The following is a 144,179-nucleotide window of genomic DNA, read 5'->3' on the forward strand; positions in this document are numbered from 1 at the left end:
GGCGTTGGAGACCTTTTTCCATAAAGTGTCAGACAGTCAATATTTTAGGCTTTACAAGCCATACAGTCTCTTTTGCAACTACTTAGCTCTGCTGCTGTGATGTGAAAACAGACACAAACAATACATATACTAAGGAACATGGCTGTGTTCCAATAAAGCTTCATTTATAAAAGCTGGTAGAGGCCTAGACTTGGCCCACCAGCCATAATTTACTGACCCCTGCTCTATTGTTTGAAGCCATGGAAAGCCTGCCTAAATTCAAGGGAAAATGCCCACATCTGGATGCGAAGAATGGCAATGAATCTGAGACCCTGTATTAAAACCACTACATATGGGATATTTATAAGAGGATCTGTCTGCATACCTTGTTTCTCCCATGTATGCTGGATATGAGGTATTGGGACATCTTACATCTCTGTAAGCCTGGGTCAGGGTCAAAGTTGGAATCTGAACTCAATGACCTTGATTTCTGGAATAATCGGTAACTCTAATTACGATTTGCTTACACTCCTTACCCCAATAAATATACCACAAAAGATAGATTTCAAGTAAACAATTGCTTTATGGCAGATTTTTATTAAGTCTCCATTGACTGAATTATTCCATTTTGGTTGGAAAGCATGAGTTTTGTTTCTTTCCTACAGAGATCTGCAACTTTTCAGATGTGGCATTTCATTCTACTGAGAGGATGATGTAGGTTTTTATCAGGGCAGGCTGAGTTCACTCAGATCGTACTAATGCTTACAGGAATAACCGAAACTGGAACACAGGCTTCCAGGTTTTCCTGTCCTGTGCTCTTTCCGGTAGGTGCCATTGTCTGCTGGGTCTGGCAGTAATAATTTCTGACCTTTACCTCTCTACGCTCTTGTGAAGTGGTTTGGGGCTTTGTTAGCTTTCTTATGAGTTTGTACTAAATTGTGTCCATAAAGTAGGCTGAATTCCTCAGGGAAGGATGATAGCTGTTACTGTGTTATTACTGCAAATGTTGTGTTGGTTACCTTTTTTTCTTTTCTTTTGTCCAGTTGTATCCTGAACTTACAAGTTATATTATCCGAAATGAAAGATGTGCATCTGGTAGAAAAGACTAATTTAAGGGATGAAAATTCCTGATGATTGTTTCAGTCAACCCTTAATACACACTGAGCTTCATTAGTAAATAGACAACTCTCAGACCATTCCCTTGGAAGAGGTCGCATAATCAGCCTTTGTGTTGATTTCGCATTCTGTTTGGTAGAGACAGAACAAATTAGAATAATTAGCTGGTACAGGACAGCACAAAGAACTTTCTTCTGTTTTTGTGATGCATCCTGTAATAAGGGTTGAAAATGAGACTGGAGGTAAGAACGTGAAACTCAGAAGAGCAAAGGAGAGAGGATTGTGTTTCTTTGAAAATATTCTTTCAGTGTTGGCCCAGAAGAAATATGAAGCTGAGGAAATTTTTTTTTTAATGATGATTTTTGTGTTGATGATGTGAGTGTGGAATTAGTAAGAATCAGGAAGCAAGCATCCTTTTCCACCAAGGACTTGGGAGCAAATGAAACCATAAATACTCCCCGCTCTTGGAAACCCTTTTGGAGCAGTAATCAGAGAAGGGTAAAGGCAAAGCCTCAGGGCAGAGGTGTTCAGAGCAAAGGGATAGGAGGAGAACAAAAGGAGAGTGGATATGTTTAGAGCTGTCATTTTGAAATTTACCTGCTTCTGATTCAGTGCTGCTTTGCTGCTGTGTTGGTCCAGTGGAAATCCTCAAAGCAGGAGCAGCCGTATTTTAAAATAATAAGGTTAAAGCAAGTGACTTTAATCCAGGTCTCTTTAGCTCAAAACCACAGAGGAGAGTGTGAGGAAAGAGTGAGGCCACAAGGAATTGTTCACTGGGTACCTTTTCCCCAAACCTCACTAACTGGGAGAAACTGACCACTGGATTATGTGCCTTGAAGGAAAGCAAAAATGTTGAAAGCAAAGAGTGTGGAGCTTGTTTAGAAAGCAAGCTCTATCATTTGGTCACCTGCTGATGATAATAGCATTGGCTGAGACCTGACCATTTACAACGAAGGCACTTCTGTAGGTAATAAGTTCCAGGAGGGCCCGAACTGAGTATGTCTGTTTCAGCATTTAGCATGGTCTAGCATCTGAGAGGCCGGTACATTATTGGCATATAGTAGACTTAAAAATGAACATTTGTGGATTGTCTGAATGAGTGGATGTGTGTGATTCACATCCTATTTGCAGGTCCTATGCCCTACAGTGGATTTTCAGTGTCAGGTTGTGAAAGTATTTATGACGGGGATTGGCATTGTTCCCTATCTAATGGATAAAGATTACACATGAAAGGACTTTACATTGACATCCCAAAAGCCTCATAGGAATTACTTAACAAAAAAATAAAATTGGATTCTGTATAATTTCTGATTTGTAAGCTGGCCAGAACACTGGTATTTCAGCCAGTCCTCTGGTAGTTCCGATGACGTCCCCATGATCACCCAGGCATAATCAGCATGGCTTTAGGATTTGGGAGCCAAAATGTTCCTCAGTATTTACGGCATTGCTAGTCCATTTAAGAAAATGGACTATTGAAAAAATAGCTTCAGACACAATATAGCATTATATGATTTAGCATGAAATCTGAGAAATATAGAGGTTATCGGAAGCCTGCAATGGTAACGTTCCCTCTGCTATTGAAATTATTGTCTTTAAACAAAGATTCTACATCAGTAATGCTATATATGTATATTTTTTTATGATATTCAGGTTAATTTCCTATTCCCTCTAAGGAAGTAATTGGTTGGTTGGTATGAGAGATGGTGTGGCTTCCAAAGGTGAAAAGTATTATTTTGTTGTAATTTCCAGCTACCTAAGGATGGGAGAGGCCCAGGACACTGCAGTCAGTATATTATGTGGAGCAGGTTATATTGTGGTTTATTTATGAACTTTTACATGTTTATTTTCTGTGCAAGTTTGTGTGCTCCTTTTTGAGTTTTGGTAGATAAGTGTTTTGTAACTTTGGAATACTTGGAGTTTTTTTTTATATATATATATATATATATTTTAATGTAGTAGTTAAAGCCGTGGAGAGTGTACTAGTCTACCTAGGTTCAAATTCTGGCTTTACCCTATGACTTCCCTGTGGCTTCCTCTGCTCACCTATTAAAAAGGAGGATAATAAGACTGCTGTGGTGAGTTACATACTAAGTGCTATTTAAGCATTTGCTGTAATGATCATGTATACTCGAAGGCAAGGAACTTGCCCCTTGATCGTCTCTGTATTCCTAGTGCTTAAGAATTCCTAGTGCTTTCGTAGTGCATTGTCTTAGGATAGAGATAGCTCAGTATAGTTCTTCTCACTATAAAGTACTGTTACGTTGAAAGTCTTTGCTTGTGTACTAATAATCTATGACATATCTGCGGAGGACAAGGAAAGGAATAGTTTTAAAACTGCAATGGATAACAAAAGATTGTATGATGTAATGCCTTTATTATGTAATTATAAAACTAACAAATGATCATGGTAGAAAATTTGAAAAACTCCTAGACAAAAGAGAGATCAACAACATTTGGAGTAACTTTCAGAGTGTAGAGCTGTCCATGAATATTAGTGCTTTCATATTTTCCAGGACTTCCAGTAGACTCTGCTTCTTAAGAGTCTATTCATGATATTTTACTTTAATGATGTTTTCATCATGGGCACACACACACACACAAATCTGTTAAAAAAAAAAAGAAACACATGTAAATCACTGATGTTTCAGATAGCCACATGAAATAAATAGTTTTATTTATTACAAACATCAATAAACAAGATGGGGAAGGGCCTAGACATACTTTCACAGGATTTTTAGGAAAAAACAGATGTTTTCCTGAAGAAAAGTAGACTTCAGTTGTGTGATAATGGACTACAAAGATGTGACGTGCAAACATAGGTATTTGAAACTCAAATATTTTTCTCTGTAGTTCCATCAGGTCAAGCTAAGACCAATGGGTGACATGCTTCAGGAAGGCAACTATAAGGAAGTACTTTGTAGAAATTATAGCTGTTCGTATGCTGGATGACTTAACTCACCAAGTAGAGCATTCAAGATACGAGGAGTGCTCAAACAGAGGCCAGATTACCAGTACTTTTATAGCATGAATTCTTACATTGGATGAGGTGATAAAACAGATGACGTCAACTTCTAAAATCGAGATCATATTTCCCTTTGAGTCCTAACACTATGATAATATAATCTCAGTTATGGTATAAAGCAGGTAACTGATTTGAGAAGGGTACTGAGTTTGAGGACATATTGACTGATTCATTCCACAAATACTTTACTAAGGGACTATGCTAAGGGCCTGGGATCCCATGAAACAAAATGCCAGCAGAAGTGAATCTCTTTAATGAAGCAAAGTATGTGGAAGACAAATCATTAAATGCTTACTTACAGTAAAGCATGCAATGTATCCTGAAATAGGATATATAAATGACTATATGTCCAGGGCTTGCCCCAAGAGCAAGTCTTCTCTAAATGGATTCTTTTCTTTTCTCTTTCTTTACCTTGTCTTCCCCACTTATACCTCTACTCTCTGCTTCAGTGAAAGATATTTCTCCTTTCCACTTCTAGCTGAAAAAAGAACAAGTCTCGGGTGTCAATTTACTATGTAACTGTGGGTCCCTCTCTGTATTACAAAACAAGACTCAGGGGACAGTGAGTGCTACCAATTCAAATGCTAATCTCATCTGGGAACACCCTCACAGACCCACCCAGAAATAATGTTTAGCAAAATATCTGTGTATCTCAGGATATAGTTGAGAGTTGACAATTAAAATTAACCATTACATCCTGCAAACCTTAAAATATACCAATGCCTCAGTCCAACCCCCAGAAATTCATATTTAATTGGTATAAATTACAGGCTGGGCTTTAAGATTATCAAAAGCTCCCCAGGAGATTTTAATGAATCACCAAAAGTTAAGAACCATTAACATCATAGAACATTTCTTTCTTGATGAGAAATCAAAATGCTTCTCACTTTTAGCGTTGATGCCCTGGGAGAGATATTATCTTCCTCTGTAAGGTGGCTTCAGAGTATCCCACTGTACCCCATGTAGTCAGTATTTTCAAACAGGCCACTGCAAACATGTGCCTCCAAGTCTGGTCAAAGTCAATCCAAATATTTTTCCCCAATATGGTAGTAGATGGGCAGAATTTCTTTTATGATCACCACGTTGTATGGTAGGCGCAATTATTCCCATGTAGAGGGTGAACTGAGATTCAGAGAAAAATAGGGGTGCATATTGCCACAAACCTAGCAAATGTAAAAAATTAGGAAAAGGTCAAGTTTTCTGATCTGAGTTAAATAAGTAGTAGGTATCATTATTTTATTTATTCCACAGATACTACTGTCAGGGGTGAGTAGAAAAAAAGCAAATGAATAAAAATGTAGTCAGCCTATGAACGGGAAGATTAGCTAGCATCCTTCACACAAAAGACCTGATATGTATCGGCCACTAGAGAGGTTTAGTCAGCTGTATTTACAGTCCCATAAATGGAAAGAAGCATCATGACAAATGGAAATTCTATGAATCCAGGAAAAAACACATCAAATTAAATAAATAATTCACGGGCAGAGCAAAGATTACAGAGTTGGCTCTGATAACAAAGTATCTAAAAGAAGTGGTGATGTGTTTCTCCAACCACACAGGCTGCCAGTCCAGGTGCAAAGGAAAATAAATAGAACTATTATAGATCTAGTAAAAGTTAAACAGACAATAAAAACCAACAATGGAGATGAATTTTAAGTTGGTGATTCTTTGAACAATCTTCAAAAGATTTCATTTGCTCTGTTAACGCAATGTCAAGTCCATTTTAGAAATAAAAGAACGTTTTTCTGCTTGCTAGAGTTTAGACATAAATCCTCAAACTGTATTAAATCAAGATGCTTCTAGAATCAGAGCTAAAGATCATCAAGGATTCTTAAAGAACTATAGTCACTCCCTCATTTTACAGGTGAGAAAGCCAAGGTCGTAAATGACTGTGTGATGGGCTTAAAGTCCACATGATTCCCATCAATGGCTAAAACAAGATTAGAGTGCAGGTCTCCCATTTCCTCTTCACTTAATTATTCATCATTCTTTAGTCATTTTGAGCACAACTAGTGCACTGCTGTTTGAAACCTGACCTTTCCAATGGCAGTCAAAATGCCATACTTTAATAGTGCTTCCATTGTCTTTGACCAGAATATTAAATAACTGGCAATTATGTTCTGAGCTTCTTTCCAGATGAATTATATGTTAAGCTCTATTTCAATATTGATTTGTAATATACTTTAAAGCATGTTGATCTTCCTCTGGTCTCTTCTTACAGTTCTGAGCTACATGAATGCTAGAGTTCCTAAAATTTGTGATTTTCTGAATGGCCATCTCTACTGTGTCCACCAATCCAACAATAGTCACTGCTTGTTGCTAGACAGAAAAAAAAAGTTAATAAATTTACAAGTGAAATCCTGTGTTCATTTTTTTTTAATGAAAAACAGAAACCTATTTGATTTACAATCTAAACCCTAGAAGCATACATAGGGCTTAAAGAAATGTATGATTCTTCTATGGAATATTGGAGAATTCTTGTTTAATCAATGGAAGCACATCGTTAGTTTACTCAGGTCCCTAAAAAGGTGGAGGACCTCACTTAAAAGAAACAAGTGACTATCTTAGTTAATGTAAATAGAAATGCATTTCCAGCTTATTTATGGTTGTTCATTTCTATACCATACAGTGGCCTGTTTCTCAGGATATCAGTATAAAAGGCAAATTGATAGGTGAGAAGGATAAGTGGTATAATAAAAAAGTTAAAAGCATGGGCTACATGACATGGACAAGTTACTCAGCCTTTCTAATCTTCCATATGCACATCTATAAAATAGGGAACAAAACATATTACGAAGAGATATGCTTCTCCTCCCACCATGCTTTGGCCTTCACATGTTTGGGAGGCATAGGAGATCCAGTGCCTTTCCCCTCCATCCTATTCTTGGAAGAGGAATTGTTAATGTTATTGGTCAGTAACCAGAACATCTATGGAGCAATGGGTAGAATTATTACATTTGAAAGGGACAAACGTGTCACATGGTTCTGTCCCAGTAGCTCAGCTTATGATTCACAGAATAAGGCATGTTAGCTTAAGCTTGTCCCATGACCTAGTCATCTGTGATTTGGGGGCAAGAGAGTGAGAGAAGGAAAGCCTCAATTAGAATTCCAAAATGAAGTAACAGCGACTAGCTCACTAGTAATAAATAATACTTTGGTCTTTTCTGATGATCGTTTCTTGTGTATGGATCCCTTGGCAGGAAACTTAACCACCCACTTCAGAGGTCTGTTATGAAGTCCGATATGGTATAAAAAGTGCACAGTGCAGTGCCTCATACGCAATAAGCTGTCAAAGAATATTATCTAGATGACCTTGGATTTGCACTTAAATGTTTGTTATTAAATCAGTTTGCATGGGACTAGTATCCAGAGCCTCAGGATAAAGTAGATTCATGTGAGTTAATAAATGAAAAGCTCTCTGAAATTCTAGATGGCAGGTCCTGCTAACTCAGGTAAGTGGAAGCTGGTGGCTGGGCGTTCCCTCAGGACATGTGTTTTGATGGAAAGAGGACTCAGGGTGTAGAAACCAGCTTGGCAGTGGATGGTAAACCATTGCCCTGCACATGCTGCCTCCTGTTAAGCAGAAGGCTCTCATGCAAATTGCTTTCTGAATCGTTAGCTGTCGGCAAACCTCATCTCTCCTCCTGCAGCTGTTCTTTCTGATTTTGCCTGCAAACTTTTCATATTGGGCAGGCTCCCAAGCCAAACAAGTTGCCCCTCTGCAGGCTTTGTTCCTGGGGGCGAGAAGTGAACCTCACAGATAAGTCAAAGTAAGGATGCACCATGGACTAATACACACTGAAGGAACAGGCTCCTGCAAGCTAAGGTGATGATTGCCTTTGAAAGTAATTTTCATGCGGCTTCCTATGAGAATGTCAGCCAGGCTCCAGAAGTTATATGCTGCAATTTAAAAATTATCTGCCTCTGTAGACTTCTAAAGCTTCTATCAGCTAAGAAGTATCTTTTTTAAAAAAGAAAATATTTTTATACAATTTTAAAGACTACTTGCCATTTATTACAAAATATTGGCTATATTCCCCCTGTTGTATAATACATCCTGGAGCCTACTTTACACCAAATAGTTTGTACTTCCCACTTCCCAATTCCAACTCTTAAATTGCCTTTCCCCCCTCCCCCACTGGCAATTACTAGTTTGTTCTCTATATCTGTGAGTCTGCTTCTTTTATGTTATATTCACCAGTTTGTTTTATTTCTTAGATTCCACATATAAGCGATATCATACAGTATTTATCTTTCTCTGTCTGACTTGTTTCTCTTAGAATAATGCCCTCCAAGTCCATCCATGTTGCTGCAAATGGCAAAATTAATTTCATTCTTTTTTATGGCTGAGTAGTATTTATATATATATATGTATGCAAATATATAAATTTAAATTATATATATATATATATATATATATATATATATATATAAAATCTTCTTTATCCATTGATCTGTTGATGGACACTCAGGTTGTTTCCACGTCTTGGCAATCGTAAATAACGCCTCTATGATGCTGCGAACATTGGGGTGCATGTATCTTTTTGAATTATAGTTTTGTCTGGATATATGCCCAGGAGTGGGATTGCTGGATCATATGGTAATTCTATTTTTAGCTTTTGAGGGACCTCCGTACTGTTTGCCACAGTGGCTGTACCAATTTATTACATTCCCACCAGAGGAATGTGTGGGAAATCTCTGTACCTTGTGCTCAATTTTACTGTAAACCTAAAACTTAATTAATTCCCAGCAGCATTAGCAAATAAGACCATGCATTTTTTTAAAAATATTTTTTAAGGCATCGTAAATATTTGCTGAATAAAATGAGAAACTCTATCTCGATTGGGTGGATTAAATCAGCAGAAACTAAGCTTCACCTGTGATTTTAGCAGCTGAACTGGTTGAGAAATTCAAAGCAGAACAGGCACAAGTCCTCTCTGAACAAGGTAAGGTACAAGAAAAGGATGGATGTTGTAGGCAAATCATAACACTCTATCATGGCTAAATATAATATCAGGAATTAAATAACTTGAAATCATATAAAAATTTCCTTTACTCGTATGCCCCCTCCCACATAAAGTGGAAGGTGAGCACAAATGTAAATCAAGCAGGCAGCAGCTCCCACTATCTTATAAATGAAATCAAAATTTTAAAGTGTTTTCTTCAGAATCCCTTTTGCCTGGGTGCAGAAGAAAAAGTAGCTGATCAGTGCACCCAAAGGTAAAATGAAAAATAGTAAAAGAAAGTTTTTCTACATTTTTGAATTTAAAATCTGAAATACATTTCTTTAACACTCTTATTTATACCCATGTATGTACCTTAAAAACCAAAATTAAAATTAAATTGTAGTAGAGCAGAGGAGCAAAAATTTCCAGCCAATCCAAAGGTTAAGTGGTGCCTGATACACTGTTTGAATAAAGTTACGAATCCATATCCAGACTCAGCTAGAAAATTAAAGCGTGCTGTGATCACTTGGTACGAAGAGGGGTCATGGCAATTGATTTTATTTATACACACTTCCATACATAATAATTTATCAAATTTGTCCTATGCCACTTTCCATGCTTATTTAATCCTCATTTAATCTCTACCAAATGAATACTGTGAAACATGTTTAATCATTATTCCCATTTCCAAGATGTGGAAACTGAGGCAGGAAGTATGGTACATCAAAATTCAGAAAGTTTGTCACTCCAAATATCTCCAGGTCTAGCTCTTTAACCTGTATAATAGTCTTTTTCTCTTTTCCTTGCCGTGTGAACCTTTCATCTTCTCCCACTGTCAAATTCAAATGTTAACTCTAACCTCTCTTGACCTCCGCTATCCACTGAAGGATGCCTTCTGGCTTCCTAGAAAAGCTTCACCATTCTTAGCAGAGTACTTGAGATCTAGCAGGTGCTTTGTTAAGTGAATGAGTTAATAAACATATAAGACAGCATTCAAATTGCCATTTAAGGGATGGAGAAACAGGATCTGAAAGATTAAGTAACTTCCTTCATGTAAGGGGTCAAGCTGGAATTCAGATTCTGAAGCCCAAGTGATCATCCTCAGAAAAATCTAAGTTATCTTCATTGGGATAGAATATGCTCAGTCTATATCCCTCACTAGACGCTAAGGAACAAGAAGGCAGTACTAGGTACCTAATGCACTTCATTTTGGGTAAATTTTTCATTTATGCAAAAATACGTGTGTAAAGATAGACTAAAGCCTTAAGCTTTCCCTGCTGGATTCCCTGCTCAACTGTGAGTACTCCTGTGATGAAAACTCGCCTAACACACTGAATGACCTCGACCAAGCAGCTTTCCTTTACAGCCTCCATTTTCTTTTCTGTAAAATACTGTTGACAGGACATGTTCCACCTGCCTCATAGAAATGCGTTTATAAAGCACTTTGGAAAGCATGAAGCTTTCTTCAAAAGCAAGCAAGTATTTTAAATGTCATTATTATAGGACTCCTTAAAAGGAACCTTTTTATGGTGGAAAGAAACCTTAGCTTATCAATTGTGCAACTCAACCACAGAAAATTTAAGGCAGAACATGCATGACACAATAATAATTCCAAATAAATCCTTCTAATAGTTAAGTAAAGAGAAGTCAAAATTCTTCTCTGGACTATTTTGATTTCATACAAAGGGCATCCCTTTAGAAGTTATGGAAGTTCAGATACAGAGCCTCAAACTCTAGATTGCAATGCGACATTTGTTTCTGAACTTCTGCTGCCAGTCTTGCTAACAGTTCACTTGCAATGTAATATATTACTGCATTTCATTTCTAGGCAAGAACATTATTTACTCACAGGAGAAATACTTTCCTGAGGAAAGACTGTCTTTGGAAACTTTCAAGGACATTTGAGAAATGCTTCAGCCCAAGCCACAAAATTATGAGCATGCTTTTGTGCCTCTCTGTTCCCAGGGCACCATTTTTAAAAACCTTCCATTTAAGTTTATTGCAAGCATCCATCTTCCCTTTCCAGAAAAACTAGCAATTAACACAACTTCATTGATTTCCAGTTTTCCTAGGTGTCATTTCATAATGCATATATTGTAAGCAGTTCACATCATCATTTTCATCGCTTTCAACATTTTCCATGTTGTCTCCCTACCTGAATTGTGACTTTTTGTATGGAAAGTTTTATTTATCACTTGCATCTTACTTTGAATAAATCTGAAATCAACATTCAGTACTATTTAAGTATTTTTATTTTCTTCAGTATGTTTCTAACTTAGCAAACTATGGGTAAAAATGCCATGTAACAACAATATGTAATATTTACATAGAGCCCATGTAGTGAACATAGTCCTAAACTCCTACCAAATCCTCACCAGACCCTATAAAGTAGGTAGTATTAACCTTTTCATTTGATAGATGAGAAAACTGATGCATAAACTGGTTAAGTAACCTCTCTGAGGTCAGATAGCTAGTGATTACTTTCCCCATCACCGCCACTGTTTAGTTAATGCGTCCTTCCCATCTCAGTTCAAATGCCACTGACACAAAGAAGCCTTTCTTTGACCTCCTGAAAATACTGGGTCTCGTTGCTTTTACAGCATCATATGTTTATTATTCATTTCACATATTTGTGTGATTATCTAATTATATTTGAACGTATTTTTCCTAAGGGTAACTCTAGTCCAGCTGTGCTTTCCAAATTATGAAATCCGGGACTACGTGGGCTATGTCTGTTTTGCTTATTACTGTACTTTCAGTATTTGGTGCATGGTAAGTATTCAGGAAATGTGCTGGATGGATGAATACAGGACTTTGTAAGAACAAATAAATAAATGACTGGATCAATAAATTTGGTTGATCATAACATAAACAACAGTGCCATGTTAAAATTTTTCTCTGGGTCTATACACAAACTCTTCTCAGACAGGGTTCCTGTTTGCTGTCTACACCGCCAGTTGGAAGAGAAAAAAGCCAATCAAGGTCTGACTGTCATTATGTGTACAGGCTGAAGCTGATGCATTAGGTTGAGAGACAGGGTGATTTAGGAATAATTTTACTTCTGGCTGAACTATATACAGAACCAAGTCTTATGTAATAAAAAAAAATCTACTTTTAATATGTTTGTGTGAAGAATGAAATAGGAGCATCAAGCCCATTAATTGTGATATTTAATTATATCGTCCCATTTCCACATTCATTTCCATGAATTTGGATGCCTTTAGGTCAAGCTAACCCAAGCATTTACACCACCATGATAAATAGTGAAATATCAATGGACACACAGAAAGAAAATTTCCCAAATTTAGCAGAGAACACATTAGCATGAACTTGTAAATTTAACATTCAAGTTCATTGGTGCGCAGAGAACCAAGTGACTTTTGTTAAAGTAGGAAACTTTATGACTATGTGAGGAGATGAACATTGACAAAATGCTCCCTATTTTAAAACCAGGACATTAGAAATATTTTAATGAATTTATTTTTTTGCATATCTGCCATCTAGGTGACAGTAAAACTCAATATTTATACATCAGATTTTTAAAACATTGTGCATATATACTGTATACTGCTACAGAATATAAGTTGCCCCAAAATCTCCAAGATACAATATGGAATCAAACAAACAAACAGAATGACAAGAAAAACCAACTGTAATATTTTGACACCTCTTAATTATTAAATAATTATGTTTCGAGAAATAGAAGTTAAAAAATTGTGCTCTGAAGAGTATTTAAAATATGAATGAACCTTCAAGATGGCAGAGGAGTAAGACGTGGAGATCACCTTCCTCTCCACAAATACATCAGAAATACATCTACATGTGGAACAACTACAGAACACCTACTGAACACTGGCAGAAGACCTCAGACTTCCCAAAAGGCAAGAAACTCCCCACGTACTTGGGTAGGGCAAAAGAAAAAAGAAAAAACAGACAAAAGAATAGGGATGGGACCTGCACCTTTGGGAGGGAGCTGTGAAGGAGGAAAAGTTTACACACTATGAAGACCCTTCACTGGTAGAGACAGGGAGCAGTGGGTGGGGGGAAGCTTTGGAGACACGGAGGAGAGCACAGCAACAGGGGTGCGAAAGGCAAAGCGGAGAGCATCCCGCACAGATCGGTGCTGACCAGCACTCACCAGCCTCAGAGGCTTCTCTGCTCACCTGCCAGGGCAGGTGGGGGCTGGGAGCTAAGGCTCGGGCTTCAGAGGTGAGATCCCAGGTAGAGGACTGGGGTTGGCTGCGTGAACACAGCCTGAAGGGGGCTAGTGTGCCACAGCTATCTGGGAGGGAGTCCAGGAAAATGTCTGGATCTGCCTAAGAGGCAAGACACCACTGTTTCGGGGTGCACAAGAAGAGGGGATTAATAAAGCACTGCCGAAACGAGCTCCAGAGATGGGCGCGAGCCGCGGCTATCAGCGCGGACCCCAGAAACAGGCATAAGATGCTAAGGGTGCTGCTGCAGCCACCAAGAATCCTGTGTGAAAGCACAAGCCACTGTCCACACTTCCCCTCCCGGGAGCCTTTGCAGCCCGCCATTGCCAGGGTCCCGAATTCCAGGGACAACTTCCGCGGGAGAACGCACGGCGTGCCTCAGGCTGGTGCAACATCACGCTGGCCTCTGCTGCGGCAGGCTCGCCCCGCACTCCGTACCCCACCCTGCCCCCGGCCTGAGTGAGCCAGAGCCCCCGAAGCAGCTGCTCCTTTAACCCTGTACTGTCTGGGTGAAGAAAAGACGCCCTCAGGTGACCTACACGCAGAGGCGGGGCCAAATCCAAAGCTGAGCCCCAGGAGCTGTGCGAACAAAGAAGAAAAAGGGAAATCTATCCCAGCAGTGGAATACCTGAATAGACAATGAATCATCCCAAAATTGAGGCGGTGGACGTTCTGTGATTTTTGTCTGTATAGCTTTGCTTATACCATTTGTCCTATGGTTCTGTCTGTACGTCTTTTGTTTTTTTGCTTTTTAGTATAGTTTATAGGGCTTGTTATCATTGGTGGACTTCTTTTTTGGTTTGGTTGCTCTCTTCTTTCTTTCTTTTTTAAATTACTTTTTAATTTTTAAAAATTTTTAATATTTTTTATTTTTTATTTTAATAACTTTATTTTATTTATTTTTTACTTTCTTTCTTTTTTTCTCCCTTTTGTTCTGAGCCGTGTGGCTGACAGGGTCTGGGTGCTCTGAAGGGTGTCAGGCCTGTGCCTCTGAGGCAGGAGAGCCAAGTTCAGGACATTGGTCCACGAGAGACCCCCCCGGCACCACGTAATATCAAAAGGCGAAAGCTCTCCCAGAGATCTCCATCTAAACGCTAACACCCAGCTCCACTCAACGACCAGCAAGCTACAGTGCTGGAAACCCTATGCCAAACAACTAGCAAGAGAGGAACATAACTCCATCCATTAGCACACAGGCTGCCTAAAATCATAATAAGGTCACAGACACCCCAAAACACACCACAGGATGCGGTCCTGCCCACCTGAAAGACAAGATGCAGCCTCATCCACCAGAACACAGGCACCACTCCCATCCACCAGGAAGCCTACACAACCCACTGAACCTACCTTAGCCATTGGGGGCAGACACCAAAAACAGCAGGAACTACGAACCTGCAGCCTGCAAAAAGGAGACCCCAAACACAGTAAGTTAAGTAAAATGAGAATACAGGGAAATACACAGCAGATGAAGGAACAAGGAAAAAACCCACCAGACCAAACAAATGAGGAGGAAATAGGCAGTCCACCTGAAAAAGAACTCAGAGTAATCATAGTAAAGATGAGCCAAAAGCTTGGAAACAGAATGGAGAAAATACAATAAACGCTTAACAAGGACCTAGAAGAACTAAGGAGCAAACAAATAATGATGAAGAACACAATAAATGAAATTAAAAATTCTCTGTAAGGAATCAATAGCAGAATAACTGAGGCAGAAGAACAGAAAAGTGACCTGGAAGATAAAATAGTAGAAATAACTACTGCAGAGCAGAATAAAGAAAAAAGAATAAAAAGAATTGAGGACAGTCTCAGAGACCTCTGGGACAACACTAAACACACCAACAGTAGAATTATAGGGGTCGCAGAAGACGAAGAGAAAAAGAAAGGGACTGAGAAAATATTTGAGGAGAATACAGTTGGAAACTTCCCTTATATGGGAAAGGAAATAGGCAATCAAGTCCAGGAAGCACAGACAGTGCCATACAGGAAATATCCAAGGAGAAACATGCCAAGACACATATTAATCAAACTATCAAAAATTAAATACAAAGAACAAACATTAAAAGCAGCAAGGGAAAACAACAAATAACATACAAGGGAATCCCCATAAGGTTAACAACTGACCTTTCAGCAGAAACTCTGCAAGCCAGAAGGGAGTGGCAAGACATATTCAAAGTGATGAAAGGGAAAAACCTACAACCAAGATAATTCTACCCAGCAAGGATCTCATTCAGATTCGACGGAGAAATTAAAACCTTTACAGACAAGCCAAGGCTAAGAGAATTCAGCACCACAAAACCAGCTTTACTACAAATGCTAAAGGAAATTCTCTAGATAGGAAACACAAGAGAAGGAAAAAACCTCCAATAACAAACCCAAAAGAATTAAGAAAATGGGAATAGGAACATACATATCAATAACTACCTTAATGTAAATGAATTAAATGCTCCAACCAAAGGACATAGACTGGCTGAATGGACAGAAAAACAAGACCCCTATATATGCTGTCTACAAAGGAACCACTTCAGACACATACTAGGGACACATACAGACTGAAAGTGAGGGGATGGAAAAAGATATTCCATGCAAATGGATATCAAAAGAAAGCTGGAATAGCAATTCTCGTATCAGACAAAATAGACTTTAAAATAAAGACTATTACAAGAGACAAAGAAGGACACTACATAATGATCAAGGGATTGATCCAAGAAGAAGATATAACAATTGTAAATATTTACGCACCTAAAACAGGAGCACCTCAATACATAAGGCAAATGCTAACAGCCATAGAAGGGGAAATCAACAGTAACACAATCATAGGAGGGGATTTTAACACCCCACTTTCACCAAAGGACAGATCATCCAAAATGAAAATAAATAAGGAAACACAAGCTTTAAATGACACATTAAACAAGATGGACTTAATTGATATTTATAGAACATTCCATCCATAAAGAACAGAATACAGTTTCTTCTCAAGTGCTCATGGAACATTCTCCAGGATAGATCATATATTGACTTGTCACAAGTCAAGCCCTGGTAAATGTACGAAAATTAAAATCGTATCAAGTACCTATTCTGACCATAATGCTACAAGACTAGATATCAATTACAGGAAAAAAACTGTAAAAAATACAAAAACATGGAGGCTAAACAATATGTTACTAAATTACAAAGAGATCACTGAAGAAATCAAAAAATACCTAGAAACGAATGACAATGAAAACACGATGACGCAAAACCTACGTGATGCTGCAAAAGCAGTTGTAAGAGGGCAGTTTATAGCAATACAAGCCTACCTCAAGAAGGAAGAAACAACTCAAATAAACAATCTAACCTTACACTTAAAGCAAATAGGGAAAGAAGAACAAAAAAAACCCCAAAGTTAGCAGAAGGAAAGAAATCATAAAAATCATATCAGAAATAAATGAAAAACAAATGAAGGAAATGAGAGCAAAAAATCAATAAAACTAAAAGCTGGTTCTTTGAGAAGATAAACAAAATTGATAAACCATTAGCCAGACTCATTAAGAAAAAAAGGAAGACGACTCAAATCAATAGAATTAGAAACTGAAAAAGGAGAAGTAACAACAGACACTGCAGAAATACAACGGATCATGAGAGATCACTACAAGCAACGCTATGCCAATAAAATGGACAACCTGGAAGAAACACACAAATTCTTAGAAATGCACAACCTTCTGAGACTGAACCAGGAAGAAATAGAAAATATAAAGACACCAATCAGAAGCACTGAAATAGAGACTGTGATTAAAAATCTTCCAACAAACAAAAGCCCAGGACCAGATGGTTTCACAGGCGAGTTCTAGCAAACATTTAGAGAAGAGCTAACACCTATCCTTCTCAAACTCTTCCAAAATATAGCAGAGGGAGAAACATTCCCAAACTCATTCTACAAGGCCACCATCACCCTGACACCAAAACCAGACAAAGATGTCACAAAGAAAGAAAACTACAGACCAATATCACTGATGAACATAGATGCAAAAATCCTCAACAAAATACCAGCAAACAGAATCCAACAGCACATTAAAAGGATCCTACACCATGATCAAGTGGGGTTTATCCCAGGAATGAAAGCATTCTTCAATATATGCAAATCAATCAATGTGATAAACCATATTAACAAATAGAAGGAGAAAAACCCTATGATCATCTGAATAGATGCAGGAAAAGCTTTCCACAAAATTCAACACCCATTTACGATAAAAACCCTCCAGAAAGTAGGCATAGAGGGAACTTGCCTCAACATAATAAAGGCCATATATGACAAACCCAGAGCCAACACCGTTTTCAATGGTGAAAAACTGAAACCATTTCCTCTAAGATGAGGAACAAGACAAGGTTGTTCACTCTCACCACTATTATTCAACATAGTTTTGGAAGTTCTAGCCACAGAAATCAGAGAAGAAAAAGAAATAAAAGGAATCCGAATTGGAAAAGAAGAAGTAAAGCTGTCACTGTTTGCAGATGACATGATACTATACATAGAGAATCCTAAAGATGCTACCAGAACACTACTAGAGCTAATCAATGAATTTGGTTATATAGCAGGATACAAAATAAATGAACAGAAATCTCTTGCATTCCTATACACTAATAATGAAAAATCTGAAACACAAATTAAGGAAACACTCCCACTTAACACTGCAACAAAAAGAATAAAATACCTAGGAATAAACCTACCTAAGGAGACAAAAGACCTTTATGCAGAAAACGGTAAGACACTGAGGAAAGAAATTAAACATGATACAAACAGATGGAGAGATATACCATGTTCTTGGATTGGAAGAATCAACATTGTGAAAATGGCAATACTACCCACAGCAATCTACAGATTCAATGCAATACCTATCCAACTACCAATGGCATTTTTCACAGAATTAGAACAAAAAATTTCACAATTTGTATGGAAACACAAAAGACCCTGAATACCCAAAGCAATCTTGAGAAAGAAAAACAGAGCTAGAGGAATTACGCTCCCAGGCCTCAGACTATATTACAAAGGTACACTAACCAAGACAGTATGGTACTGGCACAAAGACAGAAATATACATCAATGGAACAGGATAGAAAGCCCAGAGAGAAACCCACGCACATATGGTCACCTTATTTTTCATAAAGGAGGCAAGAATATACAATGGAGAAAAGACAGCCTCTTCAATAATGGTGCTGGGAAAACTGGACAGCTACATTTAAAAGAATGAAATTAGAACACTCCCTAACACCATACACAAAAATAAACTCCAAATGGATTAAAGACCTAAATGTAAGACCAGATGCTATAAAACTCTTAGAGGAAAACATAGGCAGAACACTCTATGACATAAATCACAGCAAGATCCTTTTTGACCCACCTCCTAGAGAAATGGAAATAAAAACAAAAATAAACAAATGGGACCTAATGAAACTTCAAAGCTTTTGCACAGCAAAGGAAACCATAAACAAGATGAAAAGACAATCCTGAGAATGGGAGAAAATATTTGCAAATGAAGAAACTGACAAAGGATTAATCTCAAAATATACAAGCAGCTCATGCAGCTCAACATCAAAAAAACAAACAAGCCAATCCCAAAATGGGCAGAAGCCCTAAACAGACATTTCTCCAAAGAAAATATACAGATTGACAACAAACCCATGAAAGGATGTTCAACATCACTAATCATTAGAGAAATGCAAATCAAAAGTGCAATGAGGTATCACCTCACACCGGTCAGAATGGCCATCATCAAAAAAATCTACAAACAATAAATGCTGGAGAGGGTGTGGAGAAAAGGGAACACTCTTGTACTGTTGGTGGAAATGTAAATTGATACAGTCACTATGGAGAACCGTATGTCGGGTCCTTAAAAAACTAAAAATAGGACTACCATACGACCCAGCAATCCCACTGCTGGGCATATACCCTGAAAAATCATCATTCAAAAAGAGACATGTACCACAATGTTCTTTGAAGCTCTATTTACAATAGCCAGGACATGGAAGCATCCTAAGTGTCCAGCGACAGATGAATGGATAATGAAGATGTGGCACATATATACAATGGAATATTACTCAGCTGTAAAAAGAAACGAAATTGAGTTATTCATGGTGAGGTGGATGGACCTAGAGTCTGTCATACAAAGTGAAGTAAGTCAGAAAGAGAAAAACAAATCCCATATGCTAACACATATATATGGAATCTAAGAAAAAAAAAAAAGAAAGAAAAAATGGTTCTGAAGAACCTAGGTGCAGGACAGGAATAAATACGCAGACATAGAGAATGGACTTGAGGACACGCGGAGGGGGAAGGGTAAGCTGGGACAAAGAGAGAGTGGCATGGACATATATACACTACCAAATGTAAAATAGACAGCTAGTGGGAAGTAGCCACATAGCACAGGGAGATCAGCTCAGTGCTTTGTGACCACCTAGAGGGGTGGGATTGGGAGGGTGGGAGGGAGACGCAAGAGGGAGGAGATGTGGGGATATATGTATATGTATAGCTGATTCACTTTGTTATAAAGCAGAAACTAACACACCATTGTAAAGCAATTATACTCCAATAAAGATATTTAAAAATAATAAATAAATAAAATGTGAATGACTGTTTTACATGTGATTCATCCCAAAATCATAAAAGTGCAATTCTCCATTGTATATGTTTAAGAATATATTCATGATGCTAAGGTCCTCATATGACTGTGGCTTTGGTCTTGAAACATGTAGAAATTTTTTCTTGAATTTCTATCAAACACAACTACCCAGCTGCCATTAACAAGTGATGTGCAAAGTCAGAGAGGGTCAACGCTTGTAGGATTAGGTAGGATTAGGGAAAATTTTCTCCATTCTGTGAAGTGTCAACGTCATTTATTGAACACCCACTAAATGTAAAACAGGGCAGGATACTAAAATACTGAAAAAATGGACAACATATACTTTAAGTCTTCAAAGAGGTGATACTGACATTAAAACATGTGAAAATAACCAACAAAATGAAGAGTGCTATACTATCATTTTAGATAACAAATATGTGAGTTAAAATACATTTCTATGTGATCAAATATAAGCTGTTATTATTAAGGATTGACAACTATATTTGTATTGAGGAGAACTGTATTGAAGCAGCCTATGAACTTATTAATGGTTTATTGATTGATTGACTCATAGATCTTGGAAAGCAAAAATTTTCTTAAGGTCAAGTTGTAAAGGTAGGAAAGTAAAGACCATGTAGGATTTAGGATTGTGAAGAATTTGAAAGACTTCCTAGGCAGATGAAATAGGAATATATTGGAATATAAGGAAAAGAACTTGTACTCCAGATAAGTGAATGCAGTTGGGTGAATGGATATTTGCTGTATGAAAGAAGTGGGGAGAACTACTGGAACTGGATTTTGGTGGATTAGAGTATGAGTATCTTGAATGCCAAGCTAGGGGACTGAGATTCCATCTGGCAGGCTGTTTTTGAAGGATGGCATGCCCAGGAAGCCAGGGCTGAGTAGTTCATTGCTAGTCATAGTCAGGGACTCAATCATTCAGCCTGGTTGTCTGATTTTTCTACTGCAGGAAATTCATCTGAAGAAAGGTTGGGTGGAAGACTGTGACGGGCTGAAGACCACTTATCCTTACCCTTACTACTAAAATCACTAAAATGCTAAACCTTTAATGGAACAGCCTTCTGGCTTGACTAGGAACACTACTTCACAAAGAAAGGATGAAACCAAAAGGTTTATCCAACTCAGACCTAGAAGTGGGGAGAATGGTGGGAAGGCTGCAAATAGTCAATCATTTAATACTGAATGGAGAATTAAGTACTCTAGAACTAACCTTTGGAGAAAAGTAAGAACAGAAAAGATAAGATTTGAAACACTCATTATTATTCCTGTTTTCATATAACAGAGTTTCTTGTCATCCAACTATTCGTTATCTACATCCTAATTTTAAGGTGTCTATAGATTCCAGCCCTTCTAAGTCAGCAAACTGCTCATCCTGTTTCAGAAAATTACTCACTGATGGATTCATAACATAAACATAATACCGTATAATAGAAATAAAATTCAAATCAACTTTAAAGTGAAATTCTGAATTTTAAAGATATAATATCATGAAGCCATTGTAAATAATACCAGAGATCTGCAGGGTTAAACATACAAAGCCACTGATAAATGAGGATGTGTAGTTAACAATTTAAAAAAGAGATACAACAGAAGTAAAAGAAAAAACAATTGAGTATCAAATAATTAAGAGAAGGCCTTGGAAAACTTAAATTTTTACCAGAGTTAGCCTGCTTGAGCTGCTAACATTGAACATGCAGGGAAGGACAGTTTACTGTCCCATAAACCAGTTTTGCTGAAATAATCACTCAAAACAAAATGTAATTCTTTTTTTTTAATTGTAGCACTTGTGCTTAATTAAAATTTAACCTAAATTTTACTGGCTATAAGAGAAAGTATACTGGATTCGTTTATATAATAACATATTTTGACATAAATTTCAAATGAAAATTATTTTCAAATGTATTTTCAATTACTCTTCAGTCACTATTTACAGATGATTTGAAGTATATGGATTTTTTTTTTTCATGTACAAATCATCCTTGAAAAATAAGGATTCTTTTACTTGAGTAGGACTTATCTTAATCCAGAGATCAGATCTAGGTCCAATAGACAATATTTTAAAACTTAAAATTTTCTGGGGCTTCCCTGGTGGCACAGTGGTTGAGAGTCCGCCTGCCGATGCTAGGCGACACGGGTTCGTGCCCCGGTCTGGGAAGATCCCACATGCCACAGAGCGGCTGGGGCCGTGAGCCATGGCCGCTGGGCTTGCGCGTCCGGAGCCTGTGCTCCGCAACGGGAGAGGCCACAACAGTGAGAGGCCCGCGTACCACAGAAAAAAAAAAAAAAACTTAAATTTTCTAAGAGTAAAAGGCACTTAAAAGGTTAAAACCTCCTAACAGACCAGCATTCCGACTATAGAATCAGCTGATTTATGGGTAGTGAGCATTTTGTTATCAAAATACTCATCCACAGCTGAGTGAGCCTATAGCATGGATACATGGTAGATTTCTGTACCAGAAATTGGATAAGCTTGTGTGTGGATCTCCTTCCAAATGCTAAGATTTCAAGGGCTTAACTGAGACCAGAACAGCATTTTCCAAAGTTGCTAGAAACAAAGAGTCCTTTAAAATGTTCCACTGACAAAGGGTTGTAGAGCCAAATAAAGTTTAAAAACACTTCAGACCAAACTCTACTTAACAGTGAAATTCACAGAGCACATTATAGCTCATTCCACATCTCAAAAGTCCTCCAGTCACGAAACATGTTTAAATTTCCTGAACCCAGGATTTCTCAAGTTTATTTTACTACAAAATCCTTTTTCTTACTTTTTTTTCTTTTTTGTTGACTTGACAGTCACTAATGTCCCAAGGGAGCATAGGTGCTATTCAAAAATATTTAACAAACTTCAAGTGAAGGCACTAAACAATCAGAAGGCTGTCTGACTAATTAGACTGACCATAAAACTAGTGTTCCTTGGATCACTATTTAGAGGAAAAATCTGGTTTAAAACTGAGATCTTAATTGATAATCTAATGCCATCAATCTGCAAAGTTGCCTTAATTAGTAGGGTTTTTTTTTTTCTTTTTTTGGGTTACAGTTGCTGGACTTAAAATTTAGCTGATATAATGTAAATCATTTCAATAAGGTCAAATGTATGATGTCACATGTTCTCTAGCATCAAATCCATTTCACTAAGTCTAAAATAATCTTTCAAGTGACGCAATATTTTTTTAACCCTGGAAGGTTCGGTTCTAACCTTAAAATAACTTAAAGACACTTTTCAAAACTAAACTAAAAATTGAAAAAATAAATAATAAGTAGAAAAAGGTAAGAGCTAAAGTAAGAGACATTTTCACTGGCCATTCAAAAAATTCTCTTCTTAAATCTGATTTTTAAAAATTAATAGAAAAGACTGGCAATTAACTTATTTTCCCTGGTGACTACTGCCTGTTTGGGGTGATACAAACATTTACCTAGATAACTGTGCTTTAGGAGTAATAAGATTTATATTTTTGGTCTCTGTCCCAGTTTCTGCCACAGTTTCTAAAACCCTTGGGATTTCCTAAGTGATGAGATGATAATGGTGCCTTTTGTTATGTTAACAAGGTGATCTTTGGAAAGCACCTAAGGATGGGAGCAGGCAGCCTGTGGAGCCAAACTTGTGATTAGAGGTTGGAACTTTCAGTCCCACCCCCTTGCCCTCAGGGCAGGGAAGAGCCACTCAAGACTGAGCTCACGCCCAAGGCCAATGAGTTATTCAGACACGCCTGTGTACTGAAGCCTCCATAAACCCCCAACTACAGGGTTCAGGGAGCTTCCCAGTTGGTGAGCACATGGAGATTTGGGGAGAGTGGGCTCCATGCTTTCTCCCCAGACCTCGTCCTATACATGTTTTCTATCTGGCTGTTGCTGAGTTTTATCATTTTATAATACACCGGTTAATCTAGTTAATAGAATATTTCTGTGAGTTCTATGAGTCACTTGAGCAAATTAATTAAAGCTAAGAAGGGGGTCGTTGGAACCTCTGATCTGTGGTACAAGGGTCAGAAGCACAGGTGACAGCATATACTTGGTGACTGGCACCTGAAGTGTGTGTGTGCATTCCTGCTGGACTGAGCCCTTCACATGTGAGATCTGATGCTATCTACAGGTAGAAAGTGCCAGAATTGAGTTGAATTATAGGACACCCAGCCGTTTGAGTACTGCTGCGCTCTCTCATTGGAAATGGGGTGCTCAGGACCACTTAATGCTTTCCAGGCTCTGGCTTCTGTGAATTCATGACAACAGTAACCTCTGAAACATACACGTGTACCTTTGCCACAAAAAACTTCTGATAGACACAAAAGAAATTAATAAAAGTTGCTAAGAAAGGGGGTAAGGGACCTAACGTTGGTTGGATGAGGGGGGAAAATATTCCAGAAGGAATTACTACTACTATTTATCTTTTGATAGTATGTGATTTTTAAATATGTGATCTCATTAGATTTTCCAAATACAAATAAACAAGATTATCATTTTTTTAAAAAAAGGCTGAAGAAAATGTAGTTTTACATACTTCAGAAAAAAGAAAATTGAGGGAGGATTTGATTATAGTGTTCAGTAGACCAGGAAATGTGAATAAAGAAAGAATTACTATAAAGGGGCCAGAAAAATGATTTAGGAGACAAGACTTTAGGAGACACTTTCTGATAAGCATAGCAGTAACTCTTCCCATTTCCTTTGTTTTTGGCAACGAATGGTTAAAGGCTCCTGTGAGAGGGCTACAAGGGGACTAGTGTCCACATCAAGTGGATAGCTTAGATCCCGATACCAACTACTGGAAATTATCCAGGGCCCAGGAAGGAAGTACTGGTAAGCTGCAGTTGCCAGCACGGTGCTTGGTAGATGTAAATATTTGTGGGTCTGCTAAACTAACGGTAAGACTATAATTCATAATATCTTGCACACAAACTAGATTGGTAAGTTTTCAGTGGATGACTTTATTACCATTCCAAACTCAGTTAGATGGAACAGTACTCCTCAATGATTGAGAAATCAATCTTCCTCAATCTTCATGTATCACCATCTGCAAACATTGCTCTCTCTCACAGATTACCTGCCTTCAGCTATGGATGAGACAGTGAGATGCATTCCATTCTCCTCTTCCTGGACACACAGAACAATGACCTTTTCTAACCTCCCTTGGAGCCAGGCAGAGGTCAAGTTTTTGCATTCTTGTTGAAAGGGTATGGGTCTACCACTTTCAGGCCTGGCCAGGAGATATTATGCATGATTGCCCATGTTCCCTTCTGCTGTAGTTTAGGTAGTCATGTATTTAAAACAACACCTCAAGGTGGAGGGGGCATGGGTTCCTGATTCACTACTTGAAAGCAATCTGCTAAGAATGAACCACCTAATTCACACTGGTCTCTGACAAGAGAAATAAACATTTATTAAGTTAAGACACTTCGCTTTCAGGAGTGTTTGTTAGACTACCTAGCGTTCAATTACCTTGAGTAATTCATTGCTAAACTGGTACACTGGTAATAACCACGGACTAGTGATGAGTCTACTTAATTCCAATCCTCTCCATTTCTCATTGCTGATTTACTCTATACTCACCAGAAATTATTTTTCATAGGACTTCTTGATGACCATGTCAGTCTAGAATTACCCATAGTACCTCTATGTCTATCTCTTCCTCCAATTCAACTTCCCAGTAGGGGACCTGGCATTACCCCTCTGTGTAGATACAACCATGGAGGATCAGGTCCTAACGAGATCGTATCTAGAAGGGCCCTGTTCTGCAAGGTTTATGGTTTATTTTGCTATACCTTGGATTCATATGTTGGTTTAAAATAAAAAGTGACATGATTTTTGAAGGTTGAAGCTGAGTGGCTGAACCAAATTTCTATAATCAAGTTAACATATATTTTCCCCCTGAGTCTGTACTAGGTCATTTCTTAAAAATTATTTTTTCTATCCTATGAATCTATATGTTTACATAAGCATTAGCTATTATTCCCAACGTCTATGTTATGGACGAAAACAGGATTCTTCTCGTGTCCCAACTCAAATCAAACAGTAAAGCATTGTTTACATTATACCAGGTTTACATTGCACAGGACTGTTTATATTCTACAAGCATCCTGAGGTCATGTCTAGACCCAATGGGAAAAAATGTCATAATAGATTAGTAAGGACTGTAATGAAGATGGAAGGGGAAAGTGGTGGCATATGTGCTAGGCATTTATTTCCCCAACTGAGGTCATTTCCTTGTCATGTACAGTAAAAAATCACAATGTTACTGTAGTTGCTCATGTGCTGCAATCCACTGCCCACCCATCCACCCATCTAACATTTCTGAGGACTTAATCTGTGCCAAGGACTCTACTCTCTGCCTGAAAGGCAAGTGAAAAATACAACCCAGGTCTTTCCTGAAGGAGCACATAAAGGAAGACTGATCTCTGAATAGTAAGTGACACAAGATAATGGCTGAATGGGTGGTTTCTTTTATCGTGCACTTGCAGGATAGAAAGCAGAGAGAAAAATAGCTCCAAAGAGTTGGACAGTTATATTATCATTGATTTTCGAGTGACCACCAATTAAAGGGCATGCTTAGCAGCTGGAAATGAGGACCTCATTAGATGACTACAAGAGCCAGACACTTTCAAAACGTTCCCCTAAACTCTCAGTTCCATTTTCATTTCATGAAGAGACAGCTTGGGAAGTCGGAGGTCACGCTCTTGTATGTCCACAACAGGGATGATTTAAGGCACCGGTAAGCTCCTGCTGAGCTGCCACCTAAGGTTATACGACTGTGAATCATGGCGGGATATAATGACTTGGGCAACATTCTTTCCTGCAAATACGTACAAGATGGATGATGAATAGTATTGAAGTATAATATATGGTGCCGATCATGAATTTAACTTCCCTCAGAAATGGAGGAGAAACAATTAGCAAAGGGCATTCTTGACTTCGTTGAGCAGCAATGCCTCTCTGACTCCTGAGACACTCATTTTCAGCAGTCAGGCCACAAGATGTGTCTTCAATTTCTGCAAAATCGAGTTCTAGCTAGATTTTGGGAACTAATGGGAACATGATCTTAATGGATGTCTCATGTTTCTCATGCAGTGTGGCTGTGGAAGTTTACGGGACGGAGTCAACAAAAAAGACAGGTCCTTTTTTACAGCATTCTTTATATCTGTTCAATCTTGTCACTACCATAGTGTCCTACTAAAAGGACGTTTCAGGGATTGTGTGAGGCCTGGTACAGTGTGTTTTTATAGTGAGAGTGGGTCAGCGGATGGAGAATCACATGAGAGAAAACAAGAGAATGAGGTGCTATTCCTGGCTCCGGCTTCACCTCAGAGAATGACCTTGGCAGAAGCACTTAACCTCACTTTTAATCTTTGAACCTCAGTTTTCTCATCTGTGAAATGAGGAAAGAACATCTGCCCCTTTGCTCCCCTCAGGATTGTTGGGAGGATTAAACAGATCAGGGCTATAACCTGAACTACGGTGAACCCATGAGGAAAAAAGTTAGACATCACTTAACTATATAATATTCTTTTTAATCATTACTAATTTCCAAAGGTGAAGAAAACCTTGTTTAAAAAAAACATGTAAGCTGATTGTTTTTCTGGAAACAAAATAAAGGCTCACCTAGCAACCTTGCATTAAAAAAGAGAACCTGAAATTCACATTCCAAATCTACTTCGAGACAGAAAGACCCCCAAATTCCTTCCAGTTTCCTAAGATTTTTCCACTATAATTTTTTTTCGTTATTGTTTTCTTCATAAAATGTTAGTTATATTTTGGGGTTTTGCTATTACATAGTTTAGCATATATAAGGAAATCGTCTTTCCAATTCACTAATAAAAAAGGGAGTACAGGAGAGAAGAAGGAAGAGAGGGAAGGAGGAAAGAATAAATAGAGAACAAACCCACGTGGCTAGAAGAAACTGACCAGAGAAGACAAAACAATTCATAATTTAAAATACTATATAATACAAATGAAGTTAAAGATGTGTTTGCCCAGAAGAGGACTGACTTGAAGTAAACTGATATGATTTTCTGGATAACACCCTGTATTTCCCTGCTTAGTGAAACAGCCAGTCATAAAAGAGCTCTATCTACAGGGAAATTATGAAAGAAATAATCTTCATTTCTCCATGATTCTTTAAAACCAAATTGGACTTTATTCCTTATTTCTCTCTCAAACTCCACTCCTCGACATAGAAAATAGCATTCTGGAATGACTTAGAATTAGAGATCAGTCAATATTTCATGATTTTAAGGTTCTTCATTAGGAACAATGTGAATTTGGGCCCAATAATCCTAATCCTAGCTTTTTCTTTAGTTCTATAGTTCTATTAGGCCATGTTGTTAGAGCACTGTTTACACTTATTGCCAAGAGTCTCTGGATTGGAGGTCAAACTGTTACCTTCTTCAGCATACCCTTCAATGATTAAATGCCCCCAGGGACTTTTAAGAATCATTTTCATCTTGTAAATATTTTTTAATTGACATCTTAACTTTATAGTTGCTTCCCCTGTGAGGGAAAGACATTAGGGTGATGGAGGGTTTTTGCTTCTTACTTTGTAGTTTTCAAGGACTTATTACTTTTTAAATTAAAATCAAGGAACCAGCACAAGAATGCTAGTAAGGTATGAGTGAGATGTAATGCTTGGTGTGCATAAGGATTCAATAGTCCACTGTGAGAGTGCAGCCTGTTGAACAACCTCAGTGATAAGTGGGAACCACTTGTCCAAGACTATTTTATTTAAGATGCAATACTCATTTCTATCCCCTTCAATACATTTTAAGTACCCCAAGCTAGAATAATGGGGCTAGAGGTGCAAGAAGAATATTATACCAAACAGGGGCAATATAAACAAAATTACAATCAAATTTTCCAATTAAAAATATAAGTCAAAAACCTAAATACAATATTATTCCACAGACTTTTAAGGTATATTAAAAAACATTGTGATAGGATGTTTCAAAAATTATGGTACAATCCCCTTCTGACACCCTCATTCCTAAGTCACCACTTCAGCAGGACTGGGCTTTGGCATACTCAACCCACATGATGAGACAATAGCAAAAGAGCTTGATGGCTCAGTTGCCGAGGACTAGCCCATTAGGTTCTGAAGACAAGTGGACCAGGTGCTCCCACTGTCCATGCCAACCACCAAACCTGTGAGTGAGGCTGTCTCAGACCAGCTCTCACTCAGCTGATCCATCAGTTGACTAAAACTGCATGAAGGAGCCCAGATAAAACCAAAAGTAAAACACTACCCAGATGAATCCAGTCCCAAATGGCCAAGTAATTGCTATTTTAAGCCACTAAGATTTTTGTTGGTTTTTTTTTTTTTTTTTTTTTTTTTTTGCGGTACGCGGGCCTCTCACTGTTATGGCCTCTCCCGTTGCGAAGCACAGGCTCCGGACGCGCAGGCCCAGCGGCCATGGCTCACGGGTCCAGCTGCTCCGCGGCATGTGGGATCTTCCCGGACCGGGGCATGAACCCGCGTCCCCTGCATTGGCAGGCAGATTCTTAACCACTGCGCCACCAGGGAAGCCCCTGTTGTTTGGTTTTTTATATCTTTATTGGAGTATAATTTCTTTACAATGGTGTGTTAGTTTCTGCTTTATAACAAAGTGAATCAGTTATACATATACATATGTTTCCATATCTCTTCCCTCTTGTGTCTCCCTCCCTCCCACCCTCCCTATCCCACCCCTCTAGGTGGTCACAAAGCACCAAGCTGATCTCCCTAAGCCACTCAGTTTTGAGGTGGTTTGTAATACAGTAAAAGCTAATCTATACTATAATACAATTTGGTCAAGTGGGTTTATCCTTGAGAATGCAAGGTTGGTTCAGTATCAGCCAGTCAAATCATGTGATTCACTGTATTAGTTAAATAAAAGGAGAAAATCATATCATCATTCTTTTTAGATAGAAGAGATAAAAAGCATCCCATGAGGTTCAAAATCTATTGGGTAGGGTAAATTTTATAAAACTAGATCCAAATAATAACTATCTTTCCTTGATAAAGGCTATATACCAAAAATACATGGCACATGTATACACTAACAAAAATTATTATACTACTAATTTTTTTTTAAAAATTAGCATTTCCTTTAAGGAGAGAATTGAGATAAAGATTTCTAACATTACTGGTCTGTTGGAACTGACCTTTTTGGAGCTGTGTATTGAGAGAAATAGAAAGAGAGAGAAGGTTTAGAAGAATATAGATAAAAATGTCATATTTAGAGATTGTTTTGATTATGTATTTAATTGGAAACACAGGAAAATCAATAAGCTATTAAATCTAAGAAAAGAGCTCAACACAGGGACTGGAAAAAAATTAATGCACCAAAATCAATTGTGTTCCTCCATAGTATCAATATCTAGATACAATACAAGATGAATTTACCATAGTAACAAAACCTATAGAGAGTATGGGGTTTCACCTAATAAATTATGCAGAAAATCTTCATAATGAAAACTTTATTAGAGGACACATGAGTAAAAGAAATTTATATCACAGGTATGGATGAGATGACTTACTATAATAATATAAATGTCCTTACATTAATCTATAAAATTAAATGCAACTGTAATAAAAGGCCAAGCTCTTTTTTTTTTTTTTTTTTTTTGAGGGACAGCATAAAAAAGTGATTCTAAAATGGATCTGGGGGACTTCCCTGGTGGCGCAGTGGTTGAGAATCCGCCTGCCAATGGAGGGAACACGGGTTCAATCCCTGGTCCAGGAAGATCCCACATGCCACGGAGCAACTAAGCTGGTGCACCACAACTGCTGAGCCTGCACTCTAGAGCCCACGAGCCACAACTGCTGAAGCCCACGAGCCTGGAGCCTGTGCTCCACAACAAGGGAAGCCACTGCAATGAGAAGCCTGTGCACCACACAAAGAGTAGCCTCCTGCCCCACCCCTCGCTGCAACTAGACAAAGCTCACACGCAGCAATGAAGACCCAATGCAGCCAAAAGAAAAAAAAAAAGAGCAGATTGCTCTATCTCCTATAAAAAAATTAAAATAAAATAAAATAAAATGTACCTGGAAGAATAAAGTTCTCCATACAGCTAAGGTAGTTTTGAAAAATAAGCTCAAAATGGAGAATGTGCCCTATACATTAAGATATATTGGGAAGTCATGATAGATAAGAACTGTGTGATGCCCTTGGAAGAAACGGCAAACAAGAAAACAAATCAAACAGGTGGCCTAGAAATAGAGCTATATACAGAGAGGAAGTTGGCACATGAAAGAGATGGAATCATGGTCCAATGGAGGAAGTTGAATTACAGCTTTTGGGGAAACAGTCTCATTTTCAAAAGAGAGATGAGACTGGATCTTAACCTAGTGATATCACTTATGTTGTACCCAGTCCTATATAGCTCACCTAATCTTCACAAAAAAATCCACAAGGCATAAACTATTATCCTCATTTTACAGGTGGAAAAACTGAGGTATGAGAGATAAAATGACTAGCCTAAGAAGTACATGGTGGAGCTGGAACTTAAACCCCACAGAAATCATTCTATTAACCATTATGTTATATAATTCCACCTAATGTACAAAACTAAAATACAATAGTTTTAATATCTAAATGTGAAAAATAAAATCTAGAGAGAATAAAAGAAATTACAAGGTAATATATTTGTGATTTCACGGTAAGAGATGAAATAGATCTTTGAAAAATAAAGCATACATTGTATGAAGCAAAAGTGATGAATTTAACTATATTAAAATTATAAATTTATTAATATAAAAAATCTGATTTAAAAAAATGGGCAGAAGAGCTGAATAGACATTTTTCCAAAGAAAACATACAGATGGCCAACAGGCACATGAAAAGATGCTCAACATCACTAGCCATCAGGGAAATGCAAATCAAAACCACAATGAGAGATCACCTCACACATGTCAGAATGGCTATCATAAAAAAGAACAAAACTAACAAGCCTTGGTGAGGATGTGGAGAAAAGGGAACCCTGGTACACTGTTGGTGGGAATGTTAACTGATGTAGCCACTAGAGGGGTGGGATAGGGAGAGTGGGAGGGAGACACAAGAGGAAGAAGATATGGGGACATATGTATATGTATAGCTGACTCACTTTGTTATAAAGCAGAAACTAACACACCATTGTAAAGCAATTATACTCCAATAAAGATGTTAATAAAAACAAAAACAAAACAGAACAACCATATAATCCAGTAATTCCACTCCTGGGTATATATCTGAAGAAAACAGAAACACTGATTTGAAAAGATGCATGCACCCACATCCAGTGTTTATAACAGCATTGTTTACAATAGCCAAGATATGGAAGCAACCTAAGTGTCCATCAACAGATGAATGAACAAAGAATACGTGCCATATATACACAATGGAACACTGCTCAGCCATAAAAAATGAGTAAACTGTGCCATTTGCAACAACATAGATGGACCTGGAGGGTATTATGCTTAGTGAAATAAGTCAGACAAAGACAAATACTGTAATGATATCACTTATAAGTAGAATCTAAAAAATAAGACGAATGAATACAACAAAACAGAAAGAGATTCACAGATATAGAAAACAATTTAGTGGTTACCAGTGGGGAGAGGGAAGCGAGAGGGACAAGATACAGACTGGGAATTAGGACGTGCAGACAACTTATGTATAAAATAAATGAGATACAAGGATATATTGTAGGGCATGGGGAATATAGCCAATATTTTATAGTAACTTTCAATGGAGCATAATCTATAAAAATATTGAATCACCATGTTGTACACCTGAAATTAACATAATATTGTAAATCAATTATACTTTAATAAAAAATTAGAATTTTATGTACAATAAAGGATACCAAAGTCAGACTGAAAAACAGTTGATGGGTAGAAGACATATACATATCTAAAACCCAATAAAGGACTCAACATCTGAATACATAAACTTCTACATCTCTAAAGACACAGAGTACTCAATAGAAAAATGAGCGAAGGTCATGATAGGCAATTCATAGAATGGAAAACATGAATAGCAAGAAAGTATATGAAGACCTAACTTTTCTAGAATCAGAGCAATGCAGAATTAAAACACCTTACTTCATATGAATCCACACATGCCAAATTTCCAGAAGTTAAAGTGCAAATTATGCTGTGGAGCAACTCCGCCTGCGCACCACAACTACTGAGCCTGCGCTCTAGAGCCTGGGAGCCACAACTACTGAGCCCGCGCGCCTAGAGCCTGTGCTCCGCAACAAGAGAAGCCACTGCAATGAGAAGCCTGCGCACCGCAACGAAGAGTAGACCCCGCTCGCTGCAACTAGAGAGAGCCTGAGTGTAGCAACGAAGACCCAATGCAGCCAAGAATAAATAAATTAATTTTTTATGCAGATTAACAGCATGTGGTGACAAAGGATATGGCAAGAGAGAAATTCCAAGTATTGCTGGTGAGGGGAAAATGGTACAGCTATTCTGGGGAGGAATCTGTGAAATAAGGCATATATATGACTTCTACCTCACCCATTCCACGGCTGCACTGTTACTCTGCACTGTTACTCAAGGGGACATGTAGAAAGAGTGTATTAATGCTTTATGGTGGACATAAAGTGTTGAAAATAGCCTAAGTATGTATCACCAGGGTAATGGATAAGCAAAACATGGTATTAACATATGGTGGAATATTAGACAGTGGCCAGAAGCAATAATTTCTATGGAGCAACACAGACAAATTTTAAAACAATAATTTTGTGTAGAAAAAAATAAAAGAATAGGATGTGATTTTTAGTCGATACTACTTTTGCAAAAATTAGAAAATACAAAACAATTCGGTATTTCAAATATATACACATGTTTAAAATAACTATGAAAGGTGAGTTGGGAAATTATTTATTAAATGGCCCAAATGGTGCTATATAGGGGAAAATAAAGGAAATAAATCTGGCAGAGGAATGTCGGGGCCAAAACCAATCTTAAAAGTATTAGAAAATAGAGTGACCGTACACACTGATGATAGAGAGACATGAACTGAGGCATATGGTCCCTTTTGAGTAAATGCCTTAAATACAAACTAAAAAAATAATGTCATAAGATTTACAAGCACTATAAAAATATTTAGCATTATTGTAGTAGATAGTAGAAATATATAACCTTTCAACTTAAATAAAAACAAGACTGATGAAATATCATCTTTGTTCCCATGTCATCCATGCTAAGGAAGAAATAATAAATCAGCTTTTAAGATAGAATTTTTTACAATGAGAGATAAAAAACAAACAAAAAGAAACCCTAACTGTTTATCCCATGAAGGGAGAAAAAAACAATTTGAAAAGTCAGAGTAGAACTCTCTGAGGACAATATTTAACATCAATTTTTGTAAAACAGAATTTTAAGAAGCTGGTTTTGAATTGTTTATAGAGTTTCTAATTAGCATGCTGAGGAAATACAGGGTCCATCTTAATCCAGAAGCAAATAAAAAGTTCTGACTCTTAAAATTCTAGGCTCTAGAGTAGGTGCGTGCTGGTGTGTATCTGTGTGTGTGTGCACATTTGCTGTGTGTTTTCAATAAACTCAAGAGTACATAAGGGTGTATGTTATTACATTGTAAAAATTCTTGAGCAAGTCTAAATGAAGGTCAGTAGCAAACAAGTAGATGCCGCTTGGGTGGCCCCCCAAACTCTCAGGTAATACGCAGATCTGGCTTGGCAATCATGTTCTGCTTTTAGACATAATGCATTTTTATGTTCTTGTTAGCACTGAAAGATTAACTTGAATATTCTGCAACTGATGAAATGGACAACAGAGCAGTAACCTAGAGTTTACAAGTATTGGGGGCAGTAAAACTTTAGTTCTAGATTTAACTTGGATTTTAGTCCTAATTTAACTTGGATTTTCTACAACGCATTTTCTTCCTATAAACTGGAGGTATATACCACCATAATCCTAAAAAACCTGTGACTTTGGGCTTCAGGGGTCTAAGCCTTCTCTCTAAGTGACTGAAAGCTACAACTGGATATTAGACCTGTCTAAAAATTGTCCTTTTCTGTCCTCATATACAAGGGTTCAGCTTGATTTTTGGATAGCTGTCATTAAAAAAAAAAAAAAATGTGCAAAGAGCTAATGTCTTTTGCTACAAGACAAAACCATTTCCCCTGGACATGCAGTAATAGGAGGCAATGCCATGTGTTGGAAGCATGCACATATTTTATGATAGATATTAATCTGGAGGTTAACAGCTAGGTGCTCTGGTTGAAGTAGTTTATTTCAAACATACACATAATGCTAACCCACTTTGTAACAAAGTCTTCAACATTTCATATGCAAATTCGTAGTTTAAGCCCAAGGAAATCCCTATAAATCTTGTCTCCAAAGAGAAAATATAAAGAATTCATAAGATTAAAGAGTTCTTATCAATTGTATAAAAAACTAGAAATGTACTAACTAGACAAAAATGTAGACGTCTAAGAGAATGTCCAACAAATAGAAAAGTAGAGGACTGTACTGAGATTGCAATCCTGAGAAAAATACATTATTTCTAAATGAAAAAGTAAAAGGAGATAGTATAAATTAAAGCCAGAAGAAAAATTTAAAACCTACAAAAATACGAGTCAATACAAAGTTAAAAACCCATGAATTTTACTGTATACCCAAAAGATTCACAAAAGATCTCATGAATATCACAAATTAAAATAAAACAAAAGCCAGAAATATTGTTTTCCCCAAATTGTACTACTACCTGCTTATTGCTTCAGTGGTAAGAAGAAAAATTATCTTCAAATAGTTAAATTGTATACCTACTTATATTTTAACTCTTAGGTGGATCTTGTTATATAATATATATGATCTTTAAAGAAAACTTGTTGATTGTTTATTTTGGCATCTCTTAGGAAATTCCTATTAGATAAATCTTAGATAACTCTTAAATAAAAATAGATGCAAATATACTATGTTTCATATCATTCATTTTAGACCTCTAAGAGTTGGAAAAGCTCAACCTGGAGAAGAAACTAGTTTTATTGAGGGAAAAAACTACTTTCCAGTTTAGAAGAGGAGGGATTATCCCATTTCTGTAGAGGAAGCAATCAGGAAGATACAAAAAGAATGATCCTTGCCTAGTGCTAAGGCCAGAACTACTGTGCATATTGTACCAGATCTTGTAAAAACAGCCACTGTGCTGGCACTCACAGGCCCGGGTCATGGTGTGTTCAATAAAACTTTGTTCCAAAGGATGGCACTCCTTCAGGCCAAAAAGCTTTCACCTGCGTTATTCCATTAACCTCACTGTTTTGTTATGGGAAATGCGTTTATTTTTTGAAATGACATTGAAATATATCCTTAAAAGAACACTTTAGGTCTCAAAAAGATTCTCTTCTCTTTCAGCCAACACATTACCTTTTAGAAATCAACAGTCTACTTCTTTCTTTAAATCATCACATTTCAAAGCTGTAGCAGCTAATAAATGTTAATATGATTTTTCCAAAACTGCAATCTCCCTAAATTTCTATGCTGTCTTCTTTATCCTGTCTTTTCAAGGTAAAGGTATCTTTCCAGTTTCCTTAGCATTATCAGGATTATGGATTTTGTTCATTGTTAAAGTTTGTTATTTATGGACATAAGTTAATGTAAATGCAAAAATATCTCGTATTCTTCACAAGCTGGCTGACTTAAATCACTCGCTCTTAAAACAACTTTACTGCTCTCCAATCTGTTCAAATGCACGGAAATATAAATTCAGGATGATGTGGCTTTTCTGCAATGCTTTCTTTTCAGGCTGCAGTCTACATGACAGCGTTATATTTTATCCTTGCTGCTGTTGTTGTTCAATCTATAAAATCTCTCTTGAAGACCCCCAAAACAGCTTGTAATTTAAACTTTTACTTTTGGTGACTCACTGTTTTCAAATTGCCATCTCTGACCATATCCCCCTTCCAGGGGAATTTATGCAGACTCTTAACCCATAATTGCTTTACTCTTTACCTCTATTTCTGGGTTCTTAAATTAACTCTTACATCAGTGTTCTTCATTACTCAAATTATTTTTTCTTAGGAACTTTTCCTGGAAGTAAGTTCATGCTTACAAGCAAACATCTGACTTCTGAAAGAATTCTTACGGAAATGGGTTTATATCCCAAATGCACCACCAAAAATCTTTGTGACCTTGCATAAACGTCCCTTACCATTTCAGGTGCTATCTTTGCTTGACTCCAAAGGGAACTGATTAAAACTATGAGCATCTAGCTGTTTTGCACTTTTGTCTCAGTTTGGTCAATGAAACTCTCAAAAATCCATCAGATTTTCATTATTTTTATCATTAGCCTGTTTGTGTAAAATAAGTTACCATTTGTGGAGCCAGTGTTCTCCTTTATTCCGGCATCCAATCATTGTAAATATTTCTCATGGACACATTCTTAGAAGGCCTATGAATAACCTGGCCTCTTACTGATTCTCCCTTTTGGAGTCTTACTAGCCAGACTTCCCCAATAACTTTCAGAGAGAGTTTTCCCCCTTTCCGGGTCTTCTTTTTGCCTTCTATATGCCATAGAACTTTCAAAAGTCATCACACCAATACTAATATTACCACATACCCTCCAAAAAGCTCCAAGCTGTTTATGCCTATTCATTAAGTTAATACTTTATCAAAACTTGTCCAATTGAGTAGTTTTAGCACAGATATTTTACACATTTTAGCACAGACATGCTCTGTTTAAGGCTGACAGATCCATTAGGAATTAACTTTCTGGTACATTTTCCCTCTGACATTTTCCTCACAACTGCGTTTCCTCATAACTGAGCCATCAGTTATCTCTTGCCTATACAAAGGCAGATAAGAGAAAAGAAAGCTAAGTGAGAAAAGATATGTAAATAGACTAGCACAATATTGGACACATAATAAGTATTCAATAAATGATAGCAAGTATTCTTACCCTTATCCTCACATTAGTTTATATGTATTAAAAACTGATTACTGGACTCAACTCTTACTTCCATTGCTCATTAGATCCTCACAGAAACCTTGGAGGAAGCGAGGTTTTATCCCCATTTTACAGGTTGGGAGACTGCAGCCTAGAGGGCTTAAGTACCTTAACTGAAGTCATATAGTCAAGAAATAAGCCTGTATTTGTCACAATCACTTGCCCATGCTTTGACGTGACACCACCACCCATCATTTACCCAGCTTCACCAAGGTACTACTAATTTTTTTACTCTTATTCTCCTCTCTTTGCCTCATACTGCCATTGCCACCAACCCAGTCAAATTCACTTTTAATTTTCCAATGTCAGTGAAGGGAGTAGAAGGTGGAAATTGAGGTTAAAGGAGGAAACTTTAATGTTATTCAAGGATGACTTCATCTTAACTTCCAGCCTTCGTCTACCCATTCTCTGCTCCAGTCACACGCAGAGTATTTGCTATCTCTTCCGTAAGTCTTGACTTTTCTTGTCTTTATGCCACTTTTCTTTTCTCCATTTGCAATGAATCTCCCTTTCCCTTGGTTCTTCACCATTTCTTACTCCATACTCTCCATTAAAATTCAAATCTACCTTTAAAGCCCAACTCATATACCAGTTCTGTCCTGCAGTCTCCTGGATCTGCCAAGTCAGAACTAACCACTTGCTCCTCCATGCTCCTGCAATGGCAATGTTGTTAGAATGGCGAGTGATTTTACAGCTCGCTCACCACCTGCGGGAAATATGTCCTATTTGCCCTTCCACATCCTTTCTCCACCCAACTCTATATGGATGGCTTGCATGGCCTATCTTAGTAAGTGTCCTTGCTCTGGCTTCCGTTTGGCTCACCAATGAAGAGTACCAATAGAAGATTGTAGGGAACGAAGGAGGGGAGTGAAGTTAGGGTATTAATTCTTGCCAAATTGCTGGGAGTTGGCTGCATCCCCCAACTAACGTATAGTGCTTCTCTGTGGGGCATCACAGCATCTTTGAGGAGGACTCTCTCTCCAGCAAGGCTTCCTTTCTCTTTCATGTCCTATAAAGTAGCCACACTTTTACTGAACCCAGGGCACTACACTATCTCTTGATTCTCTACATTGGGCTCAATTTATCCTTATTGATGTACCCCTGATTTCCTGCTGAGACCCTGTCTGATGAACTTTGTAATATGCTGTTCTAAGCTGTTAATTTTACAAACCACATTATTACACTTATTAGAAGAATGTCTTCAGGATATGTCAGTAAGCTCTGATTGATGATAATGGTAAACAGCTAGAATTTATGGAACATAAAGCATGCTTTGGTTACTCTCTTGAGTACACCGTGTGCATTATTCTAGTTAATTTAAATCACTATTAGCTAAGCAAGGCACACAGATGCTAAGAGGTTCCCAGAAGTAACTTGCTCATGGTCACTCCAGTGTCTCAGTAGTGTTTAGGACTCAGATCTGTCCAAAGCCTAAACCTTAAGTTCTAGGTCTAAGCAGTGGCTCTCAAACTTTAGTATGCATCAGCATCACCAAGAGAGATTGCTGAAACAGGTAGTGGGCCCCACCCCCAGAGTGTCTGAGTCTGTAGGTCTGGAGCAGGGCCCAAGACTTTCACTTCTAAAAATTCCTACGTGCAGCTGATGTGCTGGTCTGGGTACCAGATTTTGAGAACCACTAGTCCAGGCATTTTAGGTCCAGAATTTCAGGTGTTAGAATAATTTTCTGTTGATAAATTGTCAAAAAAAAAAAGCACTGCATTTTCCTGTTTGTAAGGAGGTAATACATTCAATCTTAAAGAGTCAATAATGGGGCTAAGTATTTAAGAAAGAAGAGTTATTCTCCAGGAAGATGGGAGGAGATGGACATTCTAAGGACAGAAATGCCCTTTCAGGAAACTTGCAAAGGGAACAGAAAAATAACATAGTAAGATTCTGCTATCCAGTGTTCACAGAACATGAATGGGATACTCTTGACTGTAAAATGGGAAGCCAACTTTTGCTCACCATATACATACCTTATTCAGTACAAATGTTTATTAAGAATCTCCAAAAGCTACACACTAGGCATCAGGGCTACACTGATAGAGCAGATAAAGTGCCTGGCCTCAGGCAGCTTGTGCTTCAGAGGATGTACATCAGCTAGATAGACTGAATGATGGATACTATATTGGGTTCACACTTCGTCTCAAGAAAAAAAATTATCCATAGACGTGATCCAGGAGTCAAATGGCAAAAGACCTAGCCTCAAAGTGAGTGTTAATTTCATTAAATGGTAGGCAAAAATTATTTTATATGCCGAGATAGGCTCTGCTTAAAAGACACACTATTCCTCCAAACGTATTATACAAGCCAGCTTATGAACCTGTGACTTTTTCTAGGAGAAATGTTGCCTTCTTTCCCAAGAAGGGAGCGGTAGGGGTCGGGGTGGAAGTAGTTTCATCATCAGAGGCACAGTCTCACTACTACTGCTCAGCTCCAATTTGCAACCTTCTGAATGGTTTCCAGACTAAGTCATTTAGCAAAGTGATGAAGAAAAAATGGCCCATTAATCTTATTAATTATTAATATCTTAATAATCTTAATATTAATCTTATGATGTGTGTTATAACTGAACTATGGGTTTAGCATAGGAAAAATATTATTTGCATTGATTAGAAATATGCTTTATGGCTGCATATATTATTCACTCTGCACATTCTAAAATTATTACTGAGTTGACATGATGAACTGCACAGGAGTACTTCTAGATGACATCTCAATGTCATCTGTTACTCACATCATATAGGTCTAGGAATCAATATGTATTTTACTCAATATGAGATCTTATTCCAAACACCAAAATATGCCTGTTTTTATTCGATGGTTATCATCTTGAAACTACCAGCTAAACATCATTTAGAAAATTCAAAGCAAGTAAATTACTGTATTAACTGTCCAACTATGATTATGACTTTCCTCCACTTACAGCTGAACCTAATATAATGATCTGGTCAGTCTGACTAGGAGGATTTATTCATTAATTTACTCAAATGTTCTGAGGTATATTTTGAAGGACTTAAATTATGGTCTGCTTTGTAGGATCCAACAGTAAGGCTGCAGGTTTATCTCCTACAAGCTCTGTGACCTTGCCCAAGTGACTTAGCATCTCTGAGCCTCACTTTCCTAATCTGTAAAATGGAAACAATAATAGAACCCAAGTTGTAAAGCTGAAGGGAAAAAAAGTAATATGGTAATGTATTTTGGCACAAAAGAGCAGTTACGCCGATGGTCATTATTTGTGAATACTGTTGCTAAGATTATTGAAAACCTGTTGTGTGTTAGGTGCTGTTCAAGGACTAGAATTTTAAGACTGTTCTTCACCTTTATCCCAGTTTTACCTGCAAAGTTCTGCCATGCACTGGAAAAACATACTGGTATTTCTAGGGAAGGGGACCACTCAGGTGACATTTTTGTTTCACCAGGTATATAAAGTATACAAAGGTTATAGTGTATCTTTTAAGTCCTTTGGACGTCTAGTTACCTTTCACTAGAATGATTCTAGTAGATCCTGATAGATACCTGAGACAAGGTCAGGTCAGTGATGTTGGTACCTTTTCTGGCTTAAGAGCATAGGGCAGAAACACAGGAAGAGAGGTCTTCCTTTTCCACTCCTGTTACTAAGAACCCTCTCGAATAATGACAATCTGAAACAGATCACTACATTGTTGCATGTTGTAGAATCAAAGCAGTGTACAAAGCAAAGAGCACTGGCCTCCATTATACTTGCATTTCACTCGAGATTCACTTTTCTAGACCGTGGAGAAAGCACGTGTTCCAACACTTTCCAGGTACTGGAATATTACCATCTGGCAATCTCCACCACTGCATGTTTGATCACACCATTCCCTGCAAATGGAATGCTGTTCCATCAAGGTCAGATTGACCAGTGCAAATACCTGATTTTATCGTACAGTCAGAACCAAATTAACTTACTGAAATTCTGCCCAGCTCAGGGTCTACCTTCTCTGTGAAACCTCCTGTGAGATCCCAAGTTACAAACAACTCTATCTTCTTCAGAAGACACTGTATACTATATAAATAGTAATTTACATATAAATATATATATATATGTGTGTGTGTATTTCTTTGTTACATTAAGTTATAACTCCTGTGGTTTCTCTTCTTAACTAAACTGGACCCCCTTATCATCACAGTGGCCATGTACATCATTGTATCCTCCAAAAAATCCAGATAATAATATCATGGATTCAGTATATAGTTGTTTAATACAAAACAATTAACTAACCACTGCAGAATACTAGTGTCTCTCAAGGTGTGTTCAGTGGATCATAAATCCTATGAGACAGTCCATGAAGGAAAAGATTTCAAATAAATTTGGGATCTGTTGTCCACTACATCTCCTTATCAGAGACTCATAATTCACAAGACTCGTAAAAAGCTCTGTAGCAAAGAAACTGTTGACTTAGTTTGACCCAGTATTTCTCTTACAAGAGTATCAGTTCCGGAGGTCAAGGACATTTTCCACCTCTAATACAACATCTCTACTGCCTAGTAGAGTGCCTGGCACTTAGTAGACACCTAATAAATATTTGAATAAGTTTCCACATACATTCCCCTTTTAAGCTATAGAAGAAAAACACAGTATATAGTAGATTTTGATTTACTTGGGGAGAATAATAATATGAATAGATAAATTTACACAAATCATTTTGAAGTATATATATTTGATAATACTTTTTTCCACAAATACACAATGGCACATTTAGTGGTGATAGTAAACGAACTACATTTGCTTCTGAAAACTTGCTAAGAAGGATGGCTACTAAAAACTACAACTTGAACCCAAAACAATTGATTTAGTTCATTGGTCCCCACTCCTTAGCAGTTTTAATATAGAAGAAAATAGACGCATATATTTCTTTTCTGCCATAATATGACATCATATAAGCAATGCTATTTTATTAGCTAGAAATAAGATTTGCTTTTGTTATTTTAGTACATATGATCACATAAGAATAATTCTAGATTTTTTCCCCTCCTGTGACTCTCATAGCATCCCCATCTAAAATAGACTTAGGAGATTTAGATCAAATGTCATATCAATTGTCCTAGACTGCTTACTATGTGCTTTCACTATAGATTTTAATGTCAATAGAGAAAGGAGAAGGAAAAGGCAGAGGGAAATGAAACAGGTGTATGCAACACCCCTCTCTACTACCGACATTTCTCAGAATTCTGGGGGAAGTTGCATCTATAAGTGGAAAGTTTTTCACCATGGAACTCACGGTAGTTGAACTTCTCATGAAGAATTTTTTTTCACTACTGAATAAAAATATGTTTGATTTTACCATAACTGAAAAGTTCTCCTGTTTCTACTTCTGAAGTTTGCCCTCAAGACTACTGTTTACCTAATGGAAGTGACTCCTATGCATGGAGGAAAAAGTGCACCATTTGAAGGAAAAGCTAAAGGAGTGATATTCAGGTAGCTCTTCATTCCACCAATGAAAACATACACATAGATTTTCCACTTTACACCTCATTTTCCACCTTATTTTCATGATTTTGAAATGAATATGTACGGTCTGATGAGTTTGTCAATAGTCTATAATTATTAGTGTTATTAAAATAGAATACAAATGATAAGCCATATGTAAAAATGCTGTGTAAGTAAACTGCTATACCCCAAATAATACAAATGAGTGAATGGCAGTAAATGCTAAGAGGAATTAACAACATAAAGGATATTAAAAAAATGATGACCGTATTTCATATTTATGTGTCTTTTTCTCTCTCACTCTGTTTTTTGTTTTTTTTTTTGGCGGTACGCGGGCCTCTCACTGTTGTGGCCTCTCCCGTTGCGGAGCACAGGCTCCGGACAGGCAAGCTCAGTGGCCATGGCTCACGGGCCCAGCCGCTCCACGGCATGTGGGATCTTCCCGGACCGGGGCACGAACCCGCGTCCCCTGCATCGTCAGGCAGAACACTCAACCACTGCGCCACCAGGGAAGCCTTTCTCCCTCACTCTTACTCAACTCCTAAATAACTAAGAGAATATGCTCACAAATGGTAAGTATGTTTTGGATGTTCGATGTGTGTTTGTGGGAAAGAACAAAAAAAAACTGCCTCAGTTAGGTCAAATATCATACAAGAGATGAATGAGATTAGAGATGGGATTGGGATTTGTGTTAGTTACACAATAGCTAACCAATCACAGATATGACAGTGTAGTGCAATATGCAAATATACTTTTAAACAACTTCTCTTAAGTTATCTACTGTCTGTAAAGACAATCACACTCAACTCCTCTGCACTTAACCCCAGAGCTTCTGAGTTAGAATCTGTTAGAAATAGGTACATGTTTCATTGGTTTGGCAACATTTACATGGCTCTGCATCAGGCAATACAACTACTAAGATCACACTCTGGGAATTCAGGAAAGGCTAGTGTCCAGTTCTGGTCGTTCTACCACCCAAATGTGATCTAGGGTAAATTCCTGATGAAAACAAAAAGAAAAAGAAAAACCCTGAAGATGCTGAAACAGTATTTCCTACTTCACAGGGTCGTCATGGGGTTAAAAGGTCATTAGGATAAAGTGCCTCTCACCCAGGAAACACTGATAAATGCTACTGATGCTACCATCATCATCATCATGACCGATCACGAACATATTGCCACATGGAAATTCAACATTCCCTGGGCCATTCACAACTCTCCTTTAAAGGACTCATATTCTATGTGGGGTCTTAACACCTTCAAATAACAGAAAATACAAGTCTTTACGCCTTTTTTTCTGTAGCTAATTTTGGCATCTTTCACCTCTGTCCACTTAAGTGTTGGTTTAGCATATTCTTGTCACACAAAGAAGCTACTTCCCAAAGAGAGGAACAATGTGTCAAGTGACAAAGACATTGAGTGAATTCTTTCACATCCTAGATTGTCCACGGTACAGCTCAGCTGGTCTCTGGGTTGGAAGGCCTGGGTCTACTTTGCTCCTCTGTTACAGGGGAAGGGACATGGTCCTTAGCATGTGCTCTGTGAAACAGAGGCAGCTGAGGGTAGAATTATAACACAAGCAGAACTGGCTTCAATTCTTCCTTCTTAGGTCTTTTTCTTCTTGTTCAGCTGTTCAAGGAACTTGCCTGCCCTCTGTCCCTGCCAGGACGATGTTACATCTGCCTGGATAAGTAGGTCACCATTGTATATCAGGAAAGGTCTTATTTGTAATTATCAGGAACCAGATACGGCTAACTTGAGCAGAAAAGGAAACTTTTGGAAGTTTACGGCTAGGTCTCAGTAACTAGAAGCAGACTAAACAACCGAAAGCCAAAGCTATGCTATTGCAATTATAGGATCAGGCCAAAGTGATGTTATAAGTCCTAGCTGGCCTTGCTACCAAGCAGGAACAGGAAACAGGAGGTTGACCCAGCACTGCTGGCCTTGCTTCTTTACATCATGTATTTGTAATTCAAAATCCAAGAGAGGGGTGCAGTTGGCCAACCCGAGGTCGCCCGACTGTTTTCCATCTGTAAGGGAGACTGAGCATGTGAGTAAACAGTGTATCTGACATGTTCAGCTTGTATAACGAGAGGAAGGCTCTGTTTCTCACCAAGACCCACAAAGTGGAAAATTCCCCAAAGAGAAAGGAATTTCAGATCAGATGCTTGGAAAGTTAAAAACAACAACAACAAACAAATGCAGATGTGGAATTAAAGACATGGAGTCATTCAGAACCTATATGTGGAGTGATTCAGACCTGAGTTCACATCTGGAGCAAGCTACTCAATCTTGCTGAGCTTCAATTTTCTTTAAAGGAAACAACGTGGAAGATGATGTCCACATGTAACTTGTGGTACACATGAAGGAGGGTAGTACAGTATATGATGCCTGGCACATCCTATGCATTTTCTAAAACTACTAGTAGTACTATTATTATTGTTACTTATTATACAATTTATTGTAGAAATTAACAGGGAGAGTATTAATAAATGTTAATACAGTGCTAAGTGTCACATTTATGATCTCAGCTAAATATCTGTTGATTCAACAAACATTCCACATATCAGAAAATAACCTGTTAGTATATATATATATTTTTTTTTTTCAGAAGAAAAGAAACCCTGAGGCTTAGAAAGTGTAAACAATGTACCAAAAGTCACTCATTTAAGAGGTAATGGAATATAATTCAGCCTTAAAAAAATGAAGGAGATCCTTTCATTTGTGACAATATAGATGAAACAGGAGTGCATTATGCTGATGAAATAAGCCAGACAGGATAAATACGAATGATATCATTTATATATGGAATCTAAAAAGAAAAAAAGCCACACTCATAGAAACAGAGTAGAAAACTGGTTGCCAGGGGCTGGGGTGTGGGTGGGGAAAAGAGGGGAAGACTGGTAAAAGGGCACAAACTTTCAGCTGCAGGATGAATAAGGTCTGAGGATCTACTGTATAACATAGTTACTACAGTCAATAATACTGTATTGTATAACTAACATTTTCTGAGAGAATAGAACTTAAGTGTTCTCACCAAAAAAAGAAAAAAAGGAAAAAGGTGTCATGAGCTGTTAGATGTATTAATTAACGTGATGGGAAGGATCCTTTTGCAACGCATATGTATATCAAATCATCATGATATACTCTTTGACTATCTTACAGTTTTGTCAATTATACCTCAATAAAACAGAAAAAAAAGAGGTAATAAAGATGAGACTCCAATCCAGGATTATCCAGCTCAAAAAACTACACTCTTAACCATTACAATATAGTATCCATCCATATGTTGTAACTGTAAAATGCTTAACACAAAGGAAACGTTAAATAAATGGTATTTATTCTAACTCTAATGCTTACTAGATATTAGTTATGTGGTATGCTTTACTTCTAACTACAAGGGTATAAGGTGCAAATTCTTGCTACAGAACATAAAAGCCCCTGTGGTACCCTGTACGATAAACACGGTACCTGTAAATCTCTCATCTCTCAACCCAGAGTCTCCTCAAGTTGGAGGTCTTTACCCCCTTTATAATGTGGGAATAATGCCTTTCTCACATTTGCACTGGGCATGAAAATCCATACTTCCAGGTGTATACTGAACCTCCACTTAGCTCCTCGTCACCTTGGAATCACCAGACCAAAGATCATTTATTCCATTAATATAAATGATGTAGGGATAGAAGTACAGAATATACAGAGAGTGTTGGAGGAATCCAAACAACAAGTCCTCCACTCTCAAAACAAGTTTTAGAGTTCCAAAAGTAAAGAGCAATGTTTGGAAATAAAACTAAAAATGAAACTAACATCTACAATTAGCCAAGTATTTATTATGGGCCAGGCTACTTACTAGGCACTTGATAAACATTACAGCTCATCTTCCTGCAGTCCTTCAAAGCATATAATATTGTTTCTATTTCATAGAGAAGAAAATTGTATCTAAGCAGGTTAGTGATTAGCCCAAGACCACAGGGCTAGGCTGTAAGAAAAGAAGGCCAAAATGGTGATGGATGTTATAACTAGAAGATTATGGCTAATCAAATAAAAATATTCAAAACGGTCGTAATGTATTATGAGGATTTCTTTAGAATAACTTGGGTGCCTTAGTGAATACAGTAGTGGTAGGCACTACAGTCTCTTTAATTTGCTAATCATACAAATCTACTTTAATATTCTTGGCGACAAGGAGCTAACTACTGATAAGACAGCTTCTTCAGTTTGGGGGCTACTCCAGGGTGAAATGCCGGAACGTCTTACTGCCTGCAATGTTACCTAGTTCTACCAGGGGGAATAAAGCAGAACAAGTAGCCACTGTTCTTGACAAATGGATACAGTTTCAGTTTTTCAAACTATGAGTGTCAGATTCATTCATTGTATCAGATAGATCTGTCAAATGGCTTTGCCCATTTACTAATGGATGGCACACTGCAGACACACGTTGGGTCAAAGGACTCAATGTCACTTCATTGATACTGTCATCAATATAATTTGTATTGGCATTTTGTCTCACCCTGACTTTACGGACTCTGTGAGGAGATCCAGGTCTCCAGACCATGGACTGATCACCTCTGCTTGACACAGTATTCTCTGCTCATTTCCAGAGGGGACCAAGGATGAGCTCTTGTACTTCTGAGTCTATTCACCCTACCTGGCAACACATACTAGCTGGGCTGATTGGATCAAGCAGGAGCCCCAGAGTTTACATTTCCAGCTGCATTGGAGGAAACAGAGGCTATGCCCCAATCCCATAACCCCTCACTTCTTACTGCTAGCCTATCCTAGGCTGTTCTTGCTGATAGGAGTACTTCATGCTAAAAATTAATTTTGCTTACCTGATGGCAGTCACACAACCTCAAATGCCATTTTTATAAATAAGGCAACCACCAATGGAGTGTGATTTAGGGTTTTTTCTTCTGTAGACCCTGCCTACCCTATAAAATCTCCCATTACTGCATCATGGAGACTATAATCCCTTTCCGAGGGAATAGATTCTTTCCAACCATAAGATGAAATAAGAACTTACATTTCCACACTGCCCAAAAGGAAATAAATTGATTACAAAATGCAGGAGAATGACTGATTTTCCACATTTGTTGTGTTCATTAAAGGGTTTTTGAATAGACTTGACAGTATTAAAGAAGTTCAACACACACAAAATAAAAATTAATAAATGAAGAGAAAAAAATTGCATTTACAACAAATAACAAAATAAACACACTGATATATAAAAGGTTGTTATACATCGATGAAAAATGGATGCCATAAAGTCACAAAGTAAAAAGTATTAACAGCCAATAAAGATATGAAAATATGTTCAACTTGCTATTATTAATCAAAGAAATACAAATAAAATAATTCAGGTGTCATATTTTACTGACTAGAATGACAAAGTTTTAAAAAACTTGATAATACTGGTATTGATATTGATAATACTGGTACTGATGAGTGTGTGTAAGAAACCACATTGGATGTTAAATTCTTGGTAGAAATAAAAAGCACGGTAACCTTTCTGGAAGACAATATGTCAGTATGTACCAGAACTGACAACCAGCCATTCAAGTTCTAGAAGTCCATTCTAAGGAAATAAACAAATGCTCAAAGACATATGAACAAGGATGCTTGTCTCATTGTTTAGCAGAGCAAAACAGGAATAATCTAAATGTTGAACAGTAGGGACTGGTTAAATAAATAACAGAATGCTGTTCAACCATTAAAAATGATGCTGCAGATTTTTATTAGGTGATGAGTAATCATACTTATATTACTAAATAAAAATGTTATAGAACTGTTTTGTAGTTTGATATAATAATTAAAGGTATTTTATACTTGCATTGTATTTATATGCACCCCGTCACAAAAAAGTTTCAAAAGATACCCTCAAAAATGTTACAGAGATGATTTATCAGAAATGGGATTTTGAGTTATTTTTCCTTTTTTCTTTAAATCCTTTCAATTTTGGAGTTTCTGCAATGAGCCTGTATTATTTTTACAATTAAAAATATTTAAATTTACAACAAAAGGATCTAAATTCCTCCAGTTTTCCATGTATTTTCCACCCTGGCTCAGGGTATTTGTGTAAAAAAAAAAATCAGCTTATTTTCTCTTTTGTATCAATCTAAATTTACTTTTCATAAGTTAACTATTTTAGTCTGGCAAAAGGTTCACACAGGAAAATTGTTAAGGTCTGAGTATTCTATTACCTTTAAAAGCACTGGAAACTTTGAAATTATTTCTTTCAGAATTTTCATATAATACTGAAAGGCGGGGGGGGGGGGAGGTAGCAAAATGAAGGGAAATAGATAGTAGTAGTCAACTTCAATTAAGAAAAAGCAACAAGAGGCAGTTTGTACTCTTTTGATACGGCAGAAGGCCCATGTGTCAACTCATGCTAAAAAATGTATATATACACACACATATATATGTTTGTGTGTATTATATGTATATGTGACACATACACATAATTAATCCACAGTCTTAGGCTAATCACTCATTGTGGCAGAAACGACGAGCTGTTGACTACACTTTAATTAGCTCCTCCAGCCTGTAGAGGCATCACTAGGACCAAGATAGGAACAACATTCTCCATCTCCGCTTGCATCTGGGTATGGTTCTATCCCAAAGAATGTGACCAGAGGTGACCTGAAGAGTTTATGTCTGAAGGATAACGAGTTGATAATTGTAGCTTGCAGCTTCCTCTCTCCTTTCCTTTTTAGGACAAACGTAGAGCCACTTGATGAAGGTGGTGGGTCCCTGAATAACTGAGCAGAAAACTGACCCTCAGACCACCAAAGTCCATACTACACTCCTGAGTGAGTGAGAAATGAACTGTCCATGTGTTGCTCCACTGACGTTTAAGGTTTATTATTTAGTGTTTAACTAACGCATTTTTTCTTTAAACCTCAGTTGCCTTCTCTGTAAAATAAAGTCTTTGAAAAGGATCCACTGTAAGTTTTTTCCCTTGCTTATGTTTTTATCTTAGTTTTTAATTCTCAGAAACATTGCGCGCATTTTACCTTTTAAGTTAGTAAGTCTACTTTTTTTCCCACAAAGACGGGTTCTTCAAGTTATGGAGAAGTCATAGCAGACTGTTGCTTCAGTTTAAGATACGCATTCACATATGAGATGAGAAGGGTGAGGACCCAGAGAAACGCCTTTGACAGAGGGGAGTGAGAGCATACTGAAGAATGTTTAGTAATAAAGAATTCAGATGGGAGTAACGGATGGGTTACATCTAACAGATTTGCTCAAAGGAATTCTGGAAAGGCAAATATGTGAAAATGTATAGCACAGACATGAAATGCCTTTTGGTCCCTAAATGGATTTCATTTCAAAGACGTGCATATTGCAAATACATGTACCATAACACTTCTCTGTCCACTTCTAGAATTTTCTAAAGCCTGACAGAACAGCTGCAGAGAGAGGATGTCATTCCAAGATAATCGACTGCAAGTGACTAAATTAAGATAAAAATGTCCTTAACCTTGAACAGTTTTTAAAGAGATTTTAGAAGAAAGGAGCCCTCCAGGGGGTTGTATAACTATATAATTGTACCCTTTCTAAAAGGCTATTTACAGATACATAATGTTTCCCCTCCATTCTTTAAAGTAAAATATAGGATAAAAAAAAATAGTTTGGGGATAATATTTGTTTGGGACAGCAGGCACTGCTAATCAGTACCACTCTCTCCTTATTCCTTACTACCAGAGCCCTGGTTTAGGAGACCCCATTATCCTTAAGGCTAAGGTGGCCAGTTTAAAATCCGAGCTGATGAGATCTAAGTGCAAGTCTGCTGACCATCTGTGGTAAAAAATTTGCTCTCTGAGTTAGACACTGCCTTTTTTTTCTTACTTAATTTCTTTTTTTTTTCCTTTTCTTTCTTCCTGCCCAAATTGTTGGAACACTATTGGAGATTCCGGGGTCACTTTGAAGCTATGTGGACGTGCTAGAGATGTGGAAGCTGGAAGAGCGAAGCAACCCAGTCCCCTGGTGATGCCCTTCAGCAGCTGGACGAACGCTAGAGGGACTATCTCCAAACTTCCTGCTACCCGTGGAAAGTAAGGTAAATCACTCATTCACTTTCTGTTACCTACTAACTGATCCAGAACTCTAACCTCAGGGTTCTAGAACCCTTCTCAGTATCCCATAGTCATACTCATGTTCCAGACTCCTGATCATCAGACTTGCTTATAGCAAATGTATGGGGAGGGCAGGCTCTCCTGAAAGCCCTCATACTTCCTCCCCTACCCCCACCACACACAAATAATGATCTTTATGTCCACTCATCCCTCTATCTACACTCAGAGGCCAGGGCCCCCAGGAAGGCTTCACTGACAACCCTTTACTCCTCTCTACATGCAGAAAGGGTAGAGGTGTGGGCTCTGGAATCAGACTTCCTAGACTTGAATTCTTAATCTGTTACTTACCAGTTTAGGACGTGGGCAAAGTAGTTACCTTCTCTGGACACCCCTGTAAAAGAGGAACACTAAGTAGCACCTATGTACCTTACTGAAAGGATTAAATGAGCAAATGCAGGTAAAGTTCTTATAATTTTTTCTTGGGTCAATCAATTCTAGCTGCTATGGTTACCTTTGGCTAATTTAGGGCAGAGTCCCTTTGCCCTCCTTTGGTTCTCTGGGCCCGTCTCATTCACAACACACACAACCGCATACTGCATTCACAACACACAACCGCATACTGCAGAGTTTTGAAAGGTGGTTCTCAAAATGTGGTCCCTGGGCCAGCAATATCAGCCACACCTGGGAACTGGTTAGAACTCTGGCACTGGAGCCCAGCAATCTGTGTTTTAACAATATTCTCAGGCAAATCTGATGCACACTAAAGGTTGACGACAACTGAGAACATCTGTCTCACACTCTCCTGGAGGCATTCACCAAAAATAGAGTTACAGGACCTTACACCTGACCAGCTGGAGAAGGGGTCTAGTAATTGCCCTGGTTATCATGCTTGTCATGATTTTTCAGCACCTAAATGTTTGAGAATCACTGCCATTTTGAATGTGTGTTTCACTTGTCTGTTTTTCCAGTGGACTTTACTTCCTTGCAAGGGAGGTTTGTGAAGATTTGTTGCTGTTGTTTGCATTATTAGTTTTATTATGCTAATTCTAGAATCTCTGGTGCATAGTGCAATCTCAGGCAGGAAGTAGTGGCTCATTAAAACAGGTATCCCAAAAGTCTTAGTAGAACTTCAAGATTAATTCCTTCAGGAAGAGGTAAAATTGTCATTAGATGCAGATGATATGATACTATATAGAGAAAACCCCAAAGACTCTACATGAAAACTACTACAACTGATAAACGAATTCAGCAAGGTAGCAGAATACAAGATTAACATACAGAAATTGGTTGCATTTCTTTATACCAACAATGAAATATCGGAAAGGGAATGTAAAAAACAATGCCTTTTAAAATTACAACCCCAAAAATGAAATACTTAGGAATAAACCTCACCAAGAAGGCAAAAGACTTATACGCGGAGAACTGTAAGACATTAATAAAGGAAAGTGAAGATGATTCAAAGAAATGGAAAGACATCTCATGTTCTTGGGTTGGAGGAATTAACATTGTTAAAATGCTCATACTACCCAAAGCAATCTACAGATTTAATGCGATCCCTATCAAATTACCCATGACATTTTTCACGCAATTAGAACAAATAATCCTAAAATTCATACAGAACCATAAAAGACCCAGAATCGCCAAAGCAATCCTGAAGAAAAAGAACAACGTTGGAGGCATAGCCACCCCAGACTCAGACAGTACTCCAAAGTCACAGTAATCAAAACAGCGCGGTATTGGCACAAAAACAGACATATGGATCAATGGAACAGAATACAGAGCCCAGAAATAAACACACACACCTCAGTTAATCTTTGACAATTAATCTTTGACAAAGGAGGCAAGAATATATAATGGGAAAGAGACAGGCTCTTCCGCAAGTGGTGTTGGTAAAGTTGGACAGCCTTATATAAACCAGTGAAGTTAGAACACATCCTTTCACCATACACGAAAATAAACTCAAAATGTCTTAAAGACTTAAACATAAGACATGACACCATAAAACTTCTAGAAGAGAACACAGGCAAAATATTCTCTGACATAAATCATACCAATGTTTTCTTAGGTCAGTCTCCCAAGACAATAGAAATAAAAATGAAAATAAACAAAGGGGACCGAATCAAACTTACACGCTTTTGCACAGCAAAGGAAACCATAAACAAAATGAAAAGACAACCTACAGAATGGGAGAAAATATTTGCAAATGATGCGACCAGCAAGGGCTTAATTTCCAAAATATACAAACAGCTCATACAACTTGATGACAATAAAAGCAAACAACCCAATCAAAAAAATAGGCAGAAGACTTAAAGAGACATTTCTCCAAAGAAGAAATACAGATGGCCAATAGGCACATGAAAAGATGCTCAACACTGCCAATTATTAAAGAAATGCAAATCAAAACTACCATGAGGTACCACCTCACACCAGTCAGAATGGCCACCATTAAAAAGTCTACAAATAACATATGCTGGAGAAGGTGTGGAGAAAAGGGAACCCTCCTACAACACTGTTGGTGGGAATGTAAGTTGGTGCAGCCACTGTGGAAAACAGTATGGAGGTTCCTCAGAAAACTAAAAATAGACCTACCATATGATCCAGCAATCCCACTCCTGGGCGTATATCCAGACCAAACTATAATTCAAAAAGACACATTCACCCTGATCTTCACAGCAGCAATATTCACAATAGCCAAGACATGGAAACAACCTAAATGTCCATCAACAGATGAATGGATAAAGACGATGTGGTACATAGATACAATGAAATACTACTCAGCCATAAAAAAAAGAATGAAATAATGCCATTTGCAGCAGCAACACGGATGCAACAGGAGATTATCATACTAAGCAAAGTAAGTCAGAAAGAGAAAGACAAATACCATGATACCACTTATATGTGGAATCTAAAATATGACACAAATGAACCTATCTATGAAACAGAAACAGAATCAGAGACATAGAGAATAGACTGGTGGCTGCCAAGGGGGAAGCAGGTGGGAGAGGGATGAACTGGGAGTTTGGGATTAGCAGATGCAAACTGGTATATATAGATTGGCTAAACAACAAGGTCCTACTATATAGCACAGGGAACTATATTCAATATCCTGTGATAAACCATAATGGAAAAGAGTATGAAAAAGAATGTATATACATATGTATAACAGAGTCACTTTGCTGTACAGCAGTAATTAACACAACGCTGTAAACCAAGTATACTTCAATAAAAAATAAGTTAATTAAATTTTTAAAAAGATTAATTCCTTCAGAAGAACAAGTACTACACATTCACAAAAAAAGCACCCTTTGAAAGTTTAAATTTTTGAATTTCTTTGCCACTTCCTTAGTTTTGATCATCTTGGACAATATATTTTTAATCCTGACTTTTAAAAAGAATTGTGTTTCAGTGTTTGCTATCCTTAGAGAGACAGAAACAGATAAGTACAACTAAATACTTGTTTTTCAAAAGTCTCAAAAGTATAAGGGAAATGAAAGTAATTATATCTTCAAATGATTTTGGGGTATGTTTCTAATTTCATACTTCTGATGCGATTCAAGATTAAAACTGTACTAAGACATTTGAGACATGCCGCATTGGTATTAAATGAATTTAATTTTGTGTAAAGTGGCAGAAATATTTTCTTCAGCAAACATACCTGCAGATGTAAAATCACAACCATAAATCTACAAAAAAGCAAGCTATTGAATGAAATCTGATTGGTTATTTCCCTGCAGTATGGATCTGCTAATAATTTAATTTACTACTTGCTAACAGAAGCCAAAATTTAAATATACATATATACATGTCTGTGTGTATATATCTATCTCTTCAATTTTAAACCATTCATATATACGAACAAGTATACATACACATATATAACAATTGTTCATATATATAAACAATTTAAATTAAAGAAAGTACATCTGGTGGCCTATTTTTTCCCCCCGATTTCTAAAGAACACCATATTCTATTCTAGGCAGTGGAATGTAAATCCACCTTAAGGGTTGTTCAATGAGCATATCTGAGAAACCACTGGTTTAGCCAATGATGTACTTATTGAGGGAGGCCCTAGTGCCACTGTCAAGAGCTTATCCACAGGAGAGATAAGAAGGTACTTGTTTGGTTTGTGAAAAGAAGGAGTAGTGAGGAATGGCAGGTAGCTGCAGGCTGATGACACGTGATGTCCGTATATATGTAGAACCAACACACCCATAATTGCACCCATTTTCCATACCCAAATCCAAAGCCTTTATATCATTAATCCCAGGCAAAAATGGTAAGATTCATGTGTGTTACTATCCCACGGCTTCAAGATGCCTCTAAACTCATATGAGTATGTCTTAGTTTTATCAGTGGAGGACAAACCAGGCTTCTATCACCAAGCCCCATTCCATAACAGGCAAACCAGTCCAAGACTTCTCTGAGTGCTGCAGGAGAGTCTATGGAAGGGGCGCTCACTCCACTGTGATGCCTAAAATGCCTTTGCACAGAGCAAACATTCAATACATGCTGAGTGAATGAATGAGTGAACCGGCTCATTTCAGGGAAATTCCATTCAACAGGCTGGCATTCCTTCCTACCCATCTTAACCGTTAAGCTTGCCATCAGACAAAAATTTAATTATAAAACGTTAGAGCTGAGGAAATTTTAGAAACTATCTACTCTCCAGAGGTATACAACTTTAATTTCGTGGTAAAAATCACTAGGAGTGATTTACGAGTCTATCAGACCTGAGTCCAAATTCCACATCTACCATATTTTGGTGAGCAAATAACTACTTCTGAGGCTCTGTTCCATATATGCATTATGGGATATCATAATAATACATACATTAATTGTATGACTATCAGGGGATGAAATGACACAATCCATTTGCCATGGTCGGCTAAGTAATTTGCCCCAAGTAAGCACTCAAGACATTAGCCAATATTAATAGCGGAGAGATGAAAACAAAACTCTGGGACTGATGCCTACCCTAGTGGCCCCAGTGGTCATAATGACTTTCTTCCATTCAGCCTGCTCTCTTCTCACTAAGACTAAGGAAGAGAAGATGAACAAATTAGGAATAACAATTTGAAAATGGTTTTATACTCCCCGGATGAATGGAATTATAATAAAATGATTCATGAGTTCTGCAGAAATATGATGAGACTTTAGATCCTTATGTTAGTTCTCTACAAAACCAATTGATGGCGCTAAGATGTACCTTCCCACCCAGCCCCATCCTTACCAGGATCAAATATCATTGTAAATGGAAAAGTCAACCACACATAATCAACAAGCTAAGTTACAAGCCAGTGAAGTCTCAGAGCTTTGATAGAGAAAATTCAGATTTATCATTATATGTAAAAATAAGATGATATGAAGAACTCAATCTAAAAAATATTACCTGGAGATCTATAATCTCTACAATAGTGCTATAAAAAGTAAAGAGCTAGAAATCTATTTCGATGGTTTTCCTTATAAGAAAGCACTTTCTGTATAACTTTTAATGTACTATTGATGAGAACAATTCAACAAAATCCAAATAAATATCTGCAGATGTCCTACGAGAAGAAAAGAACAGAGTTAGATGTGACGGGATAACTGGACTTCAGGATGAGTAAGACCCTATACTTGACCTCAATAAATTAACATGAAATACAGTGGATGAGTCATGTACAGAATGTCAGAATTCTAAAAGGCCAAGCTAAGTACCAAAAGGAACACGTGGGGACTCTTAAGAAGGAAATAAAATATTGGTTAGTTGATTACGAAAAGGCAGAAGGGAGTAGGTTCCCTTTGGCTGCTCTTTGAAGAGATTACTTCCTTTCCCCCCTAGTCCTGAGGCTAGGGTGGCATGGGCAATAGAGGAATGTGGGGACTGAGAATCATTTCTACTCTCACCAGAGTGGCTGGAAGCAGATTTTCTTACCCGGATGTAGTAGTATGCTAATATTTAAGGGTTCTTGTGGTCAGAGAGAAGGGTTTGAATACTCCGGCTCCATCTCTTGCTGTGGGTCAAGTTTCTTACGTTTCCAACACCTCGGCGTCTTTATCTGAAAATTGGGGACGATGATAATGTCTCCCACCTGAGTGTGAGAACTATATGATACAGTGCATACGCAGGGCTAAATTTGGTGCCTGGCACACAGAAAGTGCTCAGTACGGCAGGCGAGTGTAGTGACAATAAAGGCAAAGATGACGGGGGTAGTGCCGGTGTTGCTTCTGCCCCCAGAACAGGCTCTGACTGGGAGAGAGTTAAAGCACCTTTGGGTTCATGGGGGTTTATATATAAGCAACGGTTGATCAATGTGAGCTGGTTGTCCAAATGATTATGTGCAATCTAAGAAAAAAATGGGCCTCGGATCTGCTCAGCTACTTAATAATATTAGCAGCGGTAGTAGTCAAAGAAGCTAAATTTTATTACGTGTTTATATGCCAAACAACGTGCTGAACGTTTTAAAAGGATTTACTCACTTATTACAAGGAGGCTATACGCTAGGTCCTGATAATGTTATTCGTCTCTTTCAGATGTTGACTGAGCCTCAGACGGGTTACAAAAGCACCTAAGATCCCATTGTCAGTACATGACGGAAATGAGTTCAAATCCAGCCTGTCTGACTTGTTCTTAATCACTAAGGTATGAAATTAAGCATGTTGCCCTTTGCCTGATTCTCCTTCTGAGGCCTGAATATTTCACTTAGCTCTCTGAGTGCAGAAGAGAGAAAATTCTCTCTCCTTGACCCAACTTGGCATCAATATCCAACTCCCCTTCTCAAAATGGGTTGCTTCAACGAGCAGCAATGAATGTCGGGTCGTGGACCAGTCACCTTGATGACTAAGAGTCAGACACTAGGGAAAGAAAATGCTCTGTGACAAACCTACCCTTGTACAGAAACAAGACAGAAATGGGGGGACAGGGCAAAAGATAATGGAATAAGGCATAGGAAAAATAGCACATGGCATCGTGACAGTAATAATAATAATAGTAGTAGTAGTACTAGTAATAGTAATAATAGACTTCACTATGCTCTAGGCATTGTATTAAGTGCTTGGTGTAAGTGACTTCATGTTAACATTGAAAACAAGTCTATGGGGATGAAATATTATTAACATCATTTTATAGGCAGGAGTATTGAGGTTCAGGTAATCAGGTAAATTGCCCAAGCTCATATGGTTAGCAAGTGGAAAGCAGAGATTTGAACCAGCACCTACACTCCTAACCATTATGCTATAACCATTATGCTGAAGACATAAGAATTCCAATGGTCTTTCCCCATAACCCACTCCTGCACTCCAGACTTAAATAGTCCAAGATCAAGAGAGAGCAAGCTTGGAGTTGCCACTCTTCAGTGAGTGTCAATCATTTCAAAACAGTGTATTTGCTAACAAGATGCACTTCCTGTGATAATCTTCTCAACCAGCTATCAAGAAACAGGAAGCAAAGATTCAAGTAACAGTATGTTCCTACTTACGAGGAAGGTGGGACAGCACAGTTGACACTGGGCTTAACTGTTCTGGAAAACGTGGTCCCAGTAGGCATACACGCTGGTACATTTTCCCCACCTACCAAATACAAAAGAAGTATTTCATTTCCATGTTGCTCTTCAAAGTTCCACCTCATTCGTGCCTGTCATTCATCCTCTGGCCTCTTCCTGTCTCCATTTCTGTACAGAAAGGTGCTGAGTCTCTGCTCTCGGATACGAAAAGGGTGTGTTAGGAGAGGGAGTCATGGTACCTCGATGTCTTTTTTTTTTCATCTTAATTCTATTATGCCAACTCCACTGAACTTAATTAGAGTGAATACAGAATTACACAATTACCCTCTGTTCTATTCTTCAGATGTTATATTTTGATAAAATTTACGACATGCTGCTCTCCCCTTGAACACCAGATGAACACTAGAAATGGATGTGTGTTGACATAAAATCTGTTATAATTACAATTAAAGTACAGCTTACATAATGATAGTGTTAACATAAAATTATAGATGTGTAGAGACAACGTGGTCATGCATTTTTTAGTATAAGTACATGCTTAGACCAATATCTGTTAGCGGAATGAAGATGGAAGAGAATTTTGGTTAAGCCACAAAGGCTGTTTAAGGAGTTGCAGATAGCTAAGGGGAACTCAAAGACCAGTAAGATAATATTTCCCCTGCCATGTCTGCAATTGCAAAGTGAAGGGAAGATGTGAAAGTAAGTACCCCTATGGAAATTACAAGACAAGTACATTTTTTTCCTTGAGTACCTGGGTAAATGCTTAAATTCTAATGTATATCAGTGATGCAAATTTTCAACAGAGTTTGATAAATCATAAAATAATAATTATACATATATGTATATAAAACTGCATGGAACTAGGCAGTTCAGAATTACTTCTAATTAAAGAGGTACCCTATGACAACTAACTTAAACCTTACAAAATATGGTTCCAAGTACCCTATCAGAGTGAAAAGCAGGAGACTGAAAGGTTTAGTGTAAATGTTTGTAGTCATGGTGTCTTAACTAAAACTACTGTGTCACAAATACTATTAAAATAATTGTGACATTTTATTCACTTTTACTGCAAACAACAAAACAAACTATAGGTATTTTTTCATTTCAGGTAATTATTTTAGCTAACAGTTATTAAATGTTTTGAGAAGACAGAGTGCTAATTGCATTACTTCATTTTACCTTTAAAATAGCGCTTCCATGTAATTATTCTTAATATCTCCATTGTATTAAAGTGTATCTCTAGTTTAGACCTTTCTTCAGAACTGCAGACTTGTGTATCCAACTGTGTACTCAGCATCTCTACTTGGATGTCACGAAAACATCTCAAATCTTATACCTCCAAAACTGGTCTTTAATCCCCCAAACGTGCTCTACCCCAAACTTTTTCCATCTTAGGTGACAGTAACCACACCTTTCTAGTTCCCCAGGCCCTACATCTCGAATTCACCCTTGACCCCCTCTTCCTTTCCATTCTTGCATTCAATCTACCACGAAATGCTGTCACAACCTTCCCAATGTGCCACTTCTGAGAATTACCAGCCGCTAGCAGCCTGGTGCAGGCCACCAACATAGACCTCGAGGATCCTGTAGTCGCCTCCCGAGATTCTCCCTGACTCCACTCTCTCCCCACATCCTCAAGACCACAGATAGAGTTATGCTTTTCAAACAAGAGACAGTTCATGCCACACCTCGGCTAAAATCCTGCCCCTGGCTGCCTACATTTAGAGTAAAAGACACAATGCATGTGATGGCCTCCCAGGACTTACCCAATCCATCCCATCACATATCCGACCTCCAGCCCTCCTGCTGTCTCTTCCTCCCCACTGACTAAGTCAGCCAGGGTGGCCTCCTTGATATTCCTCCAAGCTGCCCGGCATATTTCTGCCTTAGAGTTTTGGGACTGGTTATTCTTGCTCCCACGGAGTGGTCTCCCCATCATACATTCTGACAACTCCCTCACTTCAAGTCTTTGCTCAAATGTCAACTTATAAAATCCACCCTGACTACCCTATTTAAAATCAGAACCTACCTGTACACTCCTCCAGCACTCCCAACCCAAGCCTCTTCAGTGAGCTTCACATCCTTTTCCTTATCCCGTAGTGCCCATCAACCTGTGACAAAGCATAGAATTTATTTATAACATCCGTTTCCACACGAGAGTGTAAGGAGGGAGAAAGCATGCAAGAAGGAGCACGCAGGCAAAGGCTCTTGTCTAATTTATTCATTGATACGTCCAAGCATAGAGAACAGGAAGATGCTTGATAAATAGTCCTGAAAAAGATACAGATGAGGAAACTAGTAGTAAAGCTCAGAAAGTTTAAGTAACTTCCTCAAGGTTCTAGAGCTAGAAGAGGGTCACAGTAGAATTCACACTTGGGGATGTCGAACTTCAAATCTCTTAGCCTCTCTGCTATCTTTTTTTTTTTTTTCTCCTTCTTTGCGGTACGCGGGCTTCTTACTGTTGCAGCCTCTCCCGTTGCGGAGCACAGGCTCCGGACGCACAGGCTCAGCGGCCATGGCTCACAGGCCCAGCCGCTCCGCAGCATGTGGGATCTCCCGGATCGGGTCACGAACTCTCAACCACTGCGCCACCAGGGAAGCCCCTCCCTGCTATCTTAAGTCCATGCAATTCAGGATTTGTTTTAATCAGTGCCATGGAAATTCTCACTCCACTGAATAGGATCACTAAAGTGTTCTCTGTCTAGATTTATATATATATTTTCCATTTAAACAAAGGAAACAGAAGAGGGGAATTCATCATGGGTTATTGTGGTAGTTTTACAGCAATTTTAGCAATAATGACATTTAAGTAATAGTGATATTTAATGATAGCATAATAATAATAAAATAATAGCTCTTAAATGTATTGAAGACGAATCGCATGCTAAACTCAGTGCTAAAATATTTCCATGTATATTTTGTGCAAAATCCTTATGAATATTCTATCAGATGAGCTTGATGTGTAACTCCACCAGGCATACTTCTCTTATTCCACTTTCAAAGATAAGGAAATTGATGAGAAGTGTGGTAACCGTTTGATCAAGATGAGACTGGTAATAAGTTGCGAGTATGAATTTAAATTCAGGTCTAACTCCAGAATTTGATTCTCAATCCATACATGAAAATTCTGATAATTCCTTTGATAAGGGTATGTTCTCTCCTGGAAAACATCCCCCATTATGTCTGCCTGTGCTCATACCTTCAGGACACAGTCAAGTTTGAAACATGATAAAAATGTTTAAATAGTGTGCTTTAATAAATGGAAATATCTTCATCTAAACAATAACACAAAAAGGCAGGCTGAGCCCTTTGAAGTGGCTTCGTTGCTATCTTCCATCCAGAACAAGAGAAGGAATCAACAGCTGCAGAGTAAAGAAAGCATGAAACCCAGAGATGGAGGATTCTGTAAATGACCAATTACAAGACTATTAAGCCACACTTTCACAGCAAGAGGCAAAATATTCCATTAAACTGAAAATTCTTCTACCCCTCACTCCAAGGCCCACACAAACATTAATGTTGCATTTATTAGGATGTATTTCCTGTGCTCTATCAACTTGACTTTCAGCAACTGTATCAATACAGTCCTTTCGCTTTGCACATATATCTGAATGATGGATTCCATTACTGGAGTTTTGTAGAAAGAGTGGAGTGAAGGAAGTAAAGTTTGGGAAGAGCCATCATAATCCATAATGATGGGCACTGAATCAGGACAAGAAGAAACCTCTCTTCTCATTTATTTGAATGAAAATTCTACTATATATTTATTGCCTCTGTACAGGGCCATCTGTTGAATAATGGAAAACAAGCATCGTTCATTTGGAGGTAGGATTTGTGTGCTCAAGTTTCGATGGGCCTGCAGAATTAATCTTGTTTTAGAAATGAAATAAAATGTAATTTCTTACTGTAAGTAGATGTGGTTAAGCAACTGGCAACTTTGATGTCTTTAAATCACTGCAGTTTCGGGGTAGGCAAATCTATAATTATTTCAAGCACTTCTTTATTGGTGCAACAATTGAGCAGTGTACATAGTGGTCAACAACCTGGGCATTGTCAGACGACTCTAAGTTTGAATCTAGACTTTGCCACTCACCAGCTATGTGACTTTCAGCTATGAGAATCACTTTCTTCAGCTTTACACTGTGGATTATTATATGCCCTTTGCAGAACTACTGTAAGAACTAAATGTATATGGGCACAGTGGCTCATAGTAAGGGCTCAAATTAGTACTGTGGTCACTACTAGTAGTACTGAATAGAACTTCTATTCTCATAAAGTGGGATATGTGTCCCTTTATCATTGTAATTTCATATCATTTTACTTGTGACCTTATAATTTAATAGCTTGATCCAAGAAACATTTAGCAGTAAATATAATTGAAAGAAGATTACCTGTCAAACATGAAATACTGTAGTATCAAGTGTGCTGGCACAATACTCTTCTCAGATAATTAACCTGTAAAAATATGTTATTGTCTTCTTTTTAATTGAGCACATTGAACATATATATTTACTGTGCCAATTGGCGAAAGGTCCATTAATTAATCAGTCTAACTATATGTTGCATAAACGTCTTCTAAACATAATCGTATATGTATTTTATTTGTTGGGAAAATGTGTTTGAGATTGTTCTTTTCTGCCTATTTAAAGTAAGAGGATGAGAAATAGAGTTAGGCTTAATGTACTTTGTACTCCATTATGCCATGAAAATGCTTCTGTGCCCTGGAGACAACAACAAAAGATTTGCTTTAATGACAAGAATCAAGTATGTTCTAAAGCTTCCAGGTAGGAGGCGTATAGGTTGCAGTTTATATCAGAAGTCTTTGCTCTCTCTCTCAACTGCGTCTAGATGGGAAAGATGTGGTCACAAGTTCTTCAAGGTGATATAGTAAATGTTGGAAAAGAGGGGGGTAGGAGGCAGAGTTTTGAATATCTCAAACCTGAGCTAGAAGGATTTTATTTAAAGAAAATAGCGGATATTATTTTTCACTTAAGGAAGCAAACCTGACATTAATGTAGGAAATTAGCTCTTTTAGCTATGATGCTTTCAAATGCACATGGCTGAAAACAAATTCAAAATAGTCAAAGGAAATTTAAAAACAAAAACCAAACAACAACAACAACCTCAACAAACAAGTACTAGAAATTCAGGGATGCAGCCATATTCAGATACAGTTGGATCTGGAAGTTCCAGAGTATCAGCAGGGTTCCAGCTCTCTCTACATCGCTCAGCCCTGCTTACCTCTGCAAGACTTTATTTTACAGAAAGTCTCTTCTTGTGCTGGATGGTCACTGGGAGTCCCAGAGTCATATCTCCCCAGCTTAGAAATTCCAGAGAGAAAAGACAATTCTTCCATTTTGCTCTGAGACAAAAGTCCTGGGGAGGAGTCTGATAGACTTAGCCGAGGTCAGATGCCTACCCATGAGCCAATCACCTGCTTTACTGGAGTTCAGTCCCTGGGCGACTCATCCCCGGGGCTCGTGAGGAGGCAGGATGGCATTATCTGGCAGTTCTCCAAGAAAAGCCTGCTGTTTTTGTAAGATGAAAGGGGAGAGGACATGGATAATGAAACCTGTATCTGCTTCTGTAAAATCCACAGAATCTTACTCCCTGCCCTGTGTCGATGACCATGCAGTAAGCTGACCCAGGAGGTCATTTTTCCCACAACAGTCTTTATATATATGACTAAGGAACACACTGGTAAAAGAATATGGGAGAAAGTCTAAGTATGACAAGTCAGCTAGACTGATATTAACTAAAAAAGCTGTGTGAAAATATCCTTAAAAAGTTGCCCTCAACTCACTCAAAGTCCAAAGTTGGAGCTGGAAATACAATGTCATGGAGTTTGGATAAGAACAGGTTTTCTCCAAGCTGAACTATGACACAGAGATTAGAGACTTCCAGAAACTATACTTTTTCAAAGAAAAAACATCACATGAGAAAAATGAGGCCTAGAAAAATTAAATGACTTAAGCTAATTAATGGCAGGACTGCGACTAGAGTATACTTTGTGTAATTGGCTATGGTCTTTTTTTTGTTTTGTGTGTATTTTTGTTATCACTTAAGAACGAGACAAACTTAAAGAAAAGAAACACAACCAAAACTCAGTGGTTGGAAAAGAGATGGATGTGAACGCCCACTTGTTTCTTACGTATAAAGTTACCCCTCGCAGTGTATTGGAGGAGAAAACGCTGGCTCTTCCCAACGTCGGTTACATACACAGATTCCAAAGACAAGACAAGTGCTTTGCAAACAAAGTAACTAGGACCAGCTCAGGCTTCCCCGCGCCGGGTCCTACGTTCCACGGTCAGAACCACCAACTGTATCCCCCCGGGTAACAAGGTGATTCAGGAAAGCTGGCGCCTTCAGAGAAAGGAGAAAACTTAGCCAGGAAGAGAGTCAGGAGGAAACTTGCTCAGCTTCTTGCTGGGGTCTGAAACGATCGCAATAGAGTCCTTAAACCCCTCAGGTTTCCCCAATCAAGCACCCTCGCCTCCAACCTGGGCCACCCCAGATCTGACTATAAGACGACAGAAGTCTGCGGACGCACGAAGAGCTGACCACCCCACGAGAGGGACCAACGCGCGGCCGCGCCCACTCACCCACCGCTCCCCGGGAGACGGGAGACCAGCCCGGGGTCCAAGTCCTGGGAGTGGCCGACTCGCCCCTCTCCGGGCCCGGCTCCAGCTCACCTCGGCGCGGCCCGCCTGGGCGCCGCCATCTTGACCACGAAGGGGGCCTCGCGCCGGAGGCCCCTGAGCGGGCGCCCTGAGCGGAGCCGGAGCGCCGGGGAGGCCCAGGTCGGCGCCCTACGTCCTCCGCGCGCTCGCGCCCCGTCCACGAGCGACGAGAGTCCCGCACGCAGCGCCCGACCCAGGCTTCCGCGGAACCGGCGCCCCGCGCAGCCCGCACCGCGGCTCAGGCGGCGCCGAGGGCGGCCCGGGCGGAAGAGCGGGCGCGGGGCACGCGCTCGGTAACCTGGCAACGCGGAACAACCCGGCGTCGCCGGCGAACCCCAGCCCTCTACCGCGAGGAAGCACGGACCCCCGCACCCGCCGCCCAGCCCGCGCCGCCCCTCGGTCGCTCCGCCCGCCGCTGCCCGCTTGCTATGGTCTTTTAAATCCATGATACAACGTGTATATGTAACAAATCTGTTAAACCCTAAATGTTTATGATATTCAAGTAATCCATTATCTGAATTATTCTTGAAGATAAAACATCCAAAGACTTCTTAATTGTATGGGTATACATACATAAAATACACGTGGAGGTAACTTCAAATATAGTATGTGCCTGTCTCTATTCCTTCCCTCTCCGCTCTTTTAAAAAATGCCCCTTTAAAAATTGCCCACTCACCATCTGTTAGGTAAATTTGCTGAAACACAGTTAATGTGGAGACAGAAATTGTTATAGAGACTATTCCAAATGGCACTGACACCTGTATTTATGAAATTTTTAAAAGGGTAACTTCGAGTTGTTTTTTTAAAAAAAAAAATCCCACTATAGTAACACCACATCATCCTAGGTGCCCAGTTCTATCCAATTACATAAGATGGAGAAAGAGAGAGAGAGAGAGGAGAAAGAGAAAGAAGAAAGGAAGAAAACCAAGTACTTACGTATAAAATGTTGCTGCCAGTTTGAGATTATACTCAAGCATCAATGAACAGAAGGAAAACACTTACAAATTTACAAATGTATTTCATTTATGGTATGAGGGACACAGGTTTAGATTTGCAACACGCTCCCACAAGGGTCAAATTGACCACTTTTTTCTATCTAGTTGCTCTTGAGAGAACAAAACAATTGAAACAGATGCCATTCAATTCCAAGTCTATAGCTTAGACCATGTCACTGCACATGAAATATTGTTCATTCAGAGTCAGCACACAGCAAGAGTAATTTATACTCTCAGAGTGTTTGCTCTCAAGTCAATAGCAGAGAAGCCTTGAATAAAAACGTTCCCATTACTTTCCATTGTAATAGATCTTACTTATAGCCCATGAAACAGTGGTCAGAAGAGATTTATTCTTTGCACACCATATTATATAATCTCTCCACTTTAAGCCATCCCCCACTCGGCGATTATTTTTTAAATATGTTACTCGTAGTCAATATTAATTTACATTTAATCTTTCTTAGCATTAGGAGAGTATTATTTTGTACAGGCTCAGAAACAAATCTCCCGAAATTCCTCCCTGATGCTCCCTTCAGGCTGAAAATGCATTGCAGGGTGGCTGCAGTGACTTAATTCTAGTTGGCAGAGCCCTGGCCACACACTAATTTCATTAGCCTCAAACTCCTGGATTTGAAAGATCCACTGAATATGATTCCTGTCCTCTGACATGTCACTTACTAACCAATTCAGTGTGCATACAGAGGAGAGAAAGGACTTGCTCAGCTCTGGCCCACCGGCAGGCAGATGAGAATTCCCAGTCAGAGACACTGTTTACATCTGAGTGGTCATTCTTGCCCAGGTCCTCATTTTCAGGAAGGAACTTCAATCCAGGCTTTGCTGGCAGCTGCAGCATTTGTTACATCCATTACTAGCTCCTTGTTCCTTCCTGCCCCCCAGTGCTTAGCATCCCCCATTTCAGTCACTAAGTCTTCCTTCCTCCAGCCTAGAAGCTTACCTCACCATAAATTTTTATCTCAAATGATAGGTTTGGCACATTCCCCACAGCAACCCACAGGGACTGGGGAAAAGAAAACTCAAATCTCTGGAGAGCTAAGAATTCAACCATTTAGAGGAGTTTCTTTTATACAGGACAGTCTTCATTGAGCTGAACCCTGCAATCCCAGAGAAGATTCACCTACCCGTTCTTTTCCTCTTTCCCTAAAGTGACTGTGTCTTTGAACAAGGGGTCTGTGTTCCACTATTCTCTCTATTCATTTTGCAGGTTTACAGAGGCTGGGAAACTGGGGGCTGGACTTACATGCCAGGAGCTTCTAAGATCACACGCAAAAATAAGGCTACTGGAAGAGATTGTTGGAATCTATCTCTGTATATTTGAACATGGACAGTGGTTAACCAGGATGCTCACACCAAGCTTATATCCAGCTTGCAGCACAAGCTACAAGTTGGTGCATCCCTCCTACTACCAGCCTCTTCTCAATAAATGCAGGTGAAAACTGGGGGCTCTTTTCCCTCAGCTGTTCAATCCAACATGAATAGCTGCAATTTGCAAATTAGAGGAAAATGACAGTGTTTTCTCTGAATGGTTTTGGTCCCAACGCACACTGCTAATGCTGGCATTCAGTTCCTTTCCTTCCCAGCCCAGGGAAGGGGGGAACTAACCATAAGGCAAGCGTTCTCTTTTCTTGCAAGTGCCTCAGATCCACACACCGGAGAAGGAATCAGCTCCCCCTGGAATCTTTTTCAGCAAACACAATCCTTCACCTAGTCTGCAAGCTCTCTCTTGACTTTAAGATTTCACTCTTTTTTCGACAGGCAGGCCCATCTGCAAGCTCCCAAGCTCCAAGTGAAGGCGCCAAAATAATTTTTAAAATGTCAAACAGCAAATGTGCCTTCAACCCCCAGAGCTCCAGTAAAAATACTGTGAGTTGCCCCTGTGGTTCTCAGGTGACCTCTGGCCTCATCCTCCCTGCAGCGCTGCCTCCTCAGGTTCTCTAGTTTAAGCTCAGAGGTAAAGGAAGTGCTTCTGGGTTTTGCTTCCGACAACCCAGGCTCTTCCTGAAAGCATTACCTCAAAGTGAAGGCTGCCCAGAAGCACTTTTGGCCTTGCAAACATCTAGAGGTGGCATACTCAACAGGTGCTAGGGATGCTCAGAGGCTCAGAGGGGCCATACCAGGCTGCAGCTTTAGACAGGCACCCCTCCTTCTAGCACAAACACAAACTTCATACCCCTGGGTGCTGATGTAGTGACAGCTTGAATCTCACAAGGAGTCCCCTCCAGAAACCCAACATGCTTGAGGAAAGGCACTTGAGAGGGAGCCGACTTTTTAGCTACGGGGAGCATAAGGGCCAGCCAGAACATCTGGAGAAGGGACTAACTGAGCTTGGGTCCTACCAGGCAGGGAGAGAGCTGTGCATTAGGAAAGGATCACTTCAAGACAGAGAGGAACAAAAAACCTGGAGATAGAGGTAGAGAAGGAAAAGAGAGGCAGAAATTGAAAGGGAGACCATAAAAACAGAGAGACAAAAAAAAAAAAAAAAAGCAGGGAGAAAGAGACACAAGGAGAGAGACACACAGGAAGAAAGACAGAGAAACAAGAGAACCCATAGTCACGCAGACCCTGAAACTCAATTTCTTCATCCAGAAGCCATCCATCTATACCCAGGGCGGCACAGGAGCCGTGGGGCCGAGGCTGCGGGAGCAGGCGGTGAGAGAGCACTGCAGCACCGCCCACCGCTCAGCGGGCCCGATCCGCCGTCCTCGCATCTTCCGCCGTTGCCCGCCTGCACCCGGAGCTAGAGGACCGCCCAGCCTTGCTCAGCGCACCCTACTGCCTCCCTCCAGGCGCCTTCTTGTCTGGCTCTGAGAATCGTCCTCAAAACCCAGAATTGGGGTTGGGGGCTGCGTTAGAGAGGTCGTGGGAAAGGATGGGCACAGGGTGGGTGCAGAAAAAGCGACTGTGTTTCGCAGTTAGCATGAGCTCACCTCCGGGCTCTGAGCTGGCAGGAGTAGAAAGCTGATCGCCCGGCTCCTGCCAGTGGCCGGATCGCAAAGGCAGTTTAGACGGTGCAAACAACTGCCCAGAGCAAATCACCTGGGGGCATGTCTGCGGGTGGCTTCTCCCCGCTTGAGGACAGTCCCCACGCCTTCCGCCCCATGCCCTCGCAGAGATAGGTGACAGGTCGGGAAATCCAACCCGAGCGAAATGGGCAATTCACGTCCAAATGTAGGTGAAGACTTAGCCTTCGGTTTAAGAACTGCCTCCCTAAGCTCTTCTCGAAATTTTCCAAGGCAGCTGCAGCTTGTCGGGCGGCTTGGGGCAGGGAAGCTGGGGAGTTGAGAAATGCCTAGTTTCTAGGCGTCTTCTCATCTTTCATATTCCTTGCGCCTAAGTGGCTCTCACAGGAGCCCGGCACTTTTACAAGCCTGGTTTGGAACCATATTTCACTCGAATGCAAACCCATTTAAATCATCGCCTTGTTTTTCGGAGACTGTTTCTTGTCAATGGGGCCATAAATCCAGAATGTCAAGCCGGATGGAGTGGAGCGCGGACAGGGGAGAGATGGAAGGGAAAGGAATCAAGCAGGGCAAGTACCTCCTCGGGTGAGGTGGGAGGGATTCGGCAGGATCTCCAGGGTGGAAATGAGCGAAGGCTGACCAGACCCCGCACCCCTGGAGTCCAAGCCAGCCTTCAGGATAAAGAGCGCGGGGAGCTACGGCGCGCTCTGCCCCGGAGGGAGCGCCCCCCTACCTGGAAAAGCCTCAGGATGTTGGCTACCATGATGGAGACCGAACTCCCCGAAGCCCCAATCACTCCAACTACTTTCTCGGGCTTGACGAAAACCGGAGGCTCGCCGTTGGTGCAGCGCACTTCGGAGGTGTCCTTCTGGATGAGCGCCTGGACGAAAGTGAGCGACTGTTCGAGCGCATAAGTGTCCCTGGAACAAGTGTCCAGGATCCGCGCTCCCAGCGTCACGTTGGGCAGCAGGTTGGGATCGCTGTTGATCTGGTCCAGGGCGTAGAGCATCGCTTCCAGCCTGTGGATCCCGTTCTCCCTCTTGATGTCGCCGCAGGGCACTCCGCTGGGACCCTTCGCGTGCACCGGGAACAGCCCCCCGAGGGTGACGCCCCCCTCGATCCGAATGGAGTGCGGGGCGTACATCTCCTGGCCGCGCGCCGCCGCCGCCAGCGCGCACAGAAGCACCTCCAGCACGCAGCAGGGAAACTTCATCAAAGTCAGGGCGCGGAGCAGCTTCCCCAGGTGGACCATACTGCTCCCGCGGCTGCGGTGGTGGCGGCGGCACTCGAAGGGACGGTGGCGGGCTCGCCGGAGTCCTGGCCCCTTGGGGTGAGCTCCTCCGGGGAAGCCCAGGGTCTCCTGCGGGCGAGGAGGGTAGGGGCGCCCGGGGAAGGGCAGTCGGCGAGGGTGGGGGGTCCCGCGGCGCCTGCCAGCTTGGGGCACCGTGCGCTCTTGGGTTCCCCGGCCAGCGCGCCGCGCTCGAGCTCGCGCTCGGTGGCTTGCAGCTCGAGCTCTTCAACAGCCCAGCACTGGGGAGAGAGCGAGGATGGCTATCGCTTTAAATGCGCCTTCGGCTCCCTCTCCTCCTCCGCCCACTCCCTCCCACCCTCGCTCGCTCTCAGGCTCTCCCCACCCTTCCCAGCGCCCACCCTCCCCACGGTTTTGCATCATCACGCAGGGAGGGGCTGCGTGCTGAGGTAAGGGGGGAGGGAATGGGTGGGCGGCTGTGGGGGGGGGAGTACCTCCGATTCGGAGTTTCGAGGTCGCCAGGGAATCTGGGGATTGCAGGTCGCAGGCGAAGGCTGAGCTCCTGCTTCGGTCTCACTATAGAAGCCGCTCGCTCGCCCGCCTGCACCCACACGCACATTCTAGACACAGGGTGGCATCAGCCCCGGACAGGGCGGTTCTAGTTGGGGCTGACTGATTCCAACCCTGAGGTCCGGAGCCGGGACTGTCAGCGCCGGGAGAATGCGAGGTAGTCGAAGGTGATGCCGCCAAGCATGAAGGGTAGTAGGGAGACCCCAGTCTGTACTGCTAATTCGTCTGTGCCAGTTTTTCCTAAGAAAAACACACATACACACAGGAGGCTGATTGATGACCTAAAGAACCTTTACGCAGAGACTTCTCCGGGGCCAGGCACTGGGCTAGCCTGTAGGGAAAGACGCCAACAAGAAATGCTGGGAATGGAAATGCATCTTTGGTCTTCAGGGGTTACTGTGGCCGGAGCCGGATGAAGTAACCCTGGTCTCCAGTAAATCTGTGGCGGATTCGCTCCTTTTCTTCCTTTCATCGCAAGAGATGGAACAACTGAGAACTCTGCAGAGCGCACTTTCTTCTCTGGCGCTGACAGGTGTAAGGCTCCCTCCTGCCCATTTCCAGAGATGCTTTTGGGCTGATGTCAGGTTTCCTCGGGCAGGAAATAGCAAGAAAGAGGTGGCAGTAGGAGGAGCAGACAGAAATCTCCCCATCAATCCAGTGATCCAGTGATCCATTCTTCTTTTTTTTTTTTTTCTGGCTGAAGATTTGGGGGGTTTGGGGAGTGGAATCAGGATGCCAGAGCAGGTTGTAGTGCAGTTAGGAAGCTGTTTTTCAAAGGTGTCCCCTCCTGCAGGTCCAGCCCAAACTTGGCCCATTAAAGCAACAAGTGGCCCTAGTTCCTACACAAGGAAGGGCAATGTATCTGCCCTTGGTGCCCACGTGTACTGCTTATGGTGGTCTCTACTCTTGCTGAGCCTTTCTGTTGGAGTGCAGCGAAACTCTCTTATACAGAATTGAGGGCGCAGAGAAAACCAAGACAAGACTATACTTTCTGTTGTAATGTTAGTGTACTAAAGAAAAATGTCCTTGCACACAAACAAAACAACACACACACACCCCCCTAAAAAGTCAGAAGTTGGGAAGTTGGTTGTCTCTTCCACCAACCACCTGTCTGACCTTGGCACTTCTGTTCCTGTGTCTGAGTTTTACTTTGCCCATCTGTAAAATGATGACATTGAACTGAATATTTTACACGTTAACTTTTAGCTTTCAAATCCTCTGTTGAAATAGGTCATGCACCTTTGGCCATGGTGTTCTTTTTAGACCAATATCCTCTGTTGCTTTATGTGTAGGGCACCCGTTTTTTGATACCCAAACAACACTTCAAACATTTCCTGGTACAGAGGATTTTATTATTTTTCTTGTTGACCACCCATTTATCTTCCTTCTAGGGAGAGTCCAGTCCATCATTTTCTTTTCAGACATGCCCCTCCTCCAGGTTTCAATACTTAAGGTTTGAGGAGGAAAAAAACCTTCTGGCTACAGTGTTCAAGGAAGGGAATAGAGGCTAACAAGAGTTATGCAGGGCTAATCCCTGGACTTCTGCTGGAGTAACGAGGTTGATGACATAGGGTTACCACTGTCCAATAGACAATCCGTGCCGGAGTTAAAAGAAAAAGGAGCCTCCTTCCTCTAAATGCTTTATGTATATCTTTTGGACAATGTTACACTATTTGATTTTGTAAAAACATACCATTTTACTGCCATCTTCAAGAAAAGTGATGTAAAAACTATGCGAAGCTACCCCTGTATACAATGTGATCATCCGTCACTCATAAATGTGATGCCCTGCTATATAAGTGCACACCTTGTGCAACCTTATGCTGTGATGCGCCCGCCCCTTCCAGCCAGCCCTGGAGCTGCGAGCGTATAAGCCCGCAGCTGTGCCAGAAGCTCCCACATAAACAGGGAAATATTTGGATCCCATAATGAGAAATACCAGAGAGGAGAAAAGGCAGAGAGAAGAAGGGGTGGGGAAGAGAGAAAGGGACCTGGTTAGAACATGTGAACTCCTGGATCCACATGTGCCTGAAAGATTGCCTCTTTTTTTTCAATTATATAGTATTTTATTTCTGTTGTTTGAAGTCAAAATATCCTCTTGTAACTCACCTATTCTGCTATTCAATACATTGGATCAAAAAGGCTGGAACAAGTGAAATAGATATCCTGGTAAGGCAGCATTAGCTAGTTTGGAAAGGGGGAAAGAAGCAAAGCAATAGAAAGGCATCCTTGGGAACACAAATACTGTGATCCTAGTATTTAGGCATCAGTACCTGAGGCTATATTTGATAGAGACTGTATCCTTATTTAGTTTTTAATTTAAGGCTATTTAGTAGGCATTTGGTGCCAAAAAATATATTTGAAGAGCTGTGTTACAAGTAATAACACTTGATTTTTCACCTGCCCATGTGAAGATCTATGTTCTCCTCTTCCATTTCCAGGTCACAGCTTGCAATTGCTCAACAAATAGTTCTTGGCTGACTGTTGAATGTTGCCTTATTCTGTGTTCTCTCTTTGCTCTCCTCATTCTCCCCAAACATCTGGCAGCAATCATTATCTTCTTTTTGTTGCAGTCATCTGTGTGCATGTTTTATTTCCCTTGCTAAGCTGGAAGATCCTTGAGGGTAAGGGGCTAGGTATTATAAGGGGCTAGGTATTATTTATCTTTTTACCTCGGACAATGTTCAGATGGTGTTTTGTACCTAAGAAGCACTCATGTGTTGAATGAATCAGAATTGGTTTGCCATTCCCCACTACCTTTATCTCACAATAACAGAAACATAAAGTGGGCAGAGCAGAAACGACGGCAAATAAATTGTCCTCTTAGTCGCAGAATGCAGTTTCTAGAACTTAAAGAATAATTAGTCAATTTTGAAATAATTTTGTTTTACAAAAATTTCGTAAGATTGAAATACTCTAACCTTAAAGCTCTCGATCAACTCTAAAGGAGGGCTTTAATTGGCTCTTCCTGAGTCAAGTGTTTATTCCTGGGCCGATAACTGGGGCCATTGTCATAATAGAAAGTATGATTTGTTACCAGAGAAAGAGGAAAGTGACGCTGGGCTTGCAAGATATTTATATCTTCAGCCAGAGTGCATAGGATCTGGAACTTAATTGGTGACGCAGTATTTGTTTGAGATTATATGAATGAAAAATCTTTGTGTAAGAGTGATTAATCTAAAACTTGGCCAGTCATTGTCCTAGTGTCATATTAAATTGCAGGAGAATCTAGTTTTAGGCACAAAGATCATAAATATAAAATGTGTTCCCAGGTTTGGTTCTGTGTAGTCAGTAATCTATACTCACCCACTCATTAATAAAAATGAAAGTTAAGGACTCAGTCCTAACTTATATGCTTAGCATTGTATTTCACTAACAATGTCAGTTTTCTTTTCTTTGTTCTCCCCTGTCCATCATCTTCTGCAGAAAATAATGTCTCCACTTTCAATTCCCTGTCTATTTAAATCCAATTTGTAATTTATAAAATTGTCCTCCTTAAGGGCTGCTGCTTCTGCCACAGTAATGTACTCTGGCCATTATTATACTCTTCCATCTTTCATGGAGGTCTCCATCCATAGGTTTTGTTTTCATAGCTTTTTTTTTTTTTTTGGCGGTACGCGGGCCTCTCACTGTTGTGGCCTCTCCCAATGCGGACCACAGGCTCCGGACGCGCAGGCTCAGCGGCCATGGCTCACGGACCCAGCCGCTCTGCGGCATGTGGCATCTTCCCGGACTGGGGCACGAACCCGTGTCCCCTGCATCGGCAGGGGCACTTTCAACCACTGCGCCGCCAGGGAAGCCCTATACTTATGATTTTATATTTGCTTATTTACTTTTGTCTCCCCCCTCAGCTCAAGAGAGACTATATTCATCTGTGTTAATCACTGCTGTGTTTCCTGAACATGCCTATACATCATACGGAAGAATGGTGCCTGAAATTTGGTAAGGGATCAATCAATTTTCTTGGCTGGATGAAGAAATGTGTTCATAAATTAATGAACAGATCTTCGGGGCTTCTGACTTGAGGACTAATGGGAAGAGGATGGCAAATGGTTGGGACAGGGTACTGCAAGAAGTAATATTTGGAGTACTCTGATAGCTATCCTAACAGATAAGATTGTGTTCATTTAAGTAGTTCTAATGAGAGAGCTGGGAACTAGGGACACACAGCATTAAGGTTTTTATAATGCATTCTGTAGAGTTATTTTTAAGTCTGTACAAATATCACTGAAAATGTATGCATACATATACACCTCTGTTACTTTACTTAGCGCTTTACGAGAGTCCCTCAAGGAAGGGGTAGTAGCAACTCTCAGTATCCTTCCTTTATGATGAGCTTAATTTATTCAAAGTTACATCATAATTTATTTGTAACTGTGAAACTAGACTTAGTTATTGAATAGACCCTCCCTAGAAACGTATGACATTAATAAAACCAACAAAACTTTGTTCAGTTTCCAATGATAGACACACTACAGACTCAATTATGGGCCATCCAGTTTAATGAAGGGAAGAAGTGATTGAACAAATGTAGAGCAAACAGAATATGAAGTTTTATCCTCCATTAATATTACTAACAGATAGTGTGGGCTCCAATGCCTTCAAGATAGCTTGAGACCATCATCTCTGTGTCATGGGCAGGGGGATGTTCAGCCAGGATGTCTTTCACTGTCACTGAGAAAAATTTCCATAATATATAATGATACCTACTGAAACTGATATGGGGCATTTGGGTAATAAGGAATCCATTAGCATATTTTTCCGGAAGCCTTGACTACAAAATGAAGACAGTAGATTTGGACACTTTCAGCTATGAAGAAGTTGTTTGGATATTCATCCTTATGCCTAATGAAATAAGCTTATTTCTTCTCCGCAGCTTCCCATATACCATTTTCCCACCTCTGTTTTATGTTTGGAAAGACTTTTAGAAATTGAAAGTCAAGTTAAAAAGTGAGTGACAACTTAAATGATATATGGAATATTTTGCTGACTTACAAGAGCATGCAGAATTAAATATGACCCAGTTCAAATGTTTATTTTCACGTGTATGTTGAGGTGGCGTTTTCAAGGTGCCAGAAAATGAGAATTCACCTTCCAGTGTGTGTTACCAGTTCTGTTCATTGCACAGAATCATCTTCCTAAGACATACTGTTTTCTATGTACCTGGTATATATCTCAATTAGTTTGAAGAATTTCTCAGATACCTCTTAATATGTAGTGCTCCAATTCCAATCTTGCCGTGTCCTGTACCAGTGACACAGCACACAGGAGTTTTATTTCTCTGGGTTGTTCAGAACCCAATGAAAGAACAATGGAATGGGATCCAAGAGATGAGGGTTCTTCTCCCAGATATACCGTAAAATAATTGTGTCCTCTTGGGAAAATCATAGTCATTCTAGGTCCCTTTTCTTTACTTTGACAGAGCTGCACTAGATGACCCCAAATAATATAGCGCTCTTTCTGTAGTCGCTTAGATGTTATTGGTATTCTGAAACAAATGAAGACAATGACACATGGAGCTGTGCAACATCTCTGTAACTCTGTTGTCTTAGAGTTGCCTCCATTTTACAGATGATAAAGTGACTGTGCATAGAAGTAGATGTTTGGAACCAGCGGTTCCAAAGTAAATGGAGGTAAACCGCAAATTTCCTTCCTTCCTGAAGCTCACTTAGCCAAAACATAGGCTTCTGAATATTAAGCTGTAAAGCATATTATCAGTACATTTTAAAAGAAGCTATTCTTCTAGGATTTCCAATTAATAGCAGGAGGTATTGAAATTCTTAAAAGATCATCTAATTTTGTGAGATTTACAGTTCTATTTTCCTGTCAGGCACGTTGTATTAGTGCCAGACAATCATCTGAGCTTCTGGATGCTTCTCTGAACCTCTTGAAGTTTTCTTCTTGCTATCTGAAATTCATGCCAGATAAGCCTTTTTCTAGAGTGTATGTACAGACTTGTGTATTTTTATATAGGAAAGCGAGGCAGTGAGTCAACTCGGGGGTTAAGCCCTCATTCTCAGAGTGGTATTGAGCTCCTGGTGAAATATAATCATCATTTCCTCAGAATCGAAAAGCAGTTATCTCAGGTGTATAATCCCATTAACTATTTATACATTTACGTATGATACATGGATTTATTGTACCTACGAGGTGTGTTCTCTTTGGGAAGTACAAAGCTCTTAGAGACATAGGTTGTTCATTTTTTTTGTTTTCCCACAAATACTGTGACCCTTTGAGCAGGAAGGTCTATATTTTACTAACATCTAGAACCAGCAGTTAACACGGTGTCTAAGATGTAGTCAATAAATATGAAATAGATAAATGAACACATTTTTATGTAAGGGCCAGGACATGGACAAATAGAAATTTTTCGTTTTCAGTCACAAAGCAACAACAGACATAAAGATGATACAACAAGTGCTACGGTCATTCAAAGAAGGCATAGAATAGATAGAAGGATCTCCTCTATGGCACAGGGAACTATACTCAATATTTTGTAATAACATCTGTATGGGGCACCTGCTCCACACCAGGCCCTATGACAGGTGCTTACATACTTTCCCTCTCCCCCATCCTATGGGGAAAGTACCTCTGCTATAGATTTAACATTTGCCTCCCCCAAAATTCATATGTTGAAATCCTAACCCCCAAAGTGATGGTATCAGGAGGTGTGGCATTTGGGAGGTGATAAGGTCATGAGGGTAGAGCCCTCATGAACAAAATTAGTGCCCTCATGAGAGAGACCCCGCAGAGGTCCCTCGACCTTTCTGCCATGGGAGGTTACAGAGAAAACACGCCAACTGTGACCCAGGAAGAGGATACTCACCGGACTGTGAATCTGCTCGCACCCTGATCTTAGACTTCCAACCTCCAGAACTATGAGAAATAAATTTCTGTTGTTCATAAGCTACCCAGCCTCTGGTATTTTGTTCTAGCAGCCCAAATGGATTACGATCACCTCTGTCCTTAGGTTTCAGACCCAGAAACTCAACTTTGTAGAGGTTACGAGGACCCTAAAGCCACTCAACCAGGCAGAGGCAGATTTGAAATTGAAGTCTCCAATTCCACATGTAAGTCTATCAGACCCTGTCTCCAGACATGATGTCATGAACAAGAGCTAATGCAATAAAGAGTTTACATGCAGCAAAACAATTAGCAAACAAAGTAAGAATATAGTAGACCGACTGTTTTGGTCACCCAATAGCCATTCACCACTCTTCCAGTTGAACAGAAGCCATGCCCCGTGGGCACATTCAGCCCTGCTGTTTTCACTTCCCAGATTTGAGGGGTAGGAAATTATTATCCCTCCTGGCCATCAGCACCCTGACCTCTACCACCCACCGGGCCAGCTTCAAGAACAGCTGGATCCACCTGTTCAAATGAAACAGGTCTGCTCTCTGTGGTGTTGGCTTCTAGTTCAAGCAGCTCTCCCCACATGATAGCAAAGCTGGCTCCCAGCAGTTGCAAGCATGAATCCTACCAGCCTAGCAGTCCCAACAGATACCTTTTAAGTATTTTTTCCCCAAAGCTCCAGTTAAAAGTCCTAGGCTGATTCCAATTTGATCTGCTCTGGACAAACATTTTCTTTAGAACCAAGAAGGCTGCCAGACAAAATACAGGATGCCCGCCTCGTTAAAGCTGAACTTCAGATAAACAGTAATTTTTTTAGTAGAAGTATGTTGCATGCAATGTTGAAGACACCCTAAAAAGTCGTGGTTTTCATCTGCGGTTCAGCTTTAACTGGGCGCCCCGTGTGGGCTTTGCCGGCTGTGGTGGGCGCCGCGCTGGGTCGGCGGGGACGGTGGGGGACTGTGGCCCGAGCCGGGTTGCACACCCAGCCCACAGCGTGCAGGGAGAGAGGGGCAGCCTCGTCTCCGCTCCAGGAGCTGAGACGGGGAGAAGGGGAGCGCCCCAAAAGGAAACCAGCTGCCCCTCCCAGGAGAGAGGAGATGGCTGTTCAGCAGCCAGAAACAGCAGAAGAGCCCGAGCACAGAAGCGGCGGCCTCTGAAGACGCGGTGCACATATTTCTGGTGGGCGAGGGGCACGCGGGCCGGTCCGTGGGAAAGAGGGGAGCCCGCGCCGGCCCCTCCGCCTCCCGAGCCTGTGCGTTTCCCTAAAAGAGCAGCAGCTGTGCAAACTGACCGTTCACAGTTGTGATAAATCGCCTTAGGAAAGCACTTCGATTAAAGTCACATCTAAATAGAACGCAATAAGTCACCCCTGAACAAATCAATTGCGAGAGGGGCAGCTCTGGGTGCGCCCCCACCCCGCTGCTGTTTTGCTTTCCCCGCAGGACGAGGGCCGCTCACTGGGTCGCGGGGACAGCGCGCTGTCTCAGCTGGGGAAGAGGCGCTTGCTCAGGACACATGCAAAACCCAAGGTGTGAAAGGAGGCCTTTATTCCATTCCTTTGGGGGATTTCTTAATGACGTAAAGCCCAACTTGGTTTCAGATCTGCCTGTCGTTTCCGTGACAGAACCTTCCTGGGGGGGTCCACCAGCAGCGGGGTTGCCAGGCGCCACAGGGCTGTGCTCTCCTTCCCAAGCCAGTTCATCTCCATCTGTAGCATTTTCAGAGAAACTCTCGGATAGGTTTTCTCCAACAGGTTCTTTTTCCTTCACTTTATAAAGTCATTCTCCTGCACAAAATGAACGGCCTGAAGACATCACTGAGCCTCTTTTTCTCCCAGGGTCAGGGCCAGCACGGCCCCCAGACCACAGGGGCGCAGGACCTCACAATGGGCTTCAGGCCTTCCCTCCCCTCCCGCCCCTCCCACCCTGCCCTACCCCTCCCCTCTTCCCCTGCAGAAATCACATCCCTTTCTCCAGACTCCCCACTTCAGCTTGACTTCCAGCAGATCTTTACCCTGCCAGTTAGTAATTCAGGACTAATTAGGTGATTGCTTTCATTTATGGTAGCAGTTGTGGGGGGGTGGATGAAATGGCTTTGCCCCTATTCTTGTTGGAAAAATAAATCACACCCACTGTCACTTGAGATCTTATTTTTGCCCCCAATCAAGCAAATTAGCAGCGTGGTTCATTTCCCCAGCATTCACTCCTGAACAGACGGCAGTGCCCTGGAACATGGCTTAGAGCTGTGTGGTCAGTGCAATTGTTTGGGGCTGTTTGTGCCGACAATGAGAGGAGACGCCTGTCTCCGGAAAGAAAAGTGGCCCTTGTCTTGCTTAGGCCAACGAGCTGCCCAGAGCGCTGCCCGCCTGGCTTCTGAGGAAGATGTACACCGCCATCTAGTGGATATGGGTGCTCATTGCAGTGTGCTCGTTCTCCCGCCTTTCCTTCTGGCCGGTAAGAACAAGCAATACTGCTTCTTGTAAGTTCCTAAAAATAGGGGAGGTCTTATATCACCAGGAGTGAAATGTTTGCCTCAATGTCTGTAATGAAAGTGCAACCCCATGCTTGCACAACGTCTGTCTTGTCAGTAGCCCTCTTTCATCCCGATGTTTAGGTCCAAGACAGGATTGTCATTGTCTGAGCAATGGGTATCTCTGTGAAGCTGGGTAGTTCTCCCCTGTCCCGAGTAGTGTGGGAGGAGACAGTCAGCACCTTCAGAGGCGCCTTCATCTCTGCAGCCTCGCCATCACTCCTCATCTCGCCCACAACAAGCCCTATTCCAAAGTGCACAGGATAGAGGCGTTCGAAAGTTGGCTTGTTCAACCAGGGGCATTGCCACTTCCCAGAGGGAGCCACAAACACACCCACATCCTAAGACTCTTCTCAGTCTTGGTGTTGAGGGCGTTCCCACTCTGTCCCCTGCCTACACACAAGTCAGCGTCTTTTTCCTTTCCACTCATTCTACCTACATGAAGAGCACGTTGATCTCCCCAGTTTTAACACAGGAACCATGATTTTCTTGGGTTTTGTGTACTGGGGGTGGGGGGAGATTGAGAGAGAGAGCAAATACATCCCAATATGGAAGGGCTTGGGGCCGTGGTTCTCCACCAGGGGCAATTTTGCACCCAGGAGACATTTGAAAGTGTCTTGGGACACTTTGGATGGTCACAGTTACGCGAGGCTAAATGTCCTTCCATCACAGGACAGGCCCACAGCAAAGAAGCATCCAACCCCACCCAGCAGTCGTGCTGAGGCTGAGAAAGCCTGGTTTAGGCTCTCAGATATCGCCTCCAGCAAGCCGGTGAGAACACTGATTGTCCTCAAATGGGCCACACTGCAGAGGCTGTGGATAGATAATGCATCCTCTCCCAAGTCAGTACTGACCACCGTTTTTCTTCTTTTAGACTTTTCCATTTTAAACATAATTTAGCTGTCTCTTTTTTGTCCCTCTGCTCTGCTGAGAAGAGAAAGGATTGGAAAGGGGGAGGGGAAGGTGACAGAAAAGGAGGATTAGAGACCTGACCTGTTTCTCCTGCAGAAGCTGGGCACATTCCTCTCTCACAAGCTTTGTGACCCAGCAGGGTACAATTAAAAGCACAACAATTTGCTTGTTATTCAAGTCAGGCATTAGTCCGGGTAATGGCATCCTTGGTAGAGAGATGGATTTCCTTGTTTGGAGCTAAGCACAGGACTAGCTGAATTCTCCATGGAGAAATCTTGATTTGTTCAGGTCTTTCATGTTTTCTACAGAGAAGGGATTATGTCTTCCTAAAGAGGGGCCTTGCTTAAAAAGCTACAAAAGTATAAGAAAAGGATTTAGTGCAGAGGGGCCTGTGGTTACGTAGCTGAGGGGTACAGGGAATTTCAGAGCCAAGGATTATTTATAGCCATAAAGTTAAAAAAATAATTGGTTTAGGGACTCCCCTGGTGGTGCAGTGGTTAAGAATCCACCTGCCAGTGCAGGGGACATGGGTTCGAGCCCTGGTCCGGGAAGATCCCACATGCCACGGAGCAACTAAGCCCGTGTGCCACAACTACGGAGCCTGCGTGCCACAACTACTGAAGCCCACGCGCCTAAAGCCCGTGCTCTGCAACAAGAGAAGCCACCCAACGAGAAGCCCGCGAACCGCAACGAAGAGTAGCCCCTGCTCACCGCAACTAGAGAAAGCCCGCGCGCAGCAACAAAGACCTAAGGCAGGCAAAACTAAAAATAAATAAATTTTTTAAAATTTATTTTAAAAATTAGTTTAGCACTACTGCATCCGTGCTGGCGAGTACGCTGTAAAGGCAATTAAGCATGAGCTAATATTCATTTTACTTTGGCTAATTACTGCATGGATCCAGGAGAGGGAGGGGAAAGAAAACATGCCCCCTCCCTGGCAATCAGGGAGGATGTTGGTTTTGGTTTCTTTGCCTTATAGGCACGCTTATTAGTTGGGGTGCCCAGAATCCAGCCATCACAAGGGCCTTATTAGTTAAAACACAGGAAAATTGTTCTCTCAAGGCAGAACAGTGAATGCTCTGCTGTCCCAGTGACCAAGCAGAAGCCACTATTAGTTTTAACTCCATCAATTATTGTTAGCCAGAGAGGACATGACATACACAGTCCTGACTTCACCCATGTGCCTGCTGAGCCTGGGTCAGGGGCTCTCAACCCAGAGCAACTCTGCCCCCCTCCCCCCAGCTCCCCACCCCCCGGACAATTGACAAGTTCAGGAGCCATCTCTGCTGTCACAGCTGGGGAAGGACTGCTGGCGTCCGCTGGGCAGAGGCCAGGGGTACTGTAGGAGTATCCCACAATGCCCAGGACAGCCCACAGCAAAGAATTATCGGACACAAAATGTCACCAGTGGCAAAAGTAAGAGGTTCTGGTGTAGACAGAAGCAATTTCCTCTCCTTGAGTAGGTGAAGGTCTTCAGAATCTTCGCTTCCTCAAATACATAATGGACAAGTCATCAGATGACCATATTTCATGCTAACTAACACGCTTTTCTTCCCCCTTTTCTACACTGGGTATTCATTCTCCCACTTCAGGAAATCGAGTGACGCTAAGAAAAACTTGCCCTAGAAGAATGGTCCGCGGGGGCGAACGGAGACCCAAGTCGGTGCCCGCCCTCTCCTTCCCCGATTCACACACACGCACCCAAGAGAGAAAACAGCGAGCTTCTCTGCAATCCCCCGGTTCGGAGTTTTGAGAAGTTTTATTCCCTTCTCTGAGATTACCCATTCTTCCCTGCATGAAGCATGTTCAGCGAAGTCATTTGTCCTGCAGCTTTACAGGAGTTAAGAGCCCGAAGCAGTGAGATATCCATTTCCTCCCTGGAGAATGAGGACTCCCCCTGAGGGAGGTTAATGCTCAGGACAGGAGCATCCCTGGAGCTGGTGACAGCCAAGGGGCTGTGACTCAGGACTGTCCCAGGCAGGCCATCAACTCTCTGGGAGAGCCTCAAGGATGCACTTAGCCTCCGTTTACAGGAGGTGAGGAGGACAGAGTTCTGCAGACGGGGAGCGGGGCGGCCACTCCCAGACTAAACCCTAGCCGGCACCCTGCAAGAGACAGAAAACCTCTCCCCTCAGGTCCCACCAGCCCTGCTCTCCCCTTCTGTGCACCCCTTTCAAATGCGTTTTTCTGCTTTGCCCCCTCCCATTCAATCCGTTCTAGGTACAGTGGTCACGGTGATCCTGGTACGTCCTAAGTCAGATCGTGTTGCTCGGAGCTCAAAACCCTTCAGAGGCTCCCATCTAGATTCGAATAAAAGCAGTCTTCTCCCTCTCTCCCCCTCCCCATCCCCCCACACTGTCTCTGTCTCTGTCTGTCTGTCTGTCTCTCTCTCTCACACACACACACACATGCACGCGCGCGCACACACACACACACACACACACACACCGTCCCTCCCCTTCCCTCAAGCCCTTCCAGACACACTGGCACGCTGTCCCTGGCTGTTCCTAGCAGCTCCCTCCCCATAGCCTCCTGCACTTACTATTCTCTCTGCCTAGAATGTTCTTTCTCTCCGTATCTACAGGGGCTGCTCTCTCCGGTCTGTCCACATGTCCCCTTCTAATTAGGGTAGCCCTCTTTCCCTTTGATGCTTTATTGTTCCCGTAACCTGCATCATCTGGTAACATGTTAAAAACTTCCATGCTTTCATTTGCGGGTCCTTCCCTACCCCACCACTCACTCCCAGATTGCAAGGCTCTCTGTATAATGTTTTCACAGCTGTCTATGTCGAGGACCAAGTACAGTGACTGGCTCCAGCAAGCACTCAGATATTCGTTGAAGAAATTAGGAAATGGACCAGGCTACTTAGCTTCAGAAGCTCTTTCATGGAAGTTCCCATCCCCTCCGTACCAGTTCTCAGCTAGTTGACTGAAGACTAGCACCCTGACAATGAGGCAGCTCTAAACTGTGAACGACAAAAATATTTACTGTGTCTCCGAGGGCCACTTGTGTTTGGTGTTTTTTTTTTTTAATAGTTTTTTAAATTAATTTTTAAATTAATTAATTTATTTATTTTTGGCTGCGTTGGGTCTTCGTTGCTGTGCGCGGGTTTTCTCTAGTTGCAGCGAGCGGGGGCTACTCCTCGTTGCGGTGTGTGGGCTTCTCACTGTGGTGGCTTCTCTTGTTGCAGAGCACGGGCTCTAGGTGCATGCACTTCAGTAGTTGTGGCACACGGGCTTCAGTAGCTGTGACTCGCAGGTTCTAGAGTGCAGGCTCAGTAGTTGTGGTGCACGGGCTTAGTTGTTCCGCGGCATGTGGGATCTTCCCGGACCAGGGCTCGAACCCGTGTCTCCTGCATTGGCAGGCGGATTCTTAACCACTGCGCCACCAGGGAAGTCCATGTTTGGTTTTTAATTGTAGTGAAATGCACATAAAATTGTATCATCGTATCACTTATGAGTGTAGAGTTTAGAAACGTTCAGGAGATTCACGTTGTGCGGCAGCCAATGTCCAGAACTCTTTTCTTCTGGAAAAACTGGAACTCTCTGCCCTCCAGCAACCGCTACCCCCAGCCCCTGGCACCCACCATTCGACTTTCTGTCTGTATGAACTTGACCACTCTAGGTGCCTCATACAAGTGGAATCGAGAGCATTTGTCTTTCTGTGACTGGTAGGTTAGCATCATGTCCTCAAGATTCATCCATGTTGGAGCCTGTGTCAGAACTTCCTCTTTAAGGCTGAATAATATTCTGCTGTGTATACACCCCGTTTTGCTTATCTATTCATCTGTCAGTGGGCAGTTGGGTTGCTTCCACAGTTTAGTTATTGTGAACAATGCTGCTATGAACATAGGTATACAAAGTATCTTGGAAAACCTGCTTTCAGTTATGTTGGGTATATACCCAGAAGTGGAACTGGACCATATGGTAATCCTACTTTTAATTTTGAGGAACCACCATGATATTTTGCACAATGGCTGTACCATTTTACATCCTCACCAGTAGTGCACAGGGTTCCAATTTCCTACATCCTCATCAACCCTTGTTATTTTTTGTTTCATAGTAGCCACCCTAATGTGTGTAAGGTGGTGTCTCACTGTAGTCTTGACTTGCATTTTCCTAATGATCAGTGATGCTGAGCTTCTTTTGATGTGTTTATGGGCCATTTATGTATCTTCTTAGCAGAAATGTCTAATCAAGTCCTTTGCCCATTTTTTAGCCAGGTTGTTTGCTTTGTGGTTGAGTTTTAGGAGTTCTCTGTACACTCTAGATATTAATCCCTTATCAGATATATGATTTCCAAACATCTCCTCTCATTCTGTGATTGCCCTTTTCCTCTGTTGATAGGGTCTTGATGCACAGAGTTTTAAAAATTTTCATGAAGTCAATTTCTCTATTTTCCTTTTGTTACCTGTGCCTTCGGTGTCATATTCAAGAAATCATTGCCAAAATCTAATGCCATTAAACTTTGGGGCACTTGTGCTTTTTAAAAGGACCTTTTAATGACAAGTTCCCCAGTTTGGGGAGTTCAGAGCCCTGAAACCTAACTATAAATGTTCCCAATGCAGAAAGTACATAAGAACCAGAGTGCTTAATCAACATTTCTGTTGGCAAACGAGGTCCCAAGGAGCGTGTGGAAGCACAGCAGAAGTAACATGGAGGACTTTTAGGAATGTTCTCTGCCACCTTAGTTTCCTCCCTCTTTCTCCATATATCCCTCCCATTTTTCTTTCCTTCCTTTCAGATAACATGTCTGGGGCAGGATATGGTGAAGAAAATGCTTTTACCTCACTCCCCTGTAACAACACTGTCCACCCCATGAGCCTTGGAGAAGGAATTTGCCTAATTTGGAGAGAAAAACTCCATTCAAGCCCTGCTGGGATGCAAGTTCAAATCTGCGTGACCACAAAACCCACGTTCATGGACCCACTTGCCTCTATTGCTTTTTTAAGCTATAGGAATGCTGGATGAGGAATGTTGTCTGTTATTAACTAGAAAAACATGATCCCCCTTTGAGCCTTCATGTCATTACCTATAAGATGAAAATGGACAAGCACAGCACATTTCCAGTGTTACTTTTGAAGTTTTCAGTGCTATCTTACATGAAAATAACATGAAGAAACAGAAGCAAACCTGCCTGATTCCCCCTTATGCCTTGACTACTTGGCCTGCAGAGAGGCCTCCAAGACCCTCCTTGGACGATCCAGGGTTCAGCCCAGCACTGAGCTAGACGACCACGGGCTCCCCTTCCAGCCCAGTGAGTCTTTGCATGACTGTTTTGGGTTTTTTTTTCTAGACTCCTATTTCTTAAAAGTTTGAGAACCAGTCACAGATCTCCATTTCACCCAAGGGCTGGCATGTCACGAGGTCACCAATATTTGTTTTATGTACTGCTAAGAGATTAAGGGGCAGTATAATTTCAGAGAAAAGTTAGGTTCCCTGGAAGTCAGGAACCCCAGCATCCTGCCCTTAAACACTCAAATGACCTTGAGCAATGAAAGGTCTCCAGACCTTCATTTCTCATCTTCAAATGAGAAGACAAATTGGACTACATCACTGTTTCCTAAAGGGTGGCATGTACACTGCTGTGGAAAGTAAGCAATAGGTAGAAAAAAGTTAGGTGCTTTTATCTTATGTATATATCTATAAATACTTAAATAGCCTCTCAGCTCTACAGTATCTTAGCTATTATTGCTACAGCAAGGCTGAAGTCGGTGACACACACACAAGCAAGACCCAATGCTAGTACATGCGGTGAAGGTATCGCACCTTCAGGAATTGTCCTTCCCACCCAAACTGTCCAGAAAGATTGACACCGATGAAATGGATCGCTATTGTGGATCCTCATATACCAAATTCCCATGAGCTTTGCTGAGAAGACCTCAGCAGTACATCAAAGCATCCCTTTGATGCAATGTGAATAAGGTTTAAAAGAGTTATTAATGGGGGAGGCAAATGTTAAATCTATAGCAGAGGTACTTTCCCCATAGAATGGGGGAGAGGGAAAGTATGAAAGCACCTGTCATAGGGCCTGGTGTGGAGCAGGTGCCCCATACAGATGTTATTACAAAATATTGAGTATAGTTCCCTGTGCCATAGAGGAGATCCTTCTATCTATTCTATGCCTTCTTTGAATGACAATAGCACTTGTTGTCTGTATCATTTTTATGTCTGTTGTTGCTTTGTGACTGAAAATGAAAAATTTCTATTTGTCCATGTCCTGGCCCTTACATAAAAATGTGTTCATTTATCTATTTCATATTTATTGACTACATCTTAGACACCGTGTTAACTGCTGGTTCTAGACGTTAGTAAAATATAGACCTTCCTGCTTAAAGGGTCACAGTATTTGTGGGAAAGCAAAAAAATGAACAACCTATGTCTCTAAGAGCTTTGTACTTCCCAAAGAGAACACACCTCGTAGGTACAATAAATCCATGTATCATATGTAAATGTATAAATAGTTAATGGGATTATACACCTGAGATAACTGCTTTTCGATTCTGAGGAAATGATGATTATATTTCACCAGGAGCTCAATACCACTCTGAGAATGAGGGTTTAACCCCCGAGTTGACTCACTGCCTCGCTTTCCTATATAAAAATACACAAGTCTGTACATACACTCTAGAAAAAGGCTTATCTGGCATGAATTTCAGATAGCAAGAAGAAAACTTCAAGAGGTTCAGAGAAGCATCCAGAAGCTCAGATGATTGTCTGGCACTAATACAACTTGTTTGACAGGAAAAGAGAGCTGTAAATCTCACAAAATTAGATGATCTTTTAAGAATTTCAATACCTCCTGCTGTTAATTGGAAATCCTAGAAGAATAGCTTCTTTTAAAATGTACTGATAATATGCTTTACAGCTTAATATTCAGAAGCCTATGTTTTGGCTAAGTGAGCTTCAGGAAGGAAGGAAATTTGCAGTTTACCTCCACTTACTTTGGAACCGCTGGTTCCAAACATCTACTTCTATGCACAGTCACCTTATCATCTGTAAAATGGAGGCAACTCTAAGACAACAGAGTTACAGAGATGTTGCACAGCTCCATGTGTCATTGTCTTCATTTGTTTCAGAATACCAATAACATCTAAGCGACTACTGAAAGAGTGCTATATTATTTGGGGTCATCTAGTGCAGCTCTGTCAAAGTAAAGAAAAGGGACCTAGAATGACTATGATTTTCCCAAGAGGACACAATTATTTTACGGTAAATCTGGGACAAGAACCCTGATCTCTTTGATTCCATTCCATTGTTCTTTCATTGGGTTCTGAACAACCCAGAGAAATAAAGAGAAATAAAACTCCTGTGTGCTGTGTCACTGGTACAGGACATGGCAAGATTGGAATTGGAGCACTACATATTAAGAGGTATCTGAGAAATTCTTCAAACTAATTGAGATATATACCAGGTACATAGAAAACAGTATGTTTTATGAAGATGATTCTGTGCAATGAACAGAACTGGTAACACACACTGGAAGGTGAATTCTCATTTTCTGGCACCTTGGAAACGCCACCTCAACATACACGTTAAAATAAACATTTGAACTGTGTCATATTTAATTCTGCATGCTCTTGTAAGTCAGCAAAATATTCCATATATCATTTAAGTTGTCACTCACTTTTTAACTTGACTTTTTTATTTATTTATTTATTTAACATCTTTATTGGGGTATAATTGCTCTACAATGGTGTGTTAGTTTCTGCCCCATAACAAAGCGAATCAGTCATACATAAACATATGTTCCCATATGTCCTCCCTCTTGCGTCTCCCTCCCTCCCACCCTCCCCATTTAACTTGACTTTCAATTTCTAAAAGTCTTTCTAAACATAAAACAGAGGTGGGAAAATGGTATATGGGAAGCTGCAGAGATGAAATAAGCTTATTTCATTAGGCATAAAGATGAATATCCAAACAACTTCTTCATGGCTGAAAGTGTCCAAATCTACTGTCTTCATTTTGTAGTCAAGACTTCCGGAAAAATAAGCTAATGGATTCCTTATTACCCAAATGCCCCATATCAGTTTCAGTAGGTATCATTATATATTATGGAAATTTTTCTCAGTGACAGTGAAAGACATCCTGGCTGAACATCCCCCTGCCCATGACACAGAGATGATGGTCTCAAGCTATCTTGAAGGCATTGGAGCCCACACTATCTGTTAGTAATATTAATGGAGGATAAAACTTCATATTCTGTTTGCTCTACATTTGTTCAATCACTTCTTCCCTTCATTAAACTGGATGGCCCATAATTGAGTCTGTAGTGTGTCTATCATTGGAAACTGAACAAAGTTTTGTTGGTTTTATTAATGTCATACGTTTCTAGGGAGGGTCTATTCAATAACTAAGTCTAGTTTCACAGTTACAAATAAATTATGATGTAACTTTGAATAAATTAAGCTCATCATAAAGGAAGGATACTGAGAGTTGCTACTACCCCTTCCTTGAGGGGCTCTCGTAAAGTGCTGAGTAAAGTAACAGAGGTGTATATGTATGCATATATTTTCAATGATATTTGTACAGACTTAAAAAGAACTCTACAGAATGCATTATAAAAACCTTAATGCTGTGTGTCCCTAGTTCCCAGCTCTCTCATTAGAACTACTTAAATGAACACAATCTTATCTGTTAGGATAACTATCAGAGTACTCCAAATATTACTTCTTGCAGTACCCTGTCCCAACCATTTGCCATCCTCTTCCCATTAGTCCTCAAGTCAGAAGCCCCGAAGATCTGTTCATTAATTTATGAACATATTTCTTCATCCAGCCAAGAAAATTGATTGATCCCTTACCAAATTTCAGGCACCATTCTTCAGTATGATGTATAGGCATGTTCAGGAAACACAGCAGTGATTAACACAGATGAATATAGTCTCTCTTGAGCTGAGGGGGGAGACAAAAGTAAATAAGCAAATATAAAATCATAAGTATAGGGCTTCCCTGGTGGCACAGTGGTTGAAAGTCCCCCTGCCGATGCAGGGGACACGGGTTCGTGCCCCGGTCCGGGTATATCCCACATGCCGCGGAGCGGCTAGCCCCGTAAGCCATGGCCGCTGAGCCTGTGCGTCCGGAGCCTGTGCTCCACAATTGGAGAGCCACAACAGTGAGAGGCCTGCGTACCGAAAAAAAAAAATCATAGTTATAAATATGTAAATAAAAATTAAATGGATAGAATAGTATATCAGGTAAGTGTTGGAGAAAAACAGCAAGCGGGGAAGGGAGATGGAGAATGTTAGCTGGTAGGAGGAGGCTGCGATCTGAAACTAAGTGATCGATGAGGGCTTTCTGGGGAAGATAAAATATAAGAGGGAACTTAAGGTTGTGAGAGGGAGCAAGGTGCATATCTGGGAAGTGAATAGTACAAGCAGAGGGAACAGTCAGATGGAAAGGCAATGAGGCAAGAGTGGGCTTGGAGTATCCAAGGAGCAGAAAGGATGTCAGTATGTGGAAAACAGAGGGAGCAAAGTGGAGAGAAGGAAACAGTCAGACAGGAAAAAGAGGCCCACATTTCTAGGGCTGTGGACGCACTTTGAGAACTTTGCTTTTCCTGTGAAGGAGCCATTGAAGAGACTTAAGTGACATGATCTCACTTATGTTTTAACAAGATTTCTCTGGATGCCATGTTGATTAGAGACTGTAGGAGAGTAAGGACAAGCCCCAGAAGACCAACAGTTGATTCAAAGAAGTGATTACTCAAACATGGTCCCCCTCCTCAGTAAGGACGCAGAGCAGGAATCGGCAAATAATGGCCACAAATCAAATCAGGCTCTCATCCTGGATCTGTGGGACTGTGAGCTAATAATGTCTCACGTCTAGAAAGGTTGTTGAAGGTAAAACGGTAGGACAAGTTACAGAAACTGTAATGTCCCACAAAGCCTAACTGCTTAATTCTTTTTTTTTTTTTAAGGGCAACTCATTCATTTATTGTTTAAAGATTGCAAGACAACTTCTGAATTTCTGTAGCACAGTTTAAATGTTTTACTTTTTTGATAAATCAGAGTATAATAGAAAAAACAATTAGTTTCCAGTAATATCTATATCTCTATTCAGAATTAAGTCTTCCACAGACATGTAACCTGGAAACAAAAGCCTGTTACAATAAGCAAAGCTTCAACAGAGCTGCTACTTTTCGGGCCAGGGAAAGGTTCATCCCTATAGGAGGAGGATGTGCTATGTAAAATGGCTGCAAGGTCGCAGCCTTGAGGGCGCTGGAAGTCTATTATCCTATCCCACATTAAATAGTTTGGTGAACTTCAAACGTCCGTTCATCTGCAACCAAGCTGGCAAACTTTAACTGATATCTCAAGCAGGTAAAAAATAAATTAAAAGAAATCCTTACACTGATGTTCCTTGATTCACACTGTTAAATGGTTCATTAACATGTAATTCTGGCTAAGAATTACATTTGAGACTCCTTGCTCAGATTTTGGTTAACAGTACAAATCTTTGAGAAATTCAAGTTCTTATTAATCAATAATTTGTCAGCTAGGCTACATTCAGGCATCAGCTGCAACTACAGAATAGGTGCACTGCCTCAGCGCTTTGGAAAGACATAATCTAGAACACTACTAGCAGACAAAATATCTGTTACTAGACAGCACAGGTGCAGTACAGCAAGACAAAAACATATATTCATGTGTGCCGCGGACCAGCCGGAGAAAGAGGATTTCACCGCCCAGGGTCAGAAGGGAAGGGGTAAGGAACTGAAGTAGCACCGATGGATGGGGTCAGAAGGACCAAGACAACTGATGGTTGCAAGGCAAATTTTATTATGCTACAGTTGCAGATTATCTAGACTAGAAAAAGGAAGGTTGCCAGATGGTGGTTTACATTATCTACAGACTGTCTCGGCTCAAGGTTAACTTCCCTGGGAGAAAACCCATAAACCCAGAATCATCAAAAATAACCTGCATGTGCATGGGGGAGACAGCTTTGCTTGTCTCATTTTACATTCTTTCTGATTTCTGGGCCCTGGTGATTTATCTCCCATGGAAAGGAGAAAGGAGGGGAACAAGTAGGGACAGTCCCTTCGAGCAGCGGCGGCATGCCTGGCATGTCCTTACCTGCTCTCAAGGCTGACTGCTTCCCACAGTTCCCCCCTTTTTTATTTTTTAACTGTTGCTGCAAAATAATTCCATGAAGTTTAGTGCCGGGAGTAGTATACTGTTGCATGAGGATACGAAACAGACATGAGAAGATTAATATCAATAATAGGCAAATTATGGCCAGGGTAATAAATCCTGACAACCTTCCAGTAATCCAAGACTGAGGGTTTAACCACTTTAAATGATCCAGTAAAGTTTGAATTACATCTTCTGGCGAAATATCATCAATATGTGCATTTTCTATATCCTGAATTTCAGCATTTAATTTCTTAAGATCAAGACTAATATTATTATCTGACCAAACACTCAGCAGATGCATTTTTACTTTTTCCCATTCCCAAATACAGTCATTGTACTTTTAAGGAGTAACACACATCCATGTATACTTTGCATGACAAGCTAGATGCATCCTCAATTTTAATGCTGCCATTTGATCTCCAATCCCCAAAATTGCGTTTTTAAATTCATCTAACTTGTTATTAATCTGTAAATCTACGTGACTTTGTAAAGATAAAGCAAGACTGGTATGTTGAGGTAGCTGATTAGCAAAGTGAGCATGATTAATACTCTGTGAAAGAGCAAGACCGGCAGTAGCCAGGGTAGCAGACAGAGCAGCCGAGGCAAGTAAACTTACTATTAGCCACCCAAGAAAGCGTCTCCTTCTCTGCAAGGCTTTAGAGAGTTCCACCCATGCCTGTACTCCAGTATCTTCATACCAAGGTTCTCTCAGATGTACAGGCACCATAACATATATGGGTTGCTTTAGTATAAGCACAGATTGCGTTCCTGCGGAAGGGAACATACAACTGCTAAAAATACAATTAACACAGCTAATATTATATCCTCCTTTGGAAGAATTACCAATGTTAATAGAACCAAACAAAAGTGTATATGGAGGAGCAACACAAGTTATAACAGGTGTATTGGAATAAGTTAGAGCTAGTTTCCATATATCCCTGTTCTTTTGAAATGTGATAAACCTATCTATGATGGGAATAGAAGAGATAAGAATTGACACCTTGGTATAATCTATAGTACACCATATTTGGTTATTATTCGAAGATGCACTGCAACGTTCAAAAGTGGATCCAGGAAAGTTAACGGTCATAAAAGGAGGAAATTGATTTTTTGATTTTCTGTTAAGCATAGTAAGCTTATGTCCAGCTATAAGTATCCCTTGTCCTCCAAGTAAACACTTCATACAGAAATAATTTCCTGAATCTTCACCTGTAACCTTGGCTATAGTAATAGCGGAATCCCTAAGTGGTGAGGTGTATGAGATTTGACCTTTAATATTAATAGGTTGCCCATTTTATACCAAATGATGGTATCCTTAAGATACTCTTGTCAGCTGGTAGCCGGGTATGTAAGAGTAATGTTGGTTCCTGTAAAACGAAGGATGCCTGGAGAGCCTGACAAACTAATTGATTGATCCGTTCCCTCATAAACATCTGTATGCTCATAACTAATAGCCTTTACACATCCAGTTTCCAGATTCAATGGGCTAAGACAGACAGGATGGGTACTAAACCAGTTAGTATAATTTACAGACATATTGATTTGTTTTATATTCCCAATAAGAGGCCCATAAACACTTATCATTGTAAAATACAGGAAACTCTGCTTCAGACCAAGATATGGGTTGTAATAGTGGAGGATCAGGTACATAGGCCCAGTAAGTTGCTGCATTAACAGAGGGAACACATGAAATGGTTGCCAACATAGCCAAAAATAAAGTTACAGGTGTAACAGGATTATTCTGTTGTTTCACTGACTCTTGAGCTCATGAAACCAGTTGTTTAATTTGTCCCCAAGTTGGAACATCACTCCTTTGAGTCGTCCTGGCAAGTGGTCTCCTCTTCTTCTTTTTCTCAATCAACACTGTCAAATTTTCGGGAGAGATGCAGAGCTTCTACATCTTCTGAACTAGGTGAGCTGTGGCGAGCCATCTATTTGCTTGACTAAGCGCTCAGGAAGCCAGCAAGGTCCAGGCGCTGATCTGGGAAAGATACACACGTGACCACGTCCCCAAATCAACACAGGATCAGGACCACGCCAAGTGCTGGTTAACGGATCTTTCCAGAGGACCTCCGGAGACTGAGAGGCCAATCTTGGCTCAGCCACCAACCTTCCCCCTGCAGAGCAGCCAAATTTGTCAACAGTGAGAACATTTAAAATAAACAGAGCATCATTTATAAGGTTATGTGGCGTTGTTCTATACAATTCCCCCCTGTTTATTTTTTCAATAGTTAGCTTTAAAGATCTATTTGCACGTTCTATAATACCTTGTCCTTGAGGGGTATATGGAATGCCTGTAATATGGGTAATTTTGTAATGAATTACAAAATGTTGCAAAAGCAGCGGGCCCATTATCTGTTTTAATAATTTTGGGAAGGTTCATGGAAGCAAAACAGTGTAATAAATGAGTGATAACATGTTTAGTAGCTTCTCCGGTCTGTGCTGTAGCACAGAGGAAACCAGAATAAGTGTCGATAGTGACATGAACAAACTGTAATTTCCCAAAAGATGGGATATGAGTAACATCCATTTGCCATAAATGTCTAGGTAATAATCCACGAGGATTAACAACATAATGTGGAACAGGAAGGTGAGGTAAGCATTGTGGGCATTGCTTAACAATTTGTCGGGCCGCTTCACGAGTAAGGGAAAATTGTGTGTGTAATGTAGCCGCCGACTGATGGTGTAAATGCGCAACTGCTGTGCTGCTTGTGAAGCAGTTTGACCATAACTTACCCTATTATGAGGGTGTCCAGGACATGGACCATGAGTATCAAGAGTATGAAGATAATGAATGCAGTATATTAGCCATTCTTGACAGCATGACGAACGGAAAGGAGGAGTACGGTAAATTGGGACATGTCCTGCTTTAGGGAAAAGAGATTGAGGAGGAGGAGTAACTTCAACTCTATTCTTGGGAGGAAAATGTACAGGATAAAGATCACGTTTAGATCGAGTTAAAACGTCTGCAGTCGCATTAAGTTTAGTCAATGGACCAGGCAAGTTAGAATGAGCACGGATATACAGACCTGCAACAGGACCATCATGGGAACGAATAAGCTGTTGAAGCAAACGAAAAGAGGATGATAATTCAGGGTTATTAGTATGTCCTATGCTCACAGTCTCCAGAAGAAATCATAAGCTAATAAGATATTTACTATCAGAAAACAAATTAAAAAGTATAGAAGGCAAATGTTTAAAAGACATAATGACAGCATACAGTTCAACACGTTGAGCTGAAGTCAAGGAAGTTTCTTTAATGAGGTTTGTTCCGTCATCAATGATTACAGTAGCCACTCCTGAAGAAGAACCGTCCGTAAAAACCAAAGGTACATGAGGAACAGGCTGTTGCCTAATTATAGAAGGAAAGATATGAGTTAAGTTTGCTGAATTGGATCAATTTATCAGCAGGATAATGGCATTCCAAGGTACCTGAAAATGCTGCAAGAGCAAGACCCCATTCATTACTATGTTGAAAAAGCCAATCTTGTTGACTAACTGAATAAGGGATAATAATTTGAGAAGGCTCTATACTTATAGGTTGTAAGCATCTAGTTCTACCTTGCATTATTAAATTACTAATAAGTTCATAATAAGGGTTAATAACTTTAGAGGGTGTAGATTTCATATGAATCTATTCAATAATTCCAACAGTTTGCCATAAGATGGCAGTAGGCACATGAGGAGTTGGACAAATTATTAAGAAAATTGGAAGGTGAGTATGAATTCTAGTTAATTGTGTAGAACTGATAGATCTATTGACTATTTGTAAAGCTTGAAATCTTTCTGGAGTCATAGAGCGTGAAGAAGGATCTGAGTCACCTTTAAGAATATCAAACAAAGGCTGTAATTGAGCAGTAGTAAGTTTTAAGGAAGGCCTTAGCCAATTAATATCGCCAAGTAATTTTTGAAAAGCATTTAATGTTTTTAAATTATCAACTCAAATTTGCAGTTTTTGAGGCCTAATAGTAGTGTTATCAATATATTTTCCCAAATATAAAAATGGAGATTGTCTTTGAATTTTTTTTGAGGCAATGACCAAGCCAAATGATTGTCAGGACTGTTGTAAAAATTGAAAAGCAGTCTCTAATAAAGAAATATTATCAGTGGCTAAAAGTATATCATCCATATAATGTATGAGATATAACGATGGAAACCTTTTTCTCACAGGAGTCAAGGCCTGAGCCACATATTTTTGGCATAATGTAGGACTATTTGCCATGCCCTGAGGCAATACTTTCCATTGAAATCTCCTCATGGGTTCCTTAAAATTTAAGGCAGGCAAGCTAAAAGCAAAATGTTTTCTATCTTCAGGAAACAAAGGAATAGTGAAAAAACAATCTTTTAAATCTATAACTTAAAGATGATAGTTGTGTGGTATGGCTGTTGGAGAGGGTAGGCCTGGTTGAAGAGCTCCCATTATTAGCATAGTTTTATTAACAGCTCTTAGATCCTGTAATAACCTATATTTTCCAGATTTTTTCTTGATAATAAAAATAGGAGTATTCCAAGGACTACTGGAAATTTCTAAATGTCCTAATTGCTCCAGTACTAATTGTTCTGCAGCTTCTCATTTCTCCTTTGTGAGGGTCCATTGGTCCACCCATACAGGGTCATCAGTCAGCCAAGTAATTGGATCAGCAGTGAGTGGAGGAGAATCCAAGGTCCCTAAGAAAAACCTAAACCTTGTCTATCATATTTTATTTTCACATCAATAGGATAGACAGTTCCTTGTTGATTTGTTCCCAGCCCTTTTGTGGGAAGAAATCCTTGATCCAACATCATATTAGAGACTTGAGAGTTTGGACTATAAAGTAATACTCCCATTTCTTTTAATATATCTCGGCCCCAGAGGTTTAAAGGCAGCCCAGGCAAAACATAAGGCTGGAAGTATCCTGAATGGCCCTCACTATCTTGCCATAATAAAAACTGACTACTTTGCATAGGAGAAGAACTTTGTCCTATTCCGTGAAGTTCTGTAATAGTAGGACTAATGGGCCAACGTTTAGGCCAGTGTATCTGCGTCATAACAGAGGCATCAGCTCCAGTGTCTAACAAACCTGAAAAAACCTTTCCATTAATGGTTCATTTCATTTCTGGACGTTCTCTTCCTATCTTCTGAATCCAGTAGGCAGCATCAGACGATCCAAAAGCCTTTGTTTCTCTCTTTTGATGTTGTAAAATTTGTCCATGAGGTACAAAGGGCAAAAGTAGCAATTGTGCAATTTGATCACCAGGAGAAATAGTTATTATATTTTTAATAGTTTGTGCCATGACTTTTATTTCTCCTTCGTAGTCAGAATCTGTGACTCCTGGCATAATAGTTAAACCTTTCATGGTGACACTACTTCTTCCCAATAATAGTCCCATCAAACCCTTGCGTAAAGGTCCACAGATGCCCGTAGAGAGGGCCTGAGGACCCATTTCAGGAGTTAATACATATCGGGCGGAGGTACTGAGCTCCAGTCCTGCGCTTCCTGGTGTTGCTCTGGAGAGCGAGCATATTGTATGTTTTTGTTTTTGGTTAATGTCTGATTGATAATTTGAGGAGGATACACAGACATTGCCCTTATTATTTGTTGGGGCCGGGGAAGGCCCCGGGAGGAGTTTCCCGACAGTGGTGGCCCATCCTTGTGGACCACTGAGCAACAATCTTGTGCCCAATGTTTTCCCCTATTGCATTTAGGGCATAAACCAGGGATTCTCTGACCATCTGGAGGTTTCTGAGTAGGAAAGGAAGGACTAGGGTTAGAATTAAAAGATCTACATTCTCTAGCAAAATGACCTGCCTTTCTGCATTTAAAACAAGTCTTTGTTTTCTTTTGATTGTTTTTAAACCCCACTTTAGTTAATGCTGCAGCCACAGCAGCACCCTGTATATAAGTAGGCCCAATGTCTGCACAAAGGTGAATATAATCCTCCAATGTTCCCCGTTTTCTCCAAGGTCGAATCGCAGCCTGACACGCATTATTAGCATTTTCAAAAGCAAGTTGCTTAACTACAATTGTACCAGTGAGTCCGTCCACAATGAGTCTCCCCACCGCCTGTGACAACCTATCTACAAAATCAGCATATGGTTCATCAGGTCCCTGTCTAAGTTTTGAAAGATCTTCAATTTTGTGTGTAGAAGGACATTTCCTCCAGGCTTGTAATGCCAAATGATTTATTTGAGGATAAGCAACAAAGGGATAAGTTAATTGATCTTGTAAAGAAAGATACTGTCCTTCCCCAATCAGCATATGATAATCAACTGGAATATTATGGGCAGCATTCTTTTCTGCTTGTTCAGCAGCCCCTTCATAAAAATCAAACTTCCATATTAAATAATCTCCACCATTTAAACAAGCTCGTGCAATAGACTTCCAATCAGCGGGGGGAAGAGCTTCTCCTGTCAACCATAGCAGTAGTAAAAGGAGCAGTGGGCCCATATTGAGCACAGGCAGATTTTCAATCTTTCAAAACTTTCAAAGGGAGAGCCTGATGCTCCCTAGTAGCTTGTTGAGGATTATTAGGATCAGGTCTTTCTATGACGGGACAACAGAAAATAGGATCTTCTCCTCGTTTTATTGCTCCTTGTACAGCACGCTGCAAGGGACTGAGCATTTTTACAGATGTAGATTTTTGAGGAAGACAGTCCTTATTAACCTGCAGCTTTTTCACTGACTTATCTATCACAGCCATTAGAAAATCATCCTCAGGATATTTCTCTCTTTTATGTTTACAAGCCTCATCTGTTAAGTCAAAATGTTCCTCTTCATCTAAAATATTTAAATTAATTAGCTCTTTCGGTTTAGGAAGTGGTGACACAGTAGTTGATAATACAGTCTCTCCTTCTGTCAGAGGCTTATGTTTTTCTGACTTTACATTCAAATCAACACTATCATGAGAAGAATCTAAACATATTTTTATCAGAGTCCACAAACTATATGTAACAACAGGAGTATGAGTAGGCCCTCGAGACTCGTAATAATTTTTTAAATCTTCTCCAACTTTCTGCCAGATTTCTATGTCAACAGAGCCGCCATCAGGAAACCAGGGAGATACACCATGGATATGCTGTAAAAATTCAGTCAACTGTGAGGTAGAAATTTTATTACCCCGAGCTTTAAGCATCGAAAGTAAAACCTGAGCAAATAATTCACACTCTTTGAGCCCGTTTGCCCCATCTTATTTCACTTCTGACTATTGCCTTATGCCTCTATTCGTTTCACTTTTACTGGTGGCCACACATATTTTGCATAAGGGTTCTCTTACCTGCACTTTCTTTTTCTTTTAATTGCCTTCACGCTTCAGGTCCCTGTTCGAGTGCCACTTGCCGCGGACCAGCCGGAGAAAGAGGATCTCACCGCCCAGGGTCAGAAGGGAAGGGGTAAGGAACTGAAGTAGCACCGACGGATGGGGTCAGAAGGACCAAGACAACTGATGGTTGCAAGGCAAAGTTTATTATGCTACCGTTGCAGATTATCTAGACTAGAAATCGGAAGGTTGCCAGATGGTGGTTTACATTATCTACAGACTGTCTCGGCTCAAGGTTAACTTCCCTGGGAGGAAACCCATAAACCCAGAAGCATCAAAAATAACCTGCATGTGCAGGGGGGAGACAGCTTTGCTTGTCTCATTTTACATTCTTTCTGATCTCTGGGTCCTGGTGATTTATCTCCCATGGAAAGGAGAAAGGAGGGGAACAAGTAGGGACAGTCCCTTCGAGCAGCGGCGGCATGCCTAGCATGTCCTTACCTGCTCTCAAGGCTGACTGCTTCCCACACATACGTTGCCTTGTTTAAGCCTCAAGCCCTCAATCCTTTGTTGAAATACAATAATTTCATTCCTATGGTTTTCAATACCAAAAACTCAACCTCCAGGAGGGCTAAAGTCTAATTTGTACTCCAAACCAAGTAGCAGTGCAGTTCGCTACTACTGAGACTGAATCCATAAAGACTTCAAGACCACGTCCAGAAGACAAGTTATTATATATAATACCCTAGAAGGTCTGAAACATAATTATCATATACATAGCTGGTCCTTCAGAGCTTTTTACCTATAACATGTTTTTTGATGAAAGCTATTTAATGTACTGGAGATAACTGTGACTTACTGATCAAATATTTGAATACTTATACTTACCTGGGATTTCATTTCTGCTGAAAGAAAAAGGAAGAACAGGACTCACTAAAAAAAAAACAAACTTTAGAAGTGAACGTAAAAATCTTAACACACACTATCACTTTTGGAAGCAGCATAGAGGGGCAGTCAATGGTAAACACTGGTGAAATAGGTCAAAACTCTAGGCCAAAAATCCATTATTATTATCATCAGTGACAGTACCACAACTGTGCCCTTCAGAATTAATAATCACTCCTAAGAATCTTCATTTGGCACCAGATGATGCGGTTAAGAGAAACACTCTGGGAGGTTTTGAATCAGACTTGGTTTTTTGTTAGCCAAGTTACAGGAGAATTTTTAAAGTGGGGGGAAGGGAAGAAGGAAACGGACCAGGAGAAGAATTGAAGCCATCATCTATAAACCAACAAAGCACTGATAGTTCCAAACATTATGTCAGAAACTAAAATGACTGATATAGGCTCAAGTGGTTTATAAAACCTATAAAAAGACTACACCAGCAAAGTCCCCATTTATCTGTAGAGTTCAGAAAATAAAACAAGGAATATTTTAGCTTAAAAGCTTATCTCAAGAGAATCATATACACTTCACATGAATAAAAATACCCGAAACCAAACATTTTTAAAAGCTCCAATACCCAAAATATAAAGAAAAATATTAATTCAGAAGACTCAATCAATCCATGATAATCACAAAATGGCTGGGCAATCTCTATCTCCCTTCCACACTAACCATCCATCCCATGGAAGACCAAGGGAGGTCAGACCTTCCAGACTTACCTTCCAGACCTTCCAGACACCTGGCTGCTGCAAAATTCTATGGAGACTCCTTGTGCAACAGCAGTTTCCCATCTCTTGTGTCTCTCCCTATCATGATCATGATCATGCAGGAAGCAAGTCTGGCTGTGCTATTTCTTATCATTGTCTGTCACCCATCTGCAGCATGGTATTGTACAGATAAGGAAAAAGTAGTTCCCTTTCTCCCAGAAGGTTGAGGCTCAGGTACAGGGTAATTCTCCTGTGCACACAGTCATTATTTAGGCCGACTCAGTGACTTCAACAGGCTTAATCATGTGATCAGGTTTGTTGCCAGCTGCATAATGCTCCTACATCTGTAGACAGAGCCGCTCTAGGTCCATTGTGTATTGTTTGGTGTTGAACAGAGGGCTAGATGTTCTCTGCTTCCAGACTTTGCCACGAATTTTCTTCAGGTATTCTAGATCAGTTCCCAGTTTCACAGTTATGTCTTCATATTCTTGTCTATTTTGAGCAGTAAGCTCAAGACAGCCTAAACAAGTGAGCTGGGAAGCTGCAATTCGGGAAGCAAGAGTCTCTCCTGGCATAGTCACCACGGGTGTCCCTGACCAAAGGACATCCATCCCTGTGGTGTGTCCATTACAGAGTGGAGTGTCCAAGCAGACATCAGCCAGCTGGCCTCTCCGAACATGTTCCTCTTTAGGAGCAACAGGTGAAAAAATGATACGCTTCTGGGGGAGGCCCATATTTTGTGCATACTGTTGAATATTAGGTTCTCCTACTGCTGGAAAACGCAACAGCCACAGTACGCTATTGGGAACACGCTTCAGGATATTTGCCCACATCTGCAAAGTAGATGGGTCAATTTTATATAACTGATTGAAGTTACAGTACACAATGGCATTTTCCGGTGACCCGTACTGAGAACGGGTGGTTACAATAATGGTACGGGGAACCTCCTCTCCAGTGGCAGCCTTAATGTTGATCTGGGTAGTTGCCAGTCCATTGCTAAGACTGAATCCATTAATTGTTATCTGAATTTGTCCTCTGTTAATCATTTCAATAACTGCCTCTGCAATAGTATTCATAGGAATGACAGGCATATTAAGAGCCGTATTACTGCTGTCTGCGTTGTCTCCTCCATCAGGACATTTCATCTTGACAATCTGCACATCTGGGAGACTATCAAGAAATGCTTTGAGGTCGATGCCATTCAGCACAATCCGATTGTCATAAATGTGCCCATTGGACTTAAAATCGATGACTGCCTTCTTCTTCAGGTGAGGGAACATATTGGCATGATCACCAATAAAGAAAGTATGGGGCATATAAGCCAGTTTCTCAGAATACTGCTCAGCAACTTCAGCAGGTGAAGTTTCCTGATCAGTGATGATATAATCCATGAAAAGCACGCCACTGGTCCCAGGGTAGCCCAGCCACATTGCCTGAATAGGAGCTGGCCTGAGAGCAAAGAGTTCATTTCGAGCACCCCTGGTATAACCATTCATATTTACAAGGATGTGTATACCATCTTGATGGATGCGATCAGCTGCTTTCCCATTGCATGGAATCTGAGAAAGATCAATGAAATGATGGGCTTCTGCCATCACCTTTGCTCGGAAGTTTGTGCCATCATCTGGGCTCAGGGCATAACAGAATACCTCAAATTTATCAGGATTGTGCATGCCTGGAATAGACTACATAAGATGAGAAGTAGGATGATTCCCAAAGTCAGAACTCACATATCCTACACGCAGTCGACCATCACTGAGTTTCAAGTCTTTTGGATGTTCGTACAGTGGTTTATGAAGGACACTGATCTCATCCAAGCAGAGGTTTCCATGGCTCTCAGCCATGAGAACCTTCCTGAAGCCATGAGAAAGAGGATAGAGCATACTATGATGAGGCTGCACAGAAGGCAACCTATTCTTCTCCAGCTGGTCAGCCACAATGCTGACCAACTTCTTCATTCGCTCATCATAGTCTGTCCAATCACAGACAATCTGCAGGCAATGAGCCAAATCACAATAAGCGTCAGGAAAATCAGGTTCAAGCTTCAGAGCAGTGCGATAAGAAGCAATTGCTTCTGGAATATTCCCTGAATACTTGTGAATGGAAGCCACATTGCTGTGGGCATCCGCAAGTGCAGGGTTAATCTGAATGGCACGAGTATAACACTGCAAGGCTCCCTGAACATCCTGCATCTCCTTTAGGGTGTCTCCCATGTTACAGTAGGCATCAGCAAAGGTAGGACTGATTCGAACAGCCTCCTTATAATGCATCAGAGCTTCCTGCAGTTTTCCCTGCTGCTGCAATACACTTGCTAAATTTGAATGGGCAACAGCAAACTCTGGGAAGACTTCTAATGCTTTACAATACAAGCGAACTGCCTCTTCAAAGTTTCCCTGGTCTCCTTTGATATTGGCTAGGTTATTCAGAGAGTCTGCATGGGTGGGACACAGCCGCAGAGCTGTATTATAACACTCTTCTGCTTCGGCAACACTGCCCTTCTCTTCCAGAGCGTTGGTTGGCTAGGTTGCAGTAAGCATCAGGGAAATGTGGTTGCAATTCAATAGCTCGCCTGTAGGTGTCTACTGCCAGATCCATCAGGCCTTGCTCATAGTATACACAAGCCAGGTTGGCACGTACCACTGCATGATTTGGGCTCAAGCTTAGGGCACAAAGGTAAGCTGCCACAGCTCTGTCAAAAATCCGTGCCTCTTGCAAGACATTTCCTAAATTGATATAAGGATCCAGAAAATTGGGGTCAAGGGTGACAGCCTTTTCAAAGTGATGAATTGCAAGCCAAATCTCCCCTTGTGCATTGAAAACACAGCCAAGATTACTCCAAGCTACTGCAAAGTTCGGTTGCGTCTCCATTGCTTTCAAATAACATGCCTTGGTTCCTTCCAAGCGACCCAGGGCTTTGAGCAGGTTCCCCAGGTCACTGCAAACACAGTACAAATCAGGATTGCACTGAAGAGCAGAGACGTAAGCTTGTACTGCCCCTTCCATGTTGCCTGCTGCTACCAAAGCGGCTGCCAGGTTAATATAACCATCGATGAAATCTGGTTTGAGATGCAATGCATGCCGGTAATGCTCAATCGCTTCCTGCAACTGCCCTCTTTCCTTGTACACATTCCCCAAATTCGAATAGGCTTCTGCCAGAAGAGGGTTCTGTTTAATTGCCAGAGTACTAAAGTGGGCAGATCTGTCCAGCCTTTGACACTGGAAGTGTAGAGATCAAAGTAATAAAAGTACTCCAGTATTGTCTGGCTCTTGTCTCCACAGCTGCATGCAGTGTCTCTCAGCTGCCTCAAAATCTCCTGCCTGATATTCTCATGTGCCAACTCAGCTAACCCTTGGAAGGAAAGCATACGTTTCGTTGGTTCTGTGCTGTCGGCCACGTTGCCCACAGAAGACGTCATCTGGAGCTTCTGGAGAGAGTGAGAAAAGGGGGTAATTGAGTCCCGCTGCCGCCACTACTGGCAAGAATGTTTCTAGAGGTAGCAAATACGAGGGCAGCAGCCATACCACTGCTTTGGTAGGCTTAAGCGGCGGCAACAGTTACAGGCACCGAACCTTAGGAAGTCTGGTTGGCCATCTACCTCTCATGCTCTTGAAATCTTAATTCTTAACCCTGCCCTCTTCCACCATTTTTCTCCTAATCAGGGAATAAAAATTACCTATACACTTGCCTTAGAAGAAATCAAAAGTCAGTAGTCCAAACACTGTTTAAAATTTTGTTTTCTGTCCAGTTGGGAAGGAAATACATGATTGACTTTACTTCATCATTCATGTAGTCAATGTGGAAAACATTAGGGCCGTGAATTTCAATACAGTAAGATCAGAAAATTTTAAATTGGCCTTCCCAAACCACTAATAAGTAACCGATGTTGCATATAATGCTAAAATCTTAGAGACTGAGTTTGATATTTTAAAAGTTCTGAAAGGATTAGCTAATTTCTCTTCATCATACTTCTCATGCCTCAAACCTGAGTATTACTTTTTTAAAAATAAATTTATTTATCTTTATTTATTTATTTTTATTTTGGCTGCGTTGGGTCTTCAATGCTGCGTGCAGACTTTCTCTAGTTGTGGCGAGCGGGGGCTACTCTTTGTTGGGGTGCCTGGGCTTCCATCACAGCAGCTTCTATTGTTGTTCCACAACTCTATGGGTTCCTTTTTAGGTCCTATGAAGAACCCTAGAAATTAGTTCGTGGAATTATAGGTTTTTGCAAAAATTGTCAAAAGTGAGATATTTTAACTTCCATCAGTTAAGACCAGCGTCTCTTTCTTTGCCAATTTTCCTTCTATCATACTCCGCTATGTTGGATCATATTGGAATGGCCACAGGCTTTTTTGAAATCTGGCTAAGGAGATTTTCTTTTTTCTGTGGTACGCGGGCCTCTCACTGTTGTGGCCTCTCCCGTTGTGGAGCACAGGCTCTGGACGCACAGGCTCAGCGGCCATGGCTCACGGGCCTAGCCGCTCCACGGCATGTGGGATCTTCCCGGACCGGGACACGAACCCGTGTCCCCTGCGTTGGCAGGTGGACTCTCAACCACTGCGCCACCAGGGAAGCCCTAGGGAGATGTTTTAAGTGAGGCTATTATGTGATTTTCAGACACCGCCATATGTAATTGACTATATACCATCCCATTACAGGAATAACTTCCAGTACTCATACTGACTACTCTACTGACTTAACTAGCACGAGACACAGAAGCATAAGGACAAACACCACCTTACAATATAGCCATGTCTTGCACTTCACAGCTCTCAAAGCATGTGCGTTTGAAGAAGAAAAAAAGAACTGAAAAGTACAAAACCAGAAGCTAATCTGTGGAAAATTATTTCAATCATCAGGCATGTGAAAGATAAGTCAAAGATTCAGTTCTCATCAATGCTTAGTCAAAACGGAAATTTTCTTCTGTCAAGAATATACTCCAGGGGCTTCCCTGATGGCGCAGTGGTTAAGAAGCCACCTGCCAATGCAGGGGACAAGGGTTCGAGTCCTGGTCCGGGAAGATCCCACATGTCACGGAGCAACTAAGCCAGTGTGCCACAACTACGGAACCTGCGCTCTAGAGCCCGTGAGCCACGACTATTGAGCCTGCGAGCCACACCTACTGAAGCCTCCGTGCCTAGTGCCCGTGCTCTGCAACAAGAGAAGCCACCGCAATGAGAAGCCTGTGCACCGCAACGAAGAGTAGCCCCCAGTCCCTGCAAGTAGAGAAAGCCTGCGCACAGCAATGAAGACCCAACACAGCCAAAAATAAATAAATAAATAAATAAATAAATAAATAAATAAATAAATAAATGAATATACTCCGTCAACAATGTGTGTAATGGAATGGTGTGAATGAGTATTTTATCAGAATCCCTGTAATGCACAAACCTATAGCAGTACTGAAATCAGTAATGCATTTATAATAGTAAATACTTATGAGGAAGTAATGCATAGAGGTTTTCTCAAAGTTAACAATGAAAATTAATGTGACATTATCAATAATAAATTGTGAAGCTGAAATAAACTTTTCTAAACTATTAATAACTAGAAGCAAATTCTAATCAACCATGTTACAAGAAATCTATGTGTAAAAACTACAAAGTTTATTTCTTAAAATTTTATTTCGAAAATACATAAACTGTCGTATGAGGAGGCAGTTAAAGAATATATAGCTAAAAGAGTGGGGGAAAAGTTTTATAGAGACACATCTGGCAGTAGTTAATTTTTAAAAGTCATTTTTCTAGATTTTGTGACACCTATAGTATTGATATTTGAAAGCATTTAAAAAATTGTAATTTGAAGATTTGCTACTTCCAGGTAGAATAAAATATTTTGAAGCAAAACAACGTTTCCACTGAGAAAAACAAAAAAAGCCAAATAAAATAGCCAGCATTCAATCAAAAACGGACTTGAGGATATGGGGAGGGGGAAGGGTCATCTGTGACAAAGTGGGGGAGAGGCATAGACATATATACACTAACAAACGTAAGGTAGATAACTATTGGGAAGCAGCCGCGTAGCACAGGGATATCAATATCAGCTCGGTGCTTTGTGACCGCCTGGAGGGGTGGGATAGGGAGGGTGGGAGGGAGGGAGATGCAAGCGGGAAGAGATATGGGAACATATGTGTGTGTGTGTAACTGATTCACTTTGTTATAAAGCGGAAACTAACACACCTTTGTAAAGCAATTATACCCCAATAAAGATGTTACAAAAAAAAAAAAAACACAAGAAAATATATAGGTGAAGTGTAAAAGGGTTGGAATAGATATACCATAACAGTAAAAACAAAACAAAACAACAACAACAGAACTGGAGTGGCTAAGAAAATATCAGAAAAAAATTACATTTTAAGACGAAAATTTTTACTAGCGACAAAGACATTTTAAAATGATTATTCCATCTAGAATGCATAATAATTATAAACTTATATGCACCTAACAACAGGACTTCAAAATACAATGAAGGAAAATCGGCACAACAGAAAAGAGAAACAGACAGTTCTACAATAATAGTTGGACACTTTAATACCCTTCTTTCAGTAGCAGAACAACAGAAAATCAACAAGAAAATAAAAACCTTGAACAGCATTATCAATCAAGTAGACGTAACAGCCATCTATAAAACATTCCACCCAACAGCATCAGAATATACATTCTTTTCAAATGCACATGGATATACTATATGCTAGGCCATAAAACAAATTTCAGTACATTTTAAAGGACATAAACAATACAAAGAGTGCTCTCAAATGACAACAGAATGCAATAAGAAATCGTTAACAGAAAGAAATTTGTTGAAAATCACAAATGGAAATTAAAGAATATATTCCTAAATAATTCATGGGTCAAGTAAGAACTCATAAGGGGAATTAGAAATAATTTGAGATGAATTAAAATGAAAGTATAACATATGAATACTTGATTGGTCCCACATACTCTTCTGAAAAGCAGAGGGGTTAGACAAAGAGATCTAAATTAATTAAAAAATCATTTATTATTCTGGGAATAAAAAGAACTGGGCTTAGTCTCAGTTTTGCCTTTATCTTTGTGTCTGTTGATTATCTTGGAATAGTCATTACATAGTCAAAATACAGTTGCCAGCTCAGGAATCAAATACTGTCATCTCTAGGGCTACCATAACAAGATACCACAAACTTGTTAGCTTAAAAGAACAGAAATTTATTTTATCACAGCTCTAGAGGCCAGAAGTTCAAACTCAAAGTGTTGAGAGGGCCATGTTCTTTCTGACGCCTCAAGGGGAGGATCCTTCTTTGTCTTAACCAGATTCTGGTGGTGGCCATCAATCACTGGTGTTGGCAGTTGTTTGATTTGCAGCTGCATCACTCTGGTCTCTTTCACTGTTGTCACATGGAATTGTCTCTGTGTGTTTCTGTCTCTGGAAACAATTTGAATAGAAATTTCTATTTTTAAAAAACAAACTGTTGATTATTATGCTCTATTTAGATACTTCCTATAACCCACACCCACCTCCATTTCCCCATATGTATTTGAGAAGGAAAGAGGAACTCCTCTGAGCTATCATATTGGAAAGAATCAATAATACAATGTTTTACTAGAGATGCCTCTTATCTAAAATATTTGAATTAAATATAAAATCTGGGGAAATTATCGCCCAGTTTCCCTCTTCTAGAGGCATGTTCTAAATGATAGGCAGCAGAATATTTTATACCCATGAGGTTTGCTGACATTATTGATTTGGTCCAGGATCTGTATTTTCTCTCTAAAGAAAACAGTATTCTCTCTTTACTTTCTTTAATATATAATGTTGGTGTCTTAAGGTTATTGTCAGAGAGGATGCTTATATTTCAAATGGTTTGGTTGTATTTCACCAGTATTATTACAAGATAGTCAAACAATGGCTGGGCTCCAGGATAGACCTCAGTCCCTTTGTTCCACTGGGATACTGATCTGAAAGCCACTGTTTTCTTATATTCCAAAGACCAAATAAATAAAACAAATAAACAAACAAGCAAAAAAAAAAGTCAATGAAACTATTTTAAAACCAACTCTCTTTTCTTCCTCATCCATGTTAATTCTCTTCTACCTAAAATTGCTTCCTGGAAGTGATTTTTATGTTTCTTAGAGCTTCTTTATGTATATATCCACACTAATGCAACAAAAACTGTGCCTTGTAGATCTTATACTTTTTCCATTTGAATAACTATTTTCTCATGTCATATAGAGTTTATCCATTGTCCTAGATATGCATTTTTCCTGTGTATTTGAGCATCATAGGAAGATAAATTCTACTCTTGAAAATGTTAACTGGTCACTGAGACACAGAAAGCTATTATTCTTACCAGTTTTCAATAGTGAGTAGATTTTGTAGGGGTGGAATTTTAAGATGTAAGTATACTGTTTTTCTACACTCAAATTCCGTTCCCCTTATCATAGAAATTGACCAGTGAAGTGTGCTGCTGACTTTTCAGAATCCATGTACATATAATCCATTAGGGTATTAGATATAACATTGGTCAGAAAAGCATACTGTGAAATGTTGCTTTTATTTAAACTCCCACTATTTTCACTACATGGTTTCAAGATTTTACTTCATTATTGTCCTCTGGTGGTGGGCTCTGTGAACTGCATATTTACGGGTCTGGAGCACATATCTTCCTGGAGGTATACAACTCCTCAGGTACCAGCTAAAGAGTAGATGATAAGAAGCATTCAGATTTATTAAAACTCATTAAGAATATCAGTAGCCTGACTGTTGTTTCTAAAAATATAAAATATTTATCCTTCTGTTGTCAAACAACCATATTTCATGAAAAGAAGTATAAATCCTTTTTTGCTTGCAATAGAAGAACAATAATTGAAGATATTCTTCATTTGGACCAAATACCTTCTCTGAAAATATAAGTTAAAATAGGAGTTGAAATTTCCAAAATATTCTTTAGGAAATAAAACTCCATATATAATTTCAAATTATAATTTAATTTTACCTTAAATTTAAATATCTATATTGAATTTAATTTAAGGAAGGAAGAAAGAAAGAAGAAAAGAAGGAAAGAAAGAAAGAAAGAAAGAATGGAGGGAGGGAGGGAAGGTGGGAGGAAGGAAGGAAGGACGGGAGGAGGGAAGGAAGAAGGAAAGAAAGAAAGAAGATAAAGTAAAATATAATAAGGTTATTAAATTAAAAACTACTTATTAAGAAAAAAAACGAACGGATAGAACCTTTGGATAAATGGTGGAAGCAGAGCTATACAGACAAAATCTCATACAGAAGCATACACTTACAAACTCACAAAAAGAGGAAGAGGGGAAAAAATCATAAATCTTGCTCTCAAAGTCCACCTCCTCATTTTGGGATGATTCTTTGTCTAAATGAGGGAAGGAAAGAAGGAAGGAAGGAAGGAAGGAAGGAAGGAAGGAAGGAAGGAAAGAAAGAAAGAAAGAAAATAAAGAAAGAAAGAAGATAAAGTAATATAAAATAAAGTTATTAAAATAAAAATATTAAGAAAAAATTTTAAAAAAAACAGACAGAACCCTAGGACAAATGGTGGAAGCAAAGCTATACAGGCAAAATCTCACAGAGAAGTATACACATACACACTCACAAAAAGAGGTAAAGGGGAAAAAATGATAAATCTTGCTCTCAAAGTCCACCTCCTCAATTTGGGATGATTCGTTGTCTATTCATGTATTCCACAGATGCAGGGTACATCAAGTTGATTGTGGAGCTTTAATCCGCTGCTTCTGAGGCTGCTGGGAGAGATATCCCTTTTTCTTCTTTGTTCTCACAGCTCCCAGGGGCTCAGGTTTGGATTTGGCCACGCCTCTGCGTGTAGGTCGCTGGAGGGCGTCTGTTTTTCACTCAGACAGGACGGGGTTAAAGGAGGAGCTGATTCGCGGGCTCTGGCTCACTCAGGCCGGGGGGAGGGAGGGGCACGGAGTGCGGGGCGAGCCTGCGCCGCCAGAGGCTGGCGTGACTTTGCACCAGCCTGAGGCTCACCGTGCGTTCTCCCGGGGAAGTTGTCCCTGGATCCCGGAACCTGGCTGTGGCGGGCTGCACAGGCTCCCCGGAAGCAGGGTGTGGATAGTGACCTGTGCTCGCACACAGGCTTCTTGGTGGCGGCAGCAGCAGCAGCCTTAGCGTCTCATGCCCGTCTCTGGGGTCCGCGCTTTTAGCCACGACTCGCGCCCGTCTCTGGAGCTCCTTTAAGCAGCGCTCTTAATTCCCTCTCCTCGCGCAGCAGGAAACAAAGAGGGAAGAAAAAGTCTCTTGCCTCTTCGGCAGCTCCAGATCTTTTCCCGGACTCCCTCCCGGCTAGCCGTGGTGCACTAACCCCTTCAGGCTATGTTCACTCCACCAACCCCAGTCCTCTCCCTGCGCTCTGACTAAAGCCCGATCCTCAGCTTGCAGCCCCGCCCACCCCCGCAGCTGAGTAGACAAACCTCTCGGGCTGGTGAGTGCCAGTTGGCACCTATCCTCTGTGCGGGAATCTCTCCGCTTTGCCCTCCGCACCCCTGTGGCTGTGCTCTCCTCCACGGCTCCAAAGCTTCCCCCCTCCGCCACGCGCACTCTCCTCCCGCGAAGGGGCTTCCTAGTGTGTGGAAACCTCTCCTCCTTCACAGCTCCCTCCCACTGGTGCAGTTCCCGTCCCTATTCTTTTGTCTCTGTTTTTTCTTTTTTTCTTTTGCCCTACCCAGGTATGTGGGGAGTTTCTTGCCTTTTGGGAGGTCTGAGGTCTTCTGCCAGCATTCAGTAGGTGTTCTGTAGGAGTTGTTCCACGTGTAGATGTATTTCTGGTGTATCTGTGGGGAGGAAGGTGATCTCCGTGTCTTACTCTTCTGCCATCTTCCCCTCCCAGCTATCCGTTTTTTCTAGACTTTTCTTTCTTCAGCTCACAAAGGGGCCCCTGAGGATTAAGCAGAGGAACGTCAGGGTTTCTTCCAGGCCAGCTTCAGCCCTGGGATGTTCAGGGCAGACTCTCATTACAAACCTCAGTTTCTGAGGCTCCTGGCTTATGGCCATTTAGTATAGAAGGAGGATCCTGGCTGGGGAAGGCTCAGACAAAAAGATGCAGGTTCTAATCTGTGGCAGTGGGCAGTGGGCGGGGGGGGGGGGGGGGGGGGGGGGGGGGGAGGTGGTGGTGTCAGTGCAGGAAGAGGCATTCCCTGCCTTAGGCATTTAAACCATTGCCTTCTCTTCAGGATGGCTCACCTGCAAGATTCTGTGGGGTCCGCCTCCTGGCACCATGCTACAATTGCCGGATTTTGGGTCTGGAGCAACCCAGGTCTTCGTCCGGCATTTCCGGAGAGTGCTTTCTCTTCGGAGCACGTCTGGGGACTGGCTTCTCTGCTTCCACCTTGGCTGGCATGGCCAAAGGAGCATCTTCCAAGGGGAAGAGAGGGAAGACATTCCAGTTTGGAAGAATAAAAGCAAAGACACACTCTTCGCTACCTTGTCCTGCCCCAAATATAAATTCATAGCACCTTCACATTTTTACAACCATGGACTTAAAAAGACCAAGAGGGTAAGGGGCCTACCCAGTGTTACACAGGTAGTGGAGAGGTGTTCTGTTCAATGATTAGGTTCATGTTGGGGCTCCGGATTTACAGCTGATAGGAATGTGAGGACAAGCTCATGCCATTTCAAACATTTCCAAGTGATACTGAGAGAGATGTTAAAGGTGCAAAACAAGGGTGCTGAATGACCTCACAAAGTGGGAATGGTGGGCCCATTTTAACATGAAATTGAAAAGAAATTCATGACAAAAGGACATCATAGAAAATGACAACATAATCATAACACTCCCCTCTCCCGTGGAAGTAAAATTCATTAGAATCCTCTCTCTCTCTACCATGAAAGGATGAGATAAAGCCTCAGCAGCAGCCCCCGTGAAAAACATGGTCAACAGGGTGAAGAGGTGTTACTAAGACCATATGGTGCGACTCAGAGAAGCAAAGAGACAACTCTGCCCTTAGCCTGATGAGGCCCACAGGAAGGAACATTTGTGGCAACCTTGGATAGTGTGGCAATGAGAGAGAACCTTCTTTAGGAGGGGACTCCCTGCTGCCGACCTTGAAAGAGCAAATATGGGACATTCGTTTACTGTGGCTCTTGCAGAGGCGATGTGCCCAGAGGTTGGGCCACCCTGCTTGACAATCAAAGCACCTTGTATTCCTGTGCTGCTTGAAAGCTCCAATCGCCGGATTTTGGGTCTGGGGCAACCCAGGTCTTCGTCCAACCATTCCAGAGAGTGCTTTCTCTTCGGAGCACGTCTGGGGACTGGCTTCTCTGCGTCTACCTTAGCTGGCGTGGCCAAAGGAACATCCCCGTAGAGCCGGTAGCCACCAACCAGGCAGTATGTCTCCCCGTGCCAGCCCAACTGCGTTTCTCCACACCCGCGGTACAGGACATGGTAGTGACCAGGTGTAGGACGAGAAACGGGAGGCACTGCTGCTGCAAAGAAAATCAGAACTGATCAGTCACTTCTGCTGTGCACAGTCTCCTGCCAGAATTTCCCTCTCTCATGTCTCTCCCAGTTTCTGGCTGAAGACCTTTTAACCTACTTGACGTCCAAAACACAGCCTTGGCCCATCATCTCTATGAGTCCCTAGAGAAGGGACACTGGCTGCAAAAGCAATCCCTAGAGCCTAGGGCTGCAGCAGATGAGGAAGTCTCTTCACCGTTCCCAGGGAAAACAGTAGAACCCGAAAGTAATTGCAATCATGATCCTCTCCATCTCTCCCTTCCGCAACAGAGAAAACATTTCTTGCAGTCTGTCACTTCTGAGGCTTTCATGGAAATGTCTTTCAAGTTTTGGAAAAAAATAATCTAATATAAATTGGTTAAGAACCCTGCCCACCTTGGCAACCCCTCTTGGCCCCATTTATACTGCCTATTTCAACCACACTGAATTCTAGCTGTCTAATACTTTTATGTCGATTAGAACAAGGACAAATACTGAGGCAGAGTGATCAGGAGACTCAGAACCGGGTTCTGGGTACCAAGTCTAGCCTCCTGGGACACCATCTCCTCAGCCCTCCATTCTCATTAGCACTTCATCACCCCCCCCCCTTCGTTCTTACGGTCTTCCCATCAATATGGCAACACCCTCTCCCCTAGTACTCAGCAACTCAGTAAGGGATGTGTCTGAGGGGACCGATATAGATGTCTCCATGATAGCAAAGTGGTGCCTGGGTTTGGAGGTGCGGTTCAAGAGTGGTCCGGTTCCTCAAACCGCTCCATTTACAATTTGCCAACAAAAATGCACTTGTCTTTTGTTAATAGGCCAATCAGGAAAGGGTCTGAATGGAAGCATCCTGTAGCCCAAAGGGTAAGGCTACATTTATAAAGCTCAGAACCGTCCTGCACACTTGTCCAGGGATGACCTTTCACTTGTCCTCAGCAGTGAGAACTGTGCGTCCCTGAAGGCGTCCCAGGTCACCGGTATTACTTACATCTGGGAAAGTGCTCAGCTGTACGTAGTTGGCAACCCCCACAGGAACATGTGCCAGCCAGGTGAGGTTGTGTGTGTATCATACCTCCTGTAGAGTTGCCCTGTCTGGGTGTACCTGCTGCACTGCCCACCCAGGGAACAGAGCACAGGTTAGAGTACACATACACTATCCGGTCACACATTCTCACACAGACAGCCAAAAAGATTGGTATCTGGTGGAGAACTGGTAGAGAAGTTTCTCTGAGTGCAGCCCGTTTGCACAGTTATGCTGCCATGGAAACTCTGAGAATGCCTGTGAGGGCATCACTACCCAGTGAGGTCATATATGGAACCTTTGACCTGAGGGGCAGGCTTGAGGAGGAGGGGCAGTTTTGTGGAGGAGAACAGGGTAGAGGCAAAGGTACTCTGCCTCGCCCCTCACCCCTGGGCCTCCCCACCCATGCCCTAGTGTAGTAGACACCCCACGTGGGGTGTGCCAGTGGGCTGGCACAGCCGCAGGGGCCACAGGAGGGCAAGAGAGACCCATATCCTGAGTTTGGCTTGAGAGACAAGATTAACGTAAGAGACAGCTAGTTTGTATGGCACTGACCCTAAGAGGCAGAGATTTGTGTGGCCTGGGGAATCAGGGAAGGCTCCTTGGCAGTCGGCCTGAAGGACAAGTGAGATTTGGACCCATGCGCAAGAGAGGGAAGACATTCCACTTTGGAAGAATAAAGGAAAAGACACACTCTTCTCGACCTTGTCGTGCCCCAAATATAAATTCATAGCACCCTCACATTTTTACAACTGAGGACTTAAAAAAACCAAGAGGTTAAGGGGCCTACCCAGTGTTACACATGTAGTGTGTACTGTAATTGTATGCTTAGGTTCTCTCTCCCTTAGAACACTAAAAGCATTTTAAGGACAGAGACCATGTGTCTTTTGTTATCCCTCTATTTCCAGCACCTAGCATTATGGCACATAATATTTGTTAAATTTATTTGTTGTCTTAGGGAAGGTGAACTGGAGATCTGAAGAATCAGGAAGCCTTACTTCTCATTTACATACCTTTTTATAATTCTTGTGGTTCTTTGATATGGCAGTCCCTGGAAACTAATACACCCAGGTACAACTTTTTAAAACTTTTTATTTGGAGATAATAATAGACTCACAGGAAGTTGTAAAAATAATACAGAGAGGTCCCACATATCCTTCACCCATTTTCCCCCAATGGTTACCAGATGCTTTCAGACCAAAGAATAGAAAAAATTAGAATATGAGATGTTTTAAATTCTTGCATTTGTACTTTTTTAAGTGGTTTATTTTTCAACTTTTCTGTCTTGTTTCTAATTTAAAAGACTATGAGATATATCCCCTCTTTTTTTGGATTTCCTTCCCATTTAGGTCACCACAGAGCATTGAGTAGAGTTCCTTGAGCTATATACAGTAGGTTCTCATTAGTTATCTATTTTATACCTAGTAGCAATAGTGTATATATGTCGATCCCAATCTCCCAATTCATCCCACCTCCCCCACTTCCTCCCTTGGTGTCAATACGTTTGTCCTCTACATCTGTGTCTCTATTTCTGCTTTGCAAATAAGATCATCTATACCATTTTTCTAGATTCCACATATAAACATTAATATATGATATCTGTTTTTCTCTTTCTGACTTACTTCACTCTTTATGACAGTCTCTGGCTCCATCCACGTCTCTACAAATGACCCAATTTCATTCCTTTTTATGGCTGAATAACATTCCATTGTATATATATACCACATCTTTTTTATCCATTCCTCTGTCCATGGACATTATATGTATACATATAGCTGATTCACTTTGCTGTACAGTAGAAATTAACACAACACTGTAAAGCAACTATACTCCAATAAAAATTAATTTTTTAAAAAATTAGAAAAATAAATAAATAAAAAGAACTTACAGGAATAAAAGGCATTGACGTTAAAAAAACAAGCAAAACAAAAAAACAGACTATGAGAGATTTCAAGCATGCCATTTCAAGCTACCATGTCCCTAAAATAGCACATGCAGATATAAATAACCTTTATTCTCAGTAAATGGAAAATATGACTTAATATGATTCTACAGAATTTTGAATAGATGAATTCAACATATAGGTGTGAGCCTTGTTTTTTAGCCTAATTTGCATAATTATTCTCATGTTTTTTGTTTCTCATTTAGTTGATGTAGTTTAGCATCAGTATTCTTTAGGTTTCCTGTCATCAGCCATTCATTATGGGCATTAATTAAACACTGTACATATCACTAAGAATACATATTTTTTAAGTTGTATAATGGTGAAACTATCATGAAAGCTAAAGTTTGAGGTTGTGATAAAAAATTGAAGCCAGATATTTAGAAGGTCTGCAATAAAAAGAATCTTAGCATTTAAATGAGTTTAGAAGCACTGAAATACAGGAATCAGCAGATCAATATTATACTATCTATCTCGAAAAGAAATGAAAGAAGGTGTGTGGAAAAACAGCACTCTCATTTGTCTGCAGAAAAAGAAAGCTGGAACAACCTCAGTGAAGGTCAATTCAACAATACAAACCAAAATTACAAATGAACATAACTCTTTTGTCCAGCAGTTCAGCTTCTAGGGCATATATATGGATACACTTACACATGTATGAAATGACATATGTAATGATTACTTATTGCAGCATAATTTGTAACAGTAAATATGTGGAAACCAGCTAAGTGTCCACCAATGAGGGGTAAATTATGGCATATCCATCATTTAAAAAAAAAAAGTTGAGAAAGCTTTTTATGCATTTGTATGGAAAGATATCTGAAATAGATTACTAAGTGAAAGACAAGCAAGGTGAACAGGTATATACTGTAATACTAATTAAATAAAAGTAAGAGACATAATATACACCCACATGTATTATTTATTTTGTATTTAAACCTATTAACCTTTTATTGAAGTGTAACATATATATATATACAGAAAAGTGCACATTGTGTAACCTCAAAGAATTTTCATAACTGAACATACCCATGCAACTGGCACCAAGAGTCTAGGTCCTAGATCAAGAAACAGAACATTTCTATCACCCCAGAGGCCTCATCCTGTCCCTTCTAGTCACTATGACCACTCTACAAGAGTAGACATTACCCTGATTTCTAAAAGCATAGGCTAGTTTTGCTTGTTTTTGTACTTAATAGGAATTGACTCATAAAATGTATACTCTTCTGTGTCTAGCTTTTTCATTCAGTATTGTATTTGTGCAATTCATCAATATTGCACACTGCTCAATATCATTGCTGTTTAGTATCCCACTGTGTAAAAAAATGGGCCACGAATCACTTATCCATTCTAGTATTTATGGATATTTGGGTAATTTCCAGTTTGAAGCTATTATAAATAGCACTACTATGAAGTTTCTAGTATATGCATATGCATGTCCACATACCTAGGCAAGGAATTGCTGAGGATCTGCATATCTGCAATTTTAATAGTACTGCCATACAGTTTGCAAAATTGATTGTGCCAATTGACACTCCCACCAGCAATGTGCAAGAGCTCCAATTGTTACAAAACCTCACCCACACTTGCTATATTCTGTCTTTTTAATTTTAATTATTCTCGTATTTGCGTAGTGATATTGCACTGTGGTTTTAACTTGCAGTTCTCTAATGACTGATGAGGTCGAGCACCTTTTCACATGCATTTACTATTTGCTATTTAGATATACCCTTGTGTGAAGTATCTAGGTGTTTTGCCTAATTTTCTATTGAATTATCTGTCTGTTACACTTTTAAATTTTGAACCGTGTGAATACTAATTTTTAAAAATTTTAAAGTAATGTAATTAAAAATATACATAAATTTTATAGTGCTCTATGCTGCATGTTCTCTACTTCGAGATTTATAATATACTAGTATTTCAGAAGCTCTAAAAAGTCTTAAAATTTTCACCACAGAACAGTCGGAGAAACGCTGTTTCCATTCTTGTCTAATTTTTAGCTTTCATGGAATTAATAATTGCTTCCTTTTTCTACTTGCTTATATTTTTAAGTTCTCTCTCGAATTTTATCACGTATTTCATTAGATCTATCAAACATCTATCAATATAACTACCCAAATACTCAAAATTAGTAATCTAAATAAATTCAATTACACTAACCAGTCTTTCTTCTTGGAGTCTGCCATCTTCCTTCTCTGGTGAAAACGACTGCTCTCTAATTCTGCCACATATCTTTCAGCCTGGAATTTCCCGTCACATTCTCCTGGTCCTTTTTTCTGGATCCCACATCTTTCTCTTTCTTGTCTTGCTCTCATGTTTCGTTGGAGCACATCCTCTAGTAACTTTCCCTTAAAAAAAAAAAAAGGTGGATGGATGGATGGAAAATAAATGTTTTCATCCTTGTATATGTGAAAATGTTTTTATTCTACTCTTACTCTTGATGGATAGTTTGACTATAGGATTCTAGGTTGGAAGTTATTGTCTTACAAAACTTGAAATTTCACTGTAGTGTTTTAGCATAAAAGTGTTATTGTTGAGAAACCCAATGCCATTCTAATTCTCATCCGTTTATTCCTGCTCCTTCCATCTGAAAACTTTTAGAATCTTCTCTTTATTCTTAGTGTTCTGATCTTTTTAATGGTGTGCTTTAACATAGGTCCTTTTTCAGTCACTGTGGGTAGCTGGTGGGTCCTTTAAATATGAACATCTTTGTCTTTTGGTCCTGGAAGAAATTCTTGAATTATTATTTTGATCATTTCCTCCCTTCTTAATTTTTGTTCTCTTTCTCTAGAATTCTGTTTGTAAACTGACTGGATGAATGAATGAATGAATGGGAAAAGTTTTCTGAGCACTCTTTGTAGCAAAAAGCTTATTAAGGAATGAACCACAGATTATCAGACCATATCTTTAAAGCTAAGTATTTCATTTTAAATTATCAAATTTTAAAACACACTCTTTCATTACAGCTTCCATTTATTGTAAAATGTAACACTGCTACTCTCATTTCAGGCAATACAAAAATACAGGAAGCACTGATTTTCTGTAGGCAGAAATCCCTGATTGAAGTCAGGCATTCCCTATTACTTTTGCTTTAGAATTCATTAAATGCCTAGCATGGACTTGGTATTGTGTATAGTATTTGCACCACACTTTGCAAAATAGCCATTTCAGGTGTAGAAAAGTGTTTGTTTAAGGTAAAAAGATCTTTGCAGTCTTTTTTGGTTGGCATTAAACACCGCATTCTTCCCAGATCTATAAGAAAGAAATGTTTGCAGTCTGACCTGGAATCAAGGGAGGGACTCTCTCAAGGTCACTTTTCAATCTCTGTCTGTAATTATGGACGTCAGGAGAGAAAAAAAAAAGTCAGAAAAATAGGTCCCTAGTAGAGAAGCACTCAACAGGAACTAAACATCTGAACGTTTAGACAGGATTAAACTCTGACAGGGCTTATCAGCCACCCCCACACGACTGAAGTAGTTGGAAGTGAGGTTAGACTGGAGTCCAGGTAAGCAAGTGAATCTACACCCCTACCTGACTCACCGGGCTGAGAAGCGCGGAGCCCTAGTAAGTCACCACCGCACGTCCTCAAAGGGCTTTCCGCGCAGGAAATGGCAGCTGCCACACCCACCCCGCTACCTCTGTCTGGTGTTTGGCGACTCCCGGAAGACGCGCCGATGGGACCAGGGGAGATTCCTCCTGGGTGGGAGGGTCCGCTGACTGAGTGTGAAGCTGCGGAGAGGAAATTTCCCCACAAGAAAACCTTTCCAACCTTGTGGGTTGCGGGGAGAGAAGACAAATTGAGCGCCCCTGGCTCACTTCCCCACTCCCAAGCCCCCGCCCGAGCCCCGCCGGTGTGGCACACGTCGTCTGGTCGCCACAAGGCGGAGATCTCGGGCCTGAGGCCGAGGCCGGAGCCTTGCTGGGAGGATCGCGGGCCAGTGGCCCTCATCCTCGCCTCGGCATCCGCCGCTGACGTCGCGTGAGAAGTCTGGGGAGGGAGGAGCTCCGAAAGGCGGGCTCGGGTGGCTGGCAGCGCCTGGGAGGGCCAGGTCGGAGAGAGGAAGCTCCTCCCCTGTGCGCCCCGCCGCCGCAGAGTTGACCAGTCTCTAGAAGAGAAGAGTCCGCTCCGGCTCCGGATAAGCAGCGGCTTGGCGTGCGCTGCGCGGAGAATGGACGGCCTCGTGACCTCATGTCCGGCAGGCTGTAGTGCCTGCCGAGCCGGCTCGCGCAGGGGGTGGAGCCGCGGGAGCGGCGGGCACTTCCGGAATCGATCGGCTGCTTGAGTGCCCGCGCCACCCGCTACCATGAACGAGGAGGCCATCTGCAGCGTCCTGCCCACCATCCCGTACCACAAGCTCGCCGACTTGCGCTACCTGAGCCGCGGCGCGTCCGGCACCGTGTCTTCTGCCCGCCACGCAGACTGGCGCGTTCGGGTGGCCGTGAAACACCTGCACATTCACAGCCCGCTGCTCGACAGGTAGGGCGCCCTGGCGGCTCCACCGCGGAGCCCCGAAATCTGCGTTCCCCACCCCACTGGCTCTAACCCCCGGCAAGCGGGCTCTGAAGCCCAAGCGACGGTGACCACTTGGGATCGGCCGCACACCTCGTCACCTCTAGGCAGCCGTTCAACGCTTGGGCTAACATGGTGGGGAGAGCAGGCTTCTCTGGAGATGCAGCAATCACGTTTCTTTTCACTGCCCTCTCCTTTTTTTCTTACTCCTGGGCCTCCTTTCTCCAGACACCAAAAATCAGCAATCACAGCCCAACTCTAAACGTCCTCTTTATTGAAGTTGGGTTCTGTTTGCTTTGTTTTTCCCTTTTTTTTTTTTTCTTTTTTGAAGTCGAATTCTAGGGCTGCACTGCCCAATAGGTAGCTCTTAGCCATAGGTGGCTATTAACTTTTTTAAAAAGTGGCTATTAGAAAATTTCAAATTGTATATGTGGTTCACATTATATTTTTATTGAACAGCACTGCTGTAGAGTCTGGGACGTTTTGGTTTGGGCTTTTTGTTGTTTTTGGTTTACACATGTAGGCATGAAAGTTTAGATATCAAACTCAATTTAGTTTCTCCTCTTACTGTCACAGGGAAGGAAGCCTGTCTCTAGAGGAAACTTGTATTATTTTTGCTAACAATAAACTGAAATCAGAAAGCTGTTAAATGACCCAAACTTTTGAATGTCTCTCCCATCCTGGACCAAGTTTAGTGCAATGTCCAGATTTCAAGGGAAGGCTAGATTAGTTCCTGTTTCCAGAAAAACCTTTCAACCGTATATATTAATCAGTGAGTCTAGTCACTAGTCTTGTGTATTTTCCTTCCAATAGGAATTTAACTAGGCCCTGCATTCAATTCTTAGTGAGTTAACATCCATGACTGCAACATTCTCCTCTCCTCCCCCTATATCTAAAGTGAAAATACATCATGCTAGATGCCTGATTAGCTAGAGGCTGTCAGTATCCAACAGCAGATAAATTCCTCAGCTTCAGCCCTGCTAATGGTATTGACTTTCATCTGCCTGTGGCTTTTACTTGCTCTCTTGCTATCAGGCTTGGATGGGCTAGATCTCACAGTAAGTTTGAGACACCTCTAGAAATTGTTCCCGCTTCTTGTGTACCATAATCCTGATTTAGTGATATACAGGGTATATTTACCCTGGGTCTTGAATTCTGTGGAGCAATTACTGGGAAATTATGTGTATGTAGTCAACTTTGAAGGGTGGTGGTTGATTAGAGAGGGTAGATGTATTTTAGAATCAACTATTAAAATATGTGGAAATCTAGCACTGATGGACTCCTTAGGTATTTTAAAGGAGATTGATCCTCCCATTTTGGATGCTGCTTCTCAAGATTTTAATTTATCTAAGTTTTGTGCCATTTGGGGCCAAGAAATGAAGGGAGTTCCCTCTCGTGCTCATTAACAATTTCATAATCTAAAATTCTTCACTAAATCGGGTGGGAAATTAATTCTGCCGTCAAAGACGCCATAAGGACCAGTGCAACACTCTGGCATTACTGCATCACATTTTTTCTTCCACTTGTTTCCTAGAATGTTAACATTAGCTGTATTTATGTAGTCTGAGCATAGGACTGGGCTCTGCAGTTGACTCACAGGGTGTCTTATGTCCTCACTTATGAAGTGGGAATAACAGATACATGTACTTCTTGGGCTCTGGTGTGGATAATGTTTGCATTGTTCTTTGAGATCACAAAAGAAAACTAAGTTTATGTGCTGTAACATGTTCTTATTTTAGTGATTGGTGAATTATTCTCTGTAACCTGACTTCTGCCCATGAGAGGACCTTCCCCAGCAATCTCCCAACGCCTTATGAATAGGTGAGTCTGATAGGTTGTTCAAATACCTTGTGTAAACAGTGTAACTGTTTTGTAACTGAAATTTGTTATGGGTAATTTTGGTAATATGTCTGTAAAAGCTGTTTTACATTTTTATTTTTTTAATATAAAAACCTAGTTTTAAACTGTGTTGGCTTTTTCTGTTTTCCCACTCATTCTTCCTGAAATCTGACTTCAAGAATTTTCCTTCGCTGATTAAGCAGTGAATGGAAAAAACAAAGGCTTTAGCGTCCCACAATTGCAATTCAAATCTGACTCCAAATCTGCCACTTATTGTTGGCATGACCAATAGAAATTATTAATTTATGTGAGCCTTCGTGCTCTCATATATAAAGTAGGGGTAATGAAACCAACTGTAGTAAAGTGGCCAACAAATAATAGGATCACAAGAGAAGGAAGAATGCATCATACTCTTCATGGGAGGGGGAATTAGTACATTAAGTATCAGTAAGATATCCCCTAGCATGCCCTCTCTATAATTCTTTCTCAGAGTATCCAGGAACCTTCCCAGCAAAGGTGCTACTCAATAACTGTCTTGTTGACCTACATTTCATGAGGCAAATACAGACCTGTTTCAGCTTAGGAAATATAAATTTAATTAAAGCAGGTCTCACAAACTGGTAAAATGGGTTGCCTCACAGTTGGGATATTAAGTGGCTGAAGAGCAGGGAGAAGAAGAGAAACTCTTTTATGCATTCTTGTAATTCTTGAATTTTGAAACATGTAAGTATATTACCTCTTCAAAACATAGATGACTAAGATGTTTTTGCTTTATTTTGCTTATTGTTTGTTTTTAAAGGAGGCTTCATAGTCTGGTCTGGAATGTCTGTTGCTTTTCTTATTTCGGCAGCCATTCATCAAGAGTTTGGGTGGTTTAAGCACCAACTAATCATCACTGTTTACCTAATAAGCTTCTCCTAGAGACAGTTCTCTTTCTATTACTGCTGCTACCAATACCAAATCGTCCATGGAAAAAAATTGGTGACAAATGCAGTTCACTTCATATATATGTACACACACACATACGTATACACACACATACATACACACACATATACACATATATATATGTATATACCTCCCTTAGTCAATCAGGTCAATCAGTCAGCCACCAGAGCCTGGGTATTCTATTCAGCTAGTGTTTTTCTTTCTATTTACACTGCAACCTTTATAGTTTCAGACTCTCATTGCTTCACATCTTAACTAGTATTATAATCTTCTAATACCCGGCTTTCAAACTCTACCTCCTTCTGCTGATCCTACACCTTGCTGCCAAGTTAATCATCCTAAAAGTTTGTTCCACTCCTGTCACTCCTGTGCTCAATAACCTGTAGTCACAACTCAGTGACTACCAAATCAAGTGTAAATGCTCTCACCTGGCTTTAAGGCTCTGAGATGAGGCCCTACCCTACCCTATTCACCTTCACTCCCTTTACACACGCTGTTACACATCCTGATTCATATTAAACAATTTGTCATTTTCCAGATATAGCCTGTACTTTAACTTCCTTGAGTTCATTTGATACACATCTATTAGACAAATTCTGTGTGCCAGGTACTGTTCCAGATCCTGGGGAGACACAGATGAAAAAGAAAGGCAAAATCTCTCCCATCTTGGGGAGGGACCACATATCTTGGATGCCCTTTTTCCAGTGGTTGAAATTCTATCCATCCTTAAGGTACTGTTGACATCTCTCTCTAAAGGCTGTAGCAACTCCCTTAGCCCAGATTTACTAGTTCTCTGAGCTCCCTATATTTATTTATTTGCGTGCTTATTTACTTGTTTTTGATGGCGCTTATCATATTCTGCCTTATATTTTAAGTATTTGGTTTTCTTTTTTTGCTTTTCTTATTTTTTAACTTTATTGAGGAATAATTGACAAATATAATCATATATATTTAAAGTGCAAAACATGATTATTTGCTATACATATACATCATCATGGAATAATTACCAATATCAATATAATTAACACATCCAAACACATACAAGTGACCAATAGGTATATGAAAAGGTGCTCAACATCACTAATCATTGGAGAAGTGTAAATCAAGACCACAGTGAGTACTTATTTTTCTTAAAAAGATTTCTGGACAGTTTGAGGTCACAGACTATGTGTTTTGTTTTTTGGTTTTTTTAAACTTACTAGTCTCCATAATGCTGAGCACAGTTCTTTATTCATAATAAATGTTCAATATTTATTTGTTTTATGAATGAAAAATCAAATGAACCTGGGATCCAGAGTTAGCCCAGGGATCCATTCTAAGCATTTACCTGTTCTCAGTGTCCTTTTCCTGTGTTCCAGTATATAATTTCTAAGCATTATTGACCCTTATGCAACTATTATCATCTAGTCATTAAAATCTACAACATTTAAGTGTTTTAATATTCAGGATATTTAGAAAATTTTTACATGGTATGCAACCATAAAATTTAATATAATCGTCTAATCAAATTTGATCATTTTAATACAACATAAACTTAATGTAATTAGTTCAAGCACCTATCATTCTAATATAGACTTTATAAACTTAAACATGGTATTCTTTCCCTTTCCTGAGAAGAGTACAATAATAATCTGTATGTAGCACTTTTTTCTGTCAGTGGCTTATACAGGTATTTTGGTCTCTAAACAGACCTATGGAATATATAGGGTAGATATTATCCCAACTTTAAACACGAAGAAACTAAGAGAAGCTGCATAATTTACATGAGGTCAAAAGCTAATGAATGAAAAAATCCAGGATTAATTAATATTTATGGGCTTGATAATTGTGTATTTTTCCTTACTTTGAAATAATTATACGTTTTCTTTCTTTAGTGAAAGAAATGATGTCTTAAGAGAAGCTGAAATTTTACACAAAGCTAGATTTAGTTACAGTCTTCCAATTTTGGGAGTTTGCAATGAGCCTGAATTTTGGGGAATAGTTACTGAATACATGCCAAATGGGTCATTAAATGAACTCCTACATAGGGTAAGTATTATACATTTTCAGTCGTTATAATTCTGTTATTCAACCTATATAGTACTTTCGTTTTACAAATGATCAGATTATTTAGGGATATATAGATGAATCAAAATAAGAATAATGAAAAACTTCACCATTTATGGCTTCTTTTGTGTTGTTAAAACTACTGTGGGGCTTCCCTGGTGGCACAGTGGTTGAGAGTCCGCCTGCGGATGCAGGGGACATGGGTTCGTGCCCCGGTCCGGGAGGATCCCACATGCCGCGGAGCGGCTGGGCCCGTGAGCCATGGCCGCTGAGCCTGCGCGTCTGGAGCCTGTGCTCCGCAACGGGAGAGGCCGCAACGGTGAAAGGCCCGGGTACCGCAAAAAAAAAAAACAAAAAAACAAAAAAACTGTGGAGTCAGACCCTGCATTCTAAGTGACCTAGATTATTTTGCTTAGGTTACTGTTCCTGAGGTTTACATTGAATTCGAATATCCACATGTATGTATATGTAAGAGAGGAACAGGAGAGAGAAAAGATAAACTCTGCACACCATACAATTTATTGTTAGTTTAAGCCAGATTTCATTTTATGTTAAAGACAATGTAGGGTTCAAATTAAATGTTAATAATACCAGTTCATAAAGTTCTGAATTAATAGACCAAATAAATCTGAGTATCAAATACATGAGCTTTTCCAATAATAGACAATGGCATGAGCCATGTACCTTTTTCCCAAGGTATCAGTTATCTGGCTTTAATTGTGAAGCCCATCAGTAAACAAATATGGCCCGGTTGTGGGGGGTGTCCTCATTCTCAAAATATGTGTATCCATCTATTGTTGTTTGCTTGCTCTCATATTACTAAGATTATCTCTAGCCTGCAGTTTCTGTCAAGAAATATTTTTAAAGAACTCGGTCTCTTTTGTGAGGGGTGCTTTAGTTAAAACTGAGTAGTAACATAATCTGTAAAATCTAGTCACTGAACACTCCTAAATTCTGATACATCTAAATTCTGATACATCACAAACAAGAGAGAATGGGTGCCACTGTCACCACTCATGGAGTGACTTCCTCTGTATTTCGGGATACAACACATTCTGTTTGTGACAGGACCATCTGAAACAAGGGCAGAGTAAAGTAACTAGTGTCAGTGTATAAGATTTGTGTAACCAACACAGCAAGTAAGATACAAATACTAATTAAACACAGTTTCCTTTTGTTAAATGAGTATAAGCATAAATTCTAATGTTGTCTTCCCATACCCCAGCACCACAGTAGATGCTCTGGTACCCAAATTTGGAGCCCATTAGAAATTCTAGAGCCTCCTACAGGGGGATTGCTGACTCCTGGAAGGAATCATAAAATACATAGTGAGCTCTCATCTACCTTCCTCTCCATGATCAAAAGCTTCCATATAGCACTATACTGCAGAGAGGCCTTGTTACTTCTTTAAACTATATAATTTTCAGAAAAAGTTACCTTTTTAAAGATTAAAAGATTCAGTTACTCAAGGGGATGGGAATCTGTGTATACAAGAGGAAGTAATGTTGAACATTTGTGTTTTGTGTTTCTTTTGGTGTCCTGTATTATTAGGTCAGGATTTATCTTGAAGCACGTTCCCCCAACCTCACAAAAGATTGATGAAAGAAATCAAAATACTATGTAAAGACAAGTATTTTGAGCCACTCCCCTGCCAAGTTAGTTAATCAATGAACTATAAGCTGACCCATCTGCAGAAAAAAAATTCTTAAGATCAGTTTTGAGCTCAGTGGAAGCATACTTTTTCATATTATTTAGTAAAATGTACCCAGTGGCATGGTCCCTGATGATTCATAGTTGGATATTCCCAAATTATCTAATTTTTCTGAGTATGTTCATTCTCCTGGGAAGCTGTATTAACTTTTATGTTCAGAAAACATTTAAGAAAGTTCAGATGACTGTCACTTGTAAGTACCAGGAAATAGAAAACATTACATTTTTAATGTTTCTATGTTATATATACTTAGAAATGAAGATGATTTTTGTCTCCTTCACAAAAGCAAAACTCCCAAATGCTAATTTTTCAAGCTGAAATGCAAGTAAATATATGATTTAAAAATATGAAGTATTAATGCTTAGTAAGTAAATGTATTATGGTCATAATTTTAATTGATGCAGTGGTTATCATCGTAATCAAGTATGGTTTTATATTAATAGGAAATTTAAAATATAAATTTTGAATAGAAACAAATTGTGTGTGTGTGTGTGTGTGTGTGTGTGTGTGTGTGTGTGTGTGTGTACACATTCATGGGCACAAGTTATTTGATAAGAAGCCATAGAATGGGAAGATGGGTATGAGTATAAATACATGTCTGGGTATTATACAGATAAAAAATAATTTAAAACTGTCTCAACTGAAGAAAGACCCCATACCATGTAGTTGCATTACCAGTATAAACTAAAAGGAAATATCAGTACTGTAAAGTCATTATTTTCTCTAATAATTGAGGAAAGTAAGATACAAGGATGTTAAATAACGTCAAATTGATAATATAACAAAATGAGTATTTTTTGCCCTGAATTTAGTTATACCAGATATTTAGTTTAATACTATATTTCCTCATGGAATATTTCATTTTCTAAGTGGAAATAAATTTGGCCACTGATTTTAGTTTTGTTTCTTTCCACATATATGAAGAAAAATGAATATCCTGATGTTCCTTGGCCATTAAGATTTCGTATTCTGCATGAAATTGCACTAGGTGTAAATTACCTGCACAATATGAATCCTCCTCTACTTCATCATGACCTGAAGACTCAGAATATCTTATTGGATAATGAATTTCACGTTAAGGTAGTTACTTTTTTTAAAAAGAAAGCTTATCTGCATCCTTGTGTTTAATAGTTTTAAAGACTTTTTAGTTATTTCTTCTATCTTACCAATTTAATATCTCTGCCTTTTCCATAACCCCTAATTCAGTGCCACTTCTTCCTGCTGCAGTGAGTTAGTTATTCCTAGACTACAGACATTGGTAAAATTATGGTTCAAAATACAGTCATTCTGTTCTTAATTTAAATTGTCGATTATACCTTTGTTAACTTTTCATTTTGAAATTATTGTAGATTCATAGATGGTTGCAAAGATAATACAAAGGAGTCCCATGTACCCTTCCCCCAATTTCTGCCAGTGGTTACATCACATATAATTATAGTACTATTTCAGGACCAGGAATTTGGCATTGGTACAATGCATGTATATAGTTCTGTATCACTTTATCATGTGTAAATTTGTGTAACCACCACAGCAATCAAGATATAGCACTACTCTGTCACAAGAAAGATATCACTTATGCTACCCCTTTATAGTCATACCTTCTCCCCTCCATCATACCTAACTACTGTCAACCACTAACCTGTCTTCCATCTCTATAATTTTGTCATTTCGAGAATACTACATGAATGGAATCATACAGTGTGCGATATTGTGAGACTGCTTTGTTCACTTAGCATAATACCTTTGAGATCCATTTAAGTTGTTGCTTGTGTCAACAGTTGGTTCCTTTTTCATTGGTGAATAGTATTCCATGGTATGGGTGTACAAAAGTTGTTTAACCATTCAGCTGTTGAGAGATATTTTGGTTATTTTTAGTCTTTGGCAATTACAATAAAGCTCCTATGAACAGTCCTGTGCAACTTTTTGAACAAACGTAAGTTTTCATTCCTCCTAGATGAATGCCCAAGAGTGTAACTGCTTGGTCATATGGTAAGCATATGTTTAGCTTTTTAAGAAACTACCTAGCTCCTTTCCACAGTGGCTGTACCGTCGTATATTCCACCAGCAATGTATGAAAGACCCAGCTTTTCTGCACCCTCACCAGCATTTGGTATTCTCATAGTTTTTTATTCTAGCATTCTAATAGATGTATAGTGATATAGCACCATGGTCTTAATTTTCATTTTCCTATAATGTTGAATATTGTTATTTATTTATTTGCCATCTCTATATCCTTTTCAGTGAAACATCTCTTCATATCTTAAGACCATTTTCTACTTGGATTCTTTGCTTTTATACTATTGGGTTTTAAGAGTTCTGTATATTTTTTAGATATAAGTCCTTAATCAGATATGTAGTTTGCAAAAATTTTCTGCCAATCCAAAGTTTGTTCTTTTCATCCTTTTAACAGGGTCTTTCACAGAGCAAAAGTTGTAATCTATTTCTTTTATGATCATGCTTTTGCTGTCATGTCTAAGCACCCTTCACGAAGCCACAGGTATTGCAGATTTACTTCTATGTTATCTTCTAAAAGTTCCATAGATTTATGTTTTACATTTAAATCTGTGATCTGTTTTGAATTAATTTTTTGCATAAAGCATAAGATTTAGATACCTAAAGGCACCAGAGCAGTAGTGATTTCAGTTACCCTATATGTAACTGATGACAGCAAATAAAAAGTAGTTGCTGAGAAATTAATACTAAATGTAACTCACTTTATTTTTACATAGTATTTTGCTGCACTTCAAATAATATACGTAATTGAAGATTATTATAAGTATCCAAAAATGTTCAAATAAGTAATAAGGAAGTTGGAACAATAGAAAAATAAATATAAAAAGTGTGAGAAAAGTTAAGTGAAAAAATAAACCTTTATTGAAGGCACTCCCTCTGCCTAGAATAAAATGGAAGGAAAAGGAAGAGAGAAGCAAGCTGCTGCCTCAATACTACTTAAAAAAAAGAGACAAATCTATTCCATCAGTTATAGAACCATACAGGTAGAAGTGACCTATTCTAGTCCCCTAATCAGCTGGTCCTCTGAATCCTCACTACAACAATCCCTCATCTCCCAAGGCAGTTACCCTGTGACAAGAGAGTGTTTAAGCTCCGTAACTGAATGACTGTGACATTTTTTTATACGATCAGTCAAAACTCCTTCTCTGTTGCTTCCACTCATCGGTCCTAGTGATAAAGTGAGTTCAAAGTCCAATTTTATTTCCACCTGACAGTGCTTCTGAGATTTGAAGTTAGCTATAATCCCCTTACTTCTCACATACACTTTTCCCTTATACACATCTTTAGTTTCTTCAGCCAATTTCCTTATTACATAGGTTTTAATCCCAGGTGCTATCTAGATGCATCTGTGTTTAAATCTCTCTTAAATTTTGATCCTCAAAACTAATCCAAATACCCATATATACCTAACACAAGTTTGTGTGGCCAACACATTAGTGAGGTCAAACAAACCAAAATGTCAGAGTTTGGAGCAGAGAAAGGTTTATTGCAGGGCCAAGCAAGGAGAAGAGGTAGCTCATGCTGAAAAAACCCTAACTACCCAAAGGGTTTCAGCAAAGCATTTTTAAAGGCAAGGTGAGGAAGGGACACACCTTGGGTATGTGGTCAGCTCTTGCACAAATTCTCTGATTGGTTGATGGTGGTCAATCCTTAGGTGCTAGAAGGTCTGGGGATTACATGCCCATGATCATCAAGTAGTTAATTTCTTCCATTTGTTGGTGGTTTTAGCATCTGAAAAACTCAGGAAATATGCATCAGATACTATTATCTAGGTACTTTAGAGAGGAGCTAAAGCAGTAGATATGTGGGGGGAGGTCTGTCCCAGGAAGGCCTCATAGGGTCCTGGTCAGTTACACCCTTGATGTGGTGTGATAAATGTAGAATCGTCCTTAAATACTTTACTTCGTATTCATAGTTCCTTACTAATTCGTCTTTTGGGGGGCAGTCCTATAACAACATTCGAGTTGGGCTCAGTGTCAACAAAAAACACTGAGAGGTTTTCTTTCTTTCTTTTTTTTTAATGTATTGTTACTTAAGTCATGTCTCCTTGTCATGTACTTCACAGGATATTTTCATCAAAGTTTATCTTGTTAGATTTGGGTGATAACTTCAGCTCTTAAGACCTTTTTGAATGTTTTTTCTGTAGTCCAAGGATTTTTAACTTTGTCCTCCAGCTTTGTGTCATCTTCAAATTTAATTAGCTGCTTTTTTGTATCTTCAAGTCATGATTAACTATTAAGCAGTACAGAGCTCAAATCAGAGCTACACAACATGGTCTGAAAACCTCCTTTTAGGTCAATATCAATCCTTTTATTAATTAGGGCTTTTGGAGAATAAGCATTCATTTTGTTTGGAATACTCCTAAAAGAGCTGTTATACAGCCCATATTTCTCCATTTTTTTCCATTAGAATATTACAAAAGTCCTTGCTTGACTGCTTTCCCAGGTGTCCTTGTTACCAAGTCCAAGTTCATACTGCTCACTGCAGGACAGGGCCAGTAAATCAACAGACGAGGTGTTGGGGCAAGGAATAGCAACTTTATTCAGAAAGCCGGTAGACCAAGTAGGTGGTGGACTAGTGTCCCAAAGAACCACCTTACCCCAGCTAGAATTCAGACTAAAAGGGGAGAGGATGTGGTTGGTTGTTGCAAATTTCTTGGACTCCTTTGTTCTTGCAGCAGTCCATGTAGGTCAGATCTTGATGTTCCTGTAAACGTCCAACAAGGCAAATGTAATTGTCTGTTCTGTAACTTTTTATCTCTGTATGATTAGAAAAGTGTTATACCCTTAAAGGTCAGAGCCTTGAGAATGGGCTGTCTTGTATATTTCAGGCTATAGGCAACATTCTTAACTTGTAGCAAAAGCAATAGAATACGAAGGTTACAGTAAAAGAAACAGATCCAATATGGAGTCAGATTTATTCTTCCTTGTTACATACTCATGACTTACTCCCTTTCCTTTTCTTCCTCATTATCAGAGTGGCTTTCCCTGACAACCCGCCTAGTTCCTCTGTATCCTCATACCTTGATTAATGCTTCTCCATAGTATTTTTCACCATCTTACAAAACATTTTTTATTAATATGTTTATTGACCGTCTTCCCCAATTATAATATAATAAGCTTCACAAAGACTAAAATGTAGTCTGTTTTATTCACTGCCACCTGCTTAGCATATGCCGTATAGAAGCATTCAATAAGTAGTTGTTGAATGAACAAATGAATGAATTCTAGATCTTCTATATATACCCGATAGGTCTGATAATTTAATAGTCAAGGATATTATTAAAGTACCTCAGACTGTTTTATAATATACAAACTGTTTTAACGTTTACTCTTTGACAGTAGTCCTACTGACAAAAAAGGAAATGAAGTCTGTCATTCCTTTATTAAGTATTTGTGGAGCAACAGTGTTGTGCTAGACATCCCAAGTACTTGGGATATGTTGCATGAGGTCTGAAATTGATCACTGGGCTAATATAATTTTTCATTAGTTCTTTCTGGCTCTTTTATCAATTACTCATAAAGTAACCCTTTCATTAAATTTTTAAACCTGGGATTAAGGGTAGTCTCTGCCAATATATAGATTTGCAAAATCAATATTATTTTCCCTTTTTAAAAATCAGAATGACATTTGCTTTTCTCGTATCCTGTAATACCTCTCCATCACCATGGAGGTATTTGCGAGTATTCTAACTAAACCTGAAATATATGTAAAATGACCTGAGATTTGTCCTTTATAAACTTTTCAACCTCCTTGGACTTTATTTTCTTCATCTCAGTCCAGAAACTATTCTTGATACAGAAAACAGAAGCAAAGTAATAGGTGATGATGATCCCTACTTTCTCTTTTTCATTGATCAGTAGGGTAGCCGTGGTCTTTCTTTGAAATAAATAGAATTTAAAATAGTTTGGCTTTGTGTGTTTTTTTTAAACTTTTATTAGCTTTAACACATACAAAACTGTGACCTTTCTAATACTATTCTTATAAATTATGATACTCTTTTATATGCATCCTGTGTGTCTCTACTTTTTATTTTATAAATGTCCCTTAAAAGTCAAAGTTTACCAGTGACTCATGAAAAAGTAACAGTTACCTGATCTACCTATCTTCTTGGAAGGGCCTTTAAATGAAGTGCAAAAAATCTTTTAAAATACTTAATGAAATTAAATGGAAACACACCTTGCTACAGTTTTTTGAAGTAAATTTTTATACTGGAATGCTAACCAGAAACATAGTATCTAAAAGAAAAATATACTACCAATTAAGATCAACCAGGACTTTTCTACTTTAAAAAGAATACATTCAATTTGTTTATCTGCTGGTCAGTATCAATTAGTGCACCTTAAATACAAATGAACCTGTGGTAGGCTTATTTGAAATAAATGTTTATATGTACCATGTTTGATTTCTCAGCTATTCTGTCCATCATGTGTGGAACTTCTAAGAATACTTAAAGTTATTCCTCATAGCTTCTTACTGATAACTTTATAAATTTACAGACATGGATAGTACTATATAAATGAAAATAGCTATTCTGGTAGGGTAATAAGACTATGGATGATTTTTATGAATAGTGTGTTTTAATTTCCTCTAGTATTTTAATCTTTTTTTAAATTGAAGTATAGTTGATTTACAATATTATGTTAGTTTCAGGTGTACAGCAAAGTGATTCAGTTTTATATATTTTTCAGATTATTTTCCTTTATAGGTTATTTTGAGATACTAAATATAGTTTCCTGTGCTAATACAGTAAATTCTTGTTGCTTTCATCATCTTTTTTAGCTAAAAAGAACCTTTACCTTTGAAATGCATGTTAAGATCTTGTATAGAATAGAAAAGTTCCTATCCTCTGTCTTCATTGCTGAATGATACCAGGACCCTCAAGAAATCATGGAACTTGTATTCCTCTCATCATATTCTTCACTTTTTTTTCTTCTCTGGAAGATCCTGGTGTTTGTAATAGAGAAGGGGGACAAATATGGTTCCATGTGAAAGCCAAACTAAATTAGCTGATAAAGGGAATTCTGATTAAGTTTTCTAGGTGAGATTTAAGAACATAGATGAAGACCTTAGGTGAAGTGAAAGGAGCACATAAGGAAGCAAGCTCAGAATACATTTTCTCCAGCACTGTATTCAAACCAGTATTTAGCCCAGTAGTTTGCAATTTGTGGGTCAGGTATAAGATGGACCACATCCCAGTTTTTGTTTTTGTTTTTTAACATTTCCCACTGTGGCACAGAAGTAAACTTTGCTTCTCATAGTAATGCTTATTATCCTAGCAGATGTGCAGCTGGAGTACTTTTTTTGCTTTTAGAGAATGAGTGGGAGGAATAAGAGTTTGTAGTGGCAAGTAGAAGTAAGTAGGATATACGGTTCCCCAGAGTCTTAATACCACCTCAAAGTGTATTAAAGGCCCTGAAACTATGTACTGTGCTTATTAGTATTGTATGAATGAGAGCAATCTTTAGAGGCTTATTCCCATGTACAAAACATTAATAATACTAACACACAGGGGTCATTTACTATGTGTCAGATACTGTTCTGAGTGCTTCACTTAGAATAACTAGTTTAATATCCTCAGTACAACCCTGTGTTATGTTATTATCCCCAGTTTAAAGATGGGTAATCTGAGGCACAGAGAAATTAGAAAACTTGTCCAAGGTTGCACAGCTAATTAAGGGGTAGAAGTGGAATGTAAATCTAAGTAATCAAGGCTCTAGAACCCATGTTCCAGAACACATATTATATTGCCTTTAGAAATCAATCCAGCTTATCTTCATGTAGTGGCACCATGTTTCCTCTTGGTCTTTTCTAATTATTTTTCTTAGACTTACCCTTTTATTATGATACTGTATGAAGGATTCATATCGGCTACCCCCTCCCTTTTTGGAGTGGGGCCATAATTTTTTTTAATCTCAAATTCATCTAAACACTAAATAACTTATTTCTTCTCTTAAAGCTAGTGAACATTTTAAGAGTTAAATGTTTGAACCACAAATGGTGTGCTGGATAGAGCTCATTCCACTCTGTTGACTCCTAAATTGTGCCGTGTGAAGGTCTAAGTGATTTAAATTAAATGTCTTCAGAGTTTTCCTATACTCTTTTGTTCACTAAATATTGTTTCTGTTCTTACATTTTTGTCTCCCTTTTAAAAAAAAACATTGGAACGTTTTAGATACTTAGTTATAAGATATTGTGTATTGATAGTATCTGCACAAAATTTACAAGTGAAGTAAAACTGTAAAGGACATATCAAAAGTACAGAATGTTTGTCAGTGATAATGCTTTAGGCACTCCTTGTCATGGACATAAATATGTTTTATATGCTAATTATACTATTGTTAACAGATATTCTTTTAGTGGTAGGCATAAATCATATAATAATGAGTTACACTATATTGGAATTTTACTTATTTCAAACTTTAAGGATACTATTTTTAGCACATTATAAATAAGAACATAGAAACCTGAGTTGTAAACAATACCCAGTGACAATCGTATTAGATATGACTAGTTTAGCAGTTTTGTGAGGTATAGGAAATTTTGAAAGCACATGATATAAAGCTACTTGTCACAAAAAGTGAAGTGTATATACTCATTCAGAATAAAAGGCAAAAATACTCCTGTTTAAGTTTTCAAAACTTAGTCTCTTTTAAAATTTGTAATATTATGCTGAACTTCAAGTCAGTTTATATTGCTTTTAGAGTTGTTGGGTTCAGCACTATGGAATCCAATTTGTTAAGAAACTAATAGACTATTATAGAAATAAAATATTAATATATGTAGCATTTACTCTGGTCTCATGTCTAAATATAATAAATATAAACAAAAACAATTCTTGAACTTTTTTAAAGAGAAAATTTAAAAATTCAATTACTCTTTTCCCTTCCAGATTGCAGATCTTGGCTTATCAAAATGGCGCATGATGTCCCTCTCACAATCACGAAGTAGTAAATCTGCACCAGAAGGAGGGACAATTATCTATATGCCACCTGAAAACTATGAACCTGGACAAAAATCAAGGGCTACTATATCAAGCATGATATATACAGGTACAGCATGTTACTTTTGCTCAGAGTTAACCTTGTCTAAAAAACAAGATTAATCAATCCGAATTTTGAAGCTACATTTTAAAAGTATGATTTTTATGCTTCTCTCATAAGTGTGGTGAAAATAGAGACAGTGGTTAATGTTTTTCATATTAAAGATGCCTTGCTTTGGGAGTTCCCTGGTGGCCTAGTGGTTAGGATCCCGGTTTTCACTGCCGTGGCCCAGGTTCAGTCCCTGGTCAGGGAACTGAGATCCCACAAGCTGTGTGGTGCAGCCAAAAAAAAAAATTAAAAATTAAAAATGTGAAAATAAAGATGCCTTACTTTTTTTTTTAATATTTATTTACTTATTTATTTTGTTGCAGCAGTGGGCTCCTTAGTTGCGGCACATGGGCTCCTGGGTTGCAGCATGCAGGCTCCTTAGTTGCAGAATGCATGTGGGATCTGGTTCTCTGACCAGGGATCAAACTCGGACCCCCTGCATTGGGAGCATGGAGTCTTAACCACTGCGCCACCAGGGAAGTCCTGATGCCTCGCCTTAAGCTACTTTTACATCCTTAAAAATTATTAAAGCATATCTTGTTGTCCTATCAATTTATAATATTCAAGGGTTTTTATCATATGTGACCTTGATAGGTGGAGGGAAACAGTGCAGTTAACATTTAACACTACCAAAAGAGACAGTACTTACACCAGAAAAAGAGTCAATAGAATAGGGCTACATGAGACAGCCTTTTTTATTGCTCTTTATTTTGTGTGAATAATAGAATCATGTAATTAAAGGGCATAGCTTATCTAGGTGTTAAAGAATCATCCACAAGTTATCCTTGCCTATAACTTCAAGTTCTTATTACAGTAATTTCCTAATTTTTCAAATTGAATTAATTCCCTTTCAAAACAAAACTGTATATGAATATTCATCATCTTGGTTCTATATAGTGATTCTTTAAGCAGCATTTCACTACATTATTACTTTAAAAAATGGTATCTCACAGTCAGCTTTAAAAATCAGTACCATTTTAGTTTATTATAAATAGTTTATAAAGTACTATATGTATATTTTTATCTTAAACAGCTATGCAGTTATCACATGGGAAGTCTTATGTAGAAAACAGCCTTTTGAAGGTAAGTGTACTTTGACTTCCTTATTCTAGGTGACATCATATTGGTAAGTCATACTCAGAACTATCTGAATAAAGATCACTTATTTTAAATCTGCCTAACAGTCATTTTGTGGAAAACACACTAGAAAAACAACAATTTGTCATTGTGAATCCACTGTATGATGGAAAGTACTGGATTAAGGATCAGAAAAATGTGTAGATTCTTCTTGTTCTGATAGTAATTAACTCTATTATAAGCCACTAAATCTCTTAAGTCCTCATTTTTTTATCTGCAAAATAAGAATTTTGAATTCTTATTTCTAAGATTCATTCCAGCTATAAAATCATTTGTATGAAAATTTAACTAGTGCTTCTTCTAAAGACCAGCAAATACTGAAGAATACTTTAAAAATTTTCTGATAATATTGTCTCTTTCTTTATTTTGAGGTTCATTTAGGTCAGTTTGCTGTGTAACAACCTCAGAATCTCAGTAGTTTACAAACTAAACATTTATTTTTCATTCACATTGGGTTATTAGTTGCTGTGGCCCTTCTTGGCTCTGCTAGGTTCTGCTCAGCTCTGCTGAGCTCTGTTTTACTCTGCTCTCTTCATACTCCATTGGCCAAATCAAATCACATGGCCAAGCCCAGAATTAAAGAGGTGAAGATATAAACTCCTCCCACGAGAGGCAGCAAGTCTGGCAATAGCTGGGATCTAAATATTCCTTTGACAGAAAGGGAAGTAATGAATTATTCCTAAGATTTTAAGATTCCCTCATGTTCATTTGGTTGGCTTTAGAATGTATTTAATATATTAAATCATAATATATTTCTAATGAATGAAATATATTTGTTTTGACAGAAGTCACCAATCCTTTGCAGATTATGTATAGTGTGTCACAAGGACATCGACCTGACACTAATGAAGAAAGTTTGCCATTTGATATACCTCATCGAGCACTTATGATCTCTCTAATAGAAAGTGGATGGGCACAAAATCCAGATGAAAGACCATCTTTCTTAAGTTAGTGTACAGTTTTAATCTGGGCCTTTTGAATTACAAAAATAACAAATACGCTGTAAATAAAATATTCCTTGAACAACTACGAAAGTTAGCTGACAAGCTCAAAGTTTTTTTTTTTCTAATTCAAAGTTGTTTTTATTTTATGAGATGAGATTGAAGTGGTAAGGAGAGGCTGTTGACTATCATCATAAAAAGGTTAGAAATTTATTCCAAGTACAATGGAAAGCCATTAAAGTGAGTTTTCAGGGAAATAACATGATTAAATTTAAGTTTAGGAGATATCACTCACTGCTATGTATAAAATTGATTGGAGAAGGGCAAGAGTAGAATTTCCAGACCAATCCTGGAGATCAAAAAATCAGATAGAATTAAGATTTATTTCAGAAGTAGAATGAATCATCACCTAAATGTAAACATAGAAGAAAATCTTCATGATCTTGGGTTAAGCAAAGAGCTCTTACATATGACATCAGAAACAAGACCTATTAAAAAAATTCTTTGATAATTGAACTTCAAAAAAATTGAAAAATTTTACACTTCAGAAGATGCTATAGAAAATGAAAAGACAAGCTGTAGACTGGGAATCATCTTTCCAACTAAAAAAAGAAAACCAAATATATTTTCCATTCAAAACTTATGTCTAGTGCTCATCAGCATTGTATTTTAAAAAAATCAAAAGTTGCTATAATAATGGATTAACATCTTATCTCTTATCTCCCAGAACCATGTAATAGGGTGTGTGTGTGTGTGTGTGTGTGTGTGTGTGTGTGTGTGTGTGTGTGTGTGTGTATGTGTATATATATGTACATATATGTGTGTATGTATTGGCTTGGCCAAAAAGTTTGTTTGGCTTCTTCTATAAGATCTTACAAAAACCTGTACGAACTTTTTGGCCATCTCAATACATATCTCCTTTGTCCCCAGTGCCACTTCCAAACTATAATTTCTTCTCCATTCCCTAAAGACTCTAGCTCTTCTGAAGATCATGCCATTAGGCAGTACTTCTCTACAAACTTCCTGGTTTTTCCCTATTGTTCATTGCAGAACAATGGCTTTTGGCTTACTTCTACATCCTGCATTGATCAGTGCTGCTGAATATTTGAGAGGAGCGCTCTGCGGATCTCTGGAGTTCTCTGTCTGTGTACTTCTCCTCTTTGGTGCTCTGTCCTATACACTCTATCTGCCTCCGTATACCCTAACTCCCAGCCCTGTCTCTTCAACTCTGAGCTTCCTCTGGGCCCCGCCTTACTTCTCTACCCTGTAGTATAGCTGGAAACTCTCCCAAGGCAGTAAGCTTGGGTAGTCAGGCTGTCATAAGGCTGACCTCAGTTGTTTCCTATCACTTAGAGATCACTGTCCTTTGTTGCCTGATATCTAGTGTCTTGAAAACCACTGTTTCATGCATTTTGTCTGGCTAATGGTTGCTTAAGGCAGGAGGGTGAATTGGTCCTTGTTTCTTCATCTTGGTCAGAAATGGAATTCATTGGTTTCTCTTTAAATTAATGGCTAAAACTAGGCACTAAACTCTACTTAGCAATTCTGTTATGTTTCTCAAATACATCTACTATTCCATTCTCATATATCACCTGTTCTTAAGTTGTGGTGCAGGGACCTCTGGAGGTGGGGTTGGTTCCTGAGTCTTTTCTAAGTGGTTCACAAAATCAAAACTTTTCAAAATAATAAATATTAAGGTATTGTTTTCCCTTTTTACTCTCATCCTCTGGAAAAATCTTTCCAGAGACTAAATTAAGTATGATGATATCATTGCTCCAACGGATAATGGAATGTGTTTTCATATACTCTGATGTGTTAAAATTTTCTGTTTTAATCTAATGTAGTAAATATCAATAGATATGACCAACATATACAAAAGCTCTTAATAATTTTGAAGAGTTCTGAGACCCAAAAGTTTGCGAATTACAGACTTAGATGATCATCTTGTACTACTGTAGGAGATGCGTAAGTCCCATACTTCATGTTTCCAAAGTGAAGATGAAATTCCATTTCAATCCCTAAGAAGGAAAGCATGGGAGGAACATTTCTAGTCCTATCTGCCCCTCAGCACTCCTCCTCCTCATTTGTTAGTTTTAGAGAAAAAGCAAGCGTACTTATCTAGTCCCTTCTCAGTTTTCTCCTCCTTTTAGAAGTAAGCTTGTCTAAAGGATGCACACATTTTGTGCTTCCCCATATGGAAGCAGGTGAGGCCTGTAGCTGAGTGAGTAAAACTGTCAACTGAAGGGACAAAGTGTTACTAAGCCCATATGCTACAGATCTAAAAAGGGACAGATTCCAATTAGCTTTATCAGTAATAAAGGTGATGTTTTGATCATCATCTCTCATTATTGTGTGGCTTTTCTTAATAGATTCTGAACTTAGGAAGACAAGACAGGGGTAATGCATATTGTACCTTATCTTCCCTTCTTAAACCTCCTACACCCTATGTTCTGTATTTCTTTTGAGCATTGAGAATGTAGAAACCATGAGAGAGAACTCCCTCGTAGTTCCACTACCAGATCTATAAACTTAGTTGTACTTGACGTGTCTTTCCTGCTTTATCTCTTTTACAGTGGGAAAAAAGTGTTCTTACACAATTGTAAACAGTATTACTTGTGCTCTGGATGCCATTCCCTTACTCTCTTCAGCATTCTGTTCTTTATATTCTCTCTCTGCTCTTGCATTGCCAATCTCTGCCTGTCTACTGGATTGTTCATCTGTCATACAGATCTATGCTATTATTATATCCTGTCTTTATATAGGAAAAAAATTCTTGACCCCATATCATCCTTCAGCTACCACCTCATTTTTCTACTCCCATTTAGATCTAAACACCTTGTAGGAATTGTCCATACTTATTGTCTCTACTTCTTCACCTCTAATTCAATTTTTAACAAACTTCCATCAGTCTTCTGTTTTCATATCTCCACTAAAGCTGCATTTGTTACCAAGGATGGCAATTTTGGAAAATACTGCTTATCTTACTTGGCCTCTCAGCAGATTAGATATGGCTGACTCTTCCCTCCTTGAAACGTTCCCTCTGATACCTTCCAAGACACAAGAGACCATACTCCCTATTATCCTCTCTTCCTCTACCTCTTTTTTTCTTCCTCTGCTCAATTTCTAACTGTTGGAATGCCTCAGAGCTCTAATATGGGTCCTTTACTGTTTGCCATCTGTACTTTCCCCCTAGATGATCCAGACCAGATCATGGCTTTTATACCATCTATATGTTAGTGATGCTCAGTTTTATATCTAGAGCCCTGGCCTCTCCCTTAAGCAACAGGTCCATATATTACTGTAGTGATAGTGGTAATTATGATTGTTTCTACTCATTGGCTATTATGAATCATGCTGCTATGACTGTTCATGTGCAAGTCTGTGTGTGAACATATATGTTTTCATTTCTCTCAGGTAACTACCTGAGTGGAATTGCTTGGTTGTATGGTTGTATGGGGACTAGTGCCTGTGTTCTGGTGGATGAGGCTGGATCTTGTCTTTCTGGTGGGCAGGTCCACGTCTGGTGGTGTGTTTTGGGGTGTCTGTGGACTCATTATTGAGGCAGCCTCTCTGCTAATGGGTGGGGTTGTGTTCGTGTCTTGCTAGTTGTTTGGCATAGAATGTCCAGCACTGTAGCTTGGTAGTCATTGAGTGAAGCTGGGTGCTGGTGTTCAGATGGAGATCTGGGGGAGATTTTTGCCATTTGATATTATGTGGAGCTGGGAGGTCTCTTGTGGGCCAGTGTCCTGAAGTTGGCTCTCCCACCTCAGAGGCACAGCACTGACTCCTGGCTGCAGCACCAAGAGCCTTTCATCCACACGGCTCACAAGAAATGGGAGAAAAATTAGAAAGAAAGAATTAGTAGCAGTACAAAGAAAGGAGGGAGGGAGGGAGGAAGGAAGGAAGAAAGGAAGAAAAAAGAAAGAAGATAAAGTAAAATGAAATAAAATAAGATAAAATATAATAAAGTTATTAAAATAAAAAAATTATTAAGAGAAAAAAACGGATGGATAGAACCCTAGGACAAATGGTGGAAGCAAAGCTATACAGACAAAAATCTCACACAGAAGCATACACATACACACTCACAAAAAGAGGAAAAGTGGAAAAAATCATAAATCATGCTCTCAAAGTCCACCTCCTGAATTTGGGATGATTGGTTGTCTAAAGGAGGGAAGGAAGGAAACAAAGAATGAAGATAGAGTAAAATAAAATAAAGTTATTAAAATAAAAAGTAATTATTAAGAATAAAATTAAAAAAAAAAAACAGACGGATAGAACCCTAGGACAAATGGTGGAAGCAAAGCTATACAGGCAAAATCTCAAAGAGAAGCATACACATACACACTCACAAAAAGAGGTAAAGGGGAAAAAATGATAAATCTTGCTCTCAAAGTCTACCTCCTCAATTTGGAATGATTTGTTTTCTATTCATGTATTCCACAGATGCAGGGTACATCAAGTTGATTGTGGAGCTTTAATCTGCTGCTTCTGAGGCTGCTGGGAGAGATATCCCTTTCTCTTCTTTGTTCTCACAGCTCCCAGGGGCTCAGGTTTGGATTTGGCCCCGCCTCTACATGTAGGTCACCGGACGGTGTCTGTTCTTCGCTCAGACAGGACGGGGTTAAAGGAGGAGCTGATTCGGGGGCTCTGGCTCTCTCAGGCCGGGGGGAGGGAGGGGCACCGAGGGCAGGGCGAGCCTGTGGCGCCACAGGCTGACATGACGTTGCACCAGCTGAGGCTCACCATGCGTTCTCCCGGGAAGTTGTCCCTGGATCCCGGGAACCTGGCTGTGGCGGGCTGCACAGGCTCCCCGGAAGCAGGGTGTGGATAGTGACCTGTGCTCACACACAGGCTTCTTGGTGGCGGCAGCAACAGCGTTAGCGTCTCATGCCCGTCTCTGGGTTCCGCGGCTCGCGCCTGTCTCTGGAGCTCCT

The 144,179-nt window shown here is 39.9% G+C and overlaps 2 protein-coding genes, 1 long non-coding RNA gene and 1 pseudogene across 23 annotated transcripts in view; 1 reads left to right on the forward strand and 3 right to left on the reverse strand.

The window, feature by feature from the left end:
* Positions 1-3,406: 3,406 nt before the first annotated feature.
* Positions 3,407-70,729, reverse strand: LOC307175753 (metabotropic glutamate receptor 7-like). Of its 14 annotated transcripts, none has more exons than XM_079901218.1 (6): positions 70,198-70,729; positions 60,841-60,922; positions 58,788-58,878; positions 51,678-51,720; positions 5,005-5,280; positions 3,407-3,698 (listed from the first exon to the last, which is right to left on the reverse strand). In XM_079901218.1, the coding sequence occupies exons 1-2, from the start codon at positions 70,714-70,716 to the stop codon at positions 60,887-60,889; spliced, it is 555 nt and encodes a 184-aa protein (XP_079757344.1). In that variant the 5' UTR covers positions 70,717-70,729; the 3' UTR covers positions 3,407-3,698; positions 5,005-5,280; positions 51,678-51,720; positions 58,788-58,878; positions 60,841-60,886. The 14 variants fall into 14 exon arrangements, 13 of the variants coding, with proteins under 13 accessions (XP_079757344.1, XP_079757348.1, XP_079757342.1 ...); XM_079901222.1 differs by lacking the exon at positions 5,005-5,280 and adding an exon at positions 14,625-14,676; XM_079901216.1 differs by having other exon boundaries at positions 51,678-57,368.
* Positions 70,730-107,650: 36,921 nt separating this feature from the next.
* LOC307175762 lies at positions 107,651-112,010 on the reverse strand. Of its 2 annotated transcripts, XR_013824471.1 has the most exons (4): positions 111,669-112,010; positions 111,182-111,326; positions 110,171-110,266; positions 107,651-108,996 (listed from the first exon to the last, which is right to left on the reverse strand). It is a non-coding gene; the product is annotated as an uncharacterized lncRNA (long non-coding RNA). The 2 variants fall into 2 exon arrangements; XR_013824472.1 differs by lacking the exon at positions 111,669-112,010 and having other exon boundaries at positions 107,653-108,996; positions 111,182-111,562.
* A 1,099-nt stretch (positions 112,011-113,109) lies between these two features.
* LOC307175760 (DPEP2 neighbor protein-like) lies at positions 113,110-120,779 on the reverse strand. Of its 6 annotated transcripts, XR_013824468.1 has the most exons (5): positions 120,643-120,779; positions 120,288-120,334; positions 119,167-119,354; positions 116,687-116,852; positions 113,902-114,030 (listed from the first exon to the last, which is right to left on the reverse strand). XR_013824468.1 is itself a non-coding variant. In XM_079901233.1 (2 exons), the coding sequence occupies exons 1-2, from the start codon at positions 115,210-115,212 to the stop codon at positions 113,549-113,551; spliced, it is 549 nt and encodes a 182-aa protein (XP_079757359.1). In that variant the 5' UTR covers positions 115,213-115,363; the 3' UTR covers positions 113,110-113,548. The 6 variants fall into 6 exon arrangements, 1 of the variants encoding a protein (XP_079757359.1); XR_013824466.1 differs by lacking the exon at positions 120,288-120,334 and having other exon boundaries at positions 113,889-114,027; positions 120,547-120,680; XR_013824469.1 differs by lacking the exon at positions 120,288-120,334 and having other exon boundaries at positions 120,643-120,776.
* Positions 120,780-121,299: 520 nt separating this feature from the next.
* LOC307175759 (receptor-interacting serine/threonine-protein kinase 2-like) overlaps positions 121,300-144,179 on the forward strand; it is a 25,972-nt pseudogene continuing 3,092 nt past the window's right edge. Inside the window, exons 1-7 of the transcript XR_013831791.1 lie at positions 121,300-121,483; positions 126,178-126,331; positions 128,985-129,140; positions 136,966-137,125; positions 138,198-138,247; positions 139,087-139,248; positions 143,689-144,179. The exon at positions 143,689-144,179 is cut by the window's right edge and continues 3,092 nt beyond it. The product of XR_013831791.1 is annotated as a receptor-interacting serine/threonine-protein kinase 2-like (transcript). The remainder of the gene's footprint in view (positions 121,484-126,177; positions 126,332-128,984; positions 129,141-136,965; positions 137,126-138,197; positions 138,248-139,086; positions 139,249-143,688) is intronic.

The sequence above is a fragment of the Stenella coeruleoalba genome (genome assembly GCF_951394435.1).
Source record: "Stenella coeruleoalba genome assembly, chromosome: 17".
In the NCBI taxonomy this organism is placed as follows: Eukaryota; Metazoa; Chordata; class Mammalia; order Artiodactyla; family Delphinidae; genus Stenella; species Stenella coeruleoalba.

Excerpts from the sequence above, each read along its gene's own strand:
- LOC307175760 (XM_079901233.1), bottom strand. The coding sequence starts at position 115,212 with ATGTGTGACCGGATAGTGTATGTGTACTCTAACCTGTGCTCTGTTCCC. Across the intron at positions 114,031-115,145 it reads CTGGGTGGGCAGTGCAGCAG|CAGCAGTGCCTCCCGTTTCT; the intron begins GTACACCCAGAC and ends TTTTCTTTGCAG.
- LOC307175753 (XM_079901220.1), bottom strand. The coding sequence starts at position 70,716 with ATGGTCCACCTGGGGAAGCTGCTCCGCGCCCTGACTTTGATGAAGTTT. Across the intron at positions 60,923-70,197 it reads ACATCCTGAGGCTTTTCCAG|GTTGATGGGCACTACGGGAT; the intron begins GTAGGGGGGCGC and ends GCTTTGTCACAG.